The sequence below is a fragment of the Platalea leucorodia genome, assembly GCF_965183815.1.
Source record: "Platalea leucorodia genome assembly, chromosome: 16".
NCBI classification, from domain to species: domain Eukaryota; kingdom Metazoa; phylum Chordata; class Aves; order Pelecaniformes; family Threskiornithidae; genus Platalea; species Platalea leucorodia.
The window spans coordinates 8,297,917-8,420,426 of NC_138838.1; the positions used below are offsets into that span (position 1 = coordinate 8,297,917).

Here is a 122,510-nt window from a genome sequence, read left to right on the forward strand (position 1 = left end):
CACAAGGATGAGACCAGGGCTTCGATTTGCACTTGACTCCCATGGGCCCAGGGTGTCACCCCATGTGTTTCTTGTCATCATTGTTCTGATTTGAGTTGGTATGAGTTTGGTGGGGGCATCCTGAATCAGCCGGTGAAGTTGTGCTCCCGTTCACTTCCACTGAGGTCTTTCTGATAGGATTGTCTGCTCAAGGAGACACTTCAGTTAGTAAAGAAACACTCAAAGAAGTTTGCTATGAATTTTTTGGTCCTCCTGGCTGTGCACTGGCCTGTGTGTCCTGTGGTGAGGGTGGTGCTTTGGCACTGGGGTCATGGGCGGTGTGTGTGTGTGCTGCAGCTCCTGGTGGGAGAACACCCGCTACCCCACGGCCCAGCTGGCTGCCTTTGCGTGCGCAAATTGGATAAAAGCTTTCAAATTACTTTATCTTGTTAAGCTCTGCAGCTTTTCCTCCCGCATGCACACCTTGTCATCTCTTGCATGAGCAGGGGCCTTTGTTTTACCTTTTTCCTGCAAGTCTTGAGCATCTGGCTGACTGTGATGGTGTCGTCATGAGTCAGGTTGTAGAAAGCTGCATGCCCCAGTCCTCCTTATTCTCTGGGACGGACAATTTCCCTCCAAGGCCTGACAGATGAGAAAAATCAAATTACCTGACATCTCTAGAGCAATTAAATCATTGAAGGGTTGAACAAAACCCATACTAGGCAAGTAGGAGTCTGTGGATTTTTATTAAATGCTTTGGATCTGACCTGTCTTTTGCTGAAGAAACAAAGGATTCCAAAAAGTTCCCTCTGAAATCATGGATTTAAAGGCATTTTGTGCCTGTTAATGTCAACCTTTTCCCTTGGTTATTACTCTTTTGTTCTATTCTCCTTTGCTGCTGAGCGCTTTGTGCGCCTGTAGTATATGCTCTTACAAATGGCTGCAGTATGAAGATAAATGAGATCGGGTGCTGGAACACTCTAACAGGAGATCGGAAATCAATCCTTGACTTTCTTTCTAAATGAACATGGTCCAACAGAAGACCGTTCCCCTACTGCTGTTCCAGCTAATGCTCTATGGCAAGTTGCTGGGAAAATCCTTCCAGATCTTCCTCCATGATCTGTTTCTGCCCTTTTAAAAATGAAAAAAAAAAACTTTGGATGATGTGGGCTCTTTGAGGTGGCATAAAGAGAAACCACTGAATGGGGGCTTCACAACATCAGTGTTGAAGAGAGCAAGGGATGAGGTTGTTCTCCACTGAGGGATGCTTTATGTCATGGTCTGTGTTGTTCAAACCTGACCATTGAGACTCGACCAGCTGCGTCTCTGAAAGGGGTAATGTCAAAATTATTAGCTGTTTCTGAAAAAGTAAATCCAAAAGTCAGCTTTTGCTGAAATGCCAATATGATTTTAGAGCTGAAGTCGTGCTGTTTCTTCTAAGGGCTGTAGGGTCTTCAATTTCAGAGGTGTTTTGCCACCAAAAAAGTCCTGTCTTGCCTTGGAGCTTTTGACAGTCCTACTGAGGCTGTCTTGTTCGCGCTCTCATTACCACAGTGCCTCAGACAGCCTGGCCTGCCAGCCTAAGTTAATTCTATAGAAGAAGGAGAAGGAAAAAGACACTTAAAAATTGACTCCATTTTCTTTAAACCTGTTATTTTCTCATCAAAAACTCTACACTGAGTTGGAAAGAATTTTTAAAATTGAGTGTATCATTTCTAACTCTTTTTGTGGTTTTTGTCCTTCATTCCTGGGCAGTGCAGGCAGGTCAGTTATGTTTTCACCCCCACCCTTGCTTCATAGGGCCGTTTACCACACTGCGGGTTGCCAGCTGTGCACAGGAACCTGGTGATCCTTGCTAGCTTACTGTGCCGCTTTGAGGCATGAGTTTGATTTTTAACTGAGACTAGGTTTTATAAAACACACTCAGAGATAAATTTGGGACTGCTCTTGTACCAGTGAGACTGGAAACCTTTCTTTCTTACCTCTATATTTTACCTCCGTGGAGTAATTCCACCTAAGTTCGAACCAGAACCCTTCGGTTGTCTATGGAAAGACTCCTCTTGGGTCAAGGGAAGGATCTAGCCCAAGAGAATGTGATCTCCCACATATGAATGTGATAGAGGAACATCCACAGCTCTGGGCACATATTTTCCATTAAAGACCACTCTTCTCTTTGTTGTATCCCTCTTAGTTGTGTTTTGTAGCTTTGGTTGGAATATCATCCGAAACCTGTAGCAGTTGACTGCCTTTTTCATTGGCTTAAGGTGGGCAAGAAGGGCTCAGTGAATAGTGCTCAGTCTGCTCTGGTCGTTTGTGTTTCTTTTATTATTTTGTTGTTCTCTTCTCCATCCCTTACAACTTTTATGTAGTGTTTTACTACTGGAAACAATAAAGCTTTGGCTCAGTAACAACTGCTTGCCATTCTTGAAACAGTAAAAAGTTTTTTTCCGTTCCCAGGTTGTGGATACTCTCCAAATCCTTGGGCTGGCTCCAGTGAGGAAAAAAAATAATCCAGCCAGTGGAATGGTGATTCACACGGTTGGAGCGTAATTGAATTCTGCACTTGAAAGTCATCTTTTGTCTTGCCCCTCTTTGGTGCCTTGTGCTGGCAATGGCAGGGGGCACAGGTCTGCCTCTCAGCCCCTCCGTGGAAGGTTTTCCATGTTGTAACCACTAAGCATAAAGCAGCACTGATTGTCGTTCTGTCAAGTGCTGTCCCCATGGCCTCCCAAGGCTCATCACTCACTCTGGTTTGACAATCGGGGTCCATTTAGCTTTGCCTACAGAGAAGCATCTCCACATTGTTCGCTGAGCGTGTGCAGCCCTGGCTGCTCTGTGTTCCCTTCCACTCGGCATTCAGCTTCAAGGTTTCAAATGGCTTTTTAATCTGTTTTTGCTTTTCCCATTTTAAAAGCGCCTCGATAATTGCTGTGGGGATTGTTTTGCTGGGGAGCTGCCATTAGTCCAAGGATGGAGCGTGTCAAGGACTAACCACCTCTTACATTGTTCCTTCCCCCCTCTGCTTGCCATGACAACATCCAGTATATGGGAAAGTTGACTGGGTTTCTCTCTGAATCAAAAACACTGGCCATGAATTGCCAAGTTTCCGTGTTTGCTTTTTACAGCTATAGTTTGAAGGCAAAGGGATGCTTTCTCTGTGAGAACCTCTGTGGCAAGCAAATAGGCTACCAGCTCATGTTTAGACAATGTGTTTCTGGCCATTACTGAGTCGGATGGTGAAGGCCCTGGACTATCAGCTGGAGTGCTTGGACAGAGACACAAAGTGGCAGATAATCTCTGCAGATGGCTGAAGTTTATTTGTAAAATAAAACTTAGCAGCAGTTGCTCTTCTCTCCTCCTCCCCACCCCTCCCAGAAGATGTTTCCTTCCAGGAAAGAGGGCTGGTGGCAGCGATGTCTCACAGCCCACCTCTCCCATTTCTTCCTGCTACCGCTCCCATCACTTTGTTCCTGTCCACGATGGAGACTGCTCTGCTGATCATAACGCCTTGTTTCCGCAGGTGGGTATGATTGAAGGAGAGTTCAGGGAAGTTTTTTTGAAGGGCCAATGCTGCAATCAAATAATGAGACTTTCAGCAGGCACAAGATGGGAGCTGACGGGTAAGCATCTTGTGGAAAACTTTTATCTTGAGCTGCTCATTCAGATTCCTTCCTGACCATTGCCTCTTATTAGCAGTATATTCAGGTAGCACTAGAAATGCCTGCGATGCTTGAGAGGCATGAGATGAGGATCTTGCCGTGTAGCTCCATGGCAGTGCAGAGACGGGAACACGATGCGTGCTGCCTGCCAGCGATGTGCGGCGTCGCACGCAGACAGCCACGCACATCCTCGTACACCCCTGCCCTGCGCCTCTCACACTGCAGAAGTATTTCTTCTTGTTATCTTCATAGCAAAACATGAAAGGAGCCAGCCCAGCCCCACGGCTGGTGTAGCACGCTGCTGCTGGCCTGTGCCCTGCTGCCAGACAATCCCTGGAGATGTCTGTACAGCACCCAAGGGTGCTGGTCTGGTTAGGGCCTGGGATCTGCACCTTTGAGGGATGAATTCAAATCCCCTCGAGGTGGAGGGCTGTACACATTCACCTCCATGCTTCACAGAGGTTCTGTGTGTTTGTTTGATGGCATCCATTGCGTTTCTTTTTCCTTCCACTGATTTCTGTCTGGCACTGGAAGCTGTTTGTAAAATCTTGGAGGGGTTATTGCTTGTTTTCCCTGTCTGGAATGAGTGGCTCTACGTGATGTATTCATATTTTGCCAGGAAGGATGGATTGTGGTTTTGAAGTATTTTTGTTGTGGACTGTATGAGCTTAACAACAACTGTTATGCTCTGAGCCCTCTCTCAGCCCCCAGCTATGTGCCGTTTTCTCCCAGGAGCTTCCCTGTTACTCTGCAGTTGACCAAATGCAGCGAACAGGCGTCACCACCTCCCTTTCTCATCAACATTTCTACCAGCCTAATCACTGTAAGCGGTTATTATCTGAGGCTGGAAACTTGCTGCTAATCAGGGCCTTATCAGGGCCATCTGGGCAAGGGGTGCTAGCAGAGACAACTTCCCCTTCCTGAGCGTGACTGGCTTCTGCTTTCAGAGGTGGCTCTGAGTAATTATCACAGGACTGTGGACTCTTTTAATTATTTGCAATTATATACCTCTGCTCCAGCTGTCCTGTCCCATCCCATTGGAGCAACCCCTCATGTCTGGGAGCTACCCTGGAGCAGCTACCTTCTGGGCTCAGTTTTTGGGGCTGGATTTGGGAGCTGGGAGGAGAGCTCACATCTCCAAGACTGGTCCCTTGCTTTGCAGGGCTGCTCTCCTTTATAGTACCAACGCTGCACAGCATCCCCCAGCTCAGCTGCTGGCACTGGCTCTGTGCGGGGTATTTGTGAGGCTCATTCACCCCCAAAAGAGTCCCCAGACTGCTACGTACCCAGCCCCTGGACGGGGACTGCAGTTGGATCACTGAGAGCGGCTGAGCCCAGCGTAATGTATTTTTCTGCTGGTGAAGCCAAGCTCAAGAGACCAAGAAAATCTCGGTGAACAGCTGAGCCCCTCTGTGGGAGAGCACGGGGCAGGATCTGGGCCCTGGGTGAGCAATCATCAAGCCACTAATGGGACAGACCTTCATCTTCAAATGACACTCATGCAAAATTAAACTCCTCCAAGCAATCACGCCATGGCCATTAAAATGGTGCCTTGGAGGACAGAAAAATAAACTGAGAAACGCAAATTAGGGATATAAATCTTTCTGGCTATGTCTGGGAGGTACCTGTTTAATTAGCATCATTGAGCAGCTTGATGTAGTAAGTGCTAAGTAGGAAACTTGCCAAATTTTCCCTGTATTGATAGCAGGTGACTTGTGTTCTGTTTGAATTTCCACCTTGTGATTGTTTTTCTGTACTTGCTGGAATTACTGTGTTGTCTGTAGCATGAGGAATTAGCTGCTGTCACCTGGGCTAATCGGATGCCACCGCACTGGGGAGGAGCTGCCCGCACCGTCCTGCCAGAGCCCTCAGTGGTCATGGACGTCTTTGCATCTAAGGCCTAAGGGATTGCAAAGCTATTTCAACGAAGTATGGTGTGGTGGAGTTAATGTGTTTAATCATTTTTTTTGGTTCCTGCCTTCCCGGGGTACAGAGGTCACTCACCACATGGAAATTTTAAAAGAAGGACTCTTCTCCCTGCTGCATTAGAGGAAGACTGGGGAGGGAGGACAAGCTCCGTTCCCTGCAGAGGACTCGGCCACATGGCTGGGATACAAACCCAACCCTTCTCCGAGGGGTTGAACGCGAGGGCTGCCCCATGTCGGGTTGCAGTGAGGTGCTCATGCTTCTCTGCACTGCTTCCAGTGCTGCCTCGGTGAGCCAGGACCCCCAGCACGAGGTGCTGAGCCTGCACAGAGCCACACGTGTTGGTCTTGCGTAAGGGACGATCCTCAGGGCATGGAAGAACCTTCTGCCTTGTGTCCCCTCTTGCACAGCTCTGCTGTGGGCTTTGGGGATTTATTCGTTTGGTGAATAAGAATATCTGTGAGGATTTGGGTTAGGGAGTTACTGAGCCTTTGTTTATGTATCACCCCTGTGTATTCCAGCACTCTGACACTAATTGGTACCACTGTAACATGAATCTTTTTAACGCTGATAATGTTTGTGAGTTATTGAATGCTTGGCCTGGACCTGCCTGGGAATTGCAGGCGAGATGTCCAGAGGTGCTGCTGTCTCCCAGGAGTTGCCTCGCTGGGTTTGCCTCCTGCCTGTATTCATTCTGGCAGCCTCTGTATCATGCTATTTAGCAGATCACTGTTACTGACCTGTCACTGTGGGAGATGGTGGGATTAGGATGATGGAGTGGTTGGAGAGGATAAACAATAATGATGCTACATTGGCGCAGCCCAAACAATGCCTTTCTCTTTCATGTTTTCTTTTTCTGTCGGTTTGCCATTCAAGTGTAATAAGATCAGTGCAGATAATTTGTGTATTCATACAAAACATAATTTTCCCTCCTGTGCTTTACCAGCTGCACTGCAGTCGGAAAGGCAAATACGCACTTTCTTTTGCATGGTTATGAATGGGTGCATCTGTTCCTCAAAGATAGGGAAAGGAGGGTGAAAGGACTGGAAAGGAAGGGAAGAAATCAGATGCAGCCCATTTCGTTGCCTCTGTGGAGAAGGAAGTGTACAGGAGTCAGATTTTTGCAGCACGGGCTCAGTCCCACGCTGATGTATTTAGGAGGTGGGTGAGACACCAGCGTGTGGGAAAGGCAGAGAAAACGGTTTTGTTCAATGGGGGAGCAGCCCGTGGAAGCTCAGCCACCCTGCAGCGGGGCAGGGATGCCCAAGGGAGCTCAGCCCCACCTTGGGCAGGGGCTGCAAACCACCATGCAAGGACAGCCAGAGCTGTGCACGGGGCTGGTCCTGCTCCTCCACCCAGGCTGCAGCCATGAGAGCACAGCTGCCTGCTCCGGCTTCGGCTCTGTGCAGGGCTTGTCTGGGAATATCAAGGCAAAGGTTAGAGCTGAGCTGGGCTGTGCTTGCTCCTCCCTAGCTGGAAATCACAGTCGCCTTGCTCCCTGGGCTCTTTCCCTTCCTGTGCCAGGGGCTGCATCCCTGAACCTTCCTCTCCGCATCCCCCAGGCTCTGCCTGACAGCCCTTGCTGAAAGTTCAACATCCCCAGTGAAGGCAGGAGGAGGTGCAGGGCTGGAGGCTGTACAGCAGTGGACCTAATTTATTGGGCTTTCTTTCCTCTCTCTTTTTTCTGAGAGGCCCACTAGAGAGGCGAGGGGAGGGAGGAAAAGGGGTTTAATTTTCTCCTGTTATCTGGTGTCTCCAGCTGTGAGCCACACTGACAGCCCTGGGCTGATCAAACACTCGAGCAGCCTCAATTCAGCGTCCCATCTACGTGGTCATAAATAATTTAAGTGCTCTTCCCCTGCCTGGGCCCATATCCTGGCAGCAATGCACCAGCACGTTCCCTTCTCGTGTTGCCGTCATGTTGGGCTCCCACCTTCATTGCTTGTGACATGGAGTCATTAGGCATTAGCAGCTGGCATTGGCACCTAATGACACAATCATGTGCAAACATGTTCTTCCTCCAAGCAGGATTTTTTCAGCCAGAAATTCTGGTTCTCTCCCTCCCATTGCGACGGAGTCCCTCTGACCCCTCTGCCAGGTTTGTTTCTATTTCTCATGCACTTTGTGAGTCCAAAAGGTTGCAGATATGGGAACAGAGCACCTCTTTGTAGTGAAATACAATCCACTCTACTTAAAATAAAGGATAAAAGTTTACCAGAGCCACTGGGAGCTTCTCGGCTGCCTTCCAGCAAAGGGTCTTGATATGGTTTTCACAAGTTAAAATGTCCCTACTTAATAACTTGAGTGGTTAAAGCAGAGATATGCTAAATGCCAGGCTTTGAAGCTGTATGAGGCAGGTGGCAGAGGTGGTGGGTGGGAGCCGGGCCGGGCAGGGCCGGGCCGCCTTCCTTGCCTTCCTCTGTGCCACAGCGACAGGGCTGGTCTCTGCTTTGCTGGGGAGATGCCATGCAGCCCTGGCTGGCAAGTGCATGGCCCATCTGGCTGCAGAACAGGACAGGGGCTCGTCTGGGCACAGCGAGGCTGAGAGAGGGGGTCCCCCGGGGTCACATTCCTCCAAGTGAGCGGTGGCTTAGTGCTTCTTCCTTCCAGTTTCTTCAACTGCAGGAATTGGCAAGAAACCAAGTGGTCGTGGGTTGGTTTGAGCGAGCAGACCCCCAAAATACCAGATGATCTGATCTAAGCAGTGCTTTTATTTACGTGGCAGCATTGTTACCTGCACCAGCTAAGGGGAGAGAGGGCTGCTCCAGCTCACTGCATCCCAGCAAACTTCCCAGCCAGCTCCCTGCAGGATTTGCTGCTGTCATTGCTGTTGATTGGTTCAGGCATGTTTAATCCCAAGGGCACTTCAGGGTTCAGCTCTTTGCATCTTGCAGGCCAGTGCTTGGAGGTAAGTCACTGTAATTTGCAAAGCTTGCAGGGGTGGCAAGGCTTGTGGTTACTCCGAGTCTTGATGGAAATGGTTTGGACACCAGTGGGCCGATCCTTTTGTCTGTTTTCATGTCAGCCTTTGGAAGGAGCACAGTGGCAATTTCTGGGGCTGGAGATACCCAGGGAGTTAGCGTGCACCTCCTGGTCCTCCCTGACTCGTAATTACCGGGCCTGAGAAGGGACTCGGTAACTCCCCGTGCAGCTCTACATTAGAAAAGCACTTAGGGCCATATAGTCAGGCAGCTGCTCCGCTGAACGCCTCTCGCCCTGTAATTTTATGGGTGGGCTGCAGGACTCTGTGCTCAGATATTACTGCACTACTTTAATGCTGGAGCAGGTTCTGCTGAGGAGGCCAGGAGGGGAAACTGCTTATTTCTTACGGCTGTATAAATCTGATGTTGCCACCAAATTGTTGCAATGTGGCTTTGAAGGGTTTTTTGCCTTTCTGTGGTCCACGATTGCAGAGTCTGTATTTCTGTGTTAAGAAATCAAGAATCAAGTAATTGAATATCTCTCCCCCTTCCTGTAAAATCAAGTAATTGAATCAAAAATCATGTGGTCTTTTAAAAAAAGAGAGAGAAAAGAGTTCATTTTGTGTTCTCTTTATTGGCCTCTTTAATTCCTAGCTTTGCAGCCTGCTGGGAGTGTTTTATTGAGCTCTTTTCACAGCTCTGAGTAGGATGGACTTAACTGCCCGTTATCCTGGGACCCAGGAGCTGGGCTCTCGAGCGGCGGCAAAAGCCTATGGGGACTGGGAAGGGGACAGTTTTAGCCTGGGTGACCCCAACGCTGAGGTGTGTTGCTCCTGACCCCTGCAAGGGGCATGCCTATCCCAGTTGAGGTGTAACCTGTGTAAGACCCTGAGGAGGAAAAATGTTCCTGTTTTGTTGGCATCTGAGTGGCCTGCGATTGTGTCTGACAGCAGGAGATGGTCCCTGGGGTTGAGCTGCCAATGGCCGTGACTGGTCACCCAGAAAGCTGCTGAGGATGCAGTCGGACGAGCTTCATTGGGATGCAAATGGTGTAAATTCACATAAACATATGTCTCGGTGCAGGTAGCAGCTCATGCCCAAATTATGCAAATGTTCTAATCCAATAATGCTAATGTCATGATTATCCAGCAACACGATGTTCATTAATATGGTTCCCTGGCTCTTACACCCATCACTGTCAACATGATTACGCTGAGGCAGAGACTTGCAGTGTCTCTGGCAAGTGGAGCTGGTCTCAGGGAGGGAAGGGGACACTCAGGTCATGGCAGGACTGGGAAGGACCCTTCGTCTGCCTGGCAAGGCCCAGAGGTGCCATGTGTCCTGGGGAGTCCCCTCCACGTGCCTGGCCAAGGTACCTCCTGGCTACCGTGGTCTCCTCGGGAGGCTCTTCCTCCCAGGAGGAGACTCGGAGCAGATTTCACAGTCACCAAAAGCCTGCAGAGTAGCTAAACTAGCATTTCTTAATATCCATCGCTGTGATCAGATGAACAGGACTAGCAGGGCCATCTAGTGACTCCTCTGGCTGCTTAATGACCTGGGAGGTGCCCCCTCTTAGATGGGTATAATTTTAATGTTTGTATTTTGAACCGTGACCCTGTACCTATCCACCTGTCCCTCCATCTCCCCTTTTTTTGGCTGGTGGTTATCCCTTGCTCTGCAGTTTTGTTTTCCTTGGTTCACTACAGAGTTGGAAAATGCTTGGGCTTCCCCACGGTGGAATAGAAATTTGTCCTGTGTCGCCTTGCATTGGGAGACATCAGGTCAGACGGCTAAATAGCCCGCAGATCTGAGAGGAGAGGGATCCTGCGGGCTGGCTTGCCTTCCTCAGCACTGCCAGTAAAGCTGCTCTCTGGGCAGGAGTCTGCTTGTCTCGGCTGTGGCCTCAATTTCTTTGCTGCTAACCCGCAGGTGCCGGTGTAGCCGCTTGCCGGGGCACTGCGGGGCTTCCTCGTCGCCGGCTGCTCTGTAGCTTCGTGCCAGCTGGCAGCCACGAAGAGCTCAGAGCTGCCTGCCCCGGGGAAGGGCTCAGCACATCACCCCACTGCCTCCCCAGCCGGCAGGATTGCTCCCTCAGGTACCTCCTGCAGGTGCATCCACGGGTTTTTTTGCAGAGAGCGGGTTTGTCTCTGTGGTGCAAACGTGAGCAGCCCTGCCCAGTTCAGGGAAGCTGGGGCTGTTTGCCCCCTGCAGCAGCCTGACCCCATAGTAGATATGGATTTGCCCTTCTCCTTGTACGGCTCCAGGGCCTTTCATTTTGCTCTTCATTTGTGTTGCTTTTTGCAATGTTGGCATGATACTGGGATTTGTGGATGGGGCCAGGAAAATGCCCTGGCGGCTGATTCCCTCACAGCTCACCAAGGCTGGTTGAGCCTCATGATCCAGGGACAGGCAGGACACCTCCCAGTCGCGCCAGCAGCAGCTGGGAGGAGCAGCAGCCAGGACAGAGCTCCGCCAGCCATTGCAGGGCTGTGACAGGTACATTTACTACGCTAAGTATCGGCACTGAATGGGGGCTTTGGTAAGATTGCTTTTGACAGGATGTCGTTAGCCTGATGTGTATGTGGGAGAGGAGCAGCTATAATGCTCTCTTAATGCAGCCAAATTGCTCTTTAATTCTGCAAAACCAAGATGTTATTTCATGAATCCCCAGAGCTCGCTGTGCAGCATCTTGATGCTGCCGGTTATCGGTGGCCTTTTCCCTCTGCTTGCATCTAACTCCAAATTCTTGGAGCGTGCGGTAGGAGCAGTCCTCCCCTTGCCTCCATGAAGCTCGGCTGCTTTCTGCCCTCGCTTGGCTTCATGTGTGTTAACTCTGGAAGCTAGTGGTGACTCCTGAAATGCCTCCTCCCACCAAAATGTGAGCAGAAAGTCTATCAATTTCCATGGCAACAGGGCCAGGCCCTAAATGCTGATGTTAACTCTGTTTCTGGACATCTCTGGAGTCTGAAGAGCTGGGTGTGCAGGAGGCAGCGGTACCCAGCCTGAGTGCAGCTCCCCAGGCCAGCACTCGCTGCTTGTCCAAGCTGCTGTAGGGTAAGGTGCTCCTGCAGAATAAACATTGGGTTTTGCTCCTGGCTGCCTGGAAAGTCTTGAGAAGTGATGCTGTCATCCTCCCGCAGCTGGGAGGCAGTCAGGAAGGGAAGAGGTAAAAGCAGGGTAAAACTACTAAGACAAGTCAGCTGGATAATCTCAGAGGACATTGACTCTAGCTCAGAAAGGCACTGAGAGCAGATAAAATTAGCCTAATAAGAGTTGATGCTATGCAGAACTCTCTCCTCCCTTGAATGCAAGGGATTGGGTCTGTGTTTAGCTTACAGGCACATAACAAAAAGAGACAGCGTGATGCGAAAAGGTGGCTTTGCCTGGCCTTGTGGTGGCAATCCCCTGCTAAGGCTCTGAAGTTAGGGGGAACCCAAGGACCATGAGGTTAATAAGAGGAAAAAGTCAAAAAAGGCTCATTCCTGAGAAGATATCCCTGAGGACTGGCCCTGGACAGCGCCATGTCCTGTCGGGGCAGCCAGGGCTTGGGGTCCTGCTTTGCCCAGGGCTGCCCTAGCCCCTTTCTCCTGCAAGTTTTGCTTTCTCTGATAGGTGCTGGCTGCAAGACAGTGCAATGCGGTGGCGATACCGGAGTGGGAAACATGGCTCACATCTCTGTTGAGGGCTGAACCCAAATCATCCCATGTTTCTAACCCAGCAGAGTGAGCTGGGCGCTGCCAATGCAGGGAACTCATGTTGCTTCCCCTCTCTTCCATTGGGAGACTCCTGAAAGCAGCTAGACCAGCCCTGGGGTTGCAAGTTTGCCTGCGCAGGTTAGATGGGTGCATGGGATGGGGGTGTCTCTGCTCTCGCCCTGGGTTTGGGGAGCAGTGGGTGCATGGGCCATGCTTGTGCAGCTGCAGAGCTGCCTGGCGCCTCGCTGGCAGGCTGCCCTGCCTGCAGGCTGCCCGGCTGCTCCCCGGCCCCGCTGGCTTTAACCTCCATGTCTAGAGACGTGCAGGCCAGTAACGCTCAGGGGCAGCACACCTTCCCCTTGTGCACCATTCAGTTGGGTTTTCCTGCAGCTTCCCCTTCTCACTGTGCACAGATCCACTCCTAGTGAATCTGTGTGTATTTAATATGTGCTCCATATAGCTAATATTTTCAGCAACTGGTTATCTACTCTGGTTGCTTTGCAGGTGAATAACGTGTTGGAAATGGTATGTCAGGGTGCACACACACAGCGTGTTCCCTCCCCAAACAGGAGAGTAGACATTTCACAGGACTCCAAAAACCAGTACATTAAAATTACAAAACAAAACACCAAGTATTTTGGGATTCACATCGAAATGGCAACATATGCTACACATTAAACATCAGCCCCTACCGAAAGTTTAGCTATTCTGGGCCCATCCTGAATGGTGCTGAAGATGCACAGAGAGCAGATGCCTCCCTGCCTCCTCCTGTCCTCTTGGAAGCTCCCTTGCAGGTCCATCTGCGGGTAGCAAAGTGCTGGTAAGAAAGACGCCATCCCCCCTTGCTGTCAGTTGGGTGTTTCATAAGGTCTCTGGGAACCTTAAGCAATATTCTGAGGGGAGAGGACTCTTGCTTGCTTGCGTTTGCCCTTTGCCTGGCTTTCTGAACGGGTTTGTTTGTGTCTGCTTTGTAATAGAGTGTGGGCTGTATTTTACCACAGTGGTTTTGTTCGCAGCTAGTAATTGCTGGTTAAATCTGGTCAAATGATGGTTGTTAGCAGGGGCTGTTTGAGCACAGATAACCTCAGATATTATTCGCGCAGAGGAGCAGTGGGGGCCAGGGTGCACTGGGATATCAGCACTGCTGGGGGAGCCTTAATCGGCACAGCCTGGAGTAAGCCTCTTAGGATTATTTAGCCAAGTTTCCTAGTTATCATTATTATTATTGCTTTATTTAGCAAATGCAAAGGGTCTTTAACCAGGTAGGGTCTGCAACACACTCGACGGGCTCAGCCAAGCCTCCCCAGCAATTGAGGGCAGAGCTCTTTCAGGGGAAGCAGCCTCATTGCCAGTAGCTGTGCATCAGCCAGAAGACAGCGCCTTGCGTGAGCCAAGGAGCAAGGCACATGTTGCTTTTCAATTAACCCCCTTCCCATGCGCACAGCCATGCTGGAGCTAAGCTCATTGAAGAAGAAAGAAATATGTTTCATACCTACCAGTGGGGTGGACTGAAGACAATGTACGTCCTGAGTCACCCCAAAGGGATGGAGGGGTCTCTTCCAGCAGCGTTGGCAGAGCTGGGCTGGCAGCGGGGGTATCCCCTGCTCCTGCCCCTGCAGCCAGGTTGAGCTGGCATTACCTGCAGGCACCCTCTCATGCCTAAGGCTGTGGGTACTTGCTGTGGCTTAACACAGGCTTAAAAATGGCTGGGAAAAAGCAAAAAGAAAGCTAGGGCTGTGCAGGCTGGTGCTGCCTTGTGTCACCTCCCTGTGTAACTGTCAAACCTCCCTGCTCCCAACCTGCAGTGGGTCCCCTTGAGTTCAAGGGTGCGTGAGATCCAGAGGTTGTTCCTCCTAACGGAGGCTTTAATTTGGCATCAGCTCTTCGTGCACTCCTCAGGCTCGTGTCTTCTCCAGCAGCACTGGCAGGGCAGAGGGTTTCTGTGAGATCATTTGGGTTTGAGCTGACAAAGTATTAAGTAAAGAACCAGTGGGTCAGTCATCGAATCTCTGGTAAGCGCTGGGGATGTGCAGTCCTGCTGCTGTACTTTTCATTTGGAAAGGAATTGATTAAACTGGAATCAGCCCTCGTTCTTGTCAATTTAAACCTGGAATAACTGACAGCAGAATTTGATGCTTAGCGTTTGAAACAAATTTGGTTGAAGTGTGTCCTGAGGACAGCCTGTATTTTTGGATGCATGTTTAATCTACGTGTTACCGTTTTGTTTGCTGTAGGAATGCTCCGTCTGTTCACCCGTTTGTGTGGCACCGGCAGGACGGCTCCCCGGTCACATAAGGAAGCTGGGCTGCTGCATGGCTCTGCTCGGGGCACGGGGTGAGTTAGTGGCACAGGCTTTGTTTGGGATGTGCTTAAGTCTCTGCTTATGCCCCTTGTTCAGGACAACATTTAAAACCTAAGCTGTCCTGGGACAGGATCCTTTTCTAAGCCTGGGCTGGAGTTGGAGTGATGGCTCCTGCATCCCAGATCCCAGCTCTCATTATGCGATGCTTTTGGCACACCAGCCCATGCCCTCATCGTGATGTGAGCAGCTGAACCACTCTGTTGCACCTTGGAACAAGCTGCTGAAGTGCGATGTCGTGTGTGCTGAGCTCAGGATGTTGTCATGACTTGCATGCACCACGGAGAGGAAACAATGGCTGTTGACAGGGGCGATGTGCTTGTCTCCATTGTCCCGTTCCTGCTTTGATGTTGACTCTGTGATGGCCATCTTCACCTTCTCTAAAGGGTATCCTCCCTTACTCCAGGGATGGAGTATCCCCCTGCAGAGTGCCGCTGCTCCCTGCCAGGCACAGCTGTCGGTCCCGCTGCTGAAAGCAGCCACGTGATATTTAAACTATCTCCCCCCTTGCCAGGCTGGCGAGGAATCCAGCGTTCCCCATTTTGGGGAAATGAAGGCCACATGCGTGGGCACTGCAGTAGTCCTGAATAACCCTGGCAGAGTGAGGGATCAAATCAAGTCACATTCCAGGGCATTAGACAGACGGTGGGAATTAAAAGCTTTACCTGGAAACTGGCTTTGTATCTCCAAGCCCTGCTTTTGTCTCCCAGCCCAACTCTCTATTTTTGTCCCTTTTACCTTCCGTGTTGTCGTGCGTCATGTATGCCAGTGCTTGGTGCCTGGTTGTGCAGCCACCCCCAGCCACGTTTGGGGAGCCCTCAGTAAATATTGGGCTGTGCAGCCTAGGAGGAAACATTCAGACAGTGTGAGATGGTAGGAAAAGTGTCGTTTATCAAAAACAAGCTGCTTTGGGACTCATTAAAAGCTAAGGAAAGGCTCCAGCTGCTTTCAGTAGGCTTGGGATCGGTCAGAGACTAGAAAGTCCCATGTGGGCTATTAGCACTAAGTCTTAGTTTTGTTTCTTTCAGTCTATAAGGCCTGGGGACAGGGTCTCCCTTGGGGGCCAGTCCTGCCCTGACAGCGGGGGGGGGGTTTGCCTGCTTCAGCTCTGTCTTTGCTTTTCCCTTAATCTGGTCCCCACGTGCACCCTGCCCCTTGCGTCACCGGTTGCTCTCTGCATCCCTGGGTGAGCTGAGCATCTCCCATCGGTGCTGCTGGGCCTTGATCCTGGCCGTGGGCTGTCAGAGGTGCAGGGCAGCTTTCAGAGTACTGCAGGACATGCGAGGACGCAGAGCTCAGGGGCTCACCTTAATTCCCAGAGCCTTGATTTTCTGACATGTAAAGCAATCCTTTTCTATTTGGTCTTGTGCTCTTTGAGGAAACATTTGAAATAATGATGCTTTTGTAATGGCAATAATGACATTAGGCTTTCATACATAACTTGATTTTATTTGTTTACTTATTTATTTATTTACCCTTTCTTAGAGGGAATTGCTGCTATTTTCTGGGCATCAGACCCAATTTTTGCTTTGTTAAGTCTGAGTCCACACCGCATCCTGGATGCTGCACCCAAAGATGGAGCCTGTGTGGATGAGCGCATCCAGGCTGCTCCAAACCTGGAGGCAGCTCTTTGTGCCTTGCCTGACGTTCCCACCCATCGTCTCGCCACCCACGAGATTTTCAGCCTCGACCACACGAATGCGAAGCAGGTGGCATTTCCATTGAATTAATATCCTAGGAGTCCTTGGATGTGGGAAGGGGGTTAAACTGTCTCAGGCTGGATCCGCTGTTGGACCTTGCTGCAAGAGAGCAGTTTGTCTCCCGGCAGAGCGGCCCAGATCACCTCTGCGCAATAAACGAGAACCACTTCGAAGCAAAAATACAGCAGAGGGAGGAAGGAGCGGCTGAGCCGTCTCCTGTTCTCCCAGGTCATTAGAGCATCCGTGTGCATCATGTCTAGGTACAGAGTGATGACAAGTTTGGATGCTTCAGGAGAGAAATGTTTGCTTCCCAGCAAGAAGTAAATTAGGTTAGTTTGCCTAGCGTCAGTATGTTATGAGTCAGGGAAGTTCATTAACATTTACCAAAATCTGAATTAAAAATTGAATTTTTCATTAGACAAAAAGGTTGGGTGTCATTTTGCTGGGTTTTGGGGAAAATTGTCCAAAGAACTGAGCTTTATTTTTAATAGATAACTGCATGCGAGCCTGCAGGAGACTGCAGTTCTCTGTGCATTGATTTGGGATCTGTGTGTTGTCAGGTTACCTGGTGGTACTGGCTGTGATCGGCTTGACACGGTGGTGGGTAACCAGTGCACGCGATGTGTCCCAGCTTCACGCCCGACCCACCACGCCTGAGCCAGCAGAAAGTCTGCACTGGGGGAGTTGCCCCTACAAAATACTTCAGACACATTTTCCTGGGCAGGGTGAGTTTCTCTGCAGCATTTTGCATCGTGTTCTCACAGCATTCCTCTTCTGGCACTCCTTGCTCAAAAGTCCACTTTCAGTAGCTTTTGAAACCACAGATTTATTGATTTGAACACAGGAGGAGATTAGGTAAAAATACCAATTGGAGACCAACTCCCTGAGCAAACCACAGCTCAGCATTTACCAGGGAGCCCGTGGCAGGCTGCAGGGAGCCTGTCCCCTTCTCGGGGCCCTGTCCCTGCCCGAAAAGGTTGCCGGAGCGTGGCTGCACTGGCTGTGGTCCCTGGCCCAGCCCATTGCTCGCTCCTCTGTGATGCTTTACCTGCTGCATTGCTCTGTGCCAGCAGCCACAAGCCGGCTGGGAGAGTCTCTGCTGGCTGGGCTGTGAGCAAGTGCCATGTGTTGCTTCAGTCCCTAGTGTGTTCCCAGCCCCAGAGGCTGTGGGCAGCTCGCCCAGCCTGCCCGGCTTGTGCTAAGCTCCAGAGGGGGCATTACTGTGAACTGGGGCCAGCTACGGCAGCAGGGCACCAAATCTGGGCTGCCCCTGCCCCTGCGAGCAGCAGTGCAGCTGGAGCTGGGAGCAGGCTGCATGCCACCCATGCCCCTGCTCAGTATGCAGCAGAGCACCTCCCTGCCACGGCCCTGCAGCGAGCCAGGAGGGCATGGGGGCTGCCACGGTCCCCAGGGGCTGGGGCAGCCCTGCTTCCCTCTCCACAGCGCGCCGGGGATGCAGCGCAACAGGGCAGCGGCTCCTGACCTCACGCAATGACCTTCCCCCCTCCGGAGAGGTCTGGTGGGGACCGACCTCGCTTTGGCAGGGAGATGGGGTGAACAGATGTGGGGAGGTGGGCTTCGACCCAACTTCTGCTGTGCTCCCCCCAGGCATGGTGGGGCTTTGTTGGGGAAGGGGCGGGGGGCTGGCTGCCCACGCTGGCAGCCGTGTGGCCGGGGCGGCGGGCCGGCCACAGCCCTCATTTCTCTGCTGCTGGGTACCGCTTTGTTGCTAGCTGGTGACATCACCCGAGAGCCCACCCCCTGCCTCTTATCCGTCTCTCCGTCTAGCTCACTTATTCACAGGCAGCGCTGGCAGGATCAGGGACTGTGCGAGAGCCAGAGCTGGCGGCAGCAGCATGCGTGCGGCGTCTGAGGCTCAGGGCGCGAGAACCACGTAAGGTGCCTGCCAGAGCTTCCCCCCTCGCCTGCCTCTGCTTCCCCCGGCAGAAACTTCACGGCTCCCTCGTGCACAGTCCGGGCTTCTCCGGGGGAGCTTGGTGCTGACAGCCGCATGCATGACACTCCGAAAAGGAGAGAAAATGACCATAAGTATCCAGGAGCACATGGCTATTGACGTCTGCCCTGGCCCCATCAAACCCATCAAGCAGATCTCCGACTACTTCCCCCGCTTTCCCCGCGGGCTCCCCACCGCCGTTGGCCGCAGCAGCACCCTGCGCTCCACCGTCAGCCAGCCCTCCGTCAGCCCCGCCGAGGCCCCCCGCGAGGAAGACGAGGACGTGGACCAGCTTTTCGGGGCGTATGGCACAACGCCTGCTGAACAGCCGGCCAAGTGCCAAGCACCGGAGGAGGTGGTGGACCCCGAGGGCTACGAGTCTGACGACTGCAGTGAGTTCCTAAGTTTCCATGGGAGTTTGCTGGGTGCTGAGGGCAAGGGTGGGTCTTGGGACTGGTCCCCCATCTTGCTGCCTGAGCCACACGCCCTCCCCGGCTGCCGGCCACGCTGTCCATCCCTGGGATTACATTGCAGCAGTGGCAAGCTCTCTGCTCTAGCCAGGGAGGCTGTCACAGCACGGCTCCAGTGCTGCCCCTGGGTGGAGGGAGGCCCTGGGAGTGTCCCTGCTGCAGCCAGGCTGGCTGCTGAACCCAAACTAGGGAAGTCTCCCAAGAGCCACCAGTTGCTGTGCTTTGCCATTGTGGTTGATGCACTTCTCTGCCTCGTCCCTGCTCGGCTCCTTGCCTCTGAAGGCTGCCAGCTGGGCTCAGACCTTTCGGTTAATCCGTCTCGGTGGTGCAGCCTGCTCCAGCCACCCTGCTGATTAGCTGGCGATACGCTCCAGCATCGCCCAGCTCCAGATGGGGGAGATTTGTTTGGAATGACATCCGCCCGGGAAATCTCTGCCCTCTCCCTCGGCAAACTCCGGCGTGTCATTCCTCACCCTCCAGCTGCAGACAGAGCCCTGCACAAGACCAGCGGGGGCTTTTGAACAGAAGGCTTTGCTTCTGGTAGATGCAGGTGTTTGCAGTGAGGTTTAACCCCTCCCCACCCAAAACGTCCTTCCCACCCAGCTCAGTGGAGCTTGCAGGCTGCGAAGCAGCTGCTGTCTGGCTCTGCCAGCCGCGGTGGCTGGGATAGTGTTGCTTTCCTTGAGGTCGGTTAAAATGCAAGGTCTCAATTCAGCCCAGCCTTTAGGGGCCAGATCCTGCGAGGGGCTGAGCACAAAGTTTGAAGCCGGGAGATGCTGAGGAAAGGAGTCAGTGCTGCTGAGTGGTGCTGCGTGCTCGTCCTGGGGGAAGGGGGAGGCTGAGCTCCCACGACGCTGAGCTGTTTACAGCCCAGCGCTGGGCAGGCGGTGGCTTTCCCTGTGCAAAATGTCACAGCCCTGCCTTGGCATCACTCCCTCGCTGCTGGGTGCTGGGCTGGCCTGGGCTGCTGTCAGCTATGCCAGACCCCGGAGCGTGACCCTAGGGAGAGCTCCCCGCTGTGCTTGCTGCAACGTGGCACGGCCGCCCCTGTGCCCCCCTCTGCTTGCTGACCACCAGCCATGGCTCTGGGAGAGGCTGGGGCTCTGGGTGCAAGCCCCAAACTGACGCTCCCTCTCCCTGTCTCAGTGTCGGGGTCACGCTCTCTTTGGAGGAGGTGAGAGCCACTGCGCTCCCAGGGAGAACATCTCCACTAAGCCGTGTTTGTCCCAGCCAGGCAGTTAACAGTGACTTTAACCGGATTTGGGTTATTTGCTGCTCTAATTATTAGATTGTCTTTGCTCATCCTGGCAGTAGAAACAGGAGCAACTGGGCTTCAAGGCCAGAGGTGTGTGCGGGAGCCGAAGTGCTCGGGGCCGTGGGGCACAGCGCTTTCACCGGGTGACTTGTGGGGAAATTGCCCAGGGCGCTGCCTTCTGCGTTTAGCCCTGCCAGCAATGCTGGAAGCGGCTCAGTGCCAGGGGCCGGCGGGTGTTTGTCTCGCCCTGGCTGGTTTTAGGAAGAGTGTTTCTTGCAGCGTAACAGGTGTCAGGCAAACTGCTGAGGCTGTTTTGCCAGATGTGGTGGATTTTCTGCTGGCAAAGGCACAGCGGTGCCAGGAGCAGAGCAGGGAGGTGACACTGCTGGTGTCACATCTCTGGGGACAGCATGGGATGGTCCCAGCTGCTCTCAGAGCACCAGTTGGCATAAATGTGCAGGATGAGACTGTCACTTCTCCATGTTTAGCGGCCAAGTCTCAAAGCCAGACAAGGGCTCGCTGGCCCCATTTCCCAGGCAGGGAGCTGGAGGGGATTCGTGCAGCCTGACTTGAGCCATCAGCTACGCTGGGGAGCATCTTGCAGCTCCCCCACGTCCCTGGCAGGTGATTCAGGGCTGCTGCATTAGTCACCTCCACTAAATTTCCCCTGGGGAACCTGTCACCGTCTGTATGGCAGAACAGTGTTGGGGGTTAGGTGGTGTCAGTTCCCTCCGGTGACACACAGGGTTCGGGGAGTTGACCGAGGTGTCTCTGAGGATGGTGGTGTTGGAGCCTGGGTGCAGCACCCACGAGTTGAGGCCTTGCTGGGAAGGGGCACGTCTTGCCTCGCTCCCCAGAGATGCTCCCAGCACAGCCCCCAGAGAGGTGCAGGGAGAGGGTTTTGCCGTGGCAGGATCCATTGGAAGGAGGAGGAGAGGACAGCTCTTTCCCATTTGTTCCACCTGCCTGTGGGTTTCCCTCTCCAACACCAAAGCGATGGTGCTGGCTGGCCGGGTGGGAGGAGTAGAGCTGCCCCTGCCTGGAGAAATGCAGCATTTGTCTGGGTTTCCCCTGCACTCGTTCCTGCCCAGGGTTACTTCTCTAGCCTGGCGTTTCTGGCATTCCAGCAGCACCAGCCTGATGGGTGGTGGGGCTGCATTGCTCAGTCACCGCAGCACTGCAGGGTGGCATCGGGCAGGGGCTGGACCGGAGCTGCCAGCCTCCCTGCCTGACCTCCGGCACCCCTGGCAGGGCTGCAGGGAGCGGTGCAGGGTAGGTCCTGCCTGCACCGCATTTCTTAATCCTTTGCCAAGTGGTGTTCCTTATCCCACCAGCAATCCTGGGAGGTGCCTGTGGAGCCGGCAGGAACTCCCCTCCTCCAGATGGCCTCTTCCTGGGACCTGGGCAGCCCCAGAGCAGGGCAGCCCTGGGAGAAGCATCAGCGTCTGCTCCCATCTGAGCAGGGCAGCCTGATGCAGTGGTTTGGCATCCACAGGGAGCAGGGACACGCGTGTGTGTGTGTGCGTGCATGCGTGTGTGTGGTGCTTTGGAAAACCAAGAATCCCAGGGCTGCAGGAGGCAGGTGGGGTCCCTCCAGAGATGGGCAGGGACCCAGCCAAGGTGCGGTTGCGTGGGAGGGGACCCACTGCCACGGGCAGATGGCACCGGTCACTGGGAGGCTGATGCAGAGGGTGGGGTTGATGGCTCGTGGGTCTGAGGCCAATGATTCGGGACACCGTACTGCAGCCCTGCAGAGCCAGGGAGCACAGCGCTCAAGGGAGCTGTGGAGGTGCGGAGGAAAACAAGCGTGGTCCCCACAGGGCAGCCGTAAGCAGCCTGTTGAATGCAGCGAGTGGCAGGGAGCAAGCAGTGGCGGGGAGCAAGCAGGGCCGGGGAGCTGACAGAGCAGATAATGAGCGGAGATGTTGGGGCTGCCTCTGGGAGCACTGGGAATTGCGTGGAGTCAGCCCTTCCCATCAGACCTGCCAGCAGCGCTGCTGTGAGGATTTGTAGGGTCTTAGTCGGCACCCTCTGCCATCCCAGGGCCCTTGGGAGGCCCCTGGGAGAGCGACTAGTCACTGCCCTATGCCTCCTCTGTCCCCATTCTGCAGGGACACTCCGGGACCGGAGCCCAGGCTGGACTCTTCCTGCAGCGGGTTTGTCCCCAGTGGAGCTGCTGAGGAGGGGAAATGAGGGAGAGATGGGGAAACGCGTGTTTGGTACAAACCCTGCAGAATGGTGCTTTGGTGCCCTTGGACCAGCGCTAGCATTTGCTGGGAGCTGAGAGGACCAGCAGGAATTTGGGGATGGGAAGGGAGGGGATTCGCTCCTACTGCCTCGGGACACCCGGCTCTCGCCTCGTCTTTGGTTCCCCTGGCTGGTGCCCAGTGATAGGAGCAGTACCCTGGCCCCTTGGGACCCCAGCCACCAGGGATGCTGCCCACCCAGTCGGGCGGCACACTGCCGGGGGAACTTGGTTCACGAGAAAAATAAGCAAATGCCAGCTAGGTGGCAATGTGCCACCTGAGAGGAGCTGGGTTTCGCCTCCCATCTCCCCTGATTCCAAGCAAATTATGGCCCCTCGAGCGGCTGCGCTTTCCCCTCTGCAGCATCAGCGTGAATTTGTACCTGACAGATTTTTAAAGGTTTCTGAAATCTCTGCACAAGCAGCACAAAGGTAGAAATGTGGCCCCTCTGAGGGAGCACTGCCGTGGCTGCTCTCTCTGGGGCACAGCACTGGACGGAGTGGCCATCCTTCTTCTATAATGTGCAAGCAAGTTTCTAGCCGTTGAAGAAATGCTCCCTTCCCCTGAGCTGCTGCTTGGCTTCGGAGTGAGGCTGTGGCCGGCGCTGGAATTTCTTCCCTCCTCTGTATGTGTTTGGCCTTGGGTTTTTGGATGGGGAGGCAGCCTGAGAGCAGGGGGTTGCAGTGGGAGCTGGCGTTTCTGGAAGGGCTGCCCCATACTGTTCCTGCCAGTGCTCCGAGGCTGTTTATATATGTACAAACCCAGCCAATTTTATAGCGTGCCCAGCTTTATTCATGGGAGGAGCAGGCTCGCGAGCTCCCGAGCTGCAGCAGCATAAAAACGACTTCTCCAAACTGCAGCTGAGAGGCCTGTCCTGGTGCACGGCTGCTCGTGACGCCTGCTGCAAGCAACGCCACAGAAGTTATTTAGGAAGATTCTTATTTTGAGCAAAGAAGATAATTAGGCAGGCAAAGCCATCATGCAGATATTAATTACTGGCTGCTTAAAGACGTGAAGAAGAATGAAGGTCTTAAGGGGTGCAGGGTTTGCAAGTCACCTGGCAATGCTTTCGGCCAGACAGGAGGAGGCAGGAGAGACGACAAGGGGAAATGTGCATTGAAACGATGAGGATATTTACTTCTGAAACGCAGCTCCTCAGCATATGCTGCCACTGCTATTTATAACCTTTGAATCGTCTTTTCAATCCAGATAAGGCCAAAAGAAGTGTTTTTTTTACTCAGGAAACTAAACAAACCACTGCTGATTTCGGCAGAGCCTGGAGCATGGTTTTGCCAACCATACCGCGACTGGAGCTGCCTACACGAAGGAAACGCGTGGGTACCGGGCAGTGTCAGACCTGAGGTTTAAGGGCATCGGGGAGTTTGTAGCCCTCCCAAGGGAGACGGGGCGTGTTAACTGAGGTGACTTTGGATTAACTCCTGTCTGGTTTTCCGTGGGATCCCCGGATATTGGGAAGGTGCTGGCATGGGGGGAGCTCTTGCCCTTTCCTGCTGGCCGCCCCATCGGCTGCACATCGGGTGCTCCTGGTCTTCCGAGGAGCTGAGGAGCCTTCAGCCCTGGAGATGCTCGTTCCCAGGGGGTGGCCATGGCTGGGGACACCCTGAAGTGCTGGGGATAAATGTGAGGCACCTGGAGGGGCCAGTACATGAGGGCAAGCAGGGTCTGTCCGGGCATCCCTCCTCCAACAGCGATGGAGGGAGCATATGGGCCGTGGCCTCCAGCATCTCTGCTAACGAAGGAGACACGCGGCTGCTGGTTATTGAGGGGCCTTCCTTCCGCTTGGCCCCCTCCCTCCCCAGCAGCCTGCCCAGCCCTTCACCTTCCCCTGCTCCCGGCGTGCAGGAGGGAAGACGATGCCTGGCTGAAGGAGGGAGGCTCCCTGTTCCGCGACGGCTCTGCTGCCCTCATCCCTTCACTGACACCCCTCGCTCCAACACGCTCGAGCCCAAGGGGTTCCCAGATCTTTCATCTTTGTATTTAACACTGAAGGCAGTTTTGGGGGGTTGTTAATTGGAATACTGTATTTCATTAAAGGGAGAGAGAGGGAGAGATTTGAAGGCCATCTCTAAATTGAAATTGCTGAAAGTCTAATTGCTGCTGACATCAGGGACCATTTAGTGCTGTAAAACATAATTGCATCTCTGAACTGTTCTGAGCAGATAAGTGTTCCTCTGAACACTCCTCCTGGAGAAGACAGAAGAGCTGATGAGCATCCATCAACCAGCCTCGTGAAGAAGCAGCTCCCTGCTCCGGAGCTTGCCAGGGGCTGGCGCTGTGTCTCCAAAATGAAGAACTATTAATTGCTGTAGATTTTAAGTGAAAAACCCACAACGAGGCAGGGAGCAGTTGCAAGAAAGAAGAGTTGTGCTTGTTCCCCACTCCTGGTCCTGTTGAATTCAACCACATCTGTGGAGCTCCCAAGGAAGGAAGGTCTCCTGCCTGTGTGCTGGATCTGGTCCCTGCTGGCTTTTTATGTAGGGCTGGGAACATCCTTCCCTGCCTGCAGCAATGGACCAGAGTCCCACAATGCTGCCAACTGGCACCACGTGGTCCAGGTGCCAACAAGAATGTCTGTGTCCCAGCATGGTGTGTTGCCCCTGGGACGTGTCCCAAAACCTTCCACAGGACACCTTTTTCATGGAGTAGCTCATGGTGATGCTGACTTTCAGAAGTGTCCTGTTTCCACCTGCCTTCGCCACCTTCCCTGGGTGATGCGGAAACCTGTAGTGATGCCTGTGGCTGTAGGTTCATGCCAGAGGTCAGTGCTACCATCAGACCTGGGGGCTTGCAGCCGTCAGGGTCTGCAGCACCTCAACTCAGCACCTTGTGGGATCCATCCCTGACAAGCCGTGCATCCTCTCCCCGCAGAGGCACATGAGTCACAAGCAGCAGCCCAAGAGCGTTTGTGCACAGACCGGGAGCACTGTGCGTGCTGAGCAAGCTCGGCCCTGGCTGCGGGAGGCTGCTGGGACTGACAGTGCTGTTTTCCAGGGGTAACCCTGGGGGCTTTCAGGGGCTCGCTCCCACGTAGGGCAGGGAGTCAGTCCTCGAGCTGCCCTGGCGCTCACTGCCCGCACTGCCCCGCTGTGTGCCGCTGGGCCAGGACGAGGCGCTGCCGCACCCGGGGAGGCAGGAGTGCATGCAGCCACCCGCCAAAGCGATCTTCAGCAGCCCTGCTTGGAAATGGCAAGAAATAATTTCTGTTCCTCCTGAGGAGTCATTTACTGACATTTTACATGGGGCTGTAAGTGCACAGAATTACTTGCTGCCTTTCAGGACCTTTAAAATTATCTCCATTGCAGAGGAAAATTAAAGCAATGGAAGAATAGGGGCCTATCTTTTATAGCGCATTAAAAAGTACCCAGTCTGAAGGTTACTGAACCTGCGCTTTCTGTAAGGGAGAGCTAATCCAGACAATCCCCAGCAGTCGCTTTACTGCTCCACTCTGATCTCCCTGGCACAAAATCCATGAGCAGGTTATCTTGGGAGCAGCAACGCTGATAAGCAGAGGGACTTAAGGCTTTTGGACTTCTTTTTAATTAGTTCTACAGTGGGTTTTTTGTGTGCACCTCAATTTCTCCCAGCATAGAGCCTTGCTGGGCTTCCTAATGGCAGTTGCAATGCGAAAGCTTCCCTGACTTTGGAAGGTAAGGAGCCCACTCAATCATTGGTTTCCTCCTCTGCGTGCTGTGCTGAAGCTTGTGGGTCCGTGCTGCAAGCGTCGGTGCCTCTTCCATGTCTTGAGCATCTCTTGGGCTGAGAAACTCTTCTCCTTGGGGTGTCCCAGGCCACCGAGGGGGCAGATCTGCCGCCCTGCATGGGCTAGGCGAGGGCATGTAGCCTGCAAGGACAGGGGCTGGATAAGGGAGCAGAGCACAAATTTATCACCGCGTTTTGCCTTTCATCCCCACAGGTATAAATAGAAGGTACTTCAGCCTCCCCATCACCCTGGGCGCTGATGGGAAATGTCAGCAATAAACAATTTCTGCCGACTCCACCAACACAGGCGAGAGTGGCACTGTGCCAGGACGCCGCGCTGCCCGCGGGCTCCAGGCGCGCTTGCCGTGTCCCACAGCTAAGCCCGGAGACGCATCTGCCGGTTATGCTAGCCTCTAATAATTTTGTGGCCCACTGAATTAATCAAAATGCCCAAAGGTCAGTGGGAGAAGAGGCCGCGTTCCTGTGCAAGTCAGATTTATTTTCCTTTTTAGAGCCTGTGTTAAGTGCCAGACCCTGGCCAGCACCTTCCCATCAATCTCTCCCAATTCATGGAGAGGAAAGAGGGTCAGAACCTGCTAATGAGTTCAGCTCTCCTAATGGTTATTTTATCATTGGAGCAGAATAATCGTAATAATAATGATACATCCTGCCTGCTGTCTGAAGAGCGCAAAGCTGCCTTTGTAATGCCTGATAAAGACATTTATTTATATTTTTTTATTTGCAGCCTGTGTGATTAGAGGGCAGTGTTCAGAATAGCCCAGTCGAGTTAAATACATCTAGTAGCAGTGCTTCGAGTCTAATTGCTGCCCTTTTCTTTTTTAGGCACTCGCTCCCCTAATTAAGAGCGCAATCGAGTTGCATCTCAGCTGCGAGGATGGGTGGGAGGAGGAAAGCAATCAAAGAAGGGCGATTCAGCCGCTTTGCGGAGGGCCCTGTTCGGAGCAGGTTGCGTCCCTGGGTGGCTGCTGCAGCCCGGAGGCTTTGGGCCCAATCCTGCTGGCTGGAGATGGCGAATCTCCCACAGGCAGGGCTGGATGTGCTGCCGGCGGTTTTGCAGGAGGGGTGAGAGCAGTGAGACCCGTGCCAGTGTTTTGGTGTTGGCTTGCCTGGCTGCTTGCTTGGTGTGCTGCGCACTCTGGGAGCACAGGGCTGGCTCTCCAGCTGGGCTGTGGTCCCATGGGGGTTTGCATGGAGCTGTTGTGGGCTGCAGGGTGGCTCCCACCCCTGGATTCAGCTGGGGGTCTCCTGCCATCTCCTTAGGCCCCCAAGCGACCCTTGGGGCCAGTCTGCCTGGGAGCAGCCGGCCAGGGACGCAGGCAGCTTGAGCACCAGCCTTGTCTCTGCCTTCACCGCTGTGCTGGATCCGTCGCCTGGCAGCGCATCCCCAGGAGGTGACGGAGGCAGTGTGGCTGTGACCATGCCGCAGGCGCTCTGCTCCTGCGGGAGATGTGTCTGCCACCCCGCTGGGTCCTGGCTCTGGCGGCAGCTCTCGCCCTCGGCTCCGTAGCGGTGCCTTAGCTGCCAAACCCCAAGTTAGCCTGATCCCTTTTGTCATCTCCATACGGCTGCGTTTTTAAGCAATTAGCACAACACGTTCTGCTGATGTTTCCATATCCCTCTGCTGAAGGCAGACCCTTCCTTGGGAATCGAGACTGAACATCAAAAAAAGCCCTGCATAGAGGAAAACCCCTCCAGGGCTGGAGGAGAGCTGGGGATGGAGCCTGGCAGGGCTGGGGAGAGCCACCCATCCCTGTCCGTGCCCTCCTGCCTGCTTGCAGCTCCGAGATGAATAGGAACTGTTTAGGGTTTGCTCATGGACCACCGGCGCTGAGGAGCAGGACTTTAGTCCCCAGCTGCAAAACAAGCCTCTGCTGCTGTGTGACGGTGCTTTTGGGTTTTGCCCATCTTGCTGGAGCAGGGCTCCCTGCTGCCCTCACCCCTGGGGCAGGTTGCGGCACCGAGGGGACAGGAGGCTTTGTCAGTATTTCCTGGCCAAAGTCTGTTTTCACGCCAAGCTTTTAATTTGTTTTATAAATTGCCAAATCCAGCAGGCTAAGCCGCGGGCCCCCTTCTGTGATAAAAATAAAATAACAGCTTGAACTTGGGAGGGCCGAGCGGCGGGGCTGGCAGGAAGCGGCTGATTAAAGGGCAGGTGGAAATGATGAGGCTCCGAAACCGGAGGCTTCATCTTCCGCTCTCGAACAAAAATGCAGATTTGTTGAGTTTTGCTGATTTGGCTTTCGCCCGTGTACCGTGGAGCCTCCCGCTACACCCACCCCAGCACGGCGGGCTGTACCGGCCCCCCGGGCTGGTGCTCTGACACTGCCGTACGTGGCCGTGAGCTCCCATCGCCGAGCACGGGCAGGGGGCAGCCAGCCACCAGCGCGCTGGGGCACTGCTGCGCTTTCCTCCTCCTTGCATGATGTAGAGCGTGTTTGGCCGGTAATTGCTCTGGAAACACCCATTTGGGCCAAACCCAGAGATGACGTACAAGTTGTTGTTGCAGGTTTGGCCTCACCGTGTGTCACTTCCATCTTCCCTGAGCCCTTGCAGGTAAACCCCACTGATTTATGACTTACCTAAACCGATAGCTAATGTGCCATGAAATTACTCCAGAACAAGGGGGGGTACATTATTCTGCGAGAAATCTCTCTGAATATTTGCTCTGCTTTGAAGGCAAGGTATTTGCTCCGGAGCAATGATTTTTATTTGCTAGCAGGCAAACCTGTAGCTCACTTGTATTTGGGCTAGAAGATCGCTGTGAAATTGCAGCAGGAGGGTTTCAGTCCCCTGCATATCCGCCGCCTCCCGGGGCGCCTTGCTGCAGAGGCTGTTCACACTGGAACAAAACACCTTATTTCCTGCCATAAAGTTTGTCCAACTTAGCTCCCAGGCAGCGAACCTTGCTTTGATATTAAGCAAAATTGTTCTGGTTTTTATTTGGGATGTTTTTTTTCCCTGATCTGCACATGGTGGGAAGGTGCAGTTACCTTGGAAACAGTGTTGGGATGCTGCGTGACAGCAGGGCAGCACTTGGGCAGACCCCTTTCAGGAATGTGGGCATGGAAAAGTGCAAGTTGCGGGGTCCAGAGCCGCCCTGGAAGTTCAAGGCTGGCGGCAGACAAAGCTGTGCTGGGGGAGATGCTGCTCCGTGTCCGGGCTTTGGTGTGCAAATCGGGTCCGGCAGCCTTGGAGAAGCTTATATCATGTTTTGGAAAAGCCTGGCTTTTTAAGGCTTTTCCTCTGCTTTGGATTAGCATGAGGTGCTCAGATTGTCCAAAGGGAAAGACTTTCTCAGATCAAATGTACTTTTGCTGCTGAGGCTCTTCTGGTTTGTTCTGGTCTCCTACCCCTTCCCTGTGGTCCCATCTCAGGAGCTTTCCTGTTGCTGCTGTTCCTGGGTTGCGGATGCCGTAAGGGAACACTGCTCTGATTAAAAGCTATTGGTGTTTTTCATTTTAACCATAAAAGTATTTCCATTCTCACTGGGTTTAATTTACAGTTTGCAGCCAAATTGGAGCTGGGAAGGGATCCCATTGGTGGCTCATTTGTTTGAAGGTGTCAGTATACAAATACGCATCCTGGGAATGCCAGCGGCACTGGAGGCGGGGGAGATGTGCCGACAGCGGGTCTCAGCTGTGTCCCAGCCATGCCCGGATCTTCCCAGAGAAGAGCCTTCAGCTCCTGGGGGATGGGAAACTGCTGGCTGTGGTGGAGCTGCTGGGGGATGGGGACAGCGCGTGTGAAAGCCCACAGAGGCAAAGCCTCTGTGCTGGCTGCAGTGCCCAGGCGAGCCGCAGCCGTTCATCCCTCTCACTCCTCTCCCAGGGCTGTGCCAGCCCCACCGGCCAGATGTGAGGATGGCCACCAGCCTCCCAGCATGAAGCCATGTTTCATAACAGGGCTCACCAGAGGATGCTTTGTGTTTTAGAATGTCTGCAGCCATTTCTCTAGTATCTTCATCCACTCCTTTTGTGCTTAGAGGGAGAAGAGGCAATGTTTGCTGGGCCCCGTGGCTTAATAACATCTTTTTTCTTTTGCAGCCACTCTGGGGACGCTGGATTTCAGCTTGCTCTATGATCAAGAAAACAACGCTCTCCACTGCACGATCAATAAAGCCAAGGTACGTCTCAACGCCGGGCATGTGAACAGCGAGGACCGAACATGCCTAGAGCTGGCCACCTTTGTCCTGCATTACAGGGCCACCAGAGCCCTGCCAAAACCACGAGGCCACCCAGGCGCCATGGCTGTGCCAAGCAAATGCAGCGGTGAGGGCAGCACGTGGGGATGGCTGGGTGTCCTCCCGTCCCTGGGTTGCGCCGGGGGCTCTGGTGTCCCCGACTGCAGCCATCCCTTTGCCATCTTTAGCTTCATCCCAACACCCAGTGCTTCTGCCCTCTCCTTCCCCTCCATCCCTGCCTTTCAGGGCGTTTCCAGCGGGACAGAGATGGCTGCTCATCCCCATGACGAGATGGTTACAGCTTTGATGCTTTTTAGAAAAGCACCCAACCCGATGTTGTTACTTACTTGACGCTGTGACCGGCTGTCAGTTTATAAATGGCTCTTTTAAATGCTGCTAATCATTGCCACAAAGTGCTCTGCCTCAGCGCCTTTGCAGTCTGCGTGATTGAAGCAATTAGGGGTTTTTTTTGCACATTTTGGAGCAGAAACAGATAACTGAGGTCCTGATTCTGCTTCTGGGCCCATGGAAGGTGCTTCTGGGTGCTGCTCAGCTCCTCTCTGCTTCACCCAGCACAAGGTCTGGAGCAGCGAAGGCTTCAGGTCAACACAGCTGGTCGCCAACAGTGGTGGGTTGGTGGAAGAAGACTTAAGTCCCTTTAGATTTTGGGAAAGGGTGGAGGGTTTTTACAGACAATGGGAAAAACCACAGGAGAACAAGCTGTGACCTGACCCCCCAGAAGATTTGCCTGCATAGGGTGCTCCTCTTCCCTCCAGCTGCAACTGGTTTATTTGCAGCCCCCAGCCCACCCAAGAGCCCGCTGCGCTGGGTGCTGAGCCCTCACATCCCCACCCCAGGGCTCTCCCTGTCTGAAATAGGACCTTGGGCACGAAACCTTGGCTTTGGGGATGAGCATGGAGGCACCTGCCCCAGCAGACCTGGAGCTGCTCCTGGCTGGGGAGCGAGTGCAGCACCCACAGCTGCCTGGGCAGGGCTGCTGGAGCAGGGATGAGGCAGCCGGCAGATTTTGCTTTTATTTTTTTTTTGCTTTTTTTCCCCTCTCCCTGCCACCCCCCTGCCTGTCGCCTGTGAATTCGCCGGCAGCCTCTGGGTCAGGTTTCCCTTGGTGTGCTCGGGAGAGGTGCCAAGGAGGAGATTTCTAATTGGGTTTGCAGTGGGTGGAAGACAGGGAGGAAGGAGACCTGCAAGCGGCAAGTGATAGATCTAACAGCAGCGAGAGCAAAGGCAGGGCTGACAAAGGAGAGCCCTGGTCCCTGCCATGCCCACCTGGCTGTATGGAAACAGTGGTTGCTGACCCCATCCCACGGGGCTGGGGGCACCACGCGGCTCTGGCGTCGCCCCTGCTCACGGGGTGGGCAGATTCCCCTTTGCCGCTCTGACATTCAAGCGTTCGAGTCCCGTTCATTTCCATTCTGCTCTCATTCTCCCATTTTTCTCTTTTATTTACATTGCCATCTGCTCGCTCTCATTTCATCTCTCGCCTGGGGAAAGCTGCCAAAACTTGACTACAAAAAGGTAAGGGCCAGGACCCCGGCTGCCGTTGGTGGGAGCCGGCGTTGGCTGCGTAGACGTTAGAAGTAGTGCTGTAGAGGAGGCGATGTGGTTGCTGGGGAGCGCTGGGGCCCGCGCACGAGCCACAGCACGGTGCCGGGACGTGTGTTGCCCTTGGATCTGGGCTGGGGCTGCCCTGGCCGGTGTCTTGAGTACGATGTCTCAGGCCCCCGAGGAAGGTGCCCTCAGGACGTGTCCCACCTCCAGCAGCTCCTGGAGCCTCAGTTGCTGCCAGCAGCCTTTAAAACCTGGACTATTTCAGCCACGTGAGAAGTGTTTTTCCCTTCAATAACCCCCCCAAACAACCCTCTCTTTCCCTTTTGATCTTTTGCTTCTCTCTATTTATTTTAATCTCCAGCACTTTTAGATCTGCTGATGGCCCTCCTGAGTCCCATTATCGGCTCCTGGGGAGTGGGAAGGGGGTTAGTGGGCTTGTGGAGGCACCGGCAGGTTAAATCCAATCAGTCATGCTTCACCACCAATTTTCTGCTCTGCAGCCATCAGCTGCTCTGTTGTGCAGGAGGTCAGGGTAACCGCTCCATGCCGAGGGGGTTTGCCCTGGTGCCAGGTGCTTGGGGACGTCTGAGGTGTTTCTTGGTGTGTGTTCACAGTGGGATCTGTGAGACGCTGGCTGTTTCCAGACCCTCAGGTCAAGCTCGTATCCCAAGTTTGGATGGAGCTGGAATAGGGAATGAAAGGAGGTTTGCTTTGTTGCAGGAGGTACGAGTGTGGAAGCTGGTAGCCGTGGGGCTATCCCCAGGCTGTCCGCTTACACCAAGCGCAAGGCACTTGGTGCCTCAGTTTCCATAGTAGCACATAGATCTGCCCTTCCATCAGGCACTTTGTGCCAACAGATAGATGTCTTGAACGTGATTTTGGAAGGCAGCAAGTGCCTGGCATCTCTGCAGGCTCTAGCCAGGGAAGCGAGAGTTCTGGTTCCTCCTGGAGATGAACAGATTGAGTGTGGGGCTGCTGTTAGTCCACATCTGGATTGCGAGGCAAGTCCTGCCTCTGCAGGGCAAGGGAAGACCATGGCATGCTCAAGGAGCATCCACCTCCAGCCTTAACCCCTTAGGACAATCCTACGCTTTGGCGTTGCCTTCAGCAGATGCAATTGGGGTACAGTCTCAGCAGGTGGGGCAGCCGCCGTGCCTCTCCCCGCACCGCCTGCACTGGCACCAGGTTGTCACCTCCGCCGTGCTGTTGTGAGCCCCAGGCAACTGCTGCGGCGCCAGGGCTTGCCAGCGCTGCGTTGTGGGGCCAAAGCAGAGGCTATCCTGGGGTATTGCGGCACCGGGGAGATAAAGAAACCCCATCGCTCCCTGGCTGGAGCAGGGCTGTGGTGGTGTGCCCAGCACTCCTGCCGCCTCTGCCTGGCCAGCAGAAAGCTCAGGGCCCTGTGCAGGCAGGAGCAGGCAGGCTGCCAGCGGCCACCTTGCGCTAATAGCTTTCAGTCTTGGCAGCAGTCCTGCCCATACCCTGCCTTTCACGCTTCAGGCGCGGCTGAATTCAGGCACGTTGCGGCTCAGCTCAGATCGATGGGAGAATAAATCAGAGTGGTGTGGGAGCCCGTTTCTGGACTGCAGGAGCAGCCATGTGGCAGGCTGGCAGGAGAACTCTCCCCTTGCTGCCGTGTATGAGTGCCGTGCGCTCTCCCAGGGTTATGCTGGTCCATACCATCACGTGTGGGAAACGGACAGGGTGCCCCTGCACTGCGCTGGGCATCACCCCCTCCTATAAAATGTGATAGAAAATGATACGATTAATGTGCAGGCACCAGGGTCTGTGCCTTGGCATGCCATGCCATGGCTTGGGTGAGGGTCTCATTTCTGCTCAGTCCCACAAAGCCCAGCCTGCTTTGTGGAGCAAGATAATAACCTGCTATAGGGGGATCTATAGGGGTGTGAGGCAGCGCAGACACTGTGGCGCTGTGCTATCCTGTAGTTCCGTTGGTCTCCTGCTTTTGGGATAGAGATGCCCTGGGCGAGCCTCAGGTGGCTGCGCAGGCAGCGGTGCAGGCAGCTCCCTGGCCGCAGGCAGGCCACGCAGGGCAGACGCTGCCCATCTGAGCGTACCTGGGCTGCTCTCCCTGCGCCGCTGGCTGCAGCTGCAGCTGGGTAACACCCAGGAGTTTCCATTTTGATGTTCCCCTACTTCCAGCTGAAGCTGAGTGCTGGAGGTCTGCACTGAGCATTACTTATGGATTTACTCATAAATATTTATCACTGCAGGGAAATTGCCATCTCAAAGCTGTGTGTCCTCTGGGCTGTCAGGGTGGGAGCACAGAGTTTGCCCCATTTCGGAGTGGGACGCCTTGGCCCAGGAACAGATGTCCAGGCTGGTTCTTGGGCAGCAGGAAGCCTGCTCACCAGGCAGGCAGCTCACCATGGGGCAAATGGTAGAACGAATCCATCTCCTGTGATTTCTGTATGCCTCTAGCGTGGCGTTAATCGGCAGCCCGATTAGCCCAACTTGTAATTAAATCCTATTGATTAGCTAAATGTCACTGGCATGGAGAGCAGCTGGCAGCGGCTGGGATGCAGTGGGGCCATCAGTCTCCATAGGATTACAGCAGGGATTTGGGGGTTGGGTAGAGGAAGGGAAAAGATGAAACTCAGTCTCGGCTCCATCAGCCGTGCCGTGATGCACAGCACCGTAAATTGGTCGTGGCAGGAGGACTGGTTGGAGCCGGGGCTGCGCTGGCTGAAGCCAGTGGAAGACTGCCCCCCACGAACAAGTCCTGTGGCCCACCTCTGCCTCTTGGCTCTCTCGGAGCAGCTTTAGGCTGGAGGTCCCTCCACGCAGGGGAAGCAATGGTGCTGGTCACCCTCTGGGTCCCTGGGAGCGGTGAGCTCCCATGGGAGCAGCTTTGCGGGGCAGAGCCATCGGGGCTGTGCTCATATTAAACTCAGCCCTGTGCCAAACTTCTATCAAGTGACACGGGAGGGAGGTAGATGTGACATTAGGAGCCATTTTCCAGCTCCTGTCACTCTGTCTTCCATAGCACATCTGTTAAAAAAGCCTTTAATAGCCTCCTCAGAAGGTAATTTAATTGAACTGAATTGATGGGTGAATTACAGAGCTGCCTGTCTTTCTCCATCCACTTTAAGGGGAATTTGTTTGCTTGCTTCTGATTTCATTTGCCATGCAGCATCGGGCAGGTGGGGCACCTCCGCTGCGGGAGGCTGTGGGGAGCCTTTGCTTTGCTCAGCTGTGAGCGGTTTGTGTGCCCGGCCAGGTGGATCCCCCTGGGGACCAGCCCAGCCCCTTGCTGTCCTTTCTGCCCGTGGAGCCGCAGCCGATACCACCACCTTCCTCCCATCCTCTGTATCTGCTGCCTTCCTCTTCTGCTGGGCCTGGGCCATCATCCAAGAGGCACTGCAGTTAAAGCAGAGCCGTTTAGCCTCCATTCGCTGCTGGTATTTTTATCCTTTTGGCTCTGCTTTAGAAGCAAAATCCTCTTTGCTGGGCACCATTTGGTCTCCTTTGCCCCGGGGCAGTGCTCCCGTCTCCAAAGCAGAGCTCTCACCGAGGTCAGGAGCAGCTCAGACCCTCGACCAAGTTGTGCAAGTCAGGGAGGGGTGGGCCGGGGGCATCCCGAGGGGCTGTCTTGGTGCTGTGGGCTTAGCCGGATGCGTTATTCCATACATGTAAAGTATGGAAGCAATTTACGCCAGCATTTCCCTCTTTGATTTGCCCAAACCAGACCTTGATGATTACATTTTCATCGCACACAGCCTTTTCACCAGCAGCCCATACGAATGCTTTCCTGCCAGGTGGATCTCTGGCAGCTGCACACGCTCATTAATCCTGGGCAGCGAACACTCTGCTCATCGCACGAAGGGTGTGATGAGTCTTTAGCATCACCCATGCCCGAGTTGGAGCCAGGGTTGGATGGGTACCTCTGCAGAGAAACCCTCCTCTGATCCAGGCAGGGGATTGCTTTCAGACAGCCTAGAAATAACTCCTGCAGGGATCCCTCAGCCAGGCTGGAAATAATCCAAGTACTTTTGTGGTGTAGCCATTATAATTTCCACTAGGGATCGGTAAAAAATTAGGCTCCATTTTTCATGCTCCTGTGTTGCTTTCCTACCCTGTGGAGTTTGTTTCCATGCGGTGTGTGCAGTTACGGCTTTGGGCTGGGTTTGTGCTTTACCCTTGGATAATTCTCAGCCCGCTGGTTGTTTAGAAGAAGAGCAAGTTTGTCTCCTCCCTCTGCCCGAAGCAGGATCAACTCCAGAGCATCCCTGTAACAAACATGATCCATGTCATCCTTTAAAAGCTGTGAGGGTCTAGTAGAAAATCCATCAGGAATGGTCGTAGCAAGTGTTTCCTTGGATTTGTGCTCTGGTACCCCCAGATTTCCCTGCAAACGCCGCGGCAGTCGGCTGGCGACAGTCTCCCTCTGGCCTGAAAGCTGTTCTTCCTTCAGCTGTGCCTTAATAACGAAGAGTAGGTAGGTGCTATCACACCCTCTGAGAGCGCTTAAAAGTAACACCACAACAGCAGAGGTGTATGTTTGCTCATAAGCAATTATTAAATGACAAAACCCTGTAATTTTAAACCTTGAAAATCACTGCGCTGATTTACTTAACCCCCAAATGAATTGTGATCAGGGTGTCAGAGTCAGCTGCTGGAAGAGCGGAGAGGTGCTTTGCGGCCGATGCCAAGTGCGGATGAGAAGCGTTCCCACAGCCCCTCCTCGGCACAAACTGCAGACGACGTTTGAACACAGTGTGCTCGGCTTTTGCTGCGCAGCCCGGATCCTGCACCGAACCATACTCTCCTCCTTCCCTGATCCCGGGGAAGCCGTGCAATTACTCCATGGACCGACGACGTCCCATGGAAACGAGCATCGGTAGATGGGCTTCGTGAAGCCACCCCACCTGCCCAGCGGCTTGCCCTTGTCCTAACTCCTGCTTGTTGCTGTTTCCTCTCCAGGGCCTGAAGCCAATGGATCATAATGGTTTGGCCGATCCATATGTCAAATTGCACTTGCTTCCCGGAGCCAGTAAGGTGAGACGCCTTTTCGCTTCTCCTTCCCTTCCTGGGGCTGCACCTTTCCCTTTGAAATCAGACCGAGGAGGTTCCCTGGGGAGAAGCTCCTCATCCAGGGGCTCCAGGTTGCTGCAGCCAGCCCTCGAGTCTCTTGCCTGCCTCTCACTCAGGTGAGCAGGAGAGAGCAATGGCAGGAGGTGAGAACTGGGGCTAAAAACATCCTTGGAGGGGTAGCAAGTGCCTCTGCACTAAACCACTGCCTGGGAGCCAGGTGCCAGCCCTGACTCCTTGCCCTTGGGAGCAGGGGGTGCGAGCACTGCCCCCGTAAGCCACCAAGTGAAACGATCTGGAGCTATAAACAAACCAGCTCCGTTTTTTTTTTTTCTCCTTTTGCATTTAAAACCCCTCAGATGATAATAAAGCGGAGTATAAACTGTAAGGGAAATATTTCCATCTACTTAGGTTCAGCACTTGCTGGAGAGAAGAGTAATTAAAGATATCGATGTGTAGTGAGAGCTTGATGTAACTGATGGGGATGTTGAATTTAAATGCTAAATGTATGTGTTATGAATATTAATTGCACTCTTATTTTACACTAAAGGAAAGACCTTTTTGGGGGAGGTATATTTACTTGTTACAGTTCAGTTGAATTAATTCATAATGTTCAGGGCGGTAGAGGGAGTTTTTAACCACATTTCAAGTTCCGCTGGAAACAGGAGAGCCAGGAGCGCTTTCATCAGCGATATTATCTGTCATTTCCATGTTTTGCAAATGCATTGATTAGCATTTCTGCTGGAGGTGATGGAGACCAGAGAGGCGAGAAGGAAGCTCTCAGCCGAGGGTAGCGCAGGAGCTGCAGACTCTACAAGCCCGGAGCAGCCGTGGGGGGACCCTCTCCTTGCTCCCACGTCCCTCTGCCTCTGTGGTTGCTCTGTCCACGTGTCTTGTTTCCGAATAGCACTGCCTGAATCTGCTCTGGGGGAGGTGAGCAGATGTGGGAGGATCGTGGATGTGTCCTGGGCTGGATGTTTCTGCACAGTCGTTCCAGCAGCAGGACGGTCCCCAGATCCCTCAGGTGTTTCTGTCCCTGGGCTCTCAGGCAGCTGCAGCAGAGCCCAGGCCAGAGCCGCGGGAAGCAGAGTGGGATTCATTTGCCTCATGCAGAGATCTCTACATGAGCTGGTTATTGGGTATTAAGTCATTCCAGATGGGGGAAAAAGGCGCTCCCAGAGCTCAGTTCCTCTGATTTAATTTGGGCCCCTTGCCCAGGGCAGCGTTAGCTGCTGGGTGATGCCCATCACGTTGATGCCCCCCTTGGCTAAACCCACTTTCCTTCCCAACCCCACGCAGAGCCCCAGGGTCAGGCCCCAGCAGGTCTGAGCAGGCAGTGGATGCCATCAGGGCTCTTTCCCTGCTGTCTTTGTCACCTCCCACCTCCCTCTCTGATACGTATCTCACTGCTTGAGCTGGAGCCTGGCGTGGCGGTCACAGTATTGTCAAGGAAAGAGATAAAATAGGTGTGGGATGAAACGTGGTACAATAAAGTGCCTTGTTCAAAGCAACTTTACAAAGTCAGGAAAGATTTAAGGCAAACAAGGTATTAAATCAAAGGCAACGGCAGGCCATAAATGAGAGCACCTATCTGCAGTCGCCTTCGGTTTGCATCGCTCTGCTGTCGCCCCCGGACATGCCTCCGGGCACACAGGGATCAACGCAGCAAGGCTGGTGCCCGGGAGCAGCAGCACTGGCTGCCCACGTGCAGCCCGGCCGACGGCATCTCCTCCCTGTGCTGCAAACAAACTCCTGCCTGAGTGACCTGGGAAGCGATTGGTGTTGCAGGGCTTTAGATGCCGCTGCTAATTGAGTGTCTCTGCCCCTGCATCCTGGTCGGCTCGTGGAGCATCCTGCCTTGCTCCAGGGGTATCCTGAGCTCGGCGTTTCACAGCTCCTCACCCAGCCTCTGTTGGTGCCCAGCCAGCCTCCACGGTGCTGCACAGGGCCCGCGTTTCTTTCAGAGGCAGAAATGGCTTTGGAAGCTAAATGAAAGCACAGCACAAACTACAGAGGTTTTATCTCCAAGAGATCAAACCCAGAGCAAGCAGCTGCTTTGCACAAAGCGTTTGGGAGTGAGACGTTGCGCCACAGTCCCTCAATGGCTCCGCTGCGCCAGCAGCTCCTCTGGCCAGTGGCTGTGTCTAGTCCATCTGGAAGAGATCATGTATTTGGGGTGCTTTTGGTTGGGAAAGGACATGCCAACAAGGTGACCCCCCCTCTCCTCTTAGCTGCAAGCACGGGCTCTTTTCTTCACCCCATGCTTCACATCCCACTCCCCTCTAGCACAGGGCTGGTGAACCAAAGATGGGGAATGTAGCAGCTTCCCATAAATAAGCACAAGACAACTTTGAAGTATTGATTTCATGAGAATTCCTTACGCTAAGTGGTGACTGAGGCAGGGATTGAACTTTCTGACTTTACACCTAAGTAGAGGGAAAATTGCTGCTCTCTCAGGCTGTCCCTGGCTGGGGGGTTGATGGAGAAGCCCCATCTGAAGCCTGCATCCCTTTGCTTCTGCTTTCCCTCTGTCCCCAGCCTCCTGCTCTGCAGGGCTGCAGCGCTGGAAAGAGTTGCCAGCACTAACAAAATGTGTATCAAGGAAGTTATTTTGAGTCAGGCAGGAATGGGAGCTGTGCTGGGCGCAGGAATGCAAATAAACAGCCAGAACAGCAAATTGGTATTTTTTAATGAACCTGAAAAGACGTTTTTTTCCCTCTCTCTCTCTCCTGCTGCATAAACGAGATCCCTGTCCTCTCACTGCGTGCTGCCAAGGTTCCCATTTTGCTGGCTGTTTCCAGCATGCGGGATGCGGGGCTGGATTGCTTTGCAAATGAGCGAGTCGCCATGTCTCTGCCCCTCTGGTTATCACTGTGGTCAGAGTGGATTTGGGCCACCCCATTGAGGACCGGCTGGGTTATGGTGCTGGGGCAGAAGGGCGACAGCACCAATTGCCCCTTCATCTCCAAACTGTGCTTCCTTTTCTCCCTTCTCCCTGCCCATCACTGCATTCGGCTGACCGCCGTCTCCTTTGCTTTTCCAGGCGAATAAGCTGAGAACCAAAACGCTGCGCAACACGCTGAACCCCACCTGGAACGAGACACTCACCTACTACGGCATCACCGACGAGGACATGATCCGCAAGACCCTACGGTAGGGCCCCGGCGGGGGTGAGCAGGGTGCTGAGCCCGGCAGCGGGGGTGACATGAGTCCCTTCCCATTCCCTCGAGGCCACCCCAGGCATCCCTCCCCATCCCAGTGACGATTTCCTGGGGGAGCTCACAGGGACCCCCATGCCCCAGCCCCACAGGATGGTCCCAGCGGTGGCTCGTGGCAGGGCAGGGTTATTAAAACCTATAACGTGCGTGCGTGCCCTGCACACATCCATCACCTCTGCGGTGACCAGCGCTTGATTTACACAGAGCCTGGGTTGGAATAGCTGGTTGGAATAGCAGAGCCTGGGTTGGAATAGCTTTATCATTAACTTCATAACTCACTCGCTGGGCTCCTGCCTGCAGAGGTGCTGTTATTTGGTTTTAACCTCTTCGTGCCCGGCTCTCACGGGCACACGTTAAGGCTTTGTGGTCACATGTTGCTGAGAAAATGTCCCTGGGAAAGCTCTGGGCCCTTTCAAGGCTGATTTTTTTGAAAGAAAGCTGGAGGCGTCTGTGAATTATTGTCGAACTAAATGAAGAGCTTTTGTATTTATTCTGTTCTCTTGGTTTGGTTCAGTGTTTGCGCATTCAGCATTTCCTGGCAGCATCTCCCCGGGGCTGGGGGACGTTACGTGGGGCTGGAGGTGCGCAGCGGCAGCGTGGTGGGGCCCTGCGGGCTTGGAAGTGCTGCTTTGCGAGGTCAGACCCCTGCGAATGCAAAGGTTTTCATGTCTTGGCCACCGTCCCACCTGGGTGAGGGCAGGGGGTGACCTAGAGCCTGCGGATTGATCCTGCCCAGGGTGGGTGCTGGGCAGCCTCAGCCGCTCCATCACCTCTCTGATCTGGGACTGATGTGCAGGAGGATTTGCTGTAAGATCTGCTGTCAAACAAAGGAGGATTTTGCATCCTGCTCCAAGGACTCAGGGCTTTGTCAGCTCCGTGGCTGGAATCCGACCTTCCTTATTTGCCCGTAGCCTGGGAGTTTATTATTTTCCCCATGACGAGAGTGCAAAGCTGCCTTATAAAAGGTCCTGCTCAGCGGTGAATTTGGGCAGAGCCCACCTGTTGTCTGCAATGTGCATAGAGATGAGAAATTTAGCATCGCGGATTATTATTTCACATGGAAAATATTAGTCATGCTGAAAGTGCTGCAGGCTTGTTCGGCTGGAAAGCCTCTGGTTTATTATTATTATTGGTGGGTATTTTTTTTTTCTTATTTTTCACTCCAGGCTTTAAAATTTTCAGCCTCTTCAAGCGTGGAAATCAGTTTGTAGAGAGATGTTGGGCTGAGTTGTTTGCTGAAATGTGCCAGGGAGCAGAAAGACTTGACCCGCACCTTTTTGGGGCCCTGGTAGCTGCTTCTCCCCTGGGGAAGGGCTGCACTCGCCTGCTCCCAGGAGGCAGCAGGGAGGTGCGGGATGCTCAATGGCAGGGGAACTCGCAGAAACGTGTGTGGGCCGGGCTGGATTTGCCCTTCTCCCCACAGCAATCCCTCCTTAGCACATCCCTGCTCCCGCCCGCCAGCCTGGGTGCTGCGGGCACTGCGCGGGGCGCCAAGCGTGGCTGTGGGCTCCCGCAGAGCTCAGCACACGGGGCTCCTTGTGCCCCCTCCAAAGCTGAACGCCGCGCACGGATCCCTGTACCCCACTTGCAGGACCCCGGGGTGATGCGCAGGGACCCCTCGCTCTGTGGGGGGGGACATGGCTGAATGGAGACAGTGTTTCTGTCTTGGGAGCTCCACGGGGAGCTCAGGAGATTGCTGGCAAGGCCAGTTAACAGCCAATTACCCAAAGTAGCTTCAAAGGGTGCCTTTCCAGGGAGGTGAGGGAAGCCTCGGGCTCGCCTGCAGTGTGGTTGCCCTGTGCGAGTTTCCAGCCGGGTGCTCTGCGGGGAGCAAAACTCCCTGCGAAGCCTCATCTGCTCATGCAGGGGCAGCGTCCCCGGGGTTTGGCGTCTCCTCGTGCCATCAGAGCCATCCATCTCGCACCTTCGCGCCCATCAGAGCTGCCTCTTTTCAGGGAGATTCCCAAGCTCTCCAGTGCTCTGTGCGAAGACTACACTTTGCAGCTGAGGTTTTCTTGCCAGCAGCTGACCCCGGTGAATTAAGTGATAATTAAGGATCAAAATCCTCTCCGCATGGAGAGGAATATCCAAGCGCAATTCTGACTCATCGGCATTTGCAGCTAGCCAATGGGTTTGCTGGAGCCTCTCCCCATGGAGGTGGCGAGCCCCACGATGACATTGCCACGAGGGTGGCCAGTGGCTGGGAGCACCACGGGGGCCACAGGAATCCCCACCTCACCTCCAAGCATAGTGCTGGGGTCTGGCACTGCATCCAGATGGAGTGGGCTCTGTCCTGCGGGATTTAGCACAGCACAGTCCCTGCCGGCAGCGTGGCGGTGCGGGAGCCCCAGCCCCGCCACCCCGGCACTAATGAGGCTCACGGTTTGAGCACCTCAGCAGCACCCGTCCCTGTGTGCTGGTGGGCAGGACCAGCCTTTTCCTGCGTGGGGTAAAAAGGGGAATTGCATCCTCGGTGTTAACATGGCAATTGGTGCAGCAAAGATAATCTAGAAGCTGGCAAACTCTGGGCTGGATGTTATGGTTTTTTAGAGGGGCTCAGGTGGCTCTGCCATCTCCCTGGGAAGGTTGTGCGAGCAGAAAAGCAGAGAAGTTTGTGAAGGGGAGCTCGCTCTAGGGCTGGGGCTTGTGGCTTTGGTTTTGCCTGGAAATGACTCTGGAGAAGAATTAAAGAAACAGACTTTTGGGTAGAGAAGGTTTCCCAGCTGGCACCTCTGCTGCAGGACTGTCGCCTGTTGTGTGGGCCATCTCCTCCCCTGACTGTGGTGGGTCTTCCCAGGGGGTTTTCAGCATCGCCTCTTGTGTGGACCCCAAAAAATTTTCTAGTCAGAACTCTGATCACTTGAAAAAATGTCCCTCACGTAGATGAGTGTGTAAAAGTTCAAATGAAATAACGTTTCTTAGTCCCGTCTCTGAAACCAGCGTACTGCAGGGTGGGCGCTGAGACACCCTTGGTGGCCCCGTGTCCTTCCCTGCTCTCGGTGCTTCTTCCTGTGCCGAGCTTCGGCCGCTGGCACAAATGGCCGTCGCGGCGGCAGGGCCAGCCTGCCCTCGGGCGCTGGGCGTGGGCTCAGCTGCTCTGCCCGACAGGTTGGGCAGAATTTCAGGTGGAAACTCAAACTCTTGCCTATGGCCCAGGGAATTCCTCTGCTAAAACAAAGTTTCTGAGCAGTGTGGCTCCATTTCTTATCTTGCATGGGGGAGCCAGAACCCAAAATTCAAGTGCTCTTCATTTTATTTAAGAGCATTTCCCCAGCCCTGTTTTTTCTTTTCTCTATCTTCATGTTTGAAGATACTGGCAAAGGAAATTTTATTTATCCTGAGGCAGGTCTAGATGAGATGTGGATTCTTGCAAACCAGCCACAAGGTAGAAAAATCCATCTTTTATTTTAATTCCTTGCTTGGATTTTCCTCTTTTCAAACACTGAATATTTAATCGAGTAGAAGGATGCAAGGCTGGGAAATGTTGTACCTCCTCATTTAGATACCTGCTGAACTGTGTCCTCGCTGCCCAGCTGGGGAGGGATCTTTGGTTTATATGAGGAGGGATGGAGGGGCTGGGGTCCCTGGCAGCTGGGGCTCACTGAGGATTTTTTTATTATGGTGTGGGTTGAGCCGTTTCTCCTCTATGAGCCTCTCCGTAACACCAGTGGCAGTGGCCCTTCACCTTCCCAGTGCCGCTTCCCGCAGGAAGCATCTCCTGTGCCACGTACTGTCCTGCCTTCAGTGCTTCACTTCGCCCGCCCATCACCTCACAAAATATCTCCTTCTCCGCCAGGAAAAGCCAACTTCAAAGCTGTGGGGATGCTGGCTTTCCTTGCGCTAATCAGGCGAGGCTCCTGCAAGGCAACTGTTGGTAGTTGAAAGAGCATGAGTGATGCTCCCCTCGGTCTGGGACGTGGTCATTCCCCGGGTGCCTCCTTGATGCTGAGATTCACGGAGGGGCAGGGAACACGATTGCAAAGTCTCTTTAATGTAAAAATAACGATGGAGATCAAAGCTGCCGCCAGCCTTTGCCTCCCTGCTGCCTGGAGAGTGTGTGATGCAGTGGAAAAGCTCGAAAAGCACCCAGAAGTCTTCCCTGCCCACCTGGGCTCTTGGTGGGACGTGTCTGGCATGGGATGGTGGGTCGGCGTTGGCATGGGGCACTCTGCCGGTGCCCGCAGCCCTCCTGGGGGGACGAGTGGCATTCACCTCGTCGCAGGGGCATCCTCTGCCTCCTGGAGAGTGGAGTAACAGATCCCCTCTTGCCTGACCCCCCCAACCCCACGCTGTGCCCCGACAGGCTGCCCCTCATCCCCTTGTGGCCTCATCCCAGCTGGTCGAGTCACTTTGCTGTGACGGACCCAAGCCCTGAGAGCTCTTGGGGTTCACCTCCCCAAGCAGGGCCACCCCCAAGGGAGAAGGAGAGGTGAAGGCAGCCCAGCTAATTGTGCTGGCAAGCAGGATTTTGTTAATGAATCAGCCCCCTCAAAAAACACCAGATACTTCAGATTTCATGAAACGCAGCAGGTGGGAGGATCTTGAAAGGTCTCATCCATTCATCGAATTAAATATCCCTGAGTCTAGCCCAAGGCTTAATAGCAATGAAACCACCCACCATCCTGAGAGAAGGCAAATTCAGAGCCGCTTGAAAGATGCTGGACTCGAAGGGCTGGGATGGCTGGGCTTGGGGGCAGGTTCCCTGCCAGCACCAGGGGTAAATCCCACCCCGCAGTCCCCGGCTGCAGGCACTGTTGCTCCCCGTCTGCGGTCTGAACACGGCCGTGCCGCAGCAGCTTGGCCACGGTCTCCGGTGGTGGGAAGCCAGGGTGCATGACGGGGGGAGGCAGAGAAATGCTGCAGGGGAAATTGGAATAGGCAGAATACAATCGCCTACATTTAAATAATACATGTAATATGCAATAAATAGATTGTATTCATAATAAATATCAGAGCTGGCTAGATACGGGATACAATTATTCATATCCAGATATATTGGCGAAGTGATGCATTATTCATATGATACTCAGCTAGCCCACGAATGCCAGGAATTCTTTGTTTAATCATGTGTTTGACAAACATCATGACTCATTAAATATATTATTCAGAAAATAGTACTTGATCAGGTCTAACAGGCATACTGCAGACACTTAGAGATTTGGGGTCCCAAATTGCTTTACTCCAGAAGTGCTGAATGAGGTTTGCTCCGGAACTGCAGGCACGCTCATAATTTCATCTAACTTCTACTGTGGCTTCTGTGCTCAGACTTTGAGGCATTTCATGATGGAGCCCAGCACTGAATCCTCCTTTTGATTTTAGGAGAGCTGGACAGTCCGAGGACACTGCCTTTTTCTATTTTATTTCCTTGCCAGGCGTTGCCTGTCCTTAAGCCAAGCTGGCATCACCTGCGCATCTGCTCCTCCATTGAGAGCCTCCTAAGTTGCTATAGGGACCATAAGGGATCTTAGATACAGGAGATGCGTTTTCAGGCTCCGCTGCCTGCTATGTGCATGTGCGTTGTGGAAAAGGGTCCTCGTTGATCTCCGTTCTCCCCTTTCCACGATGGGAAAGAGGCCGGAGGAACGCGTGTGCAAGCAGAAGTCGTGAGTCAGCGGAGCGGGGTTGCTTGAGCTGCACGGTGAGTCAGGACTGGAACCCAGGAGCCCAGGCTGAGTAGGAGGGAGAGGAAGTTTAATGAGCAGTGATAGTTCACTTGCTGCTTAGTTTTCTTCCAAGGTGGTTTTCACAGCCCTTAACTTAAAGATCAGGACCCCTCAGTGGAAGCTGTCAAATCAAAAGCCAAGCTCAAGGGATTGGGTTTAATAAAGAGAGGCAAGGGAGGAGTGATGTTTGAGTTAAAGGGCTCAGGATGGCAGGTGAACGTGGCTGCCAGAGGCGTCTCTTGCTGTTTGTCATGGAGCTGATTTTCTAACCCAAGGCATAAAAATTCCATCACATCGATTTCTTGTAATAAAATTCAAGCCGGTGTAATTGCATTATGCCTGTTTCCAAAGGAAGGGCTGGGGCCGGAGCTGCCTGCTCATCTGACTCATGCTCACTGCCTTCACTTATGGGGCCGCTGCACTGCCAGCCTGCCCGAGTTAAAAATACTGTCCTGGTGAAGATGAACCGCAGCCAGCCAGAGGGACTGGGGTTCGGGGGCTGAGTCCGAGGGACTGGGAGGGCTGACACGAAACGCTGCATCTGAATCACCTCTAGTCATCGCACACAGATGGGCACAAAAGGTGGGGACCCACCCGAGAGGTGGCCAGAGATGCCAGAGGGAAAATGGGGCTGGGAGAGACCTGGCGGTGTCCCCAGCTCTATCATGCTGCTCGAAGACAGCAGCAGTTCCCAGGTCTTGCAGATGTGCCAAAAGCTGCCTCCCGAGGGACCCGGTTCAGCACAAACACCTTAACTAGCCTGGGACGTCAGCGGGGACAAGGAGGTTGGCCATCGCCCCAGCGCTGTGCCAGGCTGGGCTGCCTCCATCACGCAGCGCCTGTGGGTCTGCCCGGGGCACTGTCGCACCCATGGGACAAAGGGGATGTGCATTCTGTGGCACTGCGGCAGGCCGGGGTTGTGGACCCCGAAACTACCCCGATTTGTCACCTTTCTCCCTTGGGGAAGAGTTTGCCCTTCGGTGGGCTGCAGCTCGGGCAGCCGTGGTGGTTTGGCTGCTGCAGGGTGTCCCGTGCGCTGGCTGCTGCTGAAGGAGGGCTGTGCGGTGCAGGGGGGCAGGAGCCGTCCCTGGGGAGCGCACGCAGGGGCTTGCAGCTGCCTGGGGCTGAGCTGAAGGTCTCTGAGCAGTAGCATGCTGCACAGGGGCTGGTGTTCTCAGAGCTGCTTGCTAAGGTGGGAGCAAGGGGCTTCCCGTGTCCCCACGGGCAGTGAAACGGGGCTCAGTGGGGCTCTCCAGCCTCTCCCAGTGCGACACTGGAGATGCTCTCCCTTACCACCACCACTGAGGTTTTCCAGCCGTTTCCTTCCCGGGCTTCCGCCTGTCCCGGGTGGTTCTGGGGCTTCACAGCAAGTAGGATATTGCATTTGGTATCATCTCATGCTTCTGGGGCCTATCTAGACCTTGTTGGGGGAAGATCTTGTTACTCATGTTCTTAAGAGGTAAAACTGGCATCAAACCCTGCCTCCCCTGTGCGTGCAGGAGATGGCACCGCTCTGCAATTGCCGGGTGTAAAAATAGACCCCTGGCTGTCAGCTCCGTGTGAGGGCCACGCTCCTCTCCTCTTCAGCCCAGCTTTCGTAACTGTGCGCTTGCTTTCCCTCCCAGAGCCTTGGCCAGATGGGTGTGGGGTTGTGCACGCCTGGCAAGTGCTGCTTCTTGTTTGGAGCTGCTGCTGCTGCTCCTTTTTCAGTTTCGTTCTTTAAGAGAGGGGAGAGGAGGAAGGGAAATAGGAAATATTGTGCCTGCATTTGCGATTCTCTTTGAGGGTTTTACTGTTGCGGTGGGGTGTTTTTTTTCACGGGTATCTATAGTAACGCTGCATCCAGCTACAGTTTTCTGGAGAGCAGCATTCCTCGTCTTCCCGCTCGTATTATTTTTTTCCAAACCCCCTTCCTCTGCCACTCCCTGTCCCTGATGGTCCTTGTGCCGTGCGACTGAGCCATCCCCGTGGCTCCCTCACCGCCTTGTTATTCACTTGTGAGCATGAGGGTGGTCAAACCATCCATGGATAAACCATCCACAGATAAACCATCCATGGATAAACCGTCCAGACGCTGCACAGGCCAGAGGCATGGTGTGCAATTAGTTACTCTGAGGCGGGATCACAGGGCGCTATTTATCTTTAATTACTTTTACCCCTTCCCGAATAGGTCCTGTTTGTTGAAACCCGGCAAGGCGGAGCACGGTCCCTGGAGGCAGAGGTGCTGCCCATGAGAAATGGGCACCAACAGGAGTGGGTGAAAGAGAGAAAAAATCAGGCAGCAAAAGGACGAGAAGACACTGTAGGAAAAATTAGAAAAAGGGGAGAACGGAGAGAAGGGAAGGGAAATGCCTTTCCTTTATGGACAGGGAGCCCAGCCGGTCCCTGCATGGCTCCGGTGGGGGTGCAGGGTGTGGGATGCTCCCTTCAAAGGGAGACGGGATGGCTTTCCTTGTCCCCAGCTCCAGGCAGTGCTGCTGGGGGACAGCCGGTCCCTCGCAAGGCAGCCACCACCCTCCTGGCCCCTTCTCTGGGATTTCAGGAGCTGCAAGTGGAGGCTCCCTGCAAGCGCTAACTTCGCTCTTCTGTCGTCTTTCCTGACACCCAGAGCAGGCTGGGAAGCAGCACAGAAATGACTCATTAGCTGCGAGCTCAGGGAAAGGCATTTATAGCTTTCGCATGGAAAACAGCCTTTGCTCAGCATTGCCATCATGGGGTGCATCCTGGGACCCGGCCCTGCGCAGGACCCCAACAGGGCTGGGAGAGCTTTGCTTGGCTGAGGTGTGATGCCTTTCACAGGCTGGGTCTGCAAATCCCTCCCACCCTTGTCTGCATGGTGGGAGAGGAGGTGCAGGACCCCTTCCGTGTCCCAGACCGGGCAGCCATGTCCCCAGTGCCAGGGGACACCCTGAGAGCTGCCACACTCAGAAAAGTGCCCGAGCTCCTTGGGTGAGGAGGGAGGGAGGGAGGAAGGGAGCCCTGCGGGGAGGCTCGCTAGTCCCGGCTGCGCAGTCTGAGAGCGGGTTTAGGAAGAGCCTCCTTGGCCGGGCAGGATGCAGCTGGGCTGGCGGTGGCTCAGAACAGTTGTGCTTTAGTCACCGATGACTTTGATGTTTTAATGGAAGAGCCATTAAGATGCTTGAGGCCCCGGGTTGCTTTGCTGACAGTGCCTGGACTGGGGGGTGTGTTAAACACAGCAACTGCGGCACCACAGGGTTTGTGAGCATCTCCCTGGAGGAAGCCCAGTCCCCGGTGGGGTGACAGCCATCGCGAGGGGTGCAGGAGCCGTGGCCAGGATGGGGTCTGAGCAGGAGAGATGGCCATGGTGGCTGTGGGGCCCAGCCAGGGCGTGCAGGTAGCTCTGCACGGGCGGCTGTGTGTTGGAGCTAGGAGACATGGTGTAGCGCAGTGTCCGCCTCCCACATCCCTCCGCTTCCCCAGACCTGGCCTGTCCTCCGTCCCGGCAGCCTCGGGTCTCAGCTGAGGAGGTAAAGCAGACCAGGATACTGGGTGTCACATTTAAGCATCATGAGCTGCCCTGGCCAGGCTTTAGCAGCAGATTGATGCTCTCCAGCTGCCTGTGAAGGAGATGCCCACTCACTGGCCGGGGGAAAGGTGGCCTCAAAGTCATCCCCTCGCTGGGGGGCCTGCGGCGCAGCCCCTCCCCTCCTGCCATTGCCTCCCCTCTCCCCGGTGGCCCTGCTCACCCTGTGCTTGTTGCAGGATCTCAGTCTGCGACGAGGACAAGTTCCGCCACAACGAGTTCATTGGGGAGACGCGGATCCCGCTGAAGAAACTGAAGCCCAACCAGACCAAAAACTTCAACATCTGCCTGGAGAAGCAGCTGCCGGTGAGTGGGGGGTTCAGAGCAGCATCCCCCACCGTGGGCCCACCGATACAGCAGCTTCTCCCTGCAGCACATGGGAGCGTGGGGTAGTTTGACCCCTCAAATGTGATCAGGGATGGGGAGGTGGGTGTCTGGCTGCGGCTGTGTCCCTGAGCAGCCCCCGGACTGGGTGCATTCCCTCCCCCAGATAGATAAAACAGAGGACAAGTCACTGGAGGAGCGCGGCCGGATCCTCATCTCCCTCAAGTACAGCTCGCAGAAGCAGGGGCTGCTGGTGGGCATCATCCGCTGCGCCCACCTGGCTGCCATGGACGCCAACGGCTACTCTGACCCCTACGTCAAAACGTGAGTGCTGCTCCGCGGCCGGACCGGGCCGGGTGAGTTGCTGGCACTGCCAGCCCTCGGTGAAGCTGTGCTGTCCCCTCTTGCCTCTCCCTGCAGTGGAAATTAATTGATCTCATTAGGAGATGCAAATGAGGGCGTCACAGCAGCAGCTTGCATTCACCTGGAGCGTGTTATTCCCCGGCGTTTATTTTACAGTGCTTCAAAGTAACGTGGGTGCAGGATCTGCCCGGTGGTGTGTGGCTGTGCCTGCCCTGCGCCGGGGCAGTGCGTCGTCCCTGCCGGTTCAGCAGGGGCTGGGTGGCCACGGTGCCTCACTGCCAGGCTCGGCACTGCCCGCCAGCACTGCCCTTGCCTGGGAGAGAGTCTGCGGCAGGGATGTGGCCCTGGGGGCAGAATTGGTGGCCCGAAGCAGACAGGTACGGTTGGGTTTTGCTGATGGCACAGCCCCAGCCCAGCGGGTGGTCGGTCTCATCCAGTGGCACGGGAATGGGTATCCCCCGAGCAAGACGGTGCCTGTGCCTGATGGTCCTGGACCTCGCTCAGCACCTGCAGATGCCTTTGCTTTCCTTCCCGGTGATAGCCCCAGCCTTTTCACTCTTTGAAGCCCACGCTGTCCCTGCTGGGATGGGGATGGCTGCTGGGTCAGGTCTGGCCCTCCTGGCCAGTGGCATTGGGGCGCAGGCATCCCCCTCTCCCAGCCCCAGGGTACAGGCAATTAATTGCCCCCTTCCCCAGGTCCCAGGGGAGAGAAGGCTCCCAGCCCGGCAGCGGGGTCACCACTCCATGCTTTGGAAAGCCTCTAATTACGACGTGTGTGTAATTAGGTCAGACAGCACTTTAATCGCAGCCCGTGGCTCTGGTGGCTCCAGGGTCTGGTTAACATAGTTGAGGGCACATTTACAGGTCCCGCTGACACTTTCCAATGTAAATGACTGCGAGTACCTTCCCTTTGAAAAATACCAGCAATATTAAAAAAAAAAAAAGCCATTAAAATTACTGTAATGAGCTGCTGTGACTCGGCCTCACCCAAGTGATTCAGGGAAGTCGGTGTCATCCAGGGGCTATTAAGGGATGCTGAGGAAGGCGGTGGTTTGCTGTTGCAGAGCCCGGCTGGCGCAGGGCGCCGCATCGCCGCAGCTCCTGTTTTTTGGGTGGATGGCATTTTTCAAACTTGCTCGCGGCAAAACGGGGGGGGGCCACGGCGCGGAAGGGCCGGCAGCCCCGCCAGCGCCCATCCCACGTCCCTGTCCCCAGTGCGCTCACCCAAACTTTGGCACTTTCAGGGATGGTATTTGTTAAGGCAGAGCTACTGGGATAAACCGTGCCTGGGAGGCCAGTAATGGAGTTTATCAGCAGCACGCTTTCGTGTTCCTATTTAATTGTTCTTTAGGAGTGGAGGTGTTTGCATAAAAATCCACTCTTGCTTTTTTAAATGCTCATCGGAGACTCAGTCCCTGAAGCAACATAATTCCCATTGTTGTAGACAGTTGTTTTGTAGGTGCCCCTTGTGCTATCTGCAGTAGGTTGTATCTGCAGGGCTTAAATCAGAGCAGATAGACAAGTGATGCTTCTCGGTACAAGCCCTAATTTTTTAATTATGAGCAAGATCTGGAAAGTGTAACGAGGAAGCAGAGCTGATGTTTAAAGAACCAGCACCAACACAAAACGGTGATGGATTGACTTTGGCCTGGCCCAGATTTCAGGTGCCCTCTCTGCTTGATGACACTTTAATCTCATTCGCTTTTCGGTCCTGCTGCTGCGCAGCAAAATATCTGCAGGAAACAGCGGTGCACAAAGCTGCAGCCGCTGCACTTGCTCCTGCTCCCTCCTACACACCTGCGTGCGGTCTCTGTCTCCTGGCAAGGCTCTGGATGAGCAGACAGGTCGCACGATCCCAAGTCTGGACTTGTTCTGGGCTGGGAGCATTTGATTTTGGGAGCTGGGAGCATGTGTGCGGTGCCAGTGTCCCCTAGGGACTGGAGATGGAATAATCGGTGCTCTCTGATGGCAGCCAGCCACTCGTCTTGTCCTAACACGAGGAAATGCTGCTTCCTTCCAGCCATCTGCAGCATTTTGGCAGGGGAGGGAAGGGGAGGGGGGGAAGGAGCTGCAGGTTCGCGGGGCTCAGCCACCCATCTCACCCTGCCTCTGCTCAGGAGCTGGTGCCGGAGGTGCCCCCACCCGTGCCCAGGCTGCAGGGGGAGGCGCAGGAGCCCTACCTGCCGCCCTCGCTGGCAGGGGTGCGGGGCCCGTGTGTGACCGTGCTGCACTGGTTTCGTTGCAGTTACTTGAAACCAGATGAGGACAAGAAATCAAAGCATAAGACGGCGGTGAAGAAGAAGACGCTGAACCCCGAGTTCAATGAGGTGGGTTTTTGCCGGTTGTGGTTCTCACCTAGGGGCTTTTCTCAGTCCTCGGACTTAAAAAAAAAAAACCCAAACCCAAGCTCAGTCATTAGGTGAGGGATAGAAGCTGAGTTCCCCGTGGGTGGGGAGCAGCCCGAGGAGGGGGATGGACAGCCCCAGCCCCCTCCCAGGGGTCCCAGTCCCCTCAGGAACCCAGCGCGGGTTCATCCTGACTCCGTCTCCGCTCCCCAACAGGAGTTTTGCTATGAGATAAAGCATGGCGACCTGGCGAAAAAGACCTTGGAAGTCACAGTGTGGGACTACGATATCGGGAAATCGAACGATTTCATAGGTGAGTGGGGCACCCCAGAAGGTCTCCTTGGCCTCTTTTTTTTTTAATCTTCACCTTCTGTGCCTCTTCTTTTTTCATCTGCTGTTCTTCTGCACTTCTCCAGCCTCCCGGTTTGGTCTCCATCCCCAGGTTCATTCTTGCTGGGTTTCTGTTCTGCTTTTAACCCTCTCCTGCACCTGAGCCTCCTCTCCTGTAGCCGGCCCCACTGCTCCTCATTCCAGACATCCCCCGCGCAAGGAGCACCAAGCAGGGAGAAGATGTGTCTCCCTTTCCCCTTCTGTTTTCAGATCTTTTCTTCTGAATAAGAAACAGGTTTAACAGGGAGATTTCATTTATCTCTGTTGGATGTCTAGGCTTGTTGTGATTTTGTTACTGGTCACTGTGATTTATTGCTAACAAGCACCCAGTATCTCTGACAGCCGCTGCAATTGCAATGAGCATCCAGCCCTTGGCAGGAGAACAAGCTGCCCAGGGCAGGTCCCAGACCAAGCCATGAGGGGCCGGGGAAGCCGGGCTGTGATTGCCTGTGTGTCACATCAGGTCCTGGCATTGGATGCCATGAGAGCGGCTGCATGACCTGGCTCCATCCGGCATGCCCTGGCATCCCTCGGCATCCCCCAGCACCCCTCGGCATCCCTCGGCATCCCCCGGCATCCCTCGCAGGGCTGATGCTCACCCCCACCTCTCCCTCTCTCTGTCCCTCTCTCAAGGTGGAGTCGTGTTAGGAATTAATGCCAAAGGCGAGCGGCTGAAGCACTGGTTCGACTGCCTGAAAAACAAGGACAAGAAAATCGAGCGCTGGCACACACTAACGAACGAGCTGCCGGGGGCCGTCCTCAGCGACTGAGCACCACGGGGCCGCTCCCCGGACGGGCACAGCTCTGCTGGCCACGGCCTTTGGACTTCTCTCGGTTACGGCTTTGGATACGGGGGATCGTGGTGCCGGGGCAGCCGGGAGAGCGGGACACCCCACGCCACGGCCTGGCTGCAGGAAAACCCTTCCCAGGGAACAAGGCAGCGGCGGTTTGCTCTGCTCAGCAGGTCCCGTCCCCAAGGCTTTTCCAAAATGCCTCTCTGCACCCTGACGCACTCACACACGCACTCACGAGCATGCACGTGCATGCGCGCGCGCACGCACACACGTGTGCACAGGCACACGGACGCCACACGCCTGCATGCACTGCAGTTCTGACTCCTCTCCTAACTCTTTGCTATACTGAATTACCTTCTCGCTGCCTTGCAATTCAGTGGCAAAAATGAATGCATCAGTCTCCGTTCGTGTATCTAATATGAGCAAAAGGTGTCACTAAAACCTGGAACTATTTTCTCAAGGCAATTGTGCCATATTTCTGGTGGTTTGTCAGTCTCTGTGGTTTGGGCCTAAACAGTCTTTCTTTTATGCATTTAAAGCTCCTCCGTTGGAATGGTTGTGTCCCCTGATAACCTAGGAAGACCGTTTGCTTTTCTTCCAGAAATGTTGTGCTCGTCCTCTCCAATAACCCAAGTGAAGGTAGCCAGCAAGCTGAAGGCGCTGTGCGGACCATGGCTTCCCTCTCACGGTCCCCGGGATCGGGTGGCTTCACATTTGCAGAAGTGTGGGGCAAAATAAAAAGCCCAGCGAAGCCGCCGGCCGTTCCTGCTTCCCGGGACCGGCAGTGAAGTCTTGCGCTGCCCTCGCAGCAGCCGCTTTCCTAATGAAACCATGCCTTCCCACCCAGAGCCACGCAGCCAGGCTTCAGCACGGCTATTTTTCCAGCAAAGCCGGCTTTCAGGCTAAATTTTTCTATCAATCACTTTTCCCTTACTCATCCTTTTCCAATTCATGCCATTACCTAAAACCTAACCAAGGCGCTTTACACTGCGAGCTGCTGGCGTGCAGCGAGCTGATCCGCAGGGCCGAGCCGGCATCATGTTTGCAGAGACGCTCAGCTCCGGCATGGCCGTCAGGTTCGTCCGTTTTCTGCCTCAAACAGCACCCAAACCAAATTTCTGTGTACGGCACAGTAATAACATGATAATAATAACCCCAGCTCTCATCCTCCGTGACCCACCCTGGTCGGTCTCTGCATCCTCATCCCATCGGAGCCCGGTGGGATGAGCTAAAACTTTCTGTGAAATGCTGCACCTTGCCAGAAATTTTTGAAGCCTTTAAACCATGATTTCTTAGGAAGAGCTGCTGTTTCCCCATCGGTCTCAATTACCTACAGCTTCTGAGCCCTGTAGCTGTGTGTGCGTGTGTGTGCGCGCGTGTGTTGCCGACTTCTTTTTTTGGAAAGCAATCGGATCTCTGGAAACCTACGTTTACTTTTCAAAGCGACGATCGTGTTACACCTTGTTTGATATGGGTGGGGGGAACCAACGTTCATAGGGGCTTTTTTAATAACTTAATATTTGTAATGCATTCTACAGATATGCATGGATTTTATTTGAATGCCGGCAGCGTGTCAAGTAGGATGTTCCCAGTAATCCTCTCTGTCACTGGTCCAGCACCTTAAAACCTGGTTTGGATCTGAGCTTCCAGAAGAGCTACGGGAGCACCGCGTCGGCTGTGCCTCCCTTTTCTTGCAGAGTCACTTTCAATCCATCATTTGTTTCAGCACCTCTTGCCATGAAACTGGTTTATGCCTGAGGTGGAATAGGACATCGTGTGTGTGTGTGTGTGTATGTGTGTGTGGGGTGTGGGTTCCTTCACTTTGTATCCCAGTCTTTTCTAAGTGGGCGGTCCGTCTGTCCGTCCCAGCTGCATGCAGAGTGGTGGTCGTCATGCCAGGCCTCGTGAAATGTTTGATACTGATGTTTTGCTACCATGTGAAGGCTGCAGAAACTGTCCTTACCTGCATCCTAAAAGACTTTTGTATTTCAGTATTATCTATCTGTGTACTTTTTGTCAGATTTGTTAATATTTATAACAAGAACCCAAAATAAAAAGGGGAAAAAAAAAAAAAAAAAAAAGTCGATGCCGGTGGTGCAGCTTTTGAGTCTCCGCAGGTCGGTACCACGGTCCGGGGTGCGTGAGCTCGGCGCGTCACAGCGCATCACCAATGGAGCGACCCAGAGGCACGAGATGAAGAGCTGGGGCCTGGTGAGAGCTTGGGGAGCAGAAGATGGTTTTAAACCCGAGGATCAGGTGCTGCTTGGCTTTATTCTCCACTGTCCAATGCTGCAAAAAAAAACTCAATACTGTAACTGTAGTGGCTGCACGTCCCCCGCTTTCAGCGGGGACCCTGCTCTGTCACAGCAGGGTGCTGTGATGTTCGTACGGGGACTGTAGGCGCTGGCGGTGCAGGGTGGGAGGGAGATCAGTCAAGGGAGGATTTGAAAAAAAAAAAAATCTCTGGCCCTTCTGAAATTTCCATTAACTTCGCATCCCTTAAGGTGCTACTCCGTGGCAGCAGCAGAAGGGCGTTAGAGCTGCCCCATGCGGTGCCCATGGCTGGGCCAGGGCAATTGCCGCACGGATTTTGCCATCCCCAACGCTGTGGCCGTCCTCCCCGGGACAAAGGGGCAGAGACCCCTCCCTGGCCTGGGAGGGAGCTGAGGGGCTGCCCCCCCGCTCCCCATGGCTGCTCCAGCTCTGCCGTTTAATGTGTATTTTCCTCGCTGTAGTTTTGGATTGATTGAACACATACTGTCAGGGGTTCATATTTAGGCAGCAAGCAGCGGGGCTGCTCCCCAGTGCTGAAGGCAATCCCCTGCTCGGAGGCTGCCGTTCCCGTGGGATGCGCTGACGGCGTCAGCACCCACCTCGCCCTTTGTCGTCACCGCTGCTCGGCCGGGATCGTTGCACTGAAATGGAAAACCTGCCGATGGGCCCTGCACGTGTTACAGCGGCTGCTTCGGGCTGCGGCAGCGTGTGAAGGCGGCGTGGGCAGCTGCTGCGCCTCCCTGCTGCTCAGCCCGCATAGGCACAAGTATGGCCCAAACCAAGCTCCCTCCTAGACAGATGTATAGATGGACAGACAGACAGACACACGCTTTACATATATATCCCCCTACACTGACACAACTGTATATACCTATGCACACATTATATATACATATATATATACACGCGTGCATATATGTGCATATATACATGTGCGTGTCTATACGTGAATGAGTTCATTAATTATATGCTTGTGTCTCTTCACATATTTTTAAAAACAAGGGCTTGCCGTTTCTCCGTACCATTTCACCCGCTGACAAGGTGCAGGAGCCGCAGCGGAGGCAGCAGCCGGAGCTGGGCGAGCAGCCCCGGACACCTGCACGCGCGGCAGGGCAGGGCGCAGCAGCACCCGGCGCCAACGGTTCCGCTCCGTGCCGGGGTGGCTGGTGCCACAGGGCCTGTGCTGGCCCGGCCGCGCGGCAGCGCCCAGCCCGGCACACGGTGTGGATCCATCAGCTCGGGGAGCAGATCCCTGTGCCCACCCACGGGACGCACAGCTTAGAGATACGTGTGTGTGTGTGTGCGCGCGCGCGTCTGGCTGGCTGTGTAGTTATTACATTCATAGTTACACCTCTCTGTGTATATGTATGTCTGTCTAAATATATATCTATATATAGATATCTTTATAAATAGATACACATATATGCATGTACAAGTATATAAATGCACTTATATATATTATATATAATTATTATATGCATATAAATATTTTATACTTAATATGTATGTGTGTATAAAATATTTATATAGAGAATATATTTTACATATATATTGTTTGTATATATAAGTAACTCCACACACATATATAGTCACTTTTATATATTATAGCATTACAATAAATGTTATATTTATACATATATAACATAATTTTTAAATCTCTCCCCTATATAATAAATATATGTGTGCATGTATATATGCATGCATATACATGCATTCTTATATAATATATTTATGCATGTGTGTATAAAAATATATATCTTTATATAGACAACTGTATACATATGTATGTCTGCATGTATATGTATATATATACAGGTAGTCTGTATATATTATGATGTTACGATATATAAAACATACAATATTACATGTATATAAATGTGTGTATAAAATATTATATGCTCTATACACTATATAAAATATATGATGCATATATCAAATATATGTAAATATAGATGTGAATGTATGTTATATATAGGTACAGATATAGGTAACTATATTTAAAGGCACACACATATGATAGCATGTATATATACACAGCCACTCTTTATAATATATAATGTGTTATAAAATATTATATATATTGCATATTACGTATTGTATATTATATATACTCCATATATGTTCATATGTATTGCTTTTGTATAATTTAATATGCATATATGTGTATAAAATATTTTTATTTGATATCTTACATAAGTATATACTCCTTACTCCATATGTAGTATATATTGTATCATACATAGCTAGAGGTAACAGGTGCTCTTACACTTCCTTGCGTGCTCTCTCCAAACGCATCCCTGTATGAATGTATATGTATATATACACAGTAATTCTTCTATATAATAACATAACTATACTTATATAGTTTGTTCTATTTATTATTAAAATGCATTGATTACTATATTAATAATATTAATATATTTGATGCATGGTCATCAAGTATACTTATAACCAGCGCAGCCGAACCAGGCGGGGGCCAGCACGTGGCTTTTGGCAGTGGCCGACGTGGCCGACCTGGCCTCCCGGTTGCTCCATGGTCACCGTGCTGCCGGAGGGGCCGGCTCCCGGCGCAGGGCAATGGGACGGGAGCGCCCGCAGCCCAGAAAACCCGGGGCACAGGGAATAACCAGCGAGCCCCAGGCGCCGAGGCTGGGCAGAGGTTATGCTTACGGGGGAAGGCAGGTGGGAAGCACAAGGAAAAAAAAATTATTTATTTACTTAATTAAATGATGCACTGTTCAGTCAGATTTTTTTTTTTTAAGTCACTCTTTATCCTCTCCAGAATAAAGAGCTGATTATAAAAAGGGAGGGTGGGAGGACAAACCCTTCAGATTAAAAAAAAAAAGCTTAAGGTATTTTAATGCAAAGCTCCTCTGGGGTGCGTCAGGCCTTCCTGCTTTATAAGAGGCTTTGCTTTTGGGGAGAGGGACCTGCATCGGCTCCACCGGTGCTGCTGCTCCTGAAGACGACGGATGTACTCCTCCAACCGCTCGCAGGAGCCCCCCAACAACGGGACCCCAGGGCCTTTCGACGGCCCCCAGTGGCCCCACCAGGCCCCGCGGGGCATGTACCTGTCGGTGGCCGTGCTGATGGGCATCGTTGTGGTCTCCGCCTCGGTTGTGAACGGCCTGGTCATCGTGGTTTCCATCAGGTACAAGAAGCTCCGATCGCCCCTGAACTACATCCTGGTGAACCTGGCTGTGGCCGACCTGCTGGTGACGCTCTGCGGCAGCTCCGTCAGCTTCTCCAACAACATCAACGGCTTCTTCATGTTCGGCAAACGGATGTGCGAGCTGGAGGGCTTCATGGTCTCCCTGACAGGTAAGGACGTGAACCTTGAGACCTGTCTTGGTCTTTCGTTGGTGCCATTGCATTTAGCAAAGACGCTTTGGGGAACGTTTCATCAACTAGCTGCTTCTCCTGAAGGGAATGCTTTCACAAATGATGTAAAACTCGTGTCCTTCAGCTACTCTTCAGCACAGGGAAGGCTCAAGTAGGTGGCTGGCTGCATCAGGCCACCATACGCTCTGTCTTGGTCTCCACAGGGAGGGAAATGTCACTTGGGCCCATCAGGAGTCCTTGCTCGGGGTGTGCTTCGTGGGTGCCGGCTGGCTGCTCTGTCAGCACTCAGATACTTGTGTGTGCACCAGAAACGTGAAACACTGCACAAAACCTTTTGTCGAGGACACTCCAGCACAGAAACCCTGGTCGTAACCACGATACATCACAGATGATACCAAATTGCCAACTTCATTTTTTTAAGGGCCAGATATCCTCACAGCTCTCCCTGCCATAAGAAAAACATCTGACATCTTGTTACAACAATATTTACTTCAACAGCTCTTAATCACCGTCTGCCACGTCCCAGCACAGGCGGCAGAGCCTGTTCCTAAGGCACAAACCCTCCTTCTCTCCCCAGGCATCGTGGGGCTGTGGTCCCTGGCCATCCTGGCCTTTGAGCGGTACGTTGCGGTCTGCAGACCCCTGGGAGACTTTCGGTTCCAGCACCGGCACGCCGTCAGCGGCTGCGCCTTCACGTGGAGCTGGTCACTGCTCTGGACGACCCCACCGCTTCTGGGCTGGAGCAGCTACGTGCCCGAAGGTAGGGGAGATGTGCTTCAGACATGAGCTCAACTCCACAGCTTCCTCTTGCGCATCGTTAAGTGCAGGGTAGTTGGAGATCCTCTATTCTGGTATTTAAAATGTTAACGCTTCCTGCTCGCTCAGTCAATAATCCTCTCTCGGAGGCTGTTCCTCAGAAGTTACCCACCGCACAACGCGAAGCAGCCGTTCTTACATGTCTGATGGGCATCGGAGCCACAGCTGCTCTGACTGCTGGAGCCCGCTGAGCGGCACCCAGCACGTACCCAGCCCAGAGCTGCCTTGCCGTAACGCTGCACGCCACAACAAACCGCCCTCCTCCACAGAGCAGTCGGCCAGCCAAAAACTGCAGTGGCTGATCTCCAGGTCATTGGGGATGGAAAAGCGAGAGGTGCTTGGGCAGCATCGCTACGAGGGGGCAGCGCCAGCCTTTGCTATTTTGGAGCCTGTTCCTGAGCCTCTATCCAAGCCCAGGATCAGTTTAGGCTTGTTTCTAAACGTATTTGTTCCAGGTCTGAGAACCTCTTGTGGGCCCAACTGGTACACCGGTGGCAGCAACAACAGCAGCTACATCTTGGCCTTGTTCGTCACCTGCTTCGTGATGCCCCTCAGCCTGATTCTCTTCTCCTACACCAACCTGCTGATGACCCTGCGAGCGGTAAGTACGGCGAGCGCGGGTGAATGAATGGTTTCCGCTCACGTCGGGATGAGGAGCCTCACGGCAGGTTTTTGTGACAGTTGGTGGAGCTGACATCTCCTGGCGCTGGTGTCAGGGCACCTAAGGGCTGGAAATGCTGTTGGAAGTTGTTAAGCAGGCCTCTCTCTCTTTCTTCAAAACTCCCCGCAGGCCGCGGCGCAGCAGCAGGAATCGGACACGACGCAGCAGGCAGAGCGGGAGGTGACGCGCATGGTGATCACGATGGTGATGGCCTTTCTCACCTGCTGGCTGCCCTACACCACGTTTGCCCTGGTGGTGGCCACCAACAAAGACATCGCCATCCAGCCGGCTCTCGCATCCCTGCCCTCCTACTTCTCCAAGACGGCCACGATTTACAATCCAATCATCTATGTCTTCATGAACAAACAGGTGAGAGAGAAAGCTGTTAGCTAACGAAAGCACAGCTTCGCTGGGGCTTCTGGAGAACAACTTAATGGGCTCATAAAATGTGGAGGAACATCTATCCTATCTGGAAGTGCAAATGCAGGCTCAATCCGGGAGTTGCTGTATGAGCAGCAAGGTTTTGGGGAATAAAATGGAAAGGGAGGGAGCAGTCTCCGAGCCCAAACAAGAGCTCATTTTCTGCTTCCATGATTTTATGGGGTCAGGCAACTTAATTTTAGATCACAAAGTGCTCATTGAACACACAAAGCAAACAGAATGAAACTTTTATTGCTAATAAACTGCCAGGGTCTGCAAGGAGTTGGGCTAGGAGTTGATACAGATCTCACCCAAAACAGAACAAGTGTCCACCCTCAGCCTCTGCCTCCGAGTCTCGAGGTGGGCGCCCGCTTTCTGCCACGACCCGTAACCTGCCCCTTCCCTGCCCAGTTTCAGAGCTGCCTGCTGAAAACGGTGTGCTGCGGCTACCACCCCTGGGGGACGAGAAAAACCGCTCCGGCCGCAGCCGGCCCCCGCGCAGGCGTCGCTGCAGATGGGCTGCGGAAGAAGGTGACACCGTCTCACCCCGTCTAACTGCTACCAGATCCTGCCTGCACCCAGGTCAGCTTCGGGCTCAGCCTGTCCTGCCCAGCCTCGTCCAGCACCCGCACAGAGAAGGGCCCGGTGCTGGAGCTGCTCCCACGCCCGGGAGGTGGGTGGCTCTGGGAGAGGTCCCCAGCAGCCCTCATGCTGCTCCCCAGAAAGACACGACGTTGTCTTCTTTCGGGAGAGGAGCCACCCCCTCATGGGATAAACTGCAAACTTTGATTTCGCTCTCCTAAGGAAACACCCCTCCATTCCAGCCCCTCACCTCAGGGAATCGGGAGTCTTTCTAGAACAAAAAAACAACAGTAATTTTTCCTTGATGCAAAACATCGCAAGCTGCTGCTCAGCCCCGGGGCCAGGCTGAACACGGCGCGGCTGGGATGCCACCTCCGGAGCGGTCGGTAGGGCAGGGCCGCATCCTTCCCATCCCCAGACAGACCCAGTCCCGTTTGCATTGCCCAGTCTCGCCATGAAGTTCAAGGTCACGCTGTGAAACTGGCAAAAATCCAGCAGGTACGTTGAAGTGCAGACTGCGTTAATAAACATTAATAAACGTTGATGAGTTGACATGCATGTTTTACTGGCTGATAGCGGGTTCGACAGAAAACACTTTACCTCCCGCTACTACAGCTGGCACTTCTCTCGTGGTAAGTGCCACACATGCCACCGCAACAGACAGCAAGAAAGAAAACCAGTTCAAAGACGCAAAGCTATATATTCCTTTTTATATTTAAGGCAATAAGGAAAGGTCTTAAATCCACTGATTTCCCAGCAAGGGTGAAAGCACAGGTTGTAACAGGCCCTGAGGACAAGGCACAGCAGAGCCACTGCTGCCCGAACGGCCGGGACGTTAACAGAAAGCAAAAGATGCCAAAGCAAAAATTGAAAGACAAAAAAACCTCCGTGGGGTTCCAGAGCTACACATCTGATCCTCAGTCTCAAAACACAATGTTTATCTACACCAGCTGCAATTAGGCTTCGGGACAGCGATGCAGTTTATGTGATTTAGGAGCCTACGGATAAGGCTTCTAAGCACCAGGTTTCGACAACCCTGCAGACAGCAATCCCCCGAGACTCTCTTATCAAATTCCTCTATCTTAAAAAATGCTATCAGCAGCTTGGCTGCCTCCATAGTTAATTTTCTTTCAAAATTTGATCCTGAACACTTAAATTGCTTTCACACAGTCACAAGGTTTAAAGGTTTGCTCTCCCCTCCGCAGTTTTGCTCCGTCCGCAGGGACGATCCCCAAACACGCCTCGCTCCTCTCCTCCTCCCGCCATCTTCCGCAGCTCTTGCTGTTGCAGCGAGCCCATGCAGGGCTTAGAGGGAAGCGATGCTAAAAGTTGTTCATCACCTCACGAAATCGCCTCACCGGCGTGCAGTCACAGCCCGGTAACAGGCAGGCAGAAAGGCCATTTGGAGTGGCACAGATTACGATATTTGGGGGAACAAGGTTTTTTCTCTCTGACTGAAATTCTCTGCTCCAGAACAAGAACAAAACGGAAAACCCAAACCCCAGACAAGTACCATGACAGGTAGAAGGGAGCTGAAACACGGCTGCTTAGAGAATGAACGTTTGCTTTTCTTCTTGTCTTCACCCAAACCGCAGGGCCCTGCAAGCGCCTCCGGCCACGCACAGCATCTCTGGGCAGCGCCGCGGCCCCGGTGCGGGGGCACAGGACCCCGTCCTCGCCCCCGTCCCCACGTCTCGACCTCCCTCTCTGCTCCCTTTCCGACACACAAAGCGGCTCGCGTGCTGGCGGCTCAGAGAGGAATTAGAACAGCTCAGCATCACTGTTTCAATTTAATTAATTGGCCTTTCATTTTCTGGGAAGCTGAAAAGCAGCATTAGATGGGCCCCCTCTGATCTTCTCTGCTTTCACTGGTCCTTGTTTAATTGTTCCTGTTAATTACAGCTTTTGTGTCCATGCTTTATGTTATTAGGATGATTTACATTCATGCCAGAAAAGTAGAAGCAGCTGAAAAACTGAAATCTCTTAACTGCTGTGCTCCGGTCTCGATAAGGAGAGCAGACAGGCTATGGGACTACTTGAAAGGCTCGCTACCAACAGAAATAAAAATTCTCCACATTAAGATTAAAAAAAGATAGGGAAATGGTTCACAGTCTGCTCACCATTTGGTCTGACAGATAAAATAGAAAAAGAAATCCAAGCAGCTAAGGAGATTTCACATGTTGCAAACCAAAGCGATACATATTACGTGCACGTAAAAATGCACGTGTGCTTGCTCCGCTCCACCACACTGCTGCAGCCCTACGAGTTTTAATTACTTTAATTGAGCAAGTCAATGAAACATTGCCCAAAGTGAGAGGGGACGACCCTCGGCTACTCGTCAGTTATGGGTCACAAGCCACTGAGGACAGAATCACACAATAAATTCGCGATTTAACTTTTGCATGCGTTTGTCATTGGAGCCTGTTGCAAGGAACAGAGGGTAACGTAACACAACGCTTTGCGTAGCCCCAGGCCGATGTAAAGTAGGATCTTGTTCCAGCAGCTTGTATCAAGAATATAAAGTTCTTCTGCCTGCAGCGAGGATACAGAACTCACACAGAGAGAAAACCGGGTACCTGCAGTTGGTACGAGCCTGGGTTAGAAAATATTAAACTTTTGCCTGGACAGAAGTGTGTAATGCACAGCAGCGAGCCCCATTCCCCATGCACTGGCTCTGCTGCTAACCCGAGGTGCAGAACGCAGACTGCAGCCTCCTTGCTGCAGCTTCTGCTCTAGCTCTATCACTACCATGACGTGACTAAACAGATGAAAGATTTTTATTTTTTCTTGATCTCTTCTGAAGAAAGCTCCAAGTCTGCCAGTTTGCAGCATCTTCCCTGGAGTAGCTCTAGCGGTATCTAGTTGTGTACATAGTCTGGTGATGGGAATCATAGTTAACAACAAGAAAAAAACCCCACAAAACCAAAAAAGAACCCCCAAAAAGAACCTCCAAAACCAGAAAAAGAACCACATGGCAGCACAATAACCTTGGAAACTTTTATTAGTATTGTTAAAACCAAATTAACTAGCAGTTACAGATCAGCAGCATTTCGCTACATAAACAGGAACGACAAAGCAACATGTGGCACACCCAGCTGTACAAGGGCAGCTAAAATCCCAGTGCCTGTTAAAAAGGGACAAGGACAACCTTCACACCTCCTGCACCTGAACAGTATTTACTGCAAGAAAAGCTAAATATGAAGTTTCTGTGCCCATCAAAATCCTGATCCAAAGCTCAATTATATTCAGGGACTTTTTTTTTTTTTCTTGGAGGAGGCCTAACCAGAAGTGTGGTTTAATTAAACAACAGGTATCTTCCCAATACTAACCAGATTTTCTCAGTCTTGTCTAATGCTGGCAGGGAACGTATTGCTGCACATGCAATCTCTGGAGAACGCTGCCTTTTTCTCATTAGCTTTTTGCACAGCAATTAATCCCCTTAATCAGTCAAATCAGTTCAACACTAGATCACAAAAGCACCAAGAAAAGAGAAAACAAGAAATTACCTTGTTAAATTTAACGAGCAAGGAAAAACATACACTACATGGGCTGTGACAGGGCTCCACACTCCAGCATGGAAAAATTTAAGTGCCTGAGCAGTAACAGGAGTCCACAGAATTACAATCATTTTGTCTGTAACACTGAAAACTGCATAATGCAACAGAGCAAGAAATTCTTTTGCTTATGAAAGCGGACATGCGCAGAAAAAATCCCCACCATGTAGCCAGCTTCATAAGGATGTTATATTAGAAAACAGTTCAGTTCTGCGATATTCATACTGCCTTTACATGCAATGATGATGTAAAACCAGTACAAACTGTGTTACAAAGCAGAGTGTCAGATTTTCTTCTGTACTTGCTGCTGCAGTTAAAGGAAGTCCGAGCTTTACAGTTGTTTATATGGCCATAAAGGGTTGCAGTTCCCAGGCTGTCTACTGTACAAGCAGCAGTAAGCAGGTGATACATTAGAACTTATTCACTATCCATTTTAATCACGTAGGAGAGCTCCAATCCAAAACAATTATCCTGTAGAGGAAAAAAAAAAAAGTTACACGGTTGTTTTTTTCTTATATTAAACTACAAGTTGAAGGGAATGGGATTTCATATCGCCCCTTTCGCCTCCTCGGCATGGAAAACAAGAGTGTATCTCATGCAGCCAGAGAATACACAAATTTCTACCAAAAGCCCAGTTTAATTCAGAGAGGCTCACCCGAATGGCAAAGATGAAGACAGCTATTCCTGTAAGTGGGACTTCTGATCACCAGGACGTGTGTCTAAAAAATATGTAAATTCAGCTCAAAACCAAGAACGTACACACACAGCCACACACCACTTCAAAGAGAAAGCTCTAGTTTTGTCAGCAATGGCAGCGTGCTGAATCAAGCGCTACAGACCTCTTTGCTAGATCTATTAAGTTGCACTTGTAATCAGAAACCAGCCTCAGCTCTGTTGCTATTGGGTGCATTACACAGGACCCTCTCTGTGATCAGAAATCATTCTGTTTTCAAAACCCGGAGCCCAATCCCTACCAGCTCAGTTCTTCTAGAAGTCTGACAGAAAATAGGGTCATAGATGCTAATGCTGTGCAAATAACAAGCACAATGATGTTACCTCCAGATCGCTAGGTTTAAAAATTACCATCAACATTTCCAAAAGTAACTAGTGATCTGGGACTTTTCAAACTTTGGGTGCCTAAGTGGAAAGCAAAACGTGTTGTGGAGCTGACTGCTGTACAAGTGTTAAATGCCCACAATACTGAAGATCAGCCTCCTTTAAGTCACCTTGTGCAACACACTGAAAAACCAAAAGTTCTGTCTGAAAATGAAAGGCTGCCTTTTGCTTTCCAGATAAAATGCCAGTTCTTTTATATTTTTTGCATAGCACTAAGTGCACATTAACTTAATGCAAGTATGTCAGCCCCCTCCTTGTAACAAGAAACATCTCTAATGAGAAATGTTGAAAATGGCAACCTTTTACTTTAGCTGTAGAATACCAGTCAGCTTTGACAATTCCTAATGGAGAACTGGAGGAAACACTTTTATTTTATCTTGTGTCTTCTTCCTTACTTCTAGTTTCTATTAAAGGAAAGCCACGGGAGAGGAGACTGAAACAGACGTTTCAGGGATTTGACGGCATTAGCATACACATCACAGGTACGTACCAAACCATACTGATAGTAACCAAAGTCCTTACAGTGTGAAGCATTGAGGTGCCTCAGCCAAAGAGGCCGAGCACTAAACAGGATGCAGATACGGTACTATCAGCTGTCTTTCAGTGCTTTCAAGTCAGTAGAGGAAACTGCACTCTCACTCCGAGAGAGACACTCGGCAACTCCGGCAAACAGTCCACAATGCTGTCAGTCTCAACTGACCACAAAAATTAGAAAATTTTCAAGTGTGTCGGGAGAGTTTAAGCCTAGAGCAGCTTCCTCTCCTTTAAAAGCACAGGGTAGAAACAGTACCCAGATGGGGAAAATCAAGAAAAGCAAAAAACTAGTCTGTGCAAGCTCAGCAAATTCAGTGCTAACAATACAATAAATGCAATACTGCCCAGCACAGCATCCAGGAGCTTTACAGACGAAGCGGACCTTCTGAACTCCCTGCACAGCCTTCTGCTGCTCTGCCTCTGGCCTCGGCTCCACCTTCCTCTACTCCCTTCTTCCTTCCAACATCTTCTGGATCTTCCAGGCTTGCAGCCCTTGAATGACAAGAGTTTTTTGTATCATCCCATTTTTTTCTATTTTCTTTTAGACGGGATGAATACAGAGCACTAAAACAGAAAGCTCTGGAGATACTAGATGCCTTTTTATTTTTACCCTGACCTGTAATGGGCCTCTGCCCCCTTCAGCCCCCAAACAAACTGCCTCTCCCCCCCAACACTACAGATGCGCTTTAGCTTTACATCCATACGCAGACTCCCAATGATTCCTTATGTAATAGCATTAAGTAAATGTAGTCTGACTACAAGTGTGAATGGGCTTTGGATCGAGCCATTTATGAACATGGCAGTACATCTACTGCAGGAATCAGTCTGCCCTGTCAGCAAGATCCTCCTGGTTAGCGGGACATTTGCCTTCTGTGTTCAATTAGAAAAAAAAAAAAAAAAATCCCGATGCCAAACGCAAGAATACCTTGTGTTCCTCAGTAAGATATATGTTAGGAATGAGTTACAACTACTCACTGACGTTTACTGTGGAGTTGTTGAGAGTTACTAGGCTCTGATCTTTGGTTCTAAGAGGAAAAAAGTTATTTGGGCTATGAATCTTGTCCTTAAAGTGATGTATATATGACTTCTGCCATTTTCTTCATTTCCTCCTGTACTGCCAGGACAGTATAACCATCTTCCCAAACTCTTCTTTAAAGTCTTTTCTAAAGAGCTTTCATGATTCTGTTCTCTTAATGTACATTCTTCCCTATTTCAAAAAAATCCACCATTCTGTCAAATTATCTCTGATTTCTGTGAAGGCTACGCACTGCCTTCCAAGCCTATTGAAGTATTTGCTTTCCACCTACAAGAAATTATATTAACAAAACATTCTTTTCCCTCCTAATTTAGTATGGAGAGTTCAGATCGATGTCTCCAGGCAAGCTCCCCGACACACTACTGCCTAAAGAGTGACAGCACATTTTCTGAAAAATCCTGCATAGGTCTGTACACAGAACATAAACAAAATAAACTTATGAACAATATATAAATTATCAGCTAACCCAAGAGTGTGTCCCTGAGGTTGTTCTTGGATCTCCTCATCTCCAGGAATTTCATGGAGCATTCTTTCTAAAATATCATCAAGAGTAGAATGAGCCCTGTTGAATAAAAGATTTAAAATGGATGCTGGCGAGTTTAATACTACACATTTTAAAAGAGAATAGTCATAATTATCAGGGTTCTTAAAAAGTTGGTTTACTGTCAGTACTGAATCTTGTTAAAATATACTGCAACCATTATTCTACATCTTTGTAACTCAAAGCCAAACATGCCTTACCGTCCTTTTTTCATACCTTTCTGTTTCCTCTGCTAGATTAAATGACTCATTAGTCCATAAACTATGATTTCTCTTCTCATTTCTCTCAGATTCTTTTTTTGACTCTCTCTCTTCCATTTTAATTTGATCGGGAACTATTCACATAAACAGAAAGATTTTAATATCAAAGATATGAAGGAAGATAATAAAGAAATTAAAATGTGTTTTCATTTACTGCACTTGGGAAACTTCCAGTTGTCCACTTCTCAATTACTCTTTCCTCAGTAATCTGATTCTCTACCAGTTAAGCAAATGTGCATTATCTACAGTCAAAGGTGGCCAGTAGCAAGACCCAGATAAGTATTTTACATAACACATTTTTAGATTTGCAGGACTGAACATCTTGCTTCATACTAAAATGAAAAACGCATGTGGAAATTAATCTTTAATCTTTCTCCTTACAATCCTAGATATGGGAGAAAAATCAAAAGAAAACCTGTGGATGTTAGCTTTGTTACCCTACTTAGCAAAATCCAATGATATCCCCCCCAAGACTTATCTCAGCAAGTTCTGTTCCCTACAGCATGTGAATATATTCAGCCACCTTCTGCTAAGCTATGATAAGCAGGAAGCAGTAGGCTGTCACAAAAATGGAGTCTGAAATAGCTGTACTTTATGCAAATACAACAAAACCACAGTGATTGAACAGCAAGCAATACAGGCTGCTGCATTCCTTACCACCTAAACCCAACATATTCCTATGAAGTCACAGTAGCTTCTGTCCTTTGGGCAACAATTTTAAATGGGAAAAGATCTAACAAAGCTGTAGGATAACACAAACAAGAGCCAGTATAATTCTCAAGTGACTATGCTATTTAGCTTTTTTATAGACTAACTCATGTCCTATCTTTTTTTTTTTTTTTTTTTTTTTTTTTTTAAAACTGCTCTTTTCTTTCTGACTCATTGGAAACAAATGCAGAGCCTATAAAGATTTAGGTTTTCTGCTCCTCAGACATTACTTGCTGTATATCTAAAAATTATTCCCACTTATTACTATTTGCAGTTTCAGAAGCACAAAGATTCACTACTGCTATCTTGGGTATCTCTGTAACAGAACAGGAAATATAAAATTGATTAGCCCAGTGGATGCTATTTTCTTACACCATGAGATCAGAGGCATTATTTCATTATGGTGAGTAAGAAAGAGAAGCAGTTAGTGTGCACTGGCCACTTTCTCAACGGAACCACCCCCCCAGAATGGGAAGTTCAGCTCTATTTTACATCAGCTGCCCACCATCTATACTTTTGTGGGTTTCGTCACTTATGTTTGAACACAGCATACATTACAGTGGCATAATAAAAGTAGAAGATTAATTCTGATAGTTCAGACCTGCAAGCCTTCCACACCAGATCCCTGTAGACTTTAAAGAGTGAATACACTGAGAAAGACAGCAAACACTGGTGGAGGGGGTACTATTTGCGAAAACACTGTATATAACCTTACCAAGAAAGGGAGAATCCTCTCAAATTTCTGCTGAACCACAAATACAAAAAAAAAAAAAAAAAAAAAAGGCTAAAAATTGAAGTTTATCTTATAGCTGAACATACAGTGACAAATATTTAGAGTAATTCTGCAGCAATGCAAAAGTAATTTTCTATTTGCACTCCCTATGTTAGGACTATGATCAACTAACCATTTATTTGCACTCCACAGTCATACAATCCCTCCTCTCTGGACTCTTGAGTGACGGAATCTTGCTGCTTTAAATATTCTGTTAAAAACAGCATATTTCCTTATTGATCTAAATACTCTTTCTAAATTGACTCTATACAATCTGAAGTACCCTATTACTTTATCCAGCCAAACCTAGACGAAAGCCTGTACATAATCTATAGTTAGTTCATATATTAATCCTACAAATTGTCTCTGACCATTATTTATTCACTTGATGCCAGTCTCCACATGTCCTTGTTTTGGTAAATGAGGAAATACAAAGATGAGAATATGTTTGGGTGTCTCATTTCTAAAAGAGCATAGGACCTACATACATTTGATCATCCCAATGTCTGGTGTTAGTTGTAGGAAGAGTTTATAGCTCAATAACCAAAGGAAATTCTTCTGTAACACACACCAGTAAAAAAAAAATGCAGAGTTTTTACACTGTGTTCTGTCTGAAGATGTGATGACAAAAAGAAACGTAAATCACTGAGCCTAAGCTGTGCAAAAAAACTGAGGGATGCAGCTGCCCCGCTTGCATTCATTTTAATGGAGAACATGCATTGCTCCGGGACACCTTTGAAAAATTCAGTCTACACAAAATTCATCTCAGTGTTAAATTATATCTGCACTCAATAGCCTAGCTGCTGTCATCAGCAGCAAATAACCATTACGTGAAATGCAGAAACTTCAAGGACTACCTCAAATAAATGCCAGTTATTTAAGCTGTTGATGCCTAACTTCCTAATCATTGACCTGACTGCAACTAATTTGGAAGCTCTTGTGTATTTTAGTAGTGGATGATTTGGGAGAAATCCTGATTGAACACAGCTGGCAAGCCTCATACCATTTTGGCTGAAGTGCCTCTTACCAATTTCATCCAGCAGCTCTTGGGCTGGTGGAGGCAGCTCATCAATGAAGTTGTTATATGCCTGTGAGAGTGCTGAGATAGAAAAAAAAAAAGTCTAATTAATTAGCAGTGATTAATCCTTAATAACTGTGATATAGGCTTACATTATGACAGCATCTTGCTGACATTCTTCATTTATCAACCTGCATGAGCCAGGCTCATTCACATTTTATCAAATATCCTTAAATAATTTCACAATGGAAAAATCATTTAGAGCTAGACTTGCACATTCAGTTCTCAATCTTGTATTGCAAATTTTAGGTCAGTAATATTTACACCTCAAATGCAGGTTGATTAGAGGTCAGAGTTCTTAGTGTGCAGATGCAAACACTAAATCCATAACCTAATTACCACTAGCAATACACAGTTGTGTGAAAAGCTATTTATCCCTGTAAAAAGAGATGCCCAGGAGGGAGAGAGAGAAAAGAATTTAAAAGAAAAAAAAAAGGAGGGGGAGAGAAGTAAAACTGCAAAATTTCTTTTCAAATCTGTTGCTCCTTTTATTGATTGTTCTATTTGGGCTGGGGCTGGATTAAGAGACTTACCAGATGCCTTCCTGGTGCTTCTCAAGGATGAAGCAACTACTGGCAACCCATCCTGTGTAAGACCATACAGAATGAAACACAGGAAGGTAAACTGAAGAACTGCTGGTCTTCAATCCTCCCCTTCGACATACTAAATCCCAAATGAGGCAAGGCCTTAATTAAAGCCTTAGTGGACCATTACATTTTTAAATAAGCTCTTCAATCAGTTCAGAACATGAAAACAGAGGTAGCATCCAGGTAAGCCAGATGGGTCAAAAATTTTGCTTAGGCTGCAGTGCACTCATCTTTTAGCTGGCCGTAAGATACTGTCAGCTATGTAATCTTTATCCATTTCAGCACTCTGTATGGACAATTGGATGGGAATTCTCTGAAATGACAGTTCCAACATCTCTTAAGTCCCCATTCTCTGTTTTGAATCTTTAATTATTAAAGCCAGGCACACCGATTCACCAAAAGAGCCCCCAAAAATCAAGAATTTGTAATCATGGGCAAGTCCTCACTGTCCTCAAAATGGAAACAGGTACCTCCTGCACTTAATCCTAGAATAAGATTTTAGACAAGAAAGTGACACAAGTATCTCCACAGAGTCAGCCAAGGCAGCACTGCACTGTTAATAGGCTTAATGAATTCCAACTGTCTGCTATGCAAGCAGAAAGACACAGGCCTGACCTGATGACAACGAATGCAGTCACTACTGTTCTGGTTGAACAAACTCTAATTTAATCTTTAAATGACAACCCCATCAATGAATAACAGTAAGAAATGCATAAAGGCAACTATTTTATATATATATAGCTGTCTGAAAAGACAGTTAAGATAATGCTGTGGCTCCAGAACACCTTCAGTTCCAAAAAGATTACTGGAAATCACTACAGTGACCTTGGAAATTGTCAACTCCAAAGAGAGAGGATTTTTTGATACAACGAAGTTGATAACATTATGCCACATCTGTGCATAAAACTGACAAACTTAATCCCCTAATGCAAGGGCTTTCTGAACATTTACTTGCTTCCAAACTACTAGATGGAGGCTTTCACCTTAGTTTTCTTCCTCAAGGAATCACTCATTTACGTACTCATTTACCTTCCCCCACTAAGTTCTGAGAACTCTTCAGTTTCACATGAAAACTTACATACTTGAACACACAGGCACATGTATTTATTTTCATTCAGGTTCCACATAGTCAAAAGCCTACAGTTCACAAATCACTTGTGAATTCAGAGTGGTTCAGATAAGCGACCTGCTGTTGCCTCACCAGAAGACCAACTGATCACCCCCCCACACACACATCCCCAACAAAACCATACCTTTTCTACCCAATCATTTTGCTGATAATTACCATTTTGGTGTTCCAAGATTACTGGATCCAATGCTGGGAAATGGCAATTCTTTACAGCCAGGGAAGGGATGGAGGGCAGGCAAGGCCATTTTGATGGCGGTCAACATTTACGTAAGATTAGGTGCAAGGGGAAGCCAACTCTTTGCATAACCAGTGGCACACACTGACTGCTTTGAAATCAATCAGAACTTTTGTCGTTATGTCAACAGATCCAGGATTCCAAAATACTCACAAGGACCTAGAAAAATTTCTGTGCTTCCCATCTTGCATTTATTTTAAGGAAAAGTATTTTTTTAAATATTTTAAAGAATGGCAGACATAAGGTAAATTTTCTAGACTTACAGGCTCATTCAATTCAGATGAGCAAACTCCTGAAGCAATAGAGGGAATTTCAGTGCTCCTTCCCTCTTCATAGGCTGTAGTGAATGTCCCGGACGCTGCAGAAGAGATCTCTTCAGAACTGCAAAAGGAAGAATCTGAAGCTACCTCATGGCAGTGTTTGTATTTCTCAAAGGCTACTGGAATTTTTTCTTCTAGAATTAAAAAAAAAAAAAAAAAAAGAAAAGAAAAGAAAAAGATGATAGCAAAGCTGGAAAATGATTTGTGGAGTTTTTTGTATTTTGGTCACATTTCAATGGAAGCAGAAAAAGGTTTCTTGTATTTGAACAGGCACCTGCACAGGCAACTCTAAGAAATTATTGCCCATAAACCATCTCTAAGCAGAAGTCCAAACTGATTACCTAGGAGTTCAATCTCAGCCATTATTTATGCAAAACTTTGCCAACTGAGAAATTTTGACTACTGTATTACACCAAAATAATGAAAGTACAAAGCAAATGATAATTTGGTGCTCTTAAACAACACTGAAGTTCAGGAGACATTGAGATTGCTTCATCAACAGTCAAAACATACTAAGTGCTTATTACATTGTCTGTCCTTAAAATGCTAAAATCTACATGTATCACTCCAAATCAATTTTAAATGTCTAAAACAATTTCTGATTTATGAAGGCTACCATTAACTACCAAGTAATTATCTTTCAGAGACCTTTCAGATATGGGCCTTTTCAGCCGTGTCCCTGTAAATTCTCCTTTAGTTCTACATTACAGATTTCTTTTGACCAAGCAGGCTCTAACTACAAAGTTGTAACTCTCCAGACCAAAACAATGAGATTTCAGACAACAGGTCCAGCATATCTTGTGGTTACTTATTCCAAGCCTAACACTTCTGCATTGGTACGATACGAATGGAGTGTCCATGATTCACATCAATGATTTTTACACTAGTAAGTCTTGGCAGAAAGGTCTCGCTCCTGGCATAGAAAGGGTAAGTAATTCACTGGTCCTTCCTTCTTTCCTCTCTGTAGTTACCTGTGCCGAGTGGAGTGCTGACGCTCGTTGGTGCGTGACTCGCTCTGGGCGTTTTACAATCTATGTCCCTGTAGTAGTTCTCTTGCTCATAGGGGATACTCGACAAATCCTGAATATCTGTCACTGATCTGAAAAGATGTTCTGACAGCTAGAATAGCCACTTCTTACACTTATGAATCACTAAATTCTGATATTTTCAGGTTCTTTAAATTTTAATTTTGTTCAGTCTTATCTAGTTTTCCAGAAGGAAGAGAGACATTCCCTTTGAAAGCTTCCCACAGAATTCTTGGAAGGCTAAAGATCACCATCGTCAATAATACTGCAGAGACAGAAAAGGTTAATGATTTGCTTTCCCTTCCTTTACAGGATTTCTTAATTTTAATAATTCTCCTATAAAAGCAAGCTCAGGAAACTGCCTCCAGAAAGGTCACGAACTTCAAATGTGAACCACTAGGTAGAAAACTCTCTCCAAAGCCAAGGGAAGACCTCAAGGTTTCACAAAAATTAATGATCCATTAATTCAGACTAAATGTAGGTCTTAGAAGCCTTTGAAAGAATTACTCAGATAAACTGAAACTGCTAAAGATCTGCACAGGCACTGATGTCCATTCAAGTTACAAAAAGTCTTAAGTGGTTGCAGGACTGGGATTATATTAAGCAAACCAACATCTTCTGCAGATATACCCTGGATTACATTGTCCTCAGAAGACCATGAAATGAACAGACATCTACTGTTACCAAATCAGTAATTTCTATGCAAATCTCCATTATCCGTAAAAAGAAATTAACTTTTCTAGGTAAGTCAAAAACCTATTCTGCAAATTTTTCCTGAGAATCTCAATCACAAGACTATTTTTGTAATAACATTTATTTAGCTACGTACTAACGATTTGCTCTTTAAAGTATTCTATTTCTTCTATGTAATATGGACAGAAGAAACAAGGAATCCTAATACTTTAATGGGAAGAAGCACACCCAGATTAACACTAAATTAATTACTTATAAACATGAAAATATTTCAAACTAAGGACAACTGTATGTGATAGCTCTTTTACACCAATCTCCCAAAATATTCTTTCGATATTTAGACAGTTTTCTCTCTCTCAGCTTTGGTTTGTCTCATCTTCCTTTTTCGCATCAACACAAAAAAACTTTCACAATGACAATGACCAACTAGCTGAAGTTTTGATATAAAATGGTCTGTGGCTCTTACACGTCTTTTTCTTTGCCTTCTTCCTGTGGCTCCCATAGTATCACTTCTCGTGCTCCTTCAACACTGGAATGAGGGAAGAAATGTCATACTCATTGATCCTCTCAGAGAATTATGAAAATAAATGTATTTAATTTCCTCTCTCTCAAGAAGTTTAAAGGACTACCTTCTCTCTGAGGTAGACTGCAGCTCATAAAAACATTTTGCTTAAAAGCTCATAAGACAGAGAGTGCTAGGAGAAAAATGTCATTTTAATCACATTATGGATTTGTATCCAGTAAGGAGAAAACTTCTAATTGACATATGCAGTTTCAAAACAAAACCGAAAGTTAAATAAAAATCTACAAATATACATCACTACATTGTTTCATCATCCTTTCATGGTCTGCATCGTAAGTTTTTTTCTCAAACTGTAACGAGCCCATTCAAGGTCAAAAAAACATTCAAAGGGGATTAGTCAGATGCTCAGAGAGCAACCAAACCCATTACCTTTTACCTTAAGGCCAAGTATTTACACACTTGCTGCCTACCTTTGACACCGGTAACTCAGTTCCTCCAGGGGAGGGGAGAGAGTACCACACTGACAGGCAGTACAAGCAGCTCTTGCTCCCACACTCGGAGAAAGCGAGCAGCTGCTGACTCTGGAAGAACCCAAGGAAAGCTGAGCTACAGGGAGGGAAGGGGCTTTTAAGCCTGAAAGCCACTGCTGAAAGACTTTCAGGGCAAGGACTGTTCCTCTTTAGGTGAAAGTACCCCTTGCAGCACGAGGTGGTGATTCTGGCCAACATCTCTGCATACTAGGAGAATATAAAATTTACAAAAATACTGGATATAAACACCTCATGTTTGACAGATGAGACTGCAAGTCTCCAAGCATGGGCTAATGTTATCTGCAGGCAAGACGCAGTGAGCGTACTTGCATCGGATTCTTCCCACGGGAGGGGAAAAGGCATGATCTTCACGCCATCTGAGCTCCGAAACCAAAGCACAACAAAATTAAAACAGATGACTGAAGTCTTCATTTGAATTATCTTTGCTCTGCTTAATACTGTAGTTTATCAGTGTAAAAGGAATGGTAATATATACATGACTTATTTTTCCTATTTTAGCTCCCTCATTAAGCAAACAAAAAAAACCCCAAACCGAACACTGTAAAAGACAAAACCCCATGAGACTTGTGAAAGTCCTTTTAATATTTTCTTGGCAAGGAACTATGATATGTAGATAATCATTAAAAAACACCACTGGCATCTTATTTGAATATTGGATATAGAAGCAGAATTAATAAAGAGAGCACACTTTATAGCCTAATTTATGCTTGAAGTAATGATGAAAATAAGTCTACCTACCTGGCTACAGGCATATGGCTAAGTTGATTCACTTCTTGTGTGTTAATGCCAGAGTTCTGTGCTGCTGTGCTGCAGAACAGTATTCTTCCTCCTGAATACAAATAACAAATGTTCCCTGTTATTGGGTTTTGCAAATACAAAAGAAAGTGACACAACCCATTGAACGGGAAATTGCAACTTTATTAAATTTTTTCGTTCTTGTGACCTTTGTTGTTGACAAGAGATGAATGTGTGTTAAAGCCACATTTTCATAAACATACCGCAGCTGCCAGACAGTCAACCACTGAAGCACTGGGGAATATCGCAACATTTACAAATTTGAGCTAAGAGAGGCAACAGACTAGAGAAACAACGATGATCCTTCCATTATTCTGCACACACACAGAGATGTCAGCTCTTACAGGTTTTAAGCTCAAGATCCTTCTAGCAATAAGAATATTAATGTGTAAATACAATTCTAATTCAGTTTCCAGCACCATAGCAAGTTGCATAAAAAGATTAAACTTAGCCCTACTGTAAAAACAAAAAGGTTGCAAACAAGTTTTGTTTTTTTAACTGAAATACAGCAAGTACATCATCATCACACTCAACAATATTTCAGAGACTGCAATGCCCAAACCTCATCTTCCAAAATCCCGAGTGTCCTGAACTCTGACTAAAATAATGAGGAATAAGAGACCAAGTGACTCCAGCCTTCTGACAGGAGTGCTGCTGACAAACACGTAAGTGCAACAAGACCCTGTCTCCCTGACTCAAAAGTACCTTCAAAAGAAAGAGCACATTTACCTGAAACCTGAATACCTGATCCTGCATCTTCAGGTAACTGTTTCTGTAAAAATCCTTCACAAGCATCTTCTAATTTGCCCTCAGCATCTGAGGTCTGGAGCAGGGGGAAAAAAAGAAGTGAATTCTATGTCTCACAGGCAAGCTGTGAAGGGTAGGACAACTCTCACAGGATGATGTTCACAATAATCAGAATGGAGACAAACTTTTCAAGAGCTTATCAGCAAACAACATGAATTGGATTTAAAAGTCCATAGAATAGTTTTGAATCTTCAAGAAATGCATGAAGATTGTTTTAAGACCATTGAGTACTATAATTGATAGAGCTGTGATGGAAAGGCTGATATTATCAACTGCCTAAACCTTTTCTCAGCCACAAATCATGTCATTTCCTGGTAAACAAATTAAGAAAACATGCTCCTGGTGTTCTGGGAGTCTGGGCGTTTGTGGGGTTTTAGTTGCTTGGGGTTCCCCCCGCCCGAGGGGAGTGTGTGTTTTAAAGGAACAGGGTTAGAATTTTCTTACTTTTAGATAATCTTTATTTGTAGATATTATTTCAAAAGAAAAAGAAAACCTGTCATTCTCTCATTTTCTACAGCTTTCCTTCAAATCAAATGGGAGCATAATAAAACCACATGTTGTGTAACTTACATCCAAAGTTCTTGACACAGACTTCATTCCTGTCTTTTCTGCTATTTTTACCTCTAGTTCTGAACTTCCCTGAGTAGCGAGAGAAAGGAAGTAATCAGTGTCAGGAGTCGAGAATTCTTCAGACACATCAGGAGATGAATTAAGGGAACAATGTAATTCCCTTGAGTGTCTCTGTGAAAGACATCATCATTTGTAGATGCTTTCTCCAGTCTCCATTAAAGAATATACATTTTAGTCAATAATGTTAAACCATACTGCATCAAATTGAAATGATGTTTAATCTGACCACTCTGAGTTTCAACCTGCCTCCTGCTCCTTACATTACCTTGATGGTTTATAGAACCAAAAAAAAAAGAAGAGGGGAGGAGGGGGGGATGGTTAGTCAGATCACAACTGAAAAGATCAGCTGTCTTGGTAGTTCAGTGTGCAACATGGAGAGACCAGGCTAAGCTGTTTTACAGATAACTAGCTGCAACTAGATTTCTTGGATTACTATACATACTCTAGAGAGATTCTTAACTTGTTGAGGAAGGACTGAATTCTTATGAATGGTTATTCCAGACTCTGCTTGTTCATCTTGTGATGGTGACTGGCAACTTCTCCCTAGGATGTCAGAATGGAACAAAATTATTAGGCAAAAAAATAATATGAAGTGAGTGATCTGAACCACTGATGGAATATCAATGAGAGTAGACAGTAAAACTACATTGTCTGTCAGAAACATGGAGAAAGAATGACATTTAAATGCTCACGTCGTTAATCTAGGCATGCGAAGCTTTCCTTGTTTCTTTATCCATGACTATTACAAAAGCACTACCCACTACGCTGCTACAGAAGAAGCATCTCTGTAGTCCAATTGAAAAAAATAAAATGTGAAAGCATACTCATGGACTTGAAAGCTTTGGGTGTCCCATGCTGATACATGGTAATCAATGACGATGAAGGGTCTCCAAGCTCACTGGGCGTTACCTCCACCCATTAACATGTAATACTCATCTTAGTCTATTATTTTTGTTCACCAATGACTGAGTGATTGACCTGCTTTGGGGGTAAGACTCTGGAAGATAAAATTGACAATTACTGTAACAAAATCACAGAAGCTGAAATCTGCTGGGAGATGGAGAGAGACAAAGAGAGAAGAAATTTTTTTTTGTTTTTCATCCTTACCTCCAGAGCTTCCGAATGCAGACTCCAGATCACTCTCCTCAGATTCAGATCTATCCTCGCTGCCCAGGTGCCAATGCTCAACATTATCACCTGTCTGCCACCGATATCTTTGTTGGTCTTGACTTTTTTGGTTTCTAAGAGTGACATGTTGAAAGGCTTCCTCTATACTCTCTGCTTCACTTTCAGATGTATATTTACTGGCTGGATATGGAGACCCGAGTTCTAGTTGTCCTGAGGCCACTCTTCTGGCCATTTGTTTTACTTCAGCTACATAAAAAGAACAAAATTACCAGTTCACACAACAGAATCTGGACCTTCAGAGCATTCCCTGTGTTTCATCATGTCTGCAGTACTCGAAATGCTAAAGTTATAGCCTGTAAACTCCTTTATCATGAAAAGAGCTAAACACTTCCTTCCATTTTAAGGAAAGCTTAAAACCTGCATAAATTGACACGGACAAGTCTTTACATGAACAGTTTTTGTTAGTTTGCATTCTCTATTATTCATGCCTGTACTGCCATCCACCGGTCATTGCTATACTACCCTTTCTAAATTCATACGCTGTCCCTCCCTTACATCCTCCAAAACAGGGCTAGAAACTCCTTGAGCTTTATAATCAAACCATCCTAATGTGGTTGTGATTATTTTATGCCCTGAATGTGCAAGACACAGGATCCTACTCATTTGGTTTTCATCCAAGAACAGCCTAATAGAGCTTCAGCAATTAAGGCACACAGACCTTTCTTAAGTAACAAAATGTGTTAAGTTTTAATGCACTGCACTGCAGTAAGACTTGCTAATATTAACGCCGAGTTAACACTGATTTTACTTACTCCTCCAACCTGATTGCATCCTCCTTCTCTCCTCACTTATTTTTGTACTGTAAATTTCAGATCTTGATGTTGGATAGCACCTACAATAAGTCATTATGAAATGCATCAAACTCTGTTAATGCACAAGCGTATTGTGTTAAGTATTCCCCAGTCCGTAAAAGACTAGAAGTTGTTTTAATGTCAATTAAAAGGCTGAGAGCACACATGTTTTAAGAACCCAATAGAACTGGCAGATTGAGCTGTCAGAAGCTTAGAAAGCACAGACAGTTATTTAGGTCTATTATAGATTAACCAGACAAGCTGTACATTAAAATCTAAATTTCAAAAGCTGCCAACTGCCTTCAGATGATATATCTGTATAAACACTAACAGAAAATGAATGCTATGTAGATGGTGTTTTATTCAGGTCAGGAAGGTGATAGTGGACAACTGAAGATACTCAAAACTTCAGACTTGGATAACACCACTCCTACCACCAACCCAGTTCCAATCTAGAGTTCATTCACTTGACCTTCCAACCACACGTCAGCATCTGGCATATTTGTGTTCTAACCAAGTCCTTCACCAACAGGTCTTACTGATCCAACTGGGTCATGAATAAACTTAAAAACCACAACAGTTTTCCTGACTGATTTGACCCAAACATTGAAGGAGATGCCTGTCCCCATCTTTCCAACTAATAAGGTACATTAATTTGCACAAGTTTTGCCAGGTACTTTTAACATGTACTTTCCACCCATACTTCGAAATACAAAGGGACGACATTAAAAAGCACACCAAACATAACGAAGTAACGTATGCTCTGTTGTCACTGCGTTTAGCAAGACTGTTCTACTCCCGCAGCCCCTGACATAGGTCCTAGTCCTAAACCTATGAAAGCCAAGGTATTTCTACTGAGAATTGAATGAGGTTGTGCAGAGAGGAGAACCACCCTTACTAGTAACTTACTACATTGCTCTCCTTAGGCACTGTTACAGTTTCGGACCACTGACCTCCATCAGAGAGGCATTTGGAATCAGTCTGAACGCCACTCTTCAAAAGTAACGACCCTGTCGCAGCAGTTACCCTGTCAGCTCTGCAGCTGACAAGGGCTCACAGGAGCGTCCTACTTGGACAGATGGCTTTTGGTTGACTGAAAAAACATTTAATGCCATCCTTGATCCTGGATGTGTCTACTTTTGACAGTGGCTGTATCAGGATGAATCTGATAGAATTAACTCTTTTGTGAATAGGATCAAAACTTACCACCTCTCTTCTTCACTTCCACTTGCTGCAGAATGTGAATCACCTCCTCTCTGACACTGCAAGTTGAACTTTTTTTTGCATCTTACAGATACATGTGGGAGTAAATGCTGAAATGAGTCCAACAAGCCATGATTCAGCACACGTCGGGCATTCTGCTAATTACTAGTTGAGCTGTCTATGAGATATACTAAGAACCAGACTGTGCAAACTTTATTCCCTAGGTTGTATTTTAGTAGCACTGCTCATGAGAAAGGATGACAACTCCAGGCCTTAGCCTAGTAAAAACTCTGCCCTGGATTTATAGCAGGTTTCATATGTATGCAGGCAGACTATCAAAACACGTAGTTCCCAGGGGAATGAGTGGACCTAAATGACTCAAGATTATTCCCATAGCAGATATGTACATTAATTTCTCTCTTTCTGTTTGGGCTAAGCATGTTAACTACTTATATTTAATAATGAAAATTATCTAGGAGCCCTTACTAATGACAGGTTAGATCTCCATAACTAAGTATACCAAAATCTTTCTCCGCTTGCCCTTTTCCTTGACAGTCCCATCTCCATTTTAGTACAGGATTTTATTCCCTCCTGAGCCACTGGACGAGGATTCTGCTGGGGGGAGTGGGGAGAAAGAAGAAATAATGCTATTGCACTGCTGAGCTGACTGTTTTCATTCCTATATATAATGCGTATGGTATGCGAATATATTTTAAAAGACAGATTCATCCCTCCTCTCGGACACCATCCATAACTACATCTCTTTACCTGCTAAGGAATACAGAAGTGATAAACACAGTCACTCCACTCAACACTTTACCTCATGGTCTAGGCTCATTTGATCATCCAGGCTTTTCACCACACTGAAGCCGAGATCATGATGGTTGTTTTCATTTTTACTCTTACTCATCTCATGAAGGCACTTCCACTTTTCCTTTTGAATTGCCTCCATTTCCCTTGCTGTCTTTGAAACAGCTTGGAAACTGCCTCCACCCAATGCTCCTTGTGCCTGACACGTTATCAGTGGTGGAATATAGTCCCTTGATGGTGGACCTATAGCCTTCCAAAAAAATGTATTAACTCCACAAAAAGGGTTATTGGTGTTTTGGGAAGTATCACCAGATCTGTTCAAGTGTCTGTCTTGACAAATTTGCTTAGAAAGCTGATTCATTCTGATTTCCTGGAGCAGCAGCTTTTGCTTTTCAGTGGCCTCTAAACTGTCCAGTTTCTCCTCTGTTCTGCACAGGGAATCTGCTGCCTGCTGCAACATGCTTTGAGCAATCTTTAAATTAAGGACACATTTGCCAATGTGCTGCTCACTTTGGGACAGACTACTCATTCTTCTCCCAGCATCACCTCTCACCTGTGCCAGCATGCACAGGTCAGAGGCCTCACTTACCCTCTCCTCCTCTTCTGTAGTGTACTCTGTACCCGATTCCGAAAAGCCACCTTCCTCAGAAACTGGCTTTTCCTCACAGTGCGCTCCAGGGGATGCATATAGGTCTCTGAGGGTAGCCTTATCTTCTTCCTTTTGCTGCCTTCTTTCATCCTTTAGAGTTTGACCCAATCCAGCTCTTTCTTCCAGGAAGACTTCATTAAGTTCTGGGTAACTGGCAAAGATCTCATTGATTTCAAAGCTGCAGAGGCTGTCATCCACATCACTAACACCGAGGGTCGCCTGGAGTTCAGAAGCTACATCACGATTTTTGTCCTGTGCAACTGGTTGTAGACTGGTTGATGCTTCTTGGTCCACTAAAGCACTGTTCTCCTCAGGAAAAAGAGAGTCTCTTGGGGCAGTAGAGCTGTCTGAAAAATTAGATTTTAAGTGTTAAGCCATTTCTCCAGATGCCCATCAAACGCACTGCTTCCATACATTTAGGACTTAACGTCTTTTAGAGATTACATGAGCAGCATTTAACACCTCTGCTGAAAACAGTGTGCCTGAACTTCAAATATTAACCAGACTTGAGTTTACACTAACAATTAGGGTAATAGCTAGAATCCAAAGCTACTGCTTTTTATTTTCAAACTATGTCATAAAATCTGTAAGTGCTCACATTTTAATTATTTATATTATTATATACTATATATATATTATACATATATATAATACATATATTATTATATATACTAATGTATTATACATATTTTATATATTTTATATATTATATAATATTTATATATATTATATATACTGAGGAACACACTAAGGGAAGGACACGTGACATCTTGCTAGAAGAAACTCACCAGCCTCGGTTATCTCTTTTCCCTGCAATTCCGGTGTTCTCTTCTGGTAGCTAAAAGCTGATGCCAAACAGATGTTCACATCTGCAAAAACAGCGGGCCTTTGTGCTTTTGACAGTTCATCAGCACGACCAGTTTGAGGCTTAGCTAAGTCCTGTAATACAAAAAATGGAAAAAAAGACAGCTGTATCTGACAGTTCAATGCTTCTACCTTCTCTTTTAAGGCAGTCTGCCTCCACAATCAGAAAAGAATACTCAATGTTTAGATTGTGCACAAAAAAGCCTCCCACCTAGATTTCAGCAGAACAACTTGAATCTGAATGAACACAAGACTCTGCCATTTTATATACATGAAAGGCTACAATCCTGGAAGTCACCTTTAAGTCATTTTTTAGTATATACTGAATGTCCTGAAGGTTCATGGAGCGGTTCTTCTGTTTAGGTTCTAGCCCTGACTTTACGATACCGTAATAGGGCATAGGAAGTCTGACATCTGCTTCTAACTGCTGCCCTGAAATTATGAGCTGTTTAATAACAGAGTCTTCGAGACCTTTCCAGGGAGGGGTCTCTGCAAGACATAAATATACACTTTATGTCACAAGCTGTACATCAACGTTAATGAAAATAAAGGTAAAGAAAACAATCAGAGATACTGAAGCATTATTGTCTGCACATTCCCTAATTTACAACTACTGTCAAGAACCAAATGAGCATCCAGTCCAGTCTGGCATCTCCTCCCTATCTTATTTGAACAGTGGATGCTTTAAAGGGAGCTGACAGCAATCTCTAGAGGACAGTTCAACTGTAAACCATGCTCTGGATTCTTCATTACCAACTAGCTAATCAAGGGTTTAATTTTTAAGGTAATTGTTTATCCCATTTCACTGTCAAAGTAGTCAAAGACAATACATAACATAACTTACAGATAATGTATTGTTACTGTTATTACAGATAATGTAACGTATATTAGAGATCAAAAAGATGTAAGCTGCACAGGCTCATTCTGCACATTGCAAAGAGTTAACTGAATGTTTTGTTGTCCTCGAATGAAGAAGAAAGATAAACAGCAGAAGAACACCATACACAAAATCATGTCTCTCTAATACCAACCATGAATCTCATCCTTTAGTTATGCAATTTTAAGTCTTCAGATTACTTTTACAAAAGTTTCCAGTAGTCTTTGCTATTGTCGTTAACACTTGGGGTTTTTTGCCTGGAGGGTTCCTTTTCCAAGTTAACTCTGTATGAGCCATCACAGCAAGGTTTTATCCAGTCACACAGGGGAATTAAACAGACATGAGGGGGCTGACAGTCTGCACTGAAAACATTCAGTGGGCTACCCTAGTGACAAAAGCCTACACCTATAGGTGTACCTGTCAAGGCCTCCTGCACCACTGTACAGAAGCTATAAACATCCGATTTGACTGTGACAACTTTTTCAAGGATTACTTCAGGAGAGCACCACTTATACAGCTGGACTGGGACAGGAATACGCGTCAGATCACTGTGTTCTCCACCATCTTTGCTGCATAAAGGGAAAAAAGTTGTAAATTGGGACATACAGCACACTCAACTAGAAGGTGTATCTTTTGAAATTAAACACCTGAGTTTGTTATATCTGCTTTTACTTTAAATACCTAAAAGGGCCAGAGTATACCTGCAAATAAAAACGTATAATATTTTCACACCAATAAATGTATTTTGGCACATTACAGCAAAGACTTTCTGGTGAAAGTAACACCTCCTTTAACAAATTTACACCCAAAAAGAAATCAGAGGAAGTTGAAAAAATTTCCCAATAGGAATTTTACAAACAACCCTTTAGCTCTGGCCAGCATTCTCTGACCATGGACAAAACACAAGAAGGTGCCACCTAGTCTGTCAACATTTATTTTGCAATGTATACGTACATCTAGAAGACAATTTCCTCCTCACATTTAACTATAGGGTTTTTTGTTATTCATTTCACAGTAAGCTGTATCTGAAATAGCCAACAAACCGCCAAGATTTATTAACAAATTGAGTTTGCAAGGAGGTTAGCAAATATCTTTGCTACTTTTGGGACATTACAATCGGCAAATTTTTGTTTATTACCAATTTTACTCTCTTTCTTTACAGTCTAACCAGCCATTTATTTCCTTTCTAATCAGACTGCACAACAGGAAAGAGGTAAAAAAATGTATATAAGCAATGATTTACCCAGGTGAAATGAATGGTGTCCCTCATAAAATAAATACTCGTTTTGTCACTGGTGCCACTTCATTACTACCAGTTCAATGAGGTGCGGAATCTTCAACCATTTTAGGTAAGCCTCCATAAGCACAAGTTCAGTATAACAAGAGGAGACAAATTATTTCCAGCCCAGCAGAACTAGTGACTCAAAGAGGAATTTCATCTCTGTTCTGTCAGATTAGGTTCTATTTCTCTACGATGGTATTTTTATACTCCAGTAAAGAGCTGCTTCTCTTACTACTTTCTATTTTCAGATACTTATAACATAGAAACTAAGTTCACCTGAAACTTGCCATGCTGCCTGTGGCAAAGTTAATGTACCTGAGCAGTAATAAGTTGGAGTTCTTTACTCCTGTAACTCCGTCGCTTGGCTCACAGGCAGGAGTCCCTAGTCATCAAGAGGGGCACTTCAGCAGAATTTAGCACTAAATTTGACTTTACTTGTGTTTGTCCCTTTCACAGAAACAGTGAGGAAGTTCTTTACCTCTCTATCATGTATTCCAAGTTGCACAGCTTTGCCTCACCAGAAGAAACAATCTGAATAGCGTAGGAGGTAACTGAACGGTGGATAAATCCACGGGAGTGTAGAAAACGCAAAGCATCATTAATTTGAAGCAGCACATGCAAAATCGTCTCCATGTGCAGTACTGGGAATTCTGTATGCTGAAAAAAACCAGAAGTACCAAATTTGCATTGCAGATCTTTAAAGCTTGATGTAGGGGAAAACTATTATTGTACAGAAGAAGGCAAAGAAAGCAAACATGAAACATACTATAGTAAAAGTCAGATGAATTGCACTTGCTAAATAATGTTTGTTCTCAATACCAAACCAACTAATAATACCTTAAAAATTAGGAAAAAAAACCCGCATATTGACTATGCTAAAATTGACTCTGAAGCAGAATGAACTCTTAGACTTTCTTGCCTTTGACTGCAATTTCTCCTTAACGTAACTTAGATGTCTGCATTCAAACAGTTAAAGAAATAACAACTCAATTAACTGCAAAAAAAAGAAAAATATTGAATGACAAAAATAAAACACAGATCAGTTGATTAAAAAAAAACAAAAAAAAACCCAAAAAACCCACAACAAACCAAAACTCACTACTGAGTTCAAGCCTTTGCTTTTATACATGGGCAGCTGGCAATGTACTACATGCAAATATTCAAGGGCAAAAGCTGGTTTCGCCACATTTGCAGTATACAACCACAGGCAGAAGACTAAAAGTTCAATCGAATTTAACAGCAGCCATTTTAATACTGACACCAAACGAGAAAATCAAGGCAGTTGCACTTAAACATTAACTGAAGCATTTGCCAATCACAAACTTCACCAGCTTACAGAGTATCTGATACTGTGCAATGAGATAGAAACCTGGATACACAGACTGACGATTTTGTCTTCTTGTTCTTTGAGTAAAGATGGTAGATGTAGTTACTAAACTTCTTCCTCTCAATTAATTACTATTTTAAAACCACAAGTATTCCAATTACCCTTTCGTGAAGGATGCTGTACAGAGAACCAAAGTTAACCCTTTCATATACTAAACGGGTTTTCTCCAAGTCACTAGACAGACAAACAGACATCAACTGTAGCAAATGAGGATGACGGAGTTTACTGCAAAGGGAGAGGAAAAAAAAAAATTGTAAGGCAAATCTGAGATTAAAAGAGAAAGAGTCCTGACCTTCTGGCTGTTTTTATCAACACAATGTGAATGCTTCTAACTTTTCATTAAACTAACCAAAATTTTAAAAGAACCATAGATTAGGAGGCATTTAGGAAACAGTGCTTGCTGTCACAACTAGGAGAATCTATAAATAAGCCATCCAAGAAATGTGCGATGAAGCATTCATCCAGACATACGAGAAGAAAGCATCATCTTCTCCTGTGTTATCCCCTGGGGAGCAAATGGAGTGGGAAGAGACAGGCAAAGAGAAGACCCGTATTTCTCATTTGGAGAGAAAGTGCAACCCCAACCTGACAGTCGTCCCGAGGTCAGTCACATTTCCTCACACCACTGGAGACACCAAAACCCCAGGAGCACTTGGGGCTACTGCACATTCTTTCTTACCTACTACGTTCCTGCTCTGCAATGAGAAGATCAGCTAAGCGTAGTTTACTACAGTTCTGACGGGGCTCAAAGCTGAGTTCCTTCACTGTAACTCTGCTGCCTCCCCACATTAAGCTACAAGGAGAAGAAGAGGAATTTCTACGAGATGCTTTCTGCAGTATTTTTTCCCAGTTATGGGATTACTTACCAATAATTTTGTAATTCTGAAATGCTCTGGTGCTGTCTCCTACTGGTAGTAACATTACTTTGATGATCCTGGCTGTAGCATATAGTCTTTCAAATGGACAATAAATTCTCATCCTGTTAAAGACTGAATGTAGCAGGACAGGTTTGCTGTCCAAAGACGCTACCTTCCATAACCCAAGGTAAAGAACAAGGACACTCTAAAACTCCTTTCGCTGAAGGCCGTCAGCCCACTGTGATACAAGCCAGAGCTTTGGGAAGATTAAATTACCAATCTGTCAATTCTCTGGACACCTCTGAGGCACAACTACTTGCTACACAATGCAAAAGATTAAAAAAAAGGTTCAGTTTGCACTTGCAACTCTCATTTCACCTTAGGTGTGAGCAAGTGGGCTGCAGCCATACATATCCGGAGGCCTGAGGTCTGACCCAACAATTACAAGGACTAAACACTGAGCAACATAATCTGTGCAACCCCAGCAACGTATTTCCCACCACAAAAGGAACCAGTACTGAAACACTGCTATCAATGAATGGGTTAATATTGCTGGAAATGACAACAGCAACCTACAGATATCAAGGGAGTCTAAAGAAGATATTAATCAGTGGACTGCAGAAAACAAGTTGCAAGCAGAAGGCAGTGAATGAATACAGAATAGACCGAAAAAAAACCCCAAAACTATCCAAACAAAGCATCTGGTACAACAACTTGCTGCTTAATAGTAACAGATACACACTAAGAAGGGCTAAAATCCCTTTGAGTCCACTTACTTTGTCATGATCATGTACGGTCCAACATGGTAAGAAAATGCTGGTTCATCATCTCCCTGAACCACGTCTTTTTCCCCAATAATAGGGAGAGATGCCAAGTACCCTAGATGCCTGCTGCCTGCAAGATAAAACTGAAACACCACCGGGGCATAACCAAAAGGAATATGCAAGAGTTCCCAAGATCCATCACATCTGCTGCAAGCTCACCAAAACCTGGAGCGCAATCGCTGCGATGGGAGCATCAGCCAAAGCATCAAAATGCAATGTTAAGATATCTATGTCAGAAGCTTAACTTTCTAGTGAAATTGAAATAGGGAAAGCAGAGAGAGTCATTGAGAACTCCCGCAGGTGACATTTAACAGGAGAGTTTCTGTTGCCTGTTGCAAAACAGCTTCCCTCTGATAGGGCCTACTAATGGCTAAAGGCCTCAATATTTGCACTCGCCACAGCTTTTTTCTACTATTTCAGTAGAAATAAGAACACACTAAAAATTAAAAATAACACAGGTGGGGTAAACTACTGTGAAAAATATGTGACTGAAAAACTGTACTAATATCATTACAAAGCCATTATCCATAGCATCTTACCTTCCCAAAACCAAAGCTGTAAATGTTCTTGGCTGCATTAGCTCCATCTTTTAGAAATCTACCCAGAAGGCTGTCAACATTTCTACGTATCAAAAACATAAGCAATAAGAGTAACTAATATGCCAAGGCTTTTGACTAAAATACAAAAAGAGAGAGAGAGAGACAAAAATGCAGAAATTCCGCAGCAGCCATGTATTTCAAACGTCGCATTTGACTGGTCCCACACAAAAAGTGTGATGCGGATGCTGAAATTCCAAATTATTGTGCAATTCATTAAAACATTTTAGATACACTGTTACAACGTGCATTTGTTTAAAGCAAGATAGCCAATTAAAAAAAAAATAAAATATATATATATATATATATAGGCATCCCGCATCACTTTTTGTTCACAAGTATGTATTTTCCCTAACATGTATCTGACATAAAAGCTCTTGAAACGGCTGGAAACACACCTCCAAAAGATTTGCAGTGACCTTAAAAAATCAAGAAACGAATTACTTCATGTTGCTGCCATTTGAATATTATTAAAATCCAGTACTTCACATTGCTGATTTCAAGAGTAACTCTTAATATACAGATATTTACAACTATCAAGCGTCTATTTGGACCTCTCACAACAGAAATAAAAAGTATCATCATTCCTAACACATATTGGTTTTAAAACTGACACTGTCAAAAAGAAAGAAGAACACGTTCATTTTAAGAGAAAAGAATATGGAAGTAAAAGCCCTTGTAGCTCAATCCCTCAGTACTTGAGAATATATTCTTACCCTTGAACAAGACCCCCAAACCTAGACGGACTGCAGACCAGTGCTTTTGATGAGCCAACCTTCCTGAGTAGATCAGAGGGAAAATTTTGAATGGCAGCCTGCATGTGGAACGTACAACGCTGTATAAATTCCAGCATCTAGAGAGGAGGGGGAGGGAAAAAACAACAACAAAATTACTTCAGAACTGCAAGATCAACCATTTGAAATTAGTAGATCACGACTACTGAAAAAATAACTAGTTACTTGCAACATTTAAATAGGCATTTTGAGACATGGATACACAGAAAAACTTGAAGAAAATCAATTACATGAAAACATAAGAGAAAGCTTACTTCAAACAGTAGATGACTAACTTTCAAGACATTCACTTACTGAAAATTGTAACACCAGGTTTCTTTTTAAGCAGAGTATTGTAATAACAGGAAAAAGAAGTATTATAATCCGAGTTTCAAATCAACATGGCAGTCATGAGTAAGCTTGCTTGATGTTGCATTTTGCTACCATGCTAGCAAAAAAGACACATTTGCTGACGCTGCTCATGCATGACTGATACATGCTTGAAAACAACTTCAGGTTTACTCCTGAATTGCACATACATGCAAACAAACTGCATACATCAGGGATCGAAAACAAGGGCCTGTCATTCTCCTCACTGCACACTTACGCATAAAGGTCCTAACAAGTTACGGATGGACATGCCCCTGCGCCTGAGCAAAACCTTAGTTAAATAATCTGAATCATGAGGACCTCAAAATACCATTACTGATGTTGAAAAATACTGTTAAATAATCATTTAACGTGTAAAAGCCAAGAATTTCTCCCTGGAATGCTGGAGTTTCTTCACTTTAAAATGAAGATGTGAGCCCTTATCTAGCACATATTTGACACATATTACACACACGTACCTGAGCACTGCTTTCTTTTCCAGCTGACATAGCCCAGCACTGAGGATTTTTTCCATTTTTATCGTGTACTCTCAGATCACCTCCTTCATCCAATAACTTGCTAAGAACCCACTGATTTCCTGAGAACGCAGCTGCATGGACTGGGGTGCTTCCATCGTAACAGCGACTAGGGAATGGTAAAGCAGAAACGTTTCAACCTGCCCCTACCACACTCAACCAGCTGTGCCTCTGGGGGAAAAAGCAGCATACCTAGAATGGTTTCTGTACTCCCAAACAACAACATACACCATGAAACAAGGAAAATTAGGTACCTACTTACCTCTGAGGATCTTTGGCTAAAATAGCAACACATATCTTAAGCACTTCCTCATTTATATACGGTGAATATTGTGCATTACATTGACTAAAAACACTAAAAAGATTAAACATTAGTTTCAATTTAAGAATACAAATTTATTTTTACACTTAACTGATTAGCATCTGAGCCATAATCCAACAGCACATCCACTATTTTGCCAAGACCTAGCAATGCAGCAGTGAAGAGTGAAGTTTGGCCCATGGAATTTACAGCATCAACAAAAATACCTGCAAGAAAACAAAAGATTATGAGGAGAGTGGCCGGTTCCCCCCCACCCCGAATGAAAGGCAACAGTCCATTAACACTGACACTGACTGCCATATTCCCTCTGAGATACTGGAAATATGAAAACATAATGATATGAACAGAAATTGGAAAAATAAAAAAAAAAAAGCGCAAATGACCTTCCTTGTAACTTTCTATACATACCAGGCACTGCTTGTCCACAAAGTTTTCAAATAAAGGATGTATAAATATCAGAGGCAAAGTATTAACCTGGACAAGTACAGATAACAGCAGAGGACTGCAGTAAAAAAACCAAAAATTAGACTCTTCTAAAGTAGTACTTAAGAGTTTAGAGTTAGACGAGTATTTTGTTACTTTAACCAGCTTTCTTCAAAAACGATGAATTCCATGCTGCATTAGAAAGAAAAAAGGTAGCCTAGAGAAATAAAAGTCTGAAACCACAAGTGCGGGGTGACTTCAGTCACGTCTAAGAAAACCCGAGCTGCTTTTGGAACCGGCATAAAAAAAAAGGGCACAAACCACTCAGCCCGTGCTCTCTCCCTCCCGCGCCCCGAGGGGCCGGGAACGGTCATCAATGGCGGGCGGCCCCTGCACAAGCAGCACCGCCCGCCCGCCTCGCGCTCAGGAGAGAACACCACGCTCCTCCTCGTGGCTTGTGACGCCGATCAGGTGAGATCACTCTCCTCTAGTGACCAACTACAGAAATGATCCCTGAAAGTATAGTCTTAACCCGCCACCCCCCGCGCCCCGGCACCCGCCGCCACGCACCCACCCCCAACGCACGGCCACCCCCACCCCCGCCGCCCCCCGGCACCCACGGCGACCCCCCGCGCCCCCGCCCAGCCGCCGCCGCCGCCGCAGCGCGGCCCGGGCCCCGCGGCCCCGCTCCGGGCCCCGCGGCCCCGCTCGGCGGGGCGGCACCGGGACCCGCCCCCTCATTTGCATCCTCCGCCTCAGACGCCCAATCAGACGCGCCGCTCCCGCGCGCGGCTCCGCCTCCTCCGCCCCCGCCAGCGCAGCCCGCGGGCCCGGGGCTCCGCACGCGACGCGTCCCGCACGCGCGAACGGCCCCGCCGGCAGCGGCAGCCGCTCCCGCTGGCACCGCAGCGCGTCACGGCCGGGCTCCGCTGCCTGCGGCCCCGTCACCTACCGACAAACGACGTCATCGCCCCAACGGCGATTTCGGGGGGCCGAGGAGGCGCCGGACCCCACGTGCTGCGGAGCCACGGGCAAGCTGCAGCCAACCCACCAGCCTGCGCCGCCTTCCGCGTCCCCCGCAGGCTGTGAAAAGCCTCCTCCTGAGAACCGTTGGGGGAAACATAGAGATCGGCTCCTGATCGAGGGGTGGACCTGACCACGGACGCTATTGCACAGGCTATCTGTGAATGCGAAACATGCGCTGCAATCAAGCAAGCCGAGCGGTTCAAGCCTCCCTGGTATGGAGGACGATGGCTGAAATAGAAATACGGGGAGGCCTGGCCGATTGATTATATCCCACTCCCACAAACCCGCCAAGGCAAGCGCCATGCGCTCACAATGGTGGAAGCAGCCACCGGGTGGCTGGAAACAGATCCCATGCCCCATGCCACTGCCCGCAACACTGTCCTGGGCCTTGAAAAGCAAGTCCTGTGGCAACAGGGCACCCAAAAAAGAATTGAGTCAGACAACGGGACTCGTTTCCGAAACAGCCTCACAGACACCTGGGGCAAAGAGCACGGCATCGAGCAGGGATAGCCCATCCCCTATCACGCACCAGCCTCTGGGAAAATCGCACGATACAATGGACTGTTAAAGACTACACTAAAAGCCATGGGTGGTGGGGCATTCAAATGCTGGGATACACATTTAGCAAAGGCCACCTGGTCAGTCAACACTAGGAGATCTGCCAATCGAGCTGGCCCTGCCCAGTCAAGACTTTTACATACTGTAGAGGGGGATAAAGTCCCTGTAGTGCACCTGAAAAATATGACGGGGAAGACAGTCTGGGTTACTGCTGCTTCAGGCAGAGGTAAACCTATTTGTGGGATTGCTTTTGCTCAAGGACCTGGATGCACTTGGTGGGTGATGCGGGAGGATGGGGAAGGCTGATGCGTACCTCAGGGGGATTTGATTTTGGGTGAAAATAGCCAATGAACTGAATTGTATAATGTTAGTTGCTATATAATACTAGATGTCATCACTTCAATGATCATCATGGGCCATATCAGCAGTATACAGTAAGAATCACCCAAATTAATGAAGAATGAACTTTGAGGAATCCGAGCAAAGCGCAGCGGTGACGGAACCAGAACTGGCTTCAGCATGCAACAATCCAACACCACACACCATCTCTCCTGCCCTGAAAGACTGTTATGACAGATGACGCCCAAAGTCATGGGCTAAACGAACTCAACAAACATTTTAGAGGGATAGCCTATAGACAAGGAAATTAAAAATATGTGTGTGTGTGTATATATAGCTCTCAAAAGACTGGAAAAGCGGTAGTGATTAATTGGAATGTATTTGAAAGTGTGAGAGCTGGGCATGACGCATATGGTATGGATTAAGGGGTGGCTACTGTCCTGGTTTCAGCTGGGATAGAGATAATTTTCTCCTTAGTAACCGTTACAGTGCTGTGTTTTGGATTTAATATGAGAACAACGTGCCCGCGGCCCGCAGCCCCCCCCCCCGCTGCTTTTGGAACCGGCATAAAAAAAAAAGGGCACAAACCACTCAGCCCGTGCTCTCTCCCTCCCGCGCCCCGAGGGGCCGGGAACGGTCATCAATGGCGGGCGGCCCCTGCACAAGCAGCACCGCCCGCCCGCCTCGCGCTCAGGAGAGAACACCACGCTCCTCCTCGTGGCTTGTGACGCCGATCAGGTGAGATCACTCTCCTCTAGTGACCAACTACAGAAATGATCCCTGAAAGTATAGTCTTAACCCGCCAACCCCCGCGCCCCGGCACCCACCGCCACGCACCCACCCCCAACGCACGGCCACCCCTCACCCCCGCCGCCCCCCGGCACCCACGGCGACCCCCCGCGCCCCCGCCCAGCCGCCGCCGCCGCCGCAGCGCGGCCCGGGCCCCGCGGCCCCGCTCCGGGCCCCGCGGCCCCGCTCGGCGGGGCGGCACCGGGACCCGCCCCCTCATTTGCATCCTCCGCCTCAGACGCCCAATCAGACGCGCCGCTCCCGCGCGCGGCTCCGCCTCCTCCGCCCCCGCCAGCGCAGCCCGCGGGCCCGGGGCTCCGCACGCGACGCGTCCCGCACGCGCGAACGGCCCCGCCGGCAGCGGCAGCCGCTCCCGCTGGCACCGCAGCGCGTCACGGCCGGGCTCCGCTGCCTCCGGCCCCGTCACCTACCGACAAACGACGTCATCGCCCCAACGGCGATTTCGGGGGGCCGAGGAGGCGCCAGACCCCACGTGCTGCGGAGCCACGGGCAAGCTGCAGCCAACCCACCAGCCTGCGCCGCCTTCCGCGTCCCCCGCAGGCTGTGAAAAGCCTCCTCCTGAGAACCGTTGGGGAATCAATCCCATGTCCCCACTGTTGTAGCCATTATCCTTTATCCTGTGACACTGTATGAACTTTCTGAAGGTACGTGACAGCATTCTGCGCAGCCATGGTTGAGCGAGCGCGACTGCAGGACCCCAGCTCACTGCAAGGAGGACAGCCCCCACCCTGAAGATCATGACCTTTGTTTCTCGGAATCTTAAAATCTGTCCGGGAAGGATAAAAGACAACCCTGGACGACCGAGACAAGGCCGGCACCCCGGCCCCTCTCACACTTCTGGGAAACCCTCCCACGCCATGGCATCATAGATAAGCGACTGCAGCAAGACTGGCTCCGTGGGTGCCTAGATCCGGAAAGAAGCAAATGGATAATGACGCCATACAATTACAGTTGCGTATGTGCGCATGCGCGTGTGTGTTAAGTAGCAGCTGGTCAAATCACCTTGTACCTGCACGCCTGGAAGGTGCCAGAACTGCTGTAGAAGTCACTTTCCAGCTCACACTCCAACACATGGCGCTAGGAGCGAGGCCTGTGGAAGCCTTAGGCTGCGAGCTTTCACAGTGACTGCGTGCTGAACTCCTGCCTCGCCACGTGAAGGCAGGCCCTGAAACCGGTGCAAACCAGGGAGATAAGGGAGCCGCAACCATCAGCAGAAGCTGGAACTATTAAGGTAAGAGAAGGAACATCCTGCCTGGAGACAGGGAAAGGATCCAATAAGGAACAAGACCCCAGACCCAAATATCACTATCGGACTGAACTGTTGCGTGAACAGAGGGGAACTTAAACCGTAACGGTACAATTGCCCAGGGATTTCTTTGTTCGGGGTCCCTGCCCGGAGGCACCCAGCTCGAGCTGTTTTTCACCACTGTACCACTCAATGAATTCACCTGACGTACCTCACGTTCGAGACTCTGTTTCAAGGAAACCTAGGGTCGAGCCTGAGGGCAGAGAAAGTGCCAAGGGTGAGAGTGTGTGTGAGCGAGGAGTCAAAAAGGGGCACCCATCAGCTCAGTGGAGCTACCTGCAGTGAGGGTACTCTGGTCCGAGCAGTCCAAGTCTCGGGTGGTGCGTGTGCGACCCCCTCAATGGTGTGTGAGTGCTCGGGCAGCGGCTGCCCCTTTAGCAGAACCATGTGTAAAACCGCATCCGGGGTGCCCCGGTTTGAATGGGACACCTCATGGGCACGAAGAAAGAATTGCTCTTGTAATTCTGTACTTTGCGCCCCAGCCACTGTACTCAGATGGCACGGGCCAGTCGCAACGTTTTCATGACACGACAGGAGAGACGACCGCCTCAGTCCGTGCTCCCTCTGCCCCACACCACCAGAGGAGAAGAGGCCCAGGCACCACCGTCAGGCAGCACTGCAGGTCCCCCGTCTGCTGCTCTGAAGGGGATGCACTGGCTTCATCACCTGGCCCTACACAACAGATGGCTGAGAGCACCACCGCCCGCCTTGCACACCCAGGTACTAACAACCGTTCAAAGCGCAGCTTTTCACTGAAAAAAAAAAAAAAAGGTAGATTTTTACCACCACACCGGACATTAAAACCTAAACCCGCCTGGTGGCTTCCCCCCTGCCCTGCCCGGGGAAGGCCCGCTCTGCTGCCGCGATCGAAAATCCACCGAGCGGCTCGGGACGCAGGCGAGGGGCGACGCGTGTCCGCCGGGACGCACCTGCCCGCAGCGGACGGCCCGCGGCCCGCAGCCCCCCCCACCGCTGCTTTTGGAACCGGCATAAAAAAAAGGGCACAAACCACTCAGCCCGTGCTCTCTCCCTCCCGCGCCCCGAGGGGCCGGGAACGGTCATCAATGGCGGGCGGCCCCTGCACAAGCAGCACCGCCCGCCCGCCTCGCGCTCAGGAGAGAACACCACGCTCCTCCTCGTGGCTTGTGACGCCGATCAGGTGAGATCACTCTCCTCTAGTGACCAACTACAGAAATGATCCCTGAAAGTATAGTCTTAACCCGCCAACCCCCGCGCCCCGGCACCCGCCGCCACGCACCCACCCCCAACGCACGGCCACCCCCCACCCCCGCCGCCCCCCGGCACCCACGGCGACCCCCCGCGCCCCCGCCCAGCCGCCGCCGCCGCCGCAGCGCGGCCCGGGCCCCGCGGCCCCGCTCGGCGGGGCGGCACCGGGACCCGCCCCCTCATTTGCATCCTCCGCCTCAGACGCCCAATCAGACGCGCCGCTCCCGCACGGGCCGCGCGCGGCTCCGCCCCCCCGGCGCGGCTCCGCCCGGCGGGGCCTCGGGCAGGGCTCGGGCCGCGCGCCCCGTGGCGCCCAGTGACGCCAGCCCCGCCACCGCGCTCTGCGCGCCGCTCCCGCCACCGCCGGGCGCAGCCCGGGTCCGGGGCGCCGCGGCACGAGTGACGCAACACCAACGGCGAGCACGCGCGGCTCTGAGCGGGGCCAGGGCGGCCCCCGAAGCCCCTCGCACCCGCGACCCCACAGCGAGCGGCTTCTGCCTCGCCAACGGGCGGCGCCCGCGGCCCCAGAGCCCCCCGGCCTTCCGGGGACAGCGCGGCGTGACGGGGACGAGAGCGGCGCCTCCCTGGCCCCGACGCGCTCCCAGCCCCGCCCCGGCAGCACCGCACGGTGCCGCGCCTCTGCCCCCGCTGCGGCACAAACGTCTGCAACCTCCTCGGCGGGCACGGAGCCTCCCGCAGCGCCGCACCCGCTCCCCAGGAACCCGAGCTGTTTTTGGAACCAGCATAAAAAAAAAGGGCACAAACCACTCAGCCCGTGCTCTCTCCCTCCCGCGCCCCGAGGGGCCGGGAACGGTCATCAATGGCGGGCGGCCCCTGCACAAGCAGCACCGCCCGCCCGCCTCGCGCTCAGGAGAGAACACCACGCTCCTCCTCGTGGCTTGTGACGCCGATCAGGTGAGATCACTCTCCTCTAGTGACCAACTACAGAAATGATCCCTGAAAGTATAGTCTTAACCCGCCAACCCCCGCGCCCCGGCACCCACCGCCACGCACCCACCCCCAACGCACGGCCACCCCTCACCCCCGCCGCCCCCCGGCACCCACGGCGACCCCCCGCGCCCCCGCCCAGCCGCCGCCGCCGCCGCAGCGCGGCCCGGGCCCCGCGGCCCCGCTCCGGGCCCCGCGGCCCCGCTCGGCGGGGCGGCACCGGGACCCGCCCCCTCATTTGCATCCTCCGCCTCAGACGCCCAATCAGACGCGCCGCTCCCGCACGGGCCGCGCGCGGCTCCGCCTGCAGCGTCACGGCCGCACAGCGCCCGCGGGCAGCCCCGCCTTGCGCATCACGTCACTGCGCCACGGTGAAGTCACGCCTCTCGGAACAGCGCACGCTGTTGAAGCTCGATAGTAAAAACGAAATAGAACCGCACTAAGCACCACGTTTCGTTTACAAAATTCCCTGTTCCCATGCAGTTAAAAATCTAGGCGTCACAAATACCAGTACCTAAACCATACCTTACGCATTTTGCAATCAGAACTTTAAAGAGTATGTTCCTAAAGCAGACTTTCAGAATTTTAGTTTTGCAATACTTCAACCATTTTCTTATGAGCACCTTACAACTAAAAGCGTAGCTTCCTTTTCAATTCACTTATCTTCATACAACATTTTTTGATGGAATAATTAGTGCCACTTCCCAGAAAAGGCCAACTATCGAACCACAGAACACGTCAAGTTGGAAGGCACCCATAAGGATCGAGTCCGACTCCCTGCTCCTTGCAGGACTACATAAAAACAAAATCATATATAATACAGTCTGCAAACAGATTTCACTCACAAAACTGAATTACACAGACAGCATGTCGACTATTTTTTACCACAAATATAAGCATACAGAAGAAAGTAAAACTTTTCTGCCGTTACTCGTCTAAACTTAGCTTTTACCTTTTTTCAGAAGCTTCTTCACTTTCACATAGTTTCCTTGCCTGACATACTGATGGAGCTGAGCTTCCAGGGAGTCACCTTTTAGACTTCCAAGCTGGACTGGGCAGGGAATTGGAAGAGGGAGAGCATGAGCCATCTTCTCTCCTCAACAGAACTAGGAAAAGATATAAAAAGTAATGAAGCTGCAAAACGCCATAGCTCAAAGACTTCACAAGCTTCATTAGCTGATACAATGAGTGATGGCCCTTTCCTCCAGACAAACCTTGAGACAGAAGGTGAAGGCAACGCTCCCACCGGCTGCCTCCCTCCCTCCCAGCTGTGCCCCCCAAGGAAAGGCCTGCCCATGAGACACGCCACTGAGGGACTGTGGTACCAGGCAAGGCCTGGCCAAGGGGAAACGTGGGCCCAAGGAGGAGAAGGAAGCGGTGACAACCAGGGGATCACGCCAACACCCCCAAAGCCTGTCCGGTGCGCGGGCCTCTCTTGACCGGACGAAGGCAGGATGCAGCCAGCACCATTCCCGGGTCAGGGCTACTCAGGCCCGCCAGCCCCGCACCTGTTTCTGCCCTCTTCCCACGACCGCTCCCGCATTCCCGCACCTCCGCCACCGCCCGCCTCAGCGCCGCCGCCGCCTCCCTAACGGCCGCAGCACGCGCTCGCGCCCCGCGCCTGCGCAGCCGGCCCCTTCGCGCCTCAGCTCGGGGAGGGGCGGTTCCCGCCCGCGGGTGGGCGGGGCCTGCGGCGGCCTAGCGCGGCCCGGCGGCGGCGGCATGCAGCGGGAGCTGGGCAGCCTGCCGCTGGCCCCCGCCCTGCGGGCCAGGCTCGTCGCCGCCGGCTTCCAGACGGCGCAGGAGCTGCTGGAGACCGGCCCCTGCGGGCTGAGCAAAGGTACCGGCGGGGGGGGGGGGGGGGGACGGCCCTGTCCCCCGCAGGCCGCCTCCCCCGGCGCCTTAGCGCGGGGCGTCCCCGCTTCGGGCAGGGCTCCCCGCAGCCCTTCCCTGGCCCCTTCCTCTCCGCGAAACTTCCGTCGCGGCTCATTAGCGAGGGTGGGGGTTCGGGAGGGTCTCGCGTATTTCAGTGGTTAATGCAGAGGAGCGGCTCGGGCAGGCACGGCCCTTGGCCCAGGGTGAGGGGCTGTGGTGAGCTCCCCTGAGAAACCCCGGAGACCTCAGGGGAGCCTGGAGAGATGGGCAGAGTGAACGTCTGCTGGCTTTCACTGTGCCTAAGGGGGAAAAAAAGACAATTCTGATAAAGGATCCTTCTTACACTGAGTGGCAGGTGTAGATGGGATACAGAAAAAACCCCCAGAGGATTCTGTCTCTCTCATTCCTCTTCTTTCCCCAGCTGTACATGCTTTAAACAAAACACACTTCTATGAAGTCAGAAAGTTACCTTTTCCAAGAAGCTAAAATAAGATTTGCACAGCCATTGTAGGAAGTGTATCATTTTGATTACCAGTAGTTTTATTATCTATGATAATATGTGGTAATAGTTTTACCTTGAAGATCAAAGTGAAGTAGCTAGGTCCTGACAGATATGTGTGCATGCAGACAGACACACAGGTATTTGCAGGTATCCCATTTCTGTTAGCAGGTCTGTGCTTCAAATCCAGAAATGATGCCTAAGGTGCTCAGCCCTGGGCTACCCTGAGAATTCAGAGTACGATCAGCAGGTGGCACTGTCACTTACTACTCTGCAGCCCGACTTCTTTTACGGGACCTTATTTGCTTCAAATGACATCAATATGACAGCACATTCCGTGCAGAATAGGTGAATTGCTCTGCCAGATCTCATGCACGTCTACAAACAGCAGTTCTGATTTTTTTTTCGTTTGCAGATCACTTACTGTCACCTGAATTCTGAACGCAGGGCGTCATGGCTCTGAGTTCTTTTGAAAATCACGTCATTAGTTCTAGAGATGTTGGCAAGCTGTGTGCATCGTTATACTAAAAGGATTAATATTTTTGTGTTACGCTGCAGAATGATCAGGTTCTGTCAAACAAGTTGAATTATCTCTTCATACTTTAAATAAATCACTGTTTATAAAAATAAGGTAGTGTTTCATGATTTTGACTCTTCTAGAAATTGGAATCTCCAAAGAAGAGGCACTGGAAGCATTACAGGTTGTGAGGCAGGAATGTCACGGGGATGCAGCAAGGACTGCTGGGGGATCAGGTGCCACCAGAAAGTGCACAGCACTGGAACTTCTGGAAGAAGAGCAAGCCCAGGGCTTCATCATCACCTTTTGTTCAGCACTAGACAATATTCTGGGAGGTGGTGTGCAGCTAACGAAAATCACCGAGATCTGTGGAGCGCCTGGTGTTGGGAAAACACAGCTATGGTATTTTATTTTTAGATTACTTTCCTGCAGCTGAGAATCACTTTGCTTTGTTTAGTTTAACTGTGAAGAGAGTTCATTTTTCTTGTTGTCATGACTGCAATCTCTGATTCTTATATAGCATTATAAATATAATAATGATAATGGCTGTACTGCTTCCTGCTCCATGTATTCCTCAGCAGAAATGCCACTTTCAGAGTGAGTTGGGAGGGGAGAGCTTTGTGATGTAAATATTTACATTTTTCCCATTTCCCATGGCAGTATGCAGTTGGCAGTAGACGTACAGATCCCAGAATGCTTTGGGGGCGTAGCCGGAGAAGCTGTGTTCATTGATACTGAAGGAAGTTTTATGGTAGACAGAGTAGTGGATATTGCAACTGCCTGTGTGCAGCATTGCCAGCTTATTGCTGAAGCTCATCGAGAAGAAGGTATGTTGCTAAGTCATTTCTTTCTGCCTAGTAGGCTAGGAGCTGAGTGAAACGAGTGTCTTGTAGGCTGCGCTTTTGCAGTTTGAGGGTTTCAGCAGCAGTGCTGGCTTAAGGAGTTCTTGCTGCCAGCCTTTCATTTCTATCTCTGTGTGTCATACCCTGACCTGCATCAGCACGTGGAGCCATGCTGCGGACTGAGCTGATCGACTTTAAGAATAATTCTTTTTCTACGTGACGATTTGTGGGTTTTTTAGGTTTGTGGGTTTTTTGGCTTTTGCTTTTTTTCTTTTTTAGCACTTTAATGATTGAATTTACAGCAAAACCCAAACACAAGTCTGTCAACAAAACTGAGGGATAATGTGCTGCAACACAGGGACAGGCAGAGCAGCTGGGGCAAGAGAAGAGGAACGGCAGAATTTCTTAAGGCAATGTTGCTGCTGAAGCCCCATATTGTAAAACTGCAGCTGGAATTCTGCTCCTTCAGAAGGTCAATATAGCCAGGTTGCATTTAATGAAGAGTTTTATTCTGTAAGTCATCAGTATGTTGGGGATATTGACACAACTTTTGTGTTACTCTTAGAGTATTTTATGCGGCAAACTTCTGTTTGAACAGAGGTAAAAGGACATCGTATTAAATGAGCTACTGCCTGTACGTTAAACGAGGGATGATTAATAGACACTGTTGTCCTCTGGTGGTGTTCTGGCTTGAAAATGATTTACTGGAAAAGTTATTTTTTCAGAAATAAATTTTTCATTTTTGGAGCACTCCCTTGGAGGCTCCGGTGTGTCTATGTGCAAGTGCTGAGATAGCATCTGCTCACCGCCTTCCTGACTTTCAAGCCAGATGGAAGGTGTGTTTCCCACACTCTTTACCTTGACTGCTTCTGTTTCTGGGGGGGGTTTGCTGTTGCTATATGTGGAAGGCATACTTTGGTAGAATGACGAAAGCAGCAATATGCTAGTACAGACTTCTGACTCATTTACTCATCTATTTATTTGTTCTCAGATCATCTAAAAGCTTTGGAGACTTTCACTCTTGAAAGTATCCTTTCTCACATATATTACTTCCGTTGCCGTGACTACATAGAGCTTCTTGCACAGGTCTACCTCCTCCCAGACTTTCTTTCAGAGCATTCAAAGGTAAGGGTTATTGCAGACTTATCAGAAGATATTACTCATCTTCACACTAAAGATTTTCAGGGATGTTCATCTGTTATAGTAAGAGTAACATGAGTAACACCTTGGTACCTCATCAGCTTGACAGTAATATATTGGCTGATGCCAGAGTACAAATGTAAAGCTTGCTTCCTTGTTTGCTTTTTCATTCCCATCCGAATTACGCTTGAGAGTAATTTTGCTTTTGCCATCATCCTGAATCTCCACTTCGAGGTGAGGATACTGGATCTATGTCGCCACGTGTTGTTACATTTCTATGAGCACTGAGTTATGAATCATCACAAAACTGCTTTACAAGAGTCTGAGCCAGGTGTGCGTGTGATGACCATGATGCAGGGGGATCAGAAAGGCTTAGCGCCATTTTTTTTGTTCTAGAAGGTCACTGAGGACCAGAAGCATCCTGCACCATCTTGGCATCCAGAAAGTGACTCTTCTCCTTCTTCCCAATACATCTTCTGTTGCTACAAGCAGCCAGAGCCTGCAGCTTGACTCTTGGGTGGACTACAGCCAGAAAGTTTCTTAGTACCTAGTGTCTTAGTGAAATGCTACTGTAAGGCAGATTTTCACCACCTCCCTTCCAGATTTCTAGATTCTGCACAGCAGATCACTTCCTAACAGGATTCAGGGAAGATGACTTGTGCTTTATTCTAACAGAGCACAAATCGGTGTTGTTTAGTTAGATTGTCTTTTGCATATAATTTTCATTTTTGGAAGCTGTTATGTTCTTGAAAGTGCAGATGGGAGTCTTTACTTTTGCTTAGCGTAGTCTGGTATTTCCCTTTCTCTGCCAGGTACTAACGGTGCACTGTTGTGTTTGCTCTTGTGGAAAGTACATGGCTTCATTAGCACAGTTACATTGGGTTGCAGATCTCTGGTACCATCTGTGCTGATTATCTGTGCTTGGCCTGGAGCCTGCAATACTGAAGGTTGCAGGAGAACTGCAAGACCTTCTGGTGATTCCTTGGACAGGCTATAAGTGACTTGACAGATTGCTCATTGGAGTCCAGCTCTCATTAAAATTAGTCTGATCCCTCTGTGCAGACCTGGAGCTGAGACTGGGACCACAGGAAACCTCCAGGTTTTAAGTTTTTTTGGAGAGAGACATAGTTGTAGAGAGTGTCATTTGGAAATATGAATTAGTTTGAGATCATCTTAATAATATGAGAAAGACCAATAATATGAAAAAGACTATGTTAGAAAATATTCTTGTCGTAATAAACATAGTTCTTTAAAGTCTAGTGGAGACAAATTGACACGGAGAAGGCATGTGTTACCAAGCTTTCTTTATATAGCCTACTTCTGAATACTTTAAGTCTACTTGTTTGCTATTTTGTAAGTGCAACTGGGAGAAAATAAACTAAATTGCATCCTACGTGGACATACTCATCTGATAGGCAAGTTATATAGCTATGTATACATTCCTTTCTAGCGTGAGCCATGTTTATACTGTTAAACTGATTGTTCCTAAAGTCAAAAAATTATGCATGAGGAAGATTTACAGGCTCATAGAAAAGAATTTGCAGGAAGGAAGAAAAATGAGAAAACAGAAGAATATCTTATTTTAATTCTAACTAATTAATCTTCTTTTTCAAATTAAGATTTTTTTTTTTTTTCAGTTGGAGGCCCAGGGCCATTTCACAGAGTGATGTTTGCCGCAGGCTTGTATGTTCCAGTCACAAGGCGACTTCCCAGTAATGAGTTAAATCAATAATACACAAAATCAGTTTTCTTGTGTTGTTTCCAATTTGTTATCTTGCGCATTAATGCAAGAACTTGTAGATACCTAGGATTTGAGTGACATCTGAGCATGCAGACACTGTAAGACTATCCATCTCCCTTCTGTATTTCAGACAAACTTGGGTCATCAAAACAGCTACAACAAATTAAGTTAGAATAAATGAAAATCCCGGACTAATGTTTATATAGTGTCTTGAGGGTGATGAGCCAGCAGCAGCATTGTGCTCTAGCTTCAGCTAATGATTGCTACAAAAGAAATAATTCAGCAAAGCAAACATCTTCAGGCAAGATAGATACTCAGCTCCATTGTACAGCGTCTGGAATATCTTTAAGCATCTGTTAAAATGCATGTTTCTAAGGTAGACCACTGATAATGACCCTTAGAATCTGATGAGTTGTCTTAACAGTGACTGTAGACAGCATGTATTCTAGTTTTGGTTTGGATTTTATTTTTTGAGGGAGAGGGTGAAATAAATTATTATATGATGTTTAATGATTTTTTTCTTTCTCCCGCTTCTCTTCTGCAAGGCTTTAAGTCCAACTTTGTATTCTGTAGCGGGTGCTGCAGAGATAAGTCAGCTAGCTGTGAGTGAGCTCTGAAACTGGAAACGGTCGGAAGGGCAGCTCTGTGCTGAGTTAACTAATGGGGGAGCTTAGTGCAGCATTTTGTTTAAGCTAGTGCAGCTATGGTCTGAGTTAGTATCTATGCATAATGCAGTACTGCACCTAGCAAGTGTACTAGTGTGTGTGGAGCTTGAGGCTCTTTACTCTGCACGCTGGTGGAATGCTGATTGTCTCTGATCTATAGAGAGAGACAATAGGTGTTACACTGCCACACACATCTGAGTATGAAATAAAAGATTGTCATCGCCTTATATAAAACATTCCAGTGCACTTAAAAAGAGGTCTTACTGCTTTTTGTCATTTGTTGGTAGGATAGTAATGGTAGTTTTTCCTTTTCTTCTGCCTTTAGGTCCGACTGGTGGTAGTTGATGGTATTGCATTTCCTTTTCGCCATGACTTTGAGGACCTCTCACTTCGAACAAGGCTTTTGAATGGTCTGGCACAACAGCTGATCATCATCGCAAATGATCATAAATCAGCGGTAAGTCTGGGGTGGGTTTAAATCACAAAAGATGCTACTTTGGAATAAATACATTACGAAGAATTAAGCAAATGTGATTTGTGATTGTCTGTAAATAGCAAAATAAAGCTGCAAGAACGTCCTCTACATTCGTGTTTGCCAGTTTGGTTAGTAAATGTAGATGGATCGCACAGACAAAACTGTTTAGGTGGAAAATTCCTAGACTTGCCAAAATAAGTAAAATTTGCATTAAAAGCATCCTGTGGATCTTAATTAAATGGTAGCGTATCAATTTGTCATGCTGTTTCACATCATCTTCTGTAATGATTTAGTTGGACAAGGAATGCTCCTTTGGTGACTTTTACCTACAAAGTGCGCGCATTAAAATACATCAGAGTATTTAGCAGTTCCAATATAATTTTCCACTCTTTGTTTAAAAATAAACTACTGTCTTAGCGGAGGAACTGTTCTTAGTGAGGAAAACCACTTTATCTGCTAGTTTGGCTTGCTGTTCTGGCATCCATGGAAACCCATAGCTTCCTTCCTGGGCATTGTTTCTACGTCATTTAGGCCAATATGGAGGCCAGCAAATCTGCAGCCGCGTAGCCAGCAGATGGCACTCAGAAGCTACATCTGTTCCAGAAGTTGTTTTGGCAAGTCTTTTACAGCACAGAAAAGCATTGTTCAGGAATTAGAGCTTACACAGTCTCAAAATGGTGCTTGTGCCTGTAACTGTTTCCAGGTGACTTGCAACCGTGTCACCCACAACTCTCTCACGCAATTGGCTTTTGTTCCTAACTGCTAAAAATAAGCCTCCCCTTGTGCTTCCTCTGATAGCTGCAGGAAGGGAAAGAGCACAGCTCGACATTCCGCCTGGGTTAGGCGATGGTGCTTGCCGCTGAAAGCGTACCCTCTCTCTTGCCCTGACATGAATTATGAAGCTTCTTCCTGCTTGGTGCACCAAGGGAGACGAATGTTATATGACTGCTTGATTTGCACAGCCTCCAGTTTACTGCGTGCTTTCGCTCATAAATTCGGTACCTGGTGACCTTGAACAGGAGCAGTTGTCATTGTACAGTCTTTTTTTCTTTGGTCAAGGGAAACATATATAACATTTCTATTGAACAAGCAAGTAGTTTAGTACAAACGCTCGCTAAATAAACACTTGCTAAAGAAGTGATCAATCACAGAGCTTCAGAAATGATTTAGCTCAGAGTGGCCCTCTTGTTAGTTTTTGCGTTAGTTCCATGCAGCTTGCAAGCAGTCTAAATTCAGCGTGCGTGCCAGAGATTGCTTGTCAGGCGGCAAAGCTGGGCAGCCTGAATGCTCTAATATGGAAGGAAGCTCGTTCCTTTAGTTTCTAAAGCTGAACTCGGTGGGTTGTGCTAGGATGTCCGGACCAGCCCTCCTCCAGCAGTGAGATGGGGACTCTCTTTGGGACTGTTATCATCCCTATATGATGAATTACTTCTCTAAAATACGCAATACATGTCTTGGGGCTTTCAGCTATGTAAATGTTTTCATGTGTGCCCCAGTGGGCTCAGTGGAATTGCTTGCTCTAGCACACTTTTCTAACTGTTCAAGCAAGAATCATACAAGCATGTCAAACAATGAAAACCCCTAGGGTTTAAGATGGGTACAATTTCTTATTTTTCGTTTTTAATGAACTTTGCAATTAATATTCCTGGCTCTTTTCTGTCTCACCCACCCCCACTTCTACCAGGGATCTAACCTAGACTGTCTGTGAACCTCCTACGAGTGATTCGTGCTGCGAAAACACTCCCCCGCTCTGTCTGTTCACTTCCATTCTGCTTTGTATTGTACCCACTTGCGCATTTTTAGACTACAAGGTGCAGAAATTCTGTTAATCACTAGGCTTATGCATGTTTTGAGCAGAACCACCAAGTTCATTTATGCCACAGTGACTGAAATCTATCTCTTTAGAGGGCTAGTACGAGTCATGTGCATCTAAGTACAGATCCAAAGAGTATTTAGTACAAATACGACGGAATATACAAGTTGTGTAGAGTTTGCATCCCTTGGGAAGGGAGAAACTTAGGTTTCTTTAAAGTCTTGAATGAAAGAAATCTACCTTCTAGCAAATTGAAAATACATTTTGCAGGGTTCTCGTTTTATTTTGGCTATTGGGGAAAGATGAGGCACCTTTACAGTTTCTTCTTGTTAACATGAAAGCGTCATTACAGTAGGCAAGAGTTTTGCCTGAGTAACTTGATAAAAGCTTTTTGAAAAATCCCTCTCTTCCTTCCACAAGTAAGCTGCTTTTCTGGAGATGTTCTTGTTTGTTTGCTTTTGTTTCTTCTTTTAGGTAGTTCTGACAAACCAAATGACAACAAGGATTGGACAAAGCCAGTCCACATTGGTACCTGCTTTAGGTAAGTGTTTAGCTTGTGAGTTGAAAACTGAGTTAATCTTCAAATATATGACTTCCTTTCCTTTGGCATCATGTACGAAGAAAAATAAATTGTTTGCTGAACTTTTGCAGTGTAGCAGAATCCATGATGAAACTATTAGACCCATCTGGAACTGCTAGCATTGTGGAACTCTACAGTAGTGCTTATCTACGTCAGCATTATAATTATAATTAGCAACTATCAAATTTTGTTCTAAACTTAAACATGGCGTGCAGATTAGAATCCTGGTTAGATTTTTGAAAAGGGATTACAAATATTTTTTAAAGTCATGACGTTTCTGGACTGTAGAAACTCACAGATTGAGAGCACTGCTGGATTTTTTTTTTTCCTTTTTAAACCAAAATTTTTAATACTAAACTTGATATTAGAACTATCAGTATTCCTTAAGATGATTGAGTCACCCTTGATGGGGAAGCACTAGGTACTAAGAACTCTCTGAGTAATTAGGTTTTTAGATGTGCAGCTAATGTATTGCAGCCTTCCCCTGAGGATCTGAGGCTGTGGAGTTACCTTTATTCCAGCTGCAGTTGTGTCAGCTAAGGAGGCCACTACCCCTGCTGGAGGTCACTGCCGCATCCTAGATGCTGGCTGAGCTGTTTATGTGATTGTCTCCCAATCCGTTTCTGCCAAAAGTGGGCCAGGTAAGCTTGAGCTATTTAAACAATAAGTAAAACTCCGATAAATCAGATAATTTAGACTGAAATTGGCTAGTGAATGATCATGCGAAAAGTGTAGGGATGGACTTGGGGGCAGTAAACCTCTAGCAAGAATGTGATGATGAACAGGTTAAAACACTAACAGAAGAACACAGCTTAATGGTTGCACACCTCAAACTATGCTGCAATTTCCTAAATTCCCTGAGAATCATTCACGGCCTCTCCAAAACAGCTTAAATTGTTTATTTTGCCATTACACTTGAACACATTCCATTAATTATTTGCAAAGGTGTTTCATATTTGCTGCATAGCTGGAACTCTCTACCCATTGCTCTCTACAGTTACGATGTAGAGGGAGGTTCTGTGTGGGATCCTCAACTACAGCCCGCCCATAGTGAGTTTCGGGGGTTTTTACAGGCTGCTCCATTTTGCCCTTTAATGAGCAGAGTACCTCATATAGACTCTTCTGCGAGGTCACAGGGGAAAATAGAACAGTTCTTCTGAAGTAGAGATTTTGACAAATTAAGAAAAAAACTCAGCGTTTAAATCTTGTTCCAGGTTGTAACTTTGTATTATTCTATGATGTACTTAAAGGGCATAAATTCCCTGTCCACAGCTTCAGTTTCCGTGAACTAAGTAATGATTCCCTTGTTCTGGAGGGGAGGGAGAAGAAGGGGACAGCACAAAGGCAAAGATGTTCTCAGTGTCTGTACAGGCATTGAACCATTTGGCACAGATGTAAGATAAAATGAACAAATACAGAGCATCTCCTTCAAGAATGTGAAGAATGCGGAATTTTGAGCTCTGCATGCAGATAAAGACCCAGCTTCCAGTATCTGACCCGTTTTGTCATTTTTGCCTCTTGCTCTCTGATGTGTTATTTTTGGCAGCCTTTCTGGCTACATACTCAGTTAAAGCTAGTAGATTTTGTCTTTTTTCAATAGCCAGCGTTGTTTGAGAGCCGTTGTGTTTATTGAGTCATAGGGACAGTGAAGAGTGTGAAAACATTCAGAGTAGGTTATAATTCAAAGATATCATGTGTTGTCTTGTGCGTATTTTCTTTTACAAACATTTAATTTGACATAACCTCATATTGACTGTAAACTGGTTGTGACTCTTACCAGAATGTGTGTGTAACCACATAGTATTGTTAAACTGAGTAGTGTGTACTCTTGCAAAAATGAAACTTTGTACCAGTTGGTAAAATGGTTAAGCTAAGAGATATTCTCCTCATCCTAAACAGCAATATTTCAAGTTGAGCATTTCAGAGTGGTACAAAGCTGTCTTCATTTTGATGTGAGTTTATTCCATAGACTCGGTGCAAGTATTGCCCTGGTGGATTACAAGGTGATTTTTACAACCCACTCTGAAGGGATGCTATTTCTACAGTCTCATCGTAGAGGCTAAAGAACCTCCTACTCCTCCATGGTCGGTTGTAGCCAAAGGAACTATTGAGGGAGGGGTCAGCAGCAAAACCCCAAGCAAAATCAATCCTATTGCCTCCCCTAAGTAGTTTTTTTCCCCCGTTGATTGGTAAGCCTTAGAAACAGCCTTTTCTAAGATTTCACAAGAGCATTAATCTCTAAACTCTTATTCAGCTTCCTAGCAGAAGGGAAGTTCTTAATTATGAAGAAAAAAAAAAAAAAGCACAGATGCTGCAAGGTATTAAGTCAAGAGCTTTATGAAGGGGACAGCTTTCTTTCCCACTAGTGATAGCTAAGCTGGGTGTTCCTAGACATTCCTACTGGGTATATTTAGAAAGGAGGTCAAATATTAATCTACAGCCAGTTTAACTCAGAAATATCTCACTTTACAGTAACGTTTTTCTCTCATATTTGATACAGTTGGAAACATTCTGGTGTGGAATTTGTACCCATTGTAAAATGTGTTTTGATCTCTGACTCAGAACCGTATCTGATAGCCAAAATCTTTAATCTCAACTGAGATATAGTGGAGCATGGTCTGGCAAGATGCCTAGAGGGTCTGGGTCTTCATTACAGTTGAATCATTTTTTTTTCTTCTCTGTGCTATAATGAATACCAGAGCACATGGGGCGCGGGGCTGGTGACATGATGGAGACCAACAAGTGATTCAGAAGTCACAGGGCTGTGTGCAGGTGAACAGGAGAGGCTTGCAGCACTTAACCAAAATGACTGGTTTAAAATGCAATCCATCTTTGGACTGCTGACTGTCTCCTGGGATAAACAGAGGAAAACACCCAATAAAACTGTCTATAAATTGACTGAGCTTGTGGTCAGGTGTGAACTGAAACAGTAGGACTGTTTCCCCTGAAATAGGATAACAATCCAAACTTCCTTCTCTTTTCACCGTGCCCCCCCGCTCCTTGCTTTTGGTTGTGTTCTTTTGCATTTTGCTGTCAGAAGCAGAAGACTGCTTCAGGGGCCCTTAATACTTTAATAATTATTGACTTTCTCCCAAAGCTTGTATCCCAAAGGGAGTGATGTTTGCTCATAATTATGCCTGAGAGACAGAATATTGCAATTTTGAAGTAGGATTTAGACATACTCACTAGACTTCTTCAGTAGTAATTAGAAAAATCTTTTCTTCATGCTGCCTCTGTTTTCAAGATTTGTGTAGTACCTGTCCTTAATTAGGTATATATAAAATCTTTCTACAAATATGGAAGTATTGCATCAAGCTTTCTGTAGAACCCACTGTGAGTACAGAGGTTATTCCTTGTCCCAATATATTTGATAAACTAGTTGTGAAATCCTTGCACATATGAAAAAGATGTGATTCATTACTGCAAGAAAGGTATGTATATTTTAATCATGGGTTTTTCTTTTTTTGGAAGACTGGTCTAATTTCAGTTCAGTTTACTGATGCTGCTGCTGCTATAGGAGATAAATAAAATGGCCTGTCATTTTGTGTCACCCAGGAGAAAGCTGGGGACATGCTGCCACTGTCCGTTTAATCTTTCACTGGGACAACAGTCAGAGGTAAGTGAAAATGTAGGCTGGTAAGGTACACAATAATACTGTCAGGTACAGAATAATCCCAGTCTTTTTCAGACTGGCCCTAGTGGCCAAGCAGTGATTTGAATTCGACTTAGTTTGACTTCTGGCCTTGGTCTGCCATGTCCCAGGCTACTGAGGCTCAAGAAGAGCTTTCTAGTTCAGCCTAAGGCAGTGTGGGCCGAACTGTCGTGATCCTCCTTCTCCCCATGGTCAGCTTGCTGCAGTGCTATACCTTCTTTCTGACAAAATGCCACGTCTCATCAAAATAGAACATCCTAATGGCAGTTGGATCTGGTGGCTAAGTAGAAATTTTTTTTTACTATCTGCATTTTGTAAGCAGGGAGTAGAATTTCTTTGCTTCAGTCTTTTTTTTTTTTAGGCCCCAGTCAGTGCAAAGCCAAAGATGCCAAAGAAGGTTTTCCAGCTAGATGGTGATTCTCAGGACAGACCATAGGCCTACTGACCCCTGAGCCTCAGTGGCAGCCGTTGGACTTTTCTGCTTTGGAATGCAGCAGGACGGTTCTGCAAAACCAGACAGCTATGCAGATACCGAGTCACAGTGACCTGCAGAGAGGTATAGAGCGAGCTGCATTTACTCCCAGTGCAGAGCTGACCTATGGAGGATGATATTAGAAGCCCAAAGGAGTGAGGATGACCCTTCTAAAAACAGTATGAAGTTCTGTCTGTTGCAGTGAGATCTTTTCTGTTTCCTGTTTTTTTTTTTTTTTTTTTCCCCTGTTCACTGTATTGCAAGCTCACTTCTCCTTCCTGGGTGGTTAAATTTGTCTTGTATATAGTATTACAGTGCAGCAACTTGAGATTAAGAAGCCTTCCTTCAATACCCTAATCTTCTGCAAACAGCGAACAAAAATGCTACTGGAATGTTGTTGTGCATATTTGTGCTTGTTAAACTTGAAAGAGAAACGCAGTGACACTTTCTTGCGGAGTTTTGGTTTTTTAAATTCTGAGTTTGAAGGCAATGCAGAATGATTACAGCAGGCTGTTTAATTTGGAATTAAATTAACATCACTGATTAGTTAACAGCCTTTATAAGACAGAAGTTGCATCAACATAATGATTGCACAGTGAACAAAAGTTAATTTTATGTATCAAAAGTAAAGAGCTTTTTTCTTCTGCAACGCAGCTAGGAAGGCTGTAGATACAGGTTCCAGAAAGCAAGCCAAAGATAGACAAACATGTTTTATTTACTGTTTATTTTTTTTACTTTATTTTTTTACTTTTTTACTTTTTTTTTTTTTTACTTTTACAGTTTATTTATTTAAACTGTAATTTACTATTTATTACTAAACATGCAGCTAATATGGAGCGGGGCCTGCAGAAGCACAGCAATTCCGATTATAACTGCCTATCTGTAAAAAGCAGAAATAGCTAGATTCTGTTGCATTTTTACACTAACTACCTATACCTGATGAGCCATCGTGGTTTTGTTGTTCTTGTGTTTGTATTAGGTTATTGAGGCACAAAGATGACCATTTGAGAATCCATTTGCCTTTTTTTTTATTTATTTTTTTTTTTTAAATTGTGCTTTGGCCAAATACGATACCTGTCTCTTTCTTTCTCTCTACTACTGAAAATGTCAGAGCTTAATTATAAGGGTTCTCATTGCTGTGAGGAAAGATCCTGTTGAGTCAGAGGCACGCAGCAGAGCTCCAGCTGAGCGCTTGTAAAAGCATGGCTTCTGCAGCTTCAGATTTAGGCTATTTTGTAGAGTATAACCCACCACTTCAATGTTCTGAGGAATTCCCTGTGTAGCTAATATGAAGTGACAGTGTTCCTCAGGCTGTAATTACGTGCTCTCTAATAGAATGGCACCTCAGGGAGGAAAAAAAAAAAAACCAAAATAATTAACAGGATCTTTGGCAGGGTGTCTTGATACAGAGAGCCGAACACTTTCTGTATTGGCTTTTCATAAGTGTACGTTTTGGGGAGGTGGGCATGGTGCAGACTAGCAGCCTTGGATTGGTTCAAAAATCCCTTGCTTTTGAGCTACTTTGCAATCTTCTGTCTATATTATGCAAGCATCTATTGGGATAGGTGCTGTATAAGCACAAATCAAGATGCATTGCTTAGTCTAAATGCACAAAATCAAGGAAGTGTTAGAGGAGAAATACGAGGGAAATTATTTTCTCAAGGTTGTGCTGTATGTCAGTGGCAAGGTCAGGCTTAGAAATAGAACATCGTATTCTCATTCTTCATCCACTAGGTTATATTGACAGGCTTGTGAAGTCTCTAGAAAAAACCTCCCTAGAAGTATTTGAGTTCTTGAGGGTATCTCCCAACTTAGAGAGGTCAATGAACAAATGATTGCTTAACGGAGCAGGAAAGAGTTGTGCTCAAAACCTTTTTTTGTTTGCATTTTAAGAAAGTGGCATTTGGAACTAATTCATAATGAATACTGTTCCAAAAATGTGATCAAATACTTTGATGAAACAAGGCTAATTAATCATTCACTCTTTTTAGTAGGTCTACATTGTATTTGATCTGACAGGTCATGTAAGGATGGGAATTTGGCATCCACAGTTTAAATGACCTATATGAAAATACATACATAAGAATTCCACTGGTCACCTACCCCATGATTGTGGGAAAACTTGGGTCTGGTCATTTGGTAACTTGGAATTTTTATTATTGTATTCACTAATCATAATTATCTGTTTTTTGTTTAACCAGGTTGGCAACATTGTACAAATCACCGAGTCAGAAGGAGTCAACCATACCATATCACATTACAGTTAGTATTTCTTTGGGGATGGAGATACAGAGATGGGAGCAAATTGTTACCTGTAAAGGAATTTTCAGACACATAGACAAATCTGAGAATGATGTTTGCTTTCTTAGTGTTGCCTTTCTGTTGCTTTCTGAAGGTAACCAGTAATACTGGGATGTCTCCAGGTTAATGAATATCTTGCATCTTTTCTTTTTAGAAAAATGACCCAGCATGTTAGTCCTCTTAAGAGTTAAAACATTTTGATTTCCAGATCAAATTTACAGGCAGCCTGTCCCCATCTGTTCTTGTGCTAGTACTGCTTATTTTATCTGCTCTCGACATTAACTTTTGGCCTAAGTGCAATTAGAGAGGACAGTCATGCACTCTCTGAGCCTTCATTTTGGGAGACCTGAACAAGCCAAGCTGTTTTCTCCCTTGTCAGGCAGGTTATTGTTTTCCTAGTGGCTCTTCTTTGCATCTGTTCCAGTTGAGTTTATCTTTTTAGGACAAGGGTGACCAGAATCATACATGAGGTCTCACCAGTGCTTTGTGCCATACGTATTTCCACACCTCTGCTGTAAGTGCATTGCATGATACAACCTAGGTTGTATTTATCTCTTTCATAGCTCCATCCTACCGGTGACCCTATGACCAGCCAATATATACAGATTTTTCTCTTCTGTTATTATCATATGAGGAGCTTCCAGCTTATGGCCGGCATCCTTAGTCATCCCTGGTTAAATCCTGTGATTATTTTCTTTTGTGGAGCGCTTAGATACATATTAATGAGAATACATACTGTCTAAGCTGTATTTAGGTTTAAGAAAAACCCACCACTCGAGTCTTACATCTTCAAATGTCAGATACATAGGTACATGCCATAACTATTTGCTATGTGTCCTCATGGAAACACGTTGCCATAGCATTTCCTGCAGATTTTAATGCTGCCATAAGATGAGATCTTCAAACTATTGAACAGAAATCAGATTTTTTTTTCACTCCTGAATGTATTCACCTGGACGGAAGAAATACTGCAAATACATATCTATTCTTAGTTCTGTAAAGACTGGAAGGGTAAGTGGGACTACGTCCCAAGGTTGTTTGGATCATGTGATGTGAGCGTGCAGCCCTTTCTCTCCAGCTGACAAACAGATGGATTTTATCTTACACAGTTTAATTGCCTTTTCCTTTCAGTTTTATATGCATTATAAAACAGCTATGCTTTCTTCTTCTGTGTGAATGCACACATTCTTGAAATACAGTTGAGAGTGTATCCTAATCAAAGATTAGTTAAAACTTAAGATTATCCCTGTGTTTTTTCCCTTAATCCTGTTGAGCTGCTTCAGCAGATGGTTTCTGTAAGTAAAAAATTTATTATCCCTGTTTCTTTCATGAAATTCAGGTCTGATGGTAACAGTCTGCTGTTATCATTTCTCATTCCCATCTCTGTAGTTAAACTGGAAGATGTAAATACACGTTCAGTGTTTCTAAATCTGATCTAGCACATCTATGTATAACCAGCATACAAAAAAAGATAATTAAAAAAATAAGAAGTTCCTCAAGCCTAGATCCTCAAAGATGTTTAGGCTTATGCAAACTAGATACTTTGGTACCATGGACAAACTGGCTGTTCAGGGCCTGTAAGCCGATGGGGCAGTGTGTAACGTAGTGACCCAGCTCTAGTTCTTTTTCAGCCGTGTCCTTTCCAGCATACTGGCAAGTCAGTCACCGCTCTGAGCCAGTGTGGAAGCTGTGGAACACCGATCAAATGAAACAGAGTTTCTTTCACAGCCTGATAAGGATTCATTCTTAAATGCAGAGTATAGAAATGCAAATCGATTTATGCACAAGGGAATAAGTAGATCATCTGATTCACCTAAATTTCCCAGGTAATGTGACCTGATTATTTCATCGTGAAAGATAAAGACCCAGGACCTACATTCTGGGTAGGAATTGTCAGTATTTCCCTGAGCTGTGGAGGGTCTGCCAGACTAGCAATTAGAATCCTGCTCAAGTAATAAAGCCATCTACCTTCGTCAATCTTGATGCAGCCTGTAGACGCCAGAAGACATTAAAGAACAATTCAAAATGGCCATAGACTATCTGAGCTTTGTAGGTCATTGGTTCCATTAGCCACATTCTCGCCATTGAAAAACCACTAACAAGCTTCACAAAAATACACAAAAGTCTTATATTTTTGAGGTGCTATGCCCAGAAGGCTCATGCCTGTAGCTAAATGGAAAACATCCATACTAAGCAGCCTACTTTATCGTGTTCTGGCCTTCATAACCATTGGAATGCTTTCGCTGGGAGTCTAGCATGCTGGATTAAGTGGATTCTTGGCTACAGCTCCACCTTTGTGCCTAAGGGAAATGGCAGAGATTAGATGCAAGCAGCAGTGAAACACTAAACTTGAAGATTCCCCATTATGCTATTTAGAATAACACTTGAGTTGCTTATAATAGCAGAGGGACTGCACAAATTCTGCCCTTGTGGCACCTCTTGCTGTTTGTTCCTTTAAATCATAGCAGGCTGTGTAAGGTGAGGCATTTAGAAATAGAAATGCAGAGATAGAAGACTTAAGCAAAACATTTTTACTGGGTTTTGTTTTGTTTTGGATTGATCTTGGTGTGGGACAGACTGGCATTTTAGAAAAGTCACATGTCTGATAGTAATTCTACCTGCTTTTTCACACTGCACCAACCTAAAATGTCAGCTTTCCTGAATTGCTCTCATCCCCACATTGTCTCTACCTGAGCAGTTAGGATCCCCAAAGCAATTTCTTTTTCTGATTAACCCCGTTTCCTCTCTAAGTCTGCACTGCAATGAGTCTTCACTGAGCTGTCAGCAGTGCTCCCTGCACAGCATTTGTCTGGAGATGGGAAGACAGACAGTTGCAGGCTTCACGTAGCATCTCACTATCTCCATCTGCATTGATGACATGTTTAACTAACTGATTTTCCAGATCTTTCATATTTTAAAATCTTTTAAAATCATTAAATTGTGAGCTAAGGTAAAAGAAAATACAACTGGTACTAAGCCAAATAGATCACTTTAAGCTCTCTCCTGAGTAGCAGCATCTAGTTTTCACTTCTGCATTTCATTTTTGGCAGTTAAAGGTTTTCATCCCATTGTGTCCCATAAATTACTACGCTGGGACAGTCTTTGCAATCTAGAGACTGAGATACGCTGTTCTCTTACAATGTCTCATTGATGTTTTCAGTTCACTAAGTAGATACATGAAACAAAAATATCCTACGTTTTAGAAATTCACAGTTTTGTTTCTGAAAATGACTGAGGCAATTAATCAGTCATCTCCTTGCTTCTGTGGGAGCCTGAATAAGGGCTGAAGGATTTGGCTTTTAATTTATTTAAATAGGCAACATAAGTTAATTTACAGAGAAGCAGTGCTTCATAGCCATAGGGGTTATTAGTGGTAAAATGAAAATGATAGCCTAGTTGGTGAAAATAAAATATCTTTACAAAATAAAATGAAGACACAGTTATTAGTTGGCATGTGTGTGTTGAAAAGCTTGCAGTTCTGAGCTTAGCCCTGGTCTATAAACATTCTGTGGCTGCTCATCTAAAATAAATGACAGCATCATACCTTATTCTGATCTTCTGCGAACTAGTTACTCATACTTTATATCCATAGAAGTGTTATCACATGATTTTGCTTATATGTTACAGTCTCATGGCTTCCGAGATGTGCAGCCTCCAGCTGTCACTCAAAATGCAGAAGATACTGAAATGAACCCTCGCAAACGGCCACGGAGAGAAGAGCAAAAGTAACAGCGATTCCAAAGTTGAATGTTAAAAAATGTGTGCTACATGAGAACAGTTGCATAGTGAACATGCAACCAAAGGTAGCCTGAGAGACTCGAACTTAAATTCGTTCTCTGGACATTATTTTAACATTAAGACTGCAATATGCAAATTTCTGTCACAGGAAACTCCTTTGTGTATGGCATAATTTTACTTTTATAATAAAAATCTATGTTTTCTATAACAAGAGGCTTCAGCTTTTTTGGGGGGGATGGAGAATACTACTTCTTTCGGTAAAAAAACAATGAAACGTGAGCATCTAATACAGTACATTTAATGACACAGGTCTTTATCACTCATCTGGTTTTGCGTGTATCTGAATTTTAACAAGGTTTCATGCAGCAGTCTGCTCACACGCTTCAGACCAGGGCAGAAGGCAGGGGAGCTGCTGATGGATGCTTTAAGAGAAATAACGTGCCTAAGTGCTATGCCAGATGGGGGCATTAGCCCTTACCTGCTGCAAAGTCCTTGATCAAGGACAATCAAAGCAGCGTTTTGAACAACTTCTTTATCTTGTAGTGGTAACACTAGAGATGAAAGACTAGATCTGAAGGACAAAAGATTTAATCCAGCATGGTAATTTCATGTTCCTATCTTAGTAAGTAAGAATAGTTTACCATCACTCAAGCTTGAACCAAACTGATGCATAGCCCTTTCCTTCCATGTTCTTCTTTTACCACAGCATTCAGAATGCAGATTCTGTAATCAGGATCTGTTTTGTTCATGGCTTTAATAAAGAGGAAACCCAGGCTTCTTACACACCAGCAATATATTAGCAGCTCCAGAATCTAAACCAAATGAAAGAATGAACGTACACTGAAAGTCCAGCAGGGATTTGTTCTCTTTTTATTAAGAGAAAACAAAGCAATAAGATTATTAGAGGAGAAGAAAGGTACTGCAGTGCAAAACAGGAATTCAATTATGAGAAGTGTTTGTCTGTACACACGCACACATATGACCCCTTTCTGCCATAGTGCTTGATAATGTTATAGCTGAGGAAACACAGCCAGCAGGCTAAATGGAGAATTCAAGATGTGGGAGTCACTATCTTTAATTTTTAATTTAGTAACACTAAACTGACTTTGCCTTGAAACAAAATTCAGTGCTGAATCTGAGCCACAAAACCTCTCTATTCAAAAAGCTGCAAAAAAAAGTGGCAGTGATGTTTGAATCATTATCATGTTTAGATATAAATTACATAATAAAATATTTAAAGGAAAAGTATTCAATTGCCATGCAGCAAACCGGGCTGTGTCAAAATTTAAAAACTCTGAGTCAGGGAGAAGCTCTCAAGCCAGCATGACATAGAGGAAGCAAGGCATTGGGATTTGTGACTCAGACAAACATTTCAACGCAGGAGCCACAGGCAAACAAAAGGATCCTACCGCATGTGATGTCAGCAAGCAAATGCTCCATTTGGGAATAATAGCTTCCTACGTATTGCAGTGCGAGAGGAGGGGGGAGCTAGCACAGTCCACATGCCTACGTAGCCACAAGGAAAACCATCCATTAAGAATGCTGTAGCAGTATTTTAAGAAGCACTGCTGGTTGCTAGTGATAGCTGCTATCTAACGTGTTTGGTATTTATGGAAAAACCCATTTCTCTCAATTTATTGTGTTCTGATTTAATATCCTCAACACGTTCTTCCATGTGCAAGGAGAGTAAGGACGTCTCCAATATACTATTAATTTCACCTGACTGGTTTTTTATTTTGTTTGTAGTAGAGTAGCACCCAGAAGCCCCAGCTGAGATGCTGATCCTGCTACACCAAGATAAATCGTTTTGTTTGAGGAAATGTTAGATCTTCCAGTATTCCAGGCGTCATTATCAAAATAAAAAAACTTGCATATTTACTGGTTAACAGTGTGAGTTACAAAACGTCCAAAGGAAGCATTGGAGGCTCTCTATGCTGAGTTTTTAAATTTTTTTTTTTCATATTGAAGCTATTATAAAAATCAGCTCTGTAGGCCAGAACTAGAGAGAAGGATCTGTTGGCGGAGACAAAATTAGATTAAATGAGCCAGATTTCGTTCTCATCTGCTGGAGACAAGGAAGCTGTTCCAGGCTTAGAATTGCATATAAAGAAAGAATTTGACCGTTGCCTCACCAATAAATCTTCTGTGGCAAGTTGAGATTTTCTTGCGTGTGCCTGGAATTCTCTTGCATTTCACAGCATCAGTGCACAATAGTGAGTGGCACGAGAGAATGTTATGACTGCACAAAAAGTAAGATTCTAACTGGCCAACGTCACGGCACTGAATGAAAAATAAAATAGGTTGTTTGATTTGCTGCTTAAGTCCCAGTTCTCTGAAAGCCAAGACCTTTAGCCATCATGCTGAGTTTAGAATTATTCCATTTTGTAGGGACAACATTTACTTGTGCTGTAGGAACCTGCTTTGTCACCACAACAAGAATATGGTATCTACCACAGGGCTTGGCAACAGGAAAACACTGTGGTCACAGTATACTTCTTCTCAAGCCTGGAATCCTGCTTTGAAACTCTTCAGTTTGGACAGGGAAAATAACAATTTATTTCTTACTGATTTTATGTGTTCTGCACCTTTTCCATTATGAAACACTGCGAAACCAACTAGCTTCCAACTAGAATAAATTTAAGAAAACACGGAGAAGAAATAGCTTAACTGGAGGTAAGAAGGTGTAGCCAAGGTTCAAGTCATGCAATCAAACAGCCTCGTACTGAAGTCAATCACAAATTGGTTGACTACTGTGGAAGGAGATTCGGCTGCTAACCCGGATGTTGAATACAGTGCTGAGAAAAGTACATTTAAAATATAACATCTATTTTTCTATTGAATTTCAATTACTGTTCCTTTAGTTATTTTGGGGGGACTAAACTTAGATTTATTCTAAGATATTTCATGGATTAACAACAAAGGTGAAACCCTTACTGCCTGCCTTTTTAACTCCACCCTTTTTCTGAACAAAATAAGATACGTAAGTTGGATGGACAAGTCACTGTGTTCCAGCTTCTCAGAAGAGATTGTCTTTACCACGCTTGGGATCATAATTATTTAGAAAGGTACATTAAGCTGTATTACACTGTTTTAACACATGTTAATTCTCTATTAAATATATTTGATTGAGTTTTGAAGTATGGTTTGATGCTTTCTTGTCCTAAGACAGAGTACCTTGAGGGAAACGGAATAAAATAGAGCGCTTACATTGCAGTAACCCAAACATTACAACAGAGTACATAAGGGAAGTAATACTTCTTTTTACAGGATGAGAACCAGGGAAGTTAACCTGTGATTCTCAAACCAGTTCAAGCACAGCAACTCTGCTACGAGTACGCACACAGGAGCCCGGCTGTAGGAGAATATGAGCCACCGGCTGCCGGAGCTGGCAGTGTCTCAGGGCCGCCGAGCAGCCTGCCCAGCCCTCCTCCGCACCAGTCCTCCCCTCGACTGGAGGAACCAGTGCCAGCTGCTACCTGCTCCAGGGCTTCCCCTCTCCCTGGCTCCCCAGGCTGCGTACTCAACGTCTTGTGGCTTCTAGCCATAGAGTCATTTTGGATGATTAGGGTCAGGAGAGTTGGCTTCCCGTGGCTAGTGCAAGATTTCTTCATTAATGTTCTATACTGAAGAATGAAATCACTGGGAACTGGCCCCCTTCCCAGTACTGAATTTCACCCACAAATGCACCCACTGTGAAACTGTAAGCTACTGTCTTGCTTCCTACAAGCAAGAAATATTCGTACAATAAGCACTATCTATTTATTAGAGAGTCTAAGCTCTACACAGTTTTAACTATATCTATAGAAATAATAAATGGCATTAAAAGCAATAGTTCAATCACTATACAAGCAGTAAAAATGTTAGCTTATATGCTGAAAGGATGCATAGAAAAGTATGTA

The 122,510-nt window shown here is 48.3% G+C and overlaps 4 protein-coding genes across 13 annotated transcripts; 3 read left to right on the plus strand and 1 right to left on the minus strand.

Moving 5' to 3' along the window:
- Nucleotides 1-18,254: 18,254 nt before the first annotated feature.
- On the plus strand, nt 18,255-53,323 carry DOC2B (double C2 domain beta; the record flags this gene model as incomplete). The annotated part of the gene is made up of 9 exons (XM_082328199.1): nt 18,255-18,585; nt 29,949-30,028; nt 36,599-36,673; nt 39,750-39,859; nt 49,311-49,437; nt 49,622-49,779; nt 52,064-52,145; nt 52,380-52,476; nt 53,187-53,323. The coding sequence occupies 9 exons, from the start codon at nt 18,255-18,257 to the stop codon at nt 53,321-53,323; spliced, it is 1,197 nt and encodes a 398-aa protein (XP_082184325.1).
- Nucleotides 53,324-58,593: 5,270 nt separating this feature from the next.
- LOC309598008 (pinopsin) lies at nt 58,594-61,415 on the plus strand (the record flags this gene model as incomplete). The annotated part of the gene is made up of 5 exons (XM_082328096.1): nt 58,594-58,942; nt 59,541-59,723; nt 60,235-60,380; nt 60,570-60,809; nt 61,272-61,415. 5 exons carry the CDS (start codon nt 58,594-58,596, stop codon nt 61,413-61,415), a joined length of 1,062 nt encoding a protein of 353 aa, XP_082184222.1.
- A 3,380-nt stretch (nt 61,416-64,795) lies between these two features.
- Nucleotides 64,796-99,993, minus strand: TEX14 (testis expressed 14, intercellular bridge forming factor). Its single transcript, XM_082327915.1, is given in 32 exon segments — nt 64,796-65,467; nt 65,652-65,674; nt 65,678-65,715; nt 67,029-67,138; nt 68,149-68,244; nt 68,440-68,557; nt 70,097-70,174; nt 70,991-71,062; nt 71,575-71,626; nt 73,256-73,446; nt 74,284-74,411; nt 75,497-75,559; nt 76,843-76,933; nt 77,629-77,722; nt 78,277-78,447; nt 78,779-78,879; nt 79,444-79,710; nt 80,277-80,356; nt 81,522-81,628; nt 82,339-83,324; nt 83,766-83,916; nt 84,140-84,330; nt 85,136-85,287; nt 86,479-86,657; nt 87,489-87,612; nt 88,067-88,180; nt 89,021-89,151; nt 89,608-89,689; nt 90,381-90,517; nt 91,286-91,451; nt 91,756-91,870; nt 99,254-99,993. Coding segments are annotated over 32 exon segments (4,578 nt in total). The 5' UTR covers nt 99,390-99,993; the 3' UTR covers nt 64,796-65,433.
- Nucleotides 99,994-99,998: 5 nt separating this feature from the next.
- Nucleotides 99,999-118,771, plus strand: RAD51C (RAD51 paralog C). 10 transcript variants are annotated; one of them, XR_014229878.1, is made up of 10 exons: nt 99,999-100,141; nt 101,336-101,594; nt 101,853-102,019; nt 103,026-103,159; nt 105,906-106,037; nt 108,343-108,409; nt 112,004-112,064; nt 112,211-112,751; nt 114,774-114,834; nt 115,316-118,771. XR_014229878.1 is itself a non-coding variant. In XM_082327914.1 (9 exons), the coding sequence occupies exons 1-9, from the start codon at nt 100,024-100,026 to the stop codon at nt 118,600-118,602; spliced, it is 1,101 nt and encodes a 366-aa protein (XP_082184040.1). In that variant the 5' UTR covers nt 99,999-100,023; the 3' UTR covers nt 118,603-118,771. The 10 variants fall into 10 exon arrangements, 2 of the variants coding, with proteins under 2 accessions (XP_082184040.1, XP_082184039.1); XR_014229879.1 differs by having other exon boundaries at nt 112,462-112,751; XR_014229881.1 differs by having other exon boundaries at nt 118,501-118,572.
- Nucleotides 118,772-122,510: the final 3,739 nt, after the last annotated feature.

Bases quoted from the DNA above. Each gene is read 5' to 3' on its own strand.
- RAD51C (XM_082327913.1), top strand. From the start codon at position 100,024: ATGCAGCGGGAGCTGGGCAGCCTGCCGCTGGCCCCCGCCCTGCGGGCC. The intron at 102,020-103,025 runs GTATGTTGCTAA...ATTTGTTCTCAG, and splicing joins TGAAGCTCATCGAGAAGAAG to ATCATCTAAAAGCTTTGGAG. The intron at 108,410-112,003 runs GTAAGTGTTTAG...TGTGTCACCCAG, and splicing joins CACATTGGTACCTGCTTTAG to GAGAAAGCTGGGGACATGCT.